This window comes from Scardinius erythrophthalmus, assembly GCF_964197995.2.
Source record: "Scardinius erythrophthalmus genome assembly, chromosome: 15".
Classification (NCBI taxonomy): Eukaryota; Metazoa; Chordata; class Actinopteri; order Cypriniformes; family Leuciscidae; genus Scardinius; species Scardinius erythrophthalmus.
The window spans coordinates 12083364-12227542 of NC_138235.1; the positions used below are offsets into that span (position 1 = coordinate 12083364).

Sequence of the window (144179 nt, forward strand, 5' to 3'; positions counted from 1 at the left end):
CCTAAATACCAAATGCCCAATCCTAAATACAAAATGCCCTATCCTAAATACCAAATGCCCAATCCTAAATACAAAATGCCCTATCCTAAATACCAAATGCCCAATCCTAAATACCAAATGCCCAATCCTAAATACCAAATTCCCAATCCTAAATCCCTAAATGCCCAATCCTAAATCCTAAATGGCTAAATGACCAAATGCCCAATCCTAAATACAAATCCCTAAATGCCCAATCCTAAATCCTAAATGGCTAAATGACCAAATGCCCAATCCTAAATACAAAATGCCCTATCCGAAATACCAAATTCCCAATCCTAAATCCCTAAATGCCCAATCCTAAATCCTAAATGACCAAATGCCCAATCCTAAATACCAAATGCCCTATCCTAAATACCAAATGCCCAATCCTAAATACCAAATGCCCTATCCTAAATACCAAATGCCCAATCCTAAATCCCAAATGCCCAATCCTAAATACCAAATGCCCAATCCTAAATCCCCAAATTTCCAATCCTAAATCCTAAATGGCTAAATGATTAAATGCCCAATCTTAAATACCAAATTCCCAATCCTAAATCCCTAAATGCCCAATCCTAAATCCTAAATGGCTAAATGACCAAATGCCCAATCCTAAATACAAAATGCCCTATGCTAAATCCCAAATGCCCAATCCTAAATCCCAAATGCCCAATCCTAAATCCCAAATGCCCAATCCTAAATCCCCAAATTTCCAATCCTAAATCCTAAATGGCTAAATGATTAAATGCCCAATCTTAAATACCAAATTCCCAATCCTAAATCCCTAAATGCCCAATCCTAAATCCTAAATGGCTAAATGACCAAATGCCCAATCCTAAATACAAAATGCCCAATCCTAAATACCAAATGCCCAATCCTAAATACCAAATGCCCTATCCTAAATACCAAATGCCCAATCTTAAATACAAAATGCCCTATCCTAAATACCAAATGCCCAATCCTAAATACCAAATGGCCAATCCTAAATACCAAATTCATTTTCGACTTAGACTTTTAGTTTCAAATTTAGACTTTTAGTTTTCGTTTAAGACTTTTAGTTTTAGACTTTTAGTTTTAAATCTGACCCAATAATCCCTCCATAATAATCCCTCCATACTTTTAAATCCCAACTAAGCAAGCCAGAGGCGACAGTGGCAAAAAACCCAAACTCCATTGGGTGATAGAAAAAACTTGGGAGAAACCAGGCTCAGTCGGGGGGCCAGTTCTCCTCTGGCCAACGAACAAACACTGTGTGATTATGATTCAGGCTGCATCTCAAGTCAGATTTGTGATATTATTCAAACATTTTTGCATCCAGCTCCTTCTGCTTGAAGATCGAAATCCACCATTTCCATGGAGGAAAAAGAACATACACATTTCAAAATAGCATCTGCAAAAAGTAAAATGTTGGCAAATCCAGTAGTTCTTTCTAAAATAAAGTGCTCATTATAAGCCTGACACCTTGTAACACAACTGTATTTCCAATTGGACTGATAATTGGGCTCACAATTCATGTTGAGTAAAAATAGCATGTTAAAAATTGCTTAATATTATAAAAGACTGTGCATCTGAATAGAGTATGCATTTAACACAAATATAATTTATGTGATTGCAATAAATCACATATGGGCGGATAAAATATGTCTGCAGACTGAGAAAACACAAAGAGTAAAAAGGGTTAGCACACCATGAGGGGGAAATGAAATACGGCAGGCAGGGTGAGTCAAGAAGTTTGTCTTTATGATCAATGGCAGTCCACTTCAATGGCTTGTGGGCTAATAGACTCGCCCAAAGATTTATGGGAAATTTCACTGCTACGGAATGAATTTACAGAATGGAATAAGGGAGGAAAACACCAAACAACTGAAATGAATCTGTTCTCTTCTTTCAGAGATGTGTAGCTAATATAAATGTGCCAGTATCAAATCAAACAGCGGGAACAACATGAAGGTGAGTAAACGTGTATTAAATGAAATGAGTGCAGTACTGTGGAAAACATCGAACCCATAGCATTGATTTGATGTAGAGAGACACCTGTGTTATTTGACTGTTTTACAGCTTCTCACAACACTGTGACATGAGTGCACAAAGTAAATATGTCCTCCAGAGATCTATATATTAAACTGTTTGTGACACATTAAAGGGAAATATATGACTTGCAAAACTCATAAACAAACCATTATACCACTCATTAAAGAGAAAAGAAAAGAAGAGTGCATGAAGGAAATAAGGGTTTACTGGAGAAATTGGGACATTTCTCCAGTGATCTAGTATTTTCTTGTTTTCTTTAAAAAGAAATGCTGCAAATAGATCCTTGCTTATACTTTCCTGGTTTGAACCAACCTGTGACATTAAATTATAGCTAACTCTTTCCACAACAGAGTGTTTGAAAAAAGTTGCCAGCCACTGCCAGCATTTTTAATCATTTTGACAAGTTTCATGGCCCCCAGAATATTTTGTAGTGTGGATATCTGAATATGTAATATATCAAAAGAAAGAACAAGAGCATCTGCTTTAAAAAAATAAATAAAAATCTGTTTTATTCTAGCTTCATGCATTCCTTTTTTATCAAAGTCACGTTTTTGTCAAAGACTACATCTGGATTGGATTCAGAATCAAAACACAGATGGAGTAGATCGGGTCCATCAACACCCCCAAAGCTTCACAGTCTGTCGCTCGTCCTGGGTCGACATTTCATTCAGTAACATTAGGCAGTTTTGATTTATATGCTTTTCTGTTTATCTGTTTCTGTTGATGATTGCAATGATGCTTACATATGCTTGTTTCTGCGTCTTCTTCATATGTGTTTTGATCAGGAGATTCAGTACTCTTTCAGAAGATGTGTAATAGCGCCCCCTACCCTGCAGTGAAAACATGGAAAGCCATTTTGGTCAATGGCGGGGAAGTGTTTTCTCACACATGACAAAAACATTTTTTTTTTAGAAACAGACAGCTTTTTTTGTTATCCTGGTTCAAATTCTCTTCACATTGTGATAGCAATCAATGATATAATTGGTCTTAATATTAAAACATGAACATATATCTATGTGGAAGTCACAAGACCAAAAAATGTTCGTCCAATCATTGCATTCGGTCCGTTATTACGAGATGGCAACCCGTGAAGTTTTACCCGGAGTTGTTCACCTCCTTAGACTCGGATTTATGCATTTCTATGTCAACATTATCAACGCTGAAATGAATCTACAACAGTCAGGCAGGTTTTTTTTTCATTATTATTGTAATGTTATGTGCTAGACATGAGGTAATTTAATGCTGTCTTGTGATGCTTTGAAGACTCTGCTGTGTGCGTTCATGAATTTTGAAGTGGCTTTGGAGACACTCTGAAGGGAGGTGGAGTAATAACTTTTTTTTAACGAATCTGTTTGAGATCGAATTAAAGGTGCTCTAAGTGATGTTGGGTGACGTCACTTCTTGTTGACGTTTAAAGTATTGTCAAAAAAAACAGAGGCTAGCTAGACCCTCCTCATCTGCGCACTAACCCCCCAAACCCCACCCCCAAATCCTTCTTGTCGGTTATTGGCTGGAACAGTTTGTTATATTTCGTGGTGCGGGTTAGCCCAGTTTGTTTTTCTTGCCGTTTGTGGAGCCTGGGCTGTCTACAGAGACCGCGTTTTTTTTTTTTTTTTACAGTGTGTTCAGGGGACAGGCAGCTAGCGGATGGTGAGGAGATGTTTGCTGGATGTGACAAAAAAAGTTTTGGCCTAAAGAGCACGTGACATCGCTTAGAGCACCTTTAATGCTAGATGTTTTGCTATAAATTACGAACATGGCATCTGAGGACTATTTCTCATTTTTCTCAGTTATTTTGCTTCACGTTCGCACATGGACACACTTTAAAAACGGTGCTAAAAATCTCTTGACAAACTAAAAGATGTAAATGACATTTGTATGTATTCTAAATAAAATATACAGATTGTACTGGATGTCAGCTTGCTTATTTGGCTCAAAATAAGGATGTATTAAGTCCATATGTCTTGCAATCAAGAAACTACGCTTCTAACCACAGGTCGAGAGCTGCTGTTTCGGGAAACACAGACTCGTTGAACTATGCTGATAACAACAGACCTTGCGACCATAGTTGGGTAACGATGCTTTTGGGAAACACACCCCTGGTTGGTTGAAACCCCTGGTTGTTGGAAGTGTATGGAACAAGCCAGAACTGGGCATCAGCTCTGTAAATGGGGAAAGGAGTGTGAAAGGAGCTGGAAAAGATTGGATTTTACACTTCGGATAATGACAAATCATGACCTCTGACTGACACACACAGTGAAATTACCTAAATATCTGTGACAGGTCATCTTCTGCACACACGCTTTCTTTACATTGTATTTACTCAATCTGCAAAAAATTCTGCTTTTAAGCAAAAACGCAATGATATTTTCTTTCATATTTCATCTCTGTTTTCCAGTCCAGAAAAAGACTTATTCTTTCAGCGAGACACAGGAAAAAGGACTGCATTAGAATAACGTAAATAAATATGAATAATATTAGCCTTTTAAACCAGCTCAATCTCTCTGTAAAAGATCACATGACTGTTCAATTCTTCACTGACACAGAGAAACAGATGAAAACTTTATCCTCAAAACACCAAAGCTCTTTATCTCAGTCCTGGAATAGACTGTGTATATTCACTTTAGAGGTGGTTTTGTTTTGCTGCGTGGAGGTTGCATTTATTTTAAGGTGGAGCGCCAAAGAATTGAGATGCTAACCGTGGATCAGGATGAGTTTTATTGTGTGAAATAATGCCAATAGTTCATGGTGACTCATCCTTGACTCTTCTATTTGAGCATGAGCGCTCAAGGCAAACACAAATTTAACTATAAGACTGGATGACTACACAGGAAAAGTCTTTATCTGTATCTTATGTTCTCCAGTAGAAATATTTAAACACACTATACCGTTCAAAAGTTTGGGGTCAGTAAGATTAAATTTTTATGAAAAATTACTTTTATTCAGTAAGGATGCATTAAAGGGTTAGTTCACACAAAAATGAAAATTCTTTATTCATTTCCTAACTCTACGTCAAATAAAGATCTGAGAGCTTTATGTCCCTCCAATGACAGCTAAAAGTTCATAAAGAGATTGTAAAACTAATCCATATGAATTGAGCTGTTCAGTCCATTTATTTTAAGAGACCTGATGTTCTGGTTCATTTTCTTTTGTTACGTAGTGCATTTGAGCTTCTGCAAGAACCAATGAGGTTCATTCTCATGTTATGCAGTATGTTTAAGCTTCCACAAGAACCAATGATGTTCATTCTTGTATTACGCAGCACGTTTGAGCTTCCACAAGAACCAATGAGGTTCACTCTTGTATTACGCAGCACGTTTGAGCTTCCACAAGAACCAATGAGGTTCACTCTTGTTTTACGCATCACGTTTGAGCTTCCACAAGAACCAATGAGGTTCACTCTTGTGTTACGCATCATGTTTGAGCTTCCACAAGAACCAATGAGGTTCACTCTTGTGTTACGCAGCACGTTTGAGCTTCCACAAGAACCAATGAGGTTCACTCTTGTGTTACGCAGCACGTTTGAGCTTCCACAAGAACCAATGAGGTTCACTCTTGTGTTACGCAGCACGTTTGAGCTTCCACAAGAACCAATGAGGTTCACTCTTGTGTTACGCAGCACGTTTGAGCTTCCACAAGAACCAATGAGGTTCACTCTTGTGTTACGCATCACGTTTGAGCTTCCACAAGAACCAATGAGGTTCACTCTTGTGTTACGCAGCACGTTTGAGCTTCCACAAGAACCAGTGATGTTCATTCTTGTGTTACGCAGCACGTTTGAGCTTCCACAAGAACCAATGGGGTTCACTCTTGTGTTACGCATCACGTTTGAGCTTCCACAAGAACCAATGAGGTTCATTCTTGTGTTACGCATCACGTTTGAGCTTCCACAAGAACCAATGATGTTCATTCTTGTGTTACGCAGCACGTTTGAGTTTCCACAAGAACCAATGATGTTCATTCTGGTGTTACGCAGCACGTTTGAGCTTCCACAAGAACCAATGATGTTCATTCTTGTGTTACGCAGCACGTTTGAGCTTCCACAAGAACCAATGATGTTCATTCTTGTATTACGCAGCACGTTTGAGCTTCCACAAGAACCAATGAGGTTCACTCTTGTATTACGCAGCACGTTTGAGCTTCAGCAAGAACCAATGAGGTTCACTCTTGTGTTACGCAGCACGTTTGAGCTTCCACAAGAACCAATGAGGTTCACTCTTGTGTTACGCATCACGTTTGAGCTTCCACAAGAACCAATGAGGTTCATTCTTGTGTTACGCAGCACGTTTGAGCTTCCACAAGAACCAATGAGGTTCACTCTTGTATTACGCAGCACGTTTGAGCTTCCACAAGAACCAATGAGGTTCACTCTTGTGTTACGCATCACGTTTGAGCTTCCACAAGAACCAATGAGGTTCATTCTTGTGTTACGCAGCACGTTTGAGCTTCCACAAGAACCAATGATGTTCATTCTTGTGTTACGCAGCACGTTTGAGCTTCCACAAGAACCAATGATGTTCATTCTTGTATTACGCAGCACGTTTGAGCTTCCACAAGAACCAATGAGGTTCACTCTTGTGTTACGCAGCACGTTTGAGCTTCCACAAGAACCAATGAGGTTCACTCTTGTGTTACGCATCACGTTTGAGCTTCCACAAGAACCAATGATGTTCATTCTTGTGTTACGCATCACGTTTGAGCTTCCACAAGAACCAATGATGTTCATTCTTGTGTTACGCAGCACGTTTGAGCTTCCACAAGAACCAATGAGGTTCACTCTTGTGTTACGCATCACGTTTGAGCTTCCACAAGAACCAATGATGTTCATTCTTGTGTTACGCAGCACGTTTGAGCTTCCACAAGAACCAATGATGTTCATTCTCCTGTTACGCAGCACGTTTGAGCTTCCACAAGAACCAATGAGGTTCATTCTCCTGTTACGCAGCACGTTTGAGCTTCCACAAGAACCAATGATGTTCATTCTTGTGTTACGCAGCACGTTTGAGCTTCCACAAGAACCAATGATGTTCATTCTTGTGTTACGCAGCACGTTTGAGCTTCCTCAAGAACCAGTGAGGTTCATTCTCGTGTTACACAACACGTTTGAGCTTCCACAAGAACCAGTGATGTTCATTCTTGTGTTACGCAGCATGTTTGAGCTTCCACAAGAACCAATGATGTTCATTCTTGTGTTACGCAGCACGTTTGAGCTTCCACAAGAACCAATGATGTTCATTCTTGTGTTACGCAGCACGTTTGAGCTTCCACAAGAACCAATGAGGTTAATTCTTGTGTTACGCAGCATGTTTGAGCTTCCACAAGAACCAATGATGTTCATTCTTGTGTTACGCAGCACGTTTGAGCTTCCTCAAGAACCCATGAGGTTCATTATCGTGTTACGCAGCACGTTTGAGCTTCCTCAAGAACAAGTGGGGTTTGTTCTCGAGCTTCAAGCAAGTACGCTTGAGCTTCTCTTTATGTTCGCTGATCAATGTTTATATGTGAATAAAAGCCTAAATTCAATCCGTTCATCATATAAAGTGATCGTGTCTCTTCAGAAAAATTTGACTAATCCTCTCAATTTAAATGGATTAGTTTTACAATCTCTTTATGAACTTTTTGAAGCATAGTGAAATGGTAATTGCGTAGACTGTCAATGAAGGGCTAGAAATTTCTGAATCATTTAAAATATCTTAATTTTGTCACAGTTCTGTTCTGTCTGAATGTTGTTGTCACTGATCACATGTCTTTTGTTCTGTTTTCCCGCCACTCCTTGGTTCCCATGGTTACCCTCATTAGTTCATTTGTATCACCTGGTTTCTCGTTAGTCTTGTCAGCTGTGTCTTGTTTCCTTGATCTGTTCTCCCTTGTATTTAAGCCCTGAGTTTTGCCTTGTTCAGTGTCGGTCAATGTTTATGTTAAGGTTCTATCTATGTTCTTTGCCCTCGCTCCCTGTTCTTTGTATTTTGTGATTATTGAGCATTAAAACCTCGTAATAGATCTCCGTGTTCATCTCCTTCTTCATCCACCCCAGGAACCCTGACAGATTGACCGACCGCAAAAATGGATATCCCCGCTGTCCGCCTCCTGTGTTTGGATCAGGGGGATCAAACATTGGAGGACCACACGCAGAGCTTTCTAGAGACTGCTTCTCTCACTCACTATCCGGACTACTGCCTCTGCACATTCTACCGGGTGAGTCTGGACGACTCAAGCAGAGAGAAGTTGACTGGAGAAGGCCCGAAAGATAATTTCGCTGCCTTTGTGGAATGGGTGTTGGTGAGTTGTAATTCTGCTTTCACAGTATGCTCTGGTGAAGAGGATCTCGCCAGCACCCTTCCAGGCACTCCTCTCATCAGCCCAACCAAGCCTGCACTTCACGCCAGACCAGCCGAGCCCGCACTTCACGCCAGAGCTGCCGAGACCAAGGCAGTAAGCGTCGTGCCCGCCGCGCCTGTGACTGACAGCGATCTTCCTCCTCTCATCGGCCCGCCAGAGCCCTCTTCGCCACTGGTCCCGTCCAGCGCAGAGACCCCTTCACCGCTGGATCTGCCCAGCACAGAGCCCTCACCGCTGGATCTGCCCAGCACCGAGCCCTCACCGCTGGATCTGCCCAGCACCGAGCCCTCACCGCTGGATCTGCCCAGCACCGAGCCCTCACCGCTGGATCTGCCCAGCACCGAGCCCTCATCGCTGGATCTGCCCAGCACCGAGCCCTCATCGCTGTCCAGCACCGAGCCCTTATCGCTGCCCAGCATCAAGCTCTCTTCACGATCCCTATCAGCCCAATCAGAGACTGTTTTTAGCCATCCTTCTCCTGTACCCGGGACTTTCCCCAAGTATTTTTTGGGGGGGGGCCATATGCCTCCGTCCTGGCCACTCGAGGGGCCATGGCCACCGGAGGGGTCCTCACCACCATGGCCGCCTGAAGGGTCCTCACCGCCGTGGCCGCCTGAAGGGTCCTCACCGCCGTGGCCGCCTGAAGGGTCCTCACCGCCGTGGCCGCCTGAAGGGTCCTCACCGCCGTGGCCGCCTGAAGGGTCTTCTCCGCCATGGCCACCCGAAGGGTCTTCTCCGCCATGGCCACCCGAAGGGTCTTCTCCGCCATGGCCACCCGAAGGGTCTTCTCCGCCATGGCCACCCGAGGGGTCTTCTCCGCCATGGCCACCCGAAGGGTCTTCTCCGCCGTGGCCACACCCACTGCCTGCTCCGCCGTGGCCGCACCCACTGCCTGCTCCGCCGTGGCCACACCCACTGCCTGCTCCGCCCTGGAGGCTTCCTGCCTTGTCTCCCTCACCTTGTTTTCCCCGTCAGCCTCCAGGGCGCCCACCCTCCCACCCCTTTGTTGGTCTGTCTACGGCGCGAGGACGCGCCTACCGGGAGGGGGGAGTTATGTCACAGTTCTGTTCTGTCTGAATGTTGTTGTCACTGATCACATGTCTTTTGTTCTGTTTTCCCGCCACTCCTTGGTTCCCATGGTTACCCTCATTAGTTCATTTGTATCACCTGGTTTCTCGTTAGTCTTGTCAGCTGTGTCTTGTTTCCTTGATCTGTTCTCCCTTGTATTTAAGCCCTGAGTTTTGCCTTGTTCAGTGTCGGTCAATGTTTATGTTAAGGTTCTATCTATGTTCTTTGCCCTCGCTCCCTGTTCTTTGTATTTTGTGATTATTGAGCATTAAAACCTCGTAATAGATCTCCGTGTTCATCTCCTTCTTCATCCACCCCAGGAACCCTGACAAATTTGTGTTTGGAAGATGAACAAAAGTCTCATGGGTTTGGAACAAGATGAGGGTGAGTAATTGATGACAACTTCTTAATTTTTTGGACGAACTAACCCATACACGTATATGGATTAAAGTGTAAGTAAAGACATTATAATGTTACAAAATTACTTATTTTTGTGGTACACAGTCATTTTCATTATATTTTTTTAATTTATGTCTCTCTTTAAATCACTGATTTATTCCTGTTTTTGAATCAAATTTAATTAATGGTAGCTTCTGCTCAAACCACTGAACCGCTTTTTCTTTTCTGAAGCAAAACTTTTTTAAATTTTCACATAAAGTCTCTCAGTGTGGTGACACTAGTCTCTATTTATTTAAAGGTCAGGTTAAAGCTCTTTTCATTATGGCAGCTTATTTCAAGGGCAGGGAAATTGCTGTGCTAAATATATAACAAGAATATTGAGTTACATACATAAATGAATGAAACTGGCATGTTAGAGGAGAAAAGGGGCAGATAGTCAAACAATAACCATCGCATTAGCAGTCCTGTCGACAATTGCCTCAAGGTGCCTTTTCAAATGAAGACCATGTCAAGATGAATGAACAATAACTGGGCGAAACTGGCATTTGGTGAAAACATTGCAAAGGATAATCAGAACAATACACTCATGCCATAACGTCTTAGTTACATATGGTAACCCTCGTTCCCTGAAGGAGGGAATGGAGACGCCACATCGAGATCGAAGAATAGGAATCTCGCTAGAGAGGACAATCTACTTCGAGTGAAACTAAACGAGCCAATGCACATTGGCGTGCAATCATTTGCAACAGCTGCTCTGCCACACAGCGCAGGTATATAACGAGAAGCAGGTGCGATTGCACTTCAGTTTTTTGCTGAGGAGCCGAGCCGATGAGCTGGCTGCCCCGGCGGGCCACAGCAGATTTGGCGACGTGATGTGCAGATGTGAAGATGTTCCTCTTCAGTCGGTCAGTCGACGCCACGTTGAGACAGACGAATAGGAATCCCTACTAAAGGGCCACAGTTGCTGACCCCATCCAGCGCCCTGTGCAAGCCTCTTGCCCCTTCTTGTCTGGAATGACGATAGGAGAGGGCTTACACAGAGTATATCTGTCACTGTTGTTCCGTGATAACCCATACAGTGAGATTCTTGGATAACACTGGGAAAGCGTGCCCTTTCTGTTAGGAAGGAGAACGCTGCGGAACCCACATCCTTCCCCGAAGGAGTTATGTGGAGATATACATATAGACTAACCCGAAGATTGTACTGCATATGAAATACTGGGTGACTTAGCCCAAGGGAAAGACAGGGGCTTCCGTTTAGGAGCAGGCGTGGAAGAATTCACATATGGGACCCCCGCAGGGTCACACATATGGGACCCAGCCTAGACCCGGTTCTCAAGGATTCAACGGATAAAGGCCTGGCACCGGACGCTCCGCCACGTTTGGGCCGAGGGTGTTGTAGGACTCAACAGGTTTTTCATTCTGGAGCAATAAGGCTGCACAGTAGGGTGCACCAAGCCAACAGAGCTGGGCCTCTCAGCGCTTTTACCCGTTTAGGGTGAGAACACGGGAGGAGACCGGCTCTACACATAGGCTATAATATCTAGCGAACGTGTTAGGTGTCGCCCAACCCGCAGCTCTACAGATATCTGTTAGCGAGGTGCCACGTGCCAGCGCCCAGGAGGATGCAACACCTCTCTTGGAGTGATCATGCAACCTGAGCGGGCAGGGCACGCCTTTTCGCCGAAGAGGCCGGTCTGGGACACAGGGGAGTTAAGGAACCTGACTTTCTTGGTCTCCCTCATGTCAGCCAGACACAGCCAGAGATGGCGTTCCTGGACCACCATAGTGGACATCGCACGACCCACCGACGAAGCGCAAGGTCCATCGCGGCATGAAGTTCCTGAAGAACTTGGGGATCATGACCACCCTCGTGCAGGTCCTTCAGTGCCTTGGCCTGATGGACCTGCAATAACGCCATAGCATGTATGGCAGAGGTGGCTTCCCCACAGGCCTTGTAAGCCTTGCTGGTTAACTCCGACGAGTACTTACAGGCCCGGGAAGGGAGACACAGCTCTCCGCGCCAAGTGGAGTTAGGGCACAGCTGCACTGCAACGGCTAGCTCCACTGGAGGGATGCGCCTGTACCCCAAGAGATCCTCCTGAAGAGCTTGCTCGTTGTTTGATCACCTTTCAGTAGATTAAACAGCATCGAAGCGCTCAGCTCTGAAGCAAAAAGCTGAAGTGCAATCGCACCTGCTGCTCGTTATATACCTGCGCTGTGTGGCAGAGCAGCTGTTGCAAATGACTGCACGCCAATGTGCATTGGCTCGTTTAGTTTCACTCGAGGTAGATTGTCCTCTCTAGCGAGATTCCTATTCGTCGGTCTCGACGTGGTGTCAACTAACCGACTGAAGGGGAACCATTGCCAGTTGTGCTGCATTACAGATTCAACATTATGATTCTGGCAAATAACAGCTATTATTATTTATAAATAATTGTTTTATATTCATTAAATTAATGTTTGGTATTGCATTATTTGCAGGGTTGTGCAACACAAATATTATGTTAGTTAGGTAGTAAACAAGAATTGTAAAGGAATTGTAAGACTGGAATAACTGGAAGAATTGGAAGAGAGGGCAACTCTCGATTAGATTTAAAGAGTTAAATAGAATAATCATGCACTGCTAAACTATTATATAAATGACCAATAACCAATTGTCAATCTAACCTAAATTCGAGATTGTGATAAAATGGAGTCAGACAAAAGTTGAATTGGAGTTAAATTACTGTGCCACGCAGAAAAGACATGCAGTAAACCTTCACCTGCTTATCGGAAGCTGTCGTTGGACTGTTTGGGCAGGCCTTACAGAATGTTTTTAGCCTAGAAATCTAGACGCACCCTAGCGGCAGCAAAAAATTTTTTTGCAGCCAGGGTAGTCTAGCAACTCTCCGTTGACTTTCGGAGCTGTAAAAACCTAAATTGGGTCAGGCCAATCACATCGTGTATACAGTAGGCGGGGGCGGGCTTAACATAATGACGACAGAGTTGCGACGGTTCCCTGTTACTTGAAAACAAAGAATGGCGGCTGCTGCTGGCGAACATCTTTCGAATCGGCTTTGGCCGCGACTCTGGAGGACTTGGAGTTAAGTTTTTCTTTGAGAAAAGAGCAAAGAACGGCACTTAAGTCATTCTTAAAAAAGGAAGATGTGTTCATAGTTTTGCCGGCCAGATTCAAAAGTTGAATCTATCAACTAACGTTAGCTCCGCTGTTGGGAAAATGCTCTGGTTGGTTGAAGCGCTGTCCTATTGCGTGCAGAGGGAATTTGAAAGACAGCCGTTTATCCCGGCCCTCGGATTGAGCCGTGTCTATGGTGAGTTGCCAGACCCAACATCTTGATGTAGGTCTGGCTTGCCAGGCTAGAATGTTTTAATAATACATTTAATTTTCAGTATGAATTACTCATGAACAGGTTAACATACAAACATATGGAGTATTTCCAAACACTTTGGATTATTAATAATCAATGTTATTTCTATTATTTGCTATACTTCACACTTCATTTCATTTTGTGGATTCCAAGAAGAACATTTCATGTCCCATGATGTTCTAATTAACTCAATTTTATATAATCACTAGATTTAGATTTTGATGTCACTATTTAGTTTTACAAAGTAGCTCCGTGTGACAAGATTAAAATCTATTTTGATGTCTGTTAATTGCTTTGACATTATTGAACACAGGTGTCCTCCTATCCAGTAGAGGGCACTGTTTTCAGGTCTCTGGGTTGCAAACAAATGGACAGAGTTGCCCAAACTTCACGAGAAAGTCATTTTCTGCTCTTACCAGTGCTTCCTCATCAATATAAACTGCCGCCCTTCTGGCAGTGAGGTAGTACTGCACTTTTCTGAGTCTCCAGCCTAACACATACATCAGGAGTCCACACACTGCCGCAGTAGAACGGCCCACTCCTGCATTACAGTGAACATATACTGTGTGACCGTTCTTCAGCAGTCCATAAAGCAGGAACACCGCCTGGGGAAGCATTCGTGTGCGGCCTGCAGAGGGCAAAATTACAATCAACATATACAGCAATACAAGCTTCTTCTTAGTAATCAAGTTTGCAGTTCAGTACAGCATATCCTCTGTGTGCTAAGTACATGTTACATACGGCTCACTGTTTTTCAAGGGTATATTGACTAAACACACACACTGACCTTCTGTGCTCATGTCTGGGGTGGGGATCCAGATATAAGAAAGGCCACAGTCTTTGTACAGGTGCGTCATTGTCTCTGGGGTCATGGGTTGACTGAGGTCACGCCGGCAGCCGTGTGAGTTGTTTATGACATCCCATTCTGTCTGAAAGTTCATCACTGCTGTAACACCCAGTTCTTGTTTCAGCTTTATGGTTATATGTTCGACCCGTCGAGGGCAGCTGCCTAACCAGACACGCGGAAGCACCCTGAAGAGAAGAGAGAGAGGAAACTTAACTGTGTGAATAAGTGTGTGTGTGTCTGTGTGTGTGTGTGTGTGTGTGTGTCTACAAACAATGCAAATAGTTGTGTGTAACCACTGATGGCCCATCAGAGAAGGAAAGGGAAATCAAAAATGTTTTCAAAATATAACAACAGAAGAGACTGTTGTTTCAATAAATTCACTTATAAATATGCAGAAGTAAAATATTTAAAATATTTTCCTTGAATAGTAGACCAGAGATCATCTGTGAACATAAGCATAATGAGCAGCCAAAGACACGATAATTAAACCTGCCTCAATCTTTTTTGGTTTGATCAATATTGTACATACATCAACTTCCCTGGACAATTCCCACAGCTGTAACATACAATCACCACATTGCTTAATAGATATATTTTGAGATCCCAGAGCAATGAGTGCAGAAAGATATGGCAGTTTGATAGGAAAGATCATAAAACATATACTGTATGAAAAAGTGTTCCTTTAACGATCGCACTGACAATGTTACAACTCAGTGATACATTTTTTATTTTTATTTTTAAAAATTTGCCATTGAAACATACTGTACCTCCAGCCTTACGTATTTAATTTTGGACTGCAAATTCATCCTGTCATATCATATCAATACAACGGAGACTCCTCCTGACGTGGGGGGTTGACTTGGGCAAACCAACAATTACGCAGAACACTGTAGCAACTCCAAAGAAACACTCTACAAAACACTCAGAACAACAGAAGAGAAAAAGAGAGGATAGCAGATCATTTTCATTTTACATGTTCAGCGTCTCTACCTCCATTGCTTCTCATCAAACGATGAGACAGTCATGTCAGCAGGGTCTCTCCCTCTGTGTATATGAGAGCTCAGGACTCAAATAATGGAAATGTTAATGAGTTTAGTGGTTTGAAGAAACAGACTGACAGCCAGGGGAATTAAGGTCAGAGACTCCAGGTGAGAGGTGTATTTTTACCTCAGAAACCCACATGCCTCTTTGAGGGGAAAACATAAATGAAATGATTGAAGGGAAAGTGAGCTGCAGGTTAATGGTGTGAAGCATTGAGTATGATCTAACCTCTGCCCGAACCCTTCTCCAGGGCAGGACGCTTGGGTTTATGTCTAAGGAAATTACGTTCATATATTTTCCCTGTGAGTTAAGTGTCCAAATGCTTTTGGGTGCAACAGAGGTGTGTGCAATGTACTCCTTCTCTGAAAACAATGCATTTGTGTGTGTACGCATGTATTTAAGCACTGCATTAGAAGTGGGCACGTAGTGCATTTTAAATGAGCAGTGGTGACAAGTACAAGTTGTGTTTAATTAGTGGTCAAAGACCTAACAATGTGTACTTGATTCTGGAGACAAAAGGTCCTTGTATTTTTCCTTGGGACTTTGTTCATTCAGCCACCCGAGTTTATTTTACACTCTTCATTTGGTGTGAATTAGACTTTGTAATTGATACACAGAAACATTGTTTCCCGAGTTTCATGGTTGTTTATTTCTTATAGAGTCAATGACATGCACTGTAGGAACATTGACTCGTATTGTAAATGTAGACAAAACCTGAAATAAGAAGGTGATTGAATTCAAATGGCTCAAGGTCATGGTGCAAAGGACCCTAGGTTGATTTTACTCCGAACCATCCCTTTAATTATTAACTACATGTAGTTATAGGGTCCTGTTATGGGTTGCCTTAGGGTTAGTTGCTTGTAATTATGCATAATTTACTGTTAATACTTTTTTTTAAGTAGCTGTAACTACTTTAAAGTACTAACACTTTGACGTATTAAGTGTTACCCTATGTTTTTAACACTCTTAAGTATACTTTTAAAAAGTGCACTTTGTAATTCTGTTTTTTTCACTTTTAAGTACAATTTAATTTATTGTTTTAATAATATTTTGTCATGTTTTAAAGAAGTACACTTATTTTAATGTGTTGACTAACATACTAAAACACATGTAAAGTCTTTATTAATTGAAACTGAAGTAAAGTGTGACTGAAGACAAACAAACTAAAAGTCCATGAAGGTGACACTGACTGAACATGAACGTGTCAGAACGCCCCCTCCCGCACAACCTCGCAGCGTGGAGAGGAGAAGGAGGAGAGCGTGGGGATGGTGTAGGGATGGTGACAGGCGATGGCAAAGGGATGGTGATGGCAGGCGGCGGAAGAATGGTTACAGATGGACGGCAGCGAGACCCCGGCGGCGATGGTGTATGTCCGATAGCACAGACCCAGAGCACAGTGACGACAGTCCACGGCGGAATCGAGGGAGGGAGGAGCCAAGGTGGTGTAGAGGTGGACGTCAACTGGGGGACAACCGACGGAGGCAGAGCCGATGGATCCCAGGGTGAAGACAGAAGATCATCTGAGGAGGAGACGATGCGATGCCAGTGTGATGGAGGACCAAGGCATAGACGAAGGGAAGCCGTAGGTGTGGAGGAACTGTGTGTAGCAGAAGATCTGCAAGTCCACAGAGAAGGTGGTGTGACGAATGACCAAGGGGGAGCCGGTGGGGGCGAGGCAACCCAGTAGAGTCGAAAGGCAGAGGGTTTCTGGTGGAGCCAAAGGTGGGGGCGGAGCCAAGGTGGAGCCGACTGGCCTGAGACGGAGTGAGGGGATCAGAGGCCGGAGGTAGAGCCACAAGATCCAGTCGCTCAGGTGCTGATGGAGGTTACTTGACCTGCGGCTCGACGTCACAGCATGGCATTTCAGGAGATGACAAAGGGCTGCAAACTTCTATCAGAGGCGGGGCTGGAGGACTGGCTGAGAATGGTGGTGATGGAGGCAAATAGAGACTTGACAGGGTTAAAGGTAATAGTACATAGTCCATGCAGGTCTCTGTGTTGTTTAGAAACAGCAAAGACAGTTCAGAGGAAACAGGAAGAGAGTTCATACAGTCTATGGTGCTGTCTAGGAACAGCGATGAAGAACGAGAAATAGGGTGGGATAGGGTGGGAGACGATACCTCCGTACTTAAGTCCATCAGCCAGTCCTCAATCTCCATTTCCACCAGTATACCCGTGGGCTCACACCTCTGGTCAGACTCACTGGGGGGCTCCTCTTCCGGGGCGAAGGTCAGCACTGTCCACTTGTCCTCAGCTCTGGCTGACGTGTGACGGCGGGTGGTAGCTCTCCGTCAGTGGGGGGGCTCACACGATTCCTCTGTGGTCACAGGTGGTGAAACGGGCTCTGGGTCCGGCTGTGTTCTGGACAGGGGGTAGACACTCTCTGGACACCTGATGAATCCAGCGATGAATAGACGGCAAATACCAGACTAAGACACGCTTCGCCCACACAACACACAACCTGTTTTGAACAAAGAAAACACTGTACTTATTCAAATAATCCGTTTTTTTATTTACCCTTGCACTGCAAACAAGCAAAGATAGTCTCCAAAATGCTTGCAGGACATTCACGATTGAGGTGGTTTGAGCTGTATGAGGTTTTGGCGACAGTTTGAAGATACACTCGAGTTACGAGTTTTAGTCAGAAGCTCTTAGTATAAAGTTTAATTCAAGCTCTGGTATAAAGTATTGGCAAATAATAATAATAATAATAATAATAATAATAAAAATGTTATTAACTGTTTTTTTTCCCTCATCTTTTCTCTCTGTTTTCGGAAAGAGAATGTTACAGAAGGAACTCGTGAACAGAAACGTTAAAGGACAAGTTCGGTATTTTACACTTAAAGCCCTGTTTACAGATCGTATCTGATGAAACAGAACGGTTAGTTGGACAAAAACTACGATAAAACCTGTTGGAAAGCATCTTTTGCAGCGATTTTTGTGTGAGCATATCAGTGAACACCCCTGACCACTCGGTGAGTTTCACGTGTTTGTAAACGAAAGTTTAATGCGTTTTATGAGGGATTGTTCCAGTGCCCATAGGCTGCCATTGTGTAGGTGGGGGGGGGGGGAGCGAAATAAACCTAAAATTCTCGGGACAGCAGCATGTGTCCAAATTTTAATCTTAACGGTTCTATTTCATCAGAAACGATCTGTAAACAGGGCTTTAAGTGTAAAATACCGAACTTGTCCTTTAAAATACTGATTCTGTTCAGAGTGAATTTTTCTTTCTTCCGTTTTTTAAGCCCTGCTATAAATGCACCATTACTTCTACATTTAGCTTATTAAAGTCTTTCTGTGTTTTCCACTATTTTGTCCAGTTATACTTTCTTTACTGGAGATGGCGGTGTATTCTGTCATAGGAAGACACAGAATCTCTGCCCTCTTGGAGATACACCAGCCTCTTTGATACAGTAAATCTGTCATTACTCTAATGGATTCCCCAACCCCAGACTCAATGACCCAGTCTTACTTTTATCCGCCTCCACTTTCAACTTTTTTTGCCTGTAGAACAAGGTCAGAAGTCAAAAGAAACAAGCACTTAGAGCTCACTGCCAAAGGAATCTAGAGATTCAGAGTCATTGAGCTAATTATAGAGTGCCGTTTAAACCACACACACAATTAAAAAGAGAGAAAAACACCCTAATCAAAATGCTTCTGGGTAATTAGATGTTACTATCTGTGGATTTGAGACTTGGCACATACTTCAAGTTAAGTTGAATTTACAGAGTAAATTTATCTTTAACCTGGTGTTAATCGAGACACTTTACTTCTGCTAAATATCTTTTTGTGTTCCACAACTCTTCCCTTTAAAACTAAAGGTCACATTTACCGTTGTTCTGAGAAATTTTATGTAATAAAAAACGGAAAAAAATTTCCTTTGTGTTTTTTTGCGCATAGACAACAACGTTGTCAAAACAATCCCTGTTCACAAGGATCTGCGAACACGACTAAAAAAGCTGCATTTTGCTTCCATGCCAGCAGTTGGCGATGTCACTTTGTAAAGAAACACTGAGGGCCCTATCTTACACCCGGCGCAATGCAGCGCCAAGCGCAGTCCGATGCAGTTTTCATTTTCACGTCCTGCGCCACGTTGTTTAAATAGCAAATGCATTTGCGCCCATTTGTGCGGCCATGGGCTGCTGGTCTGAAAACGAGGTGTGTTCTGGCGCATTGTTGGCGCGTTGCTTTTTTTGAGGCAACAGAAATAGACTGAGCCATCTGAACCGTCTGAAACATGGTCTAAAGTCAATGGCGCAATATTTTTTTTGTCATTTAATGAGCACGTTAGTAATGTGTGCCTATAGGCGAGTCCACAAAGCGCATACACTCTGCTTATTAAACACACAGCACACAATCATGCCAAATATTTAAAATAAAAGGATTACAATGTAAAAGATTATTATTGTGTACATAAAGATGGTGGAATCCGGCTTGTCCCGTAGATGATCTGTTCTGTTTGCGCTCTGGAGACGCGTTCAGGCTTTTCACTATCAAATTCCGTCATGTATATAGCGAATCTGCCATGGCGTGAGCGCAACTGGCATTTAAAGGGAATGTGAGATGAGACTCTGACTGGTTTAACGCACGTAAATCCCAAAACACACCCATTACTCATTATGAGAATAGGGACAACCCTTTAAGACCATGCACCTGGCGCGCCGACCATTTTTCCTGTCATTAAACTAGCAAAAGTGAACTTCCGCCGTGCATTTTAGACCATGCGCTTAGATCGTTAAAATAGGCCCTGAGCCTTTAGACTGAACATGTAATACTCATGCACCGTTTTCACAAATTTGTGTTTTTGTAGTTTACATGGAGACAATAATGGTATAATTTTTATAAAATTGCACTTTGAAAGCCCTTTTCAAAAGTTTGCATTTTCAGGCCCCCAAAACGCTGTTGTCGTGCAAATTAATGGCCAAAATGCATAAAGATTTGACCTTTTTAGATGTGTAAACTACCCCTTAATTACATAATTACATAATGCAAAATGCAGAGAAAATTAGGAACCTTTGCTTTGCTGTGTTTGGAATGGATTACTATCATACTCGTACTATTTCTGCAGTATCCAGTATGTGATTAGTATGCAACTTTTCTTTAAGCATAGAATACCTGGTTGACCTACTGTATTTGCCCAAACCTGCTTAATACAATTCAAGTACACTGAAATTGGTATTGAAGCTGTGTTCACAATGGCATACTACCATACAACCCTATATACAACTATATTTGCAGTATGCAATGTATATTGTGAATAGTATCTGAATTTTATGTATGCATGGAATTCCCGGATAACCTACTACATATGTTGATATCTGTTGTGTGCATCTGAGAACACAGGGTGATATATTGTTTCCCACAACACAACGTGCTCCACAAGATGCTTCATCTTCAAAACTATGGCGGTGAGTGAAGAGTGGGGCGTGAGTGAACTGGAGCCAGGGAAATATTATAAATGTAACATTCATATTACATGTGTTATTCCTTTAAAGTAAATTAAAATATCATTGTGGCGTACAAACTATAGCTGTTTCCCACAGCACTTGTTAGCATGTATAGCCCAATTTATACTTCAATCTCAACATATGCTTTCGAAAAGCATCGCTTTTATTAACATGTTCAATTGATTGTTCAAAAAACACATTGTCTCTTGCTGACACAGAGTTGCAAGTGCACAAGTTAGTTATGCATCTAATATAACGCGAAAACAGCGATAAAAAATTCAAGCCACGAAATTTTAAATGACAGTGACAGATTTGATGAGTTGCAAGTGCCTAATTGAGGTTGTACTACGAATGTGAATGAAAGAATAAGTGCAACTATGTACTACAAGTTTGTGTCTGTCATTGTATTTTTGTGAATGGGATTTTACACAGTTGTAACTACTTGTCTGCAACTTCATATTCAGAATACAGGTTTGGGACTATTGTTTGCGAGTGCAAATCTCAACATTCAACTTCAGATTTTTATCTTTATTTTTTCGCATTGGAGCTGCGAGTTTAAATATAAGCGTACAAGCACGAATATTTAATGTACAAGTTCCCAAATTCACATCTAATTGCTCTCGAGTTTTGCAACTCTTTTAACTTTATCACTTACCCTCATTTTGTTCCAAACCTGTATGTGTTTCTTTCTTCTGTTGAACACAAAAGAAGATATTTTAAAGAATGTTGGTTATCAAACAGTTGACGTCACCCATTGACTTCCATAGTAGGAAAAAAGATTATATGGAAGTCAATAACTACTGTCAACTGTCTGGTTACCGACATAAAACATCATCAACAGAAGAAAGAAACACATACAGGTTTGGAACAACTTGAGGGGGTGAGTAAGTGATGACAAAACTTTCATTTTTGGGTGAACTATCTCTTTAAAACACATGATGGATGGGAATGCATTCACACATACTGAGAGAAGTGAATGGCCTGCTGTCCCGCTATGCTGAAGTAGAAGTTGGTGGTGTGTTTCATCTCATCTGTGTGGCCTGTCTCCTCGATCCAGTGACCAATCGGGTGGCAGTATGTCCCGTCCACCATGTTACTGTCGTCATACACACACTGCCGGTCATGATGTGGCCCATTGCCTAGCGATAGACACAAGACAAACACATTACACAACACTTCTCAAATACATTTGCACACTAATGGGTCAATGACAAACCACAGTAGAATAAGTGAAAAAATATTGTAAAAGTTTTTAGATGTCCTAATTCTTACATTTCAACAAAATGTTTTAATTAATCACTTTAAAATATCATGTTATGTAACATCTGAATAAACAACACATTTGTTTCATGCTTCATTTAAAGTTTCGGTGGCTCTTGAAAAAGTTCAAATTCACATTATTGTCCCTTTTGTGCTTTTTATGTAAGCCTTTCATTTCTGAGGGAGAAAGTAATTAAATTACAGAGTGTTGTTCAGACTCTGGAGGTCACCTGTTCCTGAACCTCTGAGAGTTCACATTTAAAAGCTAATGGTTCCTTTCATTAATTCAGACACTTCCTTTAATGGCTGCAATGCTGCATAATTTTGGTGGTCAAGTCATAAACTTGATTCATAATAAATTAAACATTCAAATGAGTCATTGCGTTAATAAAACAGTAGTGGATCGCTGCCTCAGTCCTACATGTTATGCACTTGTAATGAGGGAGAGCATATGGGTTTCTGAACTCGTATTCATCCCTAACTCACATTCATCCAGAAAGAACGTGGGGTGTTTGTTATTTGTCCGACATTTATCATCGCACCCCGCTGCTGTCGCCCTTTCAACCGCTGGGCTGATTAGAGTCTCAGAGCTGCAGCCCACACAGCAAACAAGCTCTTCACGCTGACTCATATAGCATGAACAAAACCTTTGCAATACTGTAATTATACTCATGGTTACAGTCTATGTTTAAGCCAAAAACATATATTACACACTGTAAGCATATACAGTATGCAGATGGTGGTGTTTAAATGGGTTTGGTGGGCTTGCGTTTGGAGGCCTCAAAGCAATATTGCCCTACGAAGCCAAAATGCAGTAAGTATGCCAACACTGAAATGGCTTTTTATTGAATTTTGATTTATTTGACATTCAGATCTAAAACCTCATTTCTAAAATGGATTGTTCTGACTGCTATGATTCTTGGTAACCATTAAGAGCCTACAGTTCCTGTTTCTTTCTCTATTTCTGTTATATTACATGCTAGAAAGTCTGAGGTCTTCCCAAGTACAGCAAACCAATCTAATCTGCTGCCTGTTACATGTCAAACTAAGATTGCTGTGGGGGAAAACATTTATACTATCAAGTTAGCACTTTTAAACATCCGATCACTTAAAAATAAATCACTTCAACGACTTATTAACCACGAACAACCTGGATTTTATGCTTCTAAATGAAACTTGGCTAGAAGACAAGCTGCAGTGCAACAGTCCTCAATGAAACAGGCCCTCCTAACTTTACTTTTATGAGTGTCTTCAGAGTGGGTAGGAGAGGTGGGGGTGTAGCTGCGCTATTTAAATACTGTATGTCTATCAACGTAAGCAAATATCATTTGGAAATTACCCGTCTTTCGGATATCTGGGTATTATGTTAAAAGGTGCTCCACGCATTTTACTTATCATTATTTACAGGCCTTTGCTGAGGACTTTACAGAACTGTGATCAACAATTTCCTCAGAGTTTGACTGTTTTGCCTTTGCTGGGATTTTAATATTCACATATATAATGCAGAAACCAATATGGCAAAAGAAATCATAACTGTTTTAAATACTTTTGATCTGACTAACAAAAGTTATTTTGTGTGCTATTTTTGAAGGCCATATCTTTAACACCAAGCATATCTGCAGACTCTGTTGATTTTCTCCTTGATTCTTTTAACTCCAAAGTAGATGATATTGCTCCTGTGAAAGTCAGGAAGAGGAGTGGCAGACAAAAAGCACCTTGGAGAAACTCAACAGCAGTGCAAATTCTGAAAAGACAAGGCAGAAAAGCAGAGCGCATGTGGCAAAACTTGTAGTCCATTATAACATTTATAGACATCCTCCATGCTTTCAATGTGGAACTAGGCAAAGCTAGACAGACTTTCTGTCTACAGAATTATACCCTTCACCAAGGTCTAAGCTACGTCCTTGCTTCAGGTTGAATGAATCTGATTGGCTAAGAAATAGATAAACTGTAATTTTCCACACATATACAGATAGACTGAAGCATATTTCCATCAATTACGCAGCTGACACTCAGACCCTGAATTTAGGCACGTCATGATCTTCCAGGTCTCAGATCTGGGTTGCTGGACGCCAACATGTCGAAGAAAACAAGTCAGTCAATCTCCAATAATGCCACTTGTTCCTTAACCTGTAACCAGGAATACTAACACACACCGACACAGCTTCTTCAAGGTTGGATTAGGTCGGGCTCTAAAGATAAACAGGAGAGTCTTTTCAAAACATCAAGATAACTTCTTTCTCTAAATGAGAGGACACTTTAATATGGAACAGTAAAGTAAATGCTAAGAAATGGTCGCTTAATCTATTGGTTCCAATGACCCTTATGACCTATAGTCATCATATGTTTTAACACAAGTTGAAAATCTTTTGCAACAAAATGAGTCCATATCAGGGCCGGATTAACAATTTCCTGTGCCCTGGGCAACAAGACTCAAGGCCCCCCGTAGTTAGGGGGGTTCGGGGGCATGCTCCCCCGAGAAAATTTGTATTTTTCTGACCTACATATGTACAATTTAGGACTTTTGAAGGCCAAAAAATTATAAGAAATAGGCTAGCTTTAAAACATTGTCATTAGATTATTTGTCTGCTCTCTCCTCATCTTCATATTTCTTATTCTCTCAGTATTCTTATATATACTGGCCTATTTCTACCTCTCCTAAAGCTGAACTTTGACTGATAGTCTTTTCATTTTCGTCTGTGTCAGTGACGAAAATAAACATAGGCTCAACTGATATTTATACGTTTTATGAATAATTTTCTTAGACATGTTAATTTACTCAAGGCTACCAGGAAAGCTGTATAGCTGTAAAGTCAGTATTGACATTAGGAACCTTCTGCAAGCTTTGGGATTTGAAAACGTCTTGTTTTTAAATGTTAAAAGTAATTTTAAATAATAAAAATTATAGACTACGTTTAACGCAGTTGGTGGAATTGGCAGACGTTCCCTTAAGCATCATGCACTGTGGAAACGGAAATGGACTCCATATTTAATTACTGGAAGCCAGGCTGAATAAGCAAGCAATGTTGCTGTATTCCTAGCATGGGCTAGACCTGCAGTCACCTCTCAGATATCAAATACAGACATTAGACAATACATGAAAAGAACATTTCAGTAATCACACTGGTAACCATCCTGATGCCATCAGGATTACATTTTTTTTATCTGTTGGCATTTGCAAGACGCTTTACAAAGACATACAGAGAAGATACATTGATATAAAAGGGGGGAAAAACATCAATAAAACATAAAAAGACATTAAATAAAATCGTATATAGGATATATATATCACATATATGCTAGCCAAAAAAAAAAAAAAAAAAAACATGTATCTGAACAACATCCAGGACCAACAAAAAAAATAGGCCAACAACATTAAAGATCCAGCGGTATATTTAACCGTAGGCATGGGGTACTTTTTATCCCTGTTTGCACCAAACCCAAAAAGCTCTTTTGTTTAGTTTCATCTGACCATAGAATCCAGTCCCGTTTTTGCCATCTGGTGGATTTGCTGCCAAAAACAACTGAATATACTGGAGTTTGTTTATGGATGAGTGAGGAGGACTTTTCTGGAAATCCTCCCAAACAACATGGGGTGATGTAGGGATTGTTTGATCATATTTAGGTTTTCTGACCCCCAAGACTCAAGTAATCTCTGCAATTCTCCATCTGTGATCCTTGAAGAGTCTTTGGTGACTCAAACTTTCCTCCTCACCGTGCATTAAGACAATATAGACATAGACACGTCCTCTTCAGGCAGATTCGTAACATCTTTAGTTGATTGGAACTTCTTAATTATTGCCCTGATGGTCAAAATGGGAATTTTCAATGCTTTAGCTAGAGAGTGAGTAATTAATTTTAAATGAGAACTGTTCCTTTAAAATATAACATAATTTACAAAAAAATGTATCAGGCTACTTTCATTCCATCCCAAAAACAGCAGCCAGTTCTTTTCTGATTTAAAAGTGGTATCATACAACATTTCCTCTTAAGCTTCACATCTAGGTCAAATACAGGAACAAAAGGTGCAGAATTAGAACCTACTGAAGTGAAGAGGCCATTATGTCCTATAAACCAAGACTGTCCCTATCTGGACGCTGCCAATTGATACACCCCACTGATCTGAGTACTTTAGTCTCAACTGGAGGACAATCAATTCATGCTTGCTTACCTGAGGCAAACTCAGAGCCAATTCACCTGCTATGGTGTGAAATCAGCAAGCATAATTTCAGTCAGCAAAACACATCTCGACACAATCAAAATCTCAGCTGTTTTCAAATGAGACAGTGGGAATTGACAAGATACCAGCAAACAATGGCTCAATCAAAACCTCAGTCAACAGATGGCGTGAGCACTGGAGCAGATCGTCGATTTGTCACACATAGGCGTATTCATTCAAATGAGAAACATGACAGAATGAGAAAACTGCCACTTGAGTCATGTCAGGACGACGGCTTGGGTTCCCTGACAAAGCAGGTCATGTTCAGGTTTCAGCGTTCCTTCATTTTCCATCACTTTGAAATATTTGCTGCTTTGCTCCCAAAGCAGAGTTCAAAGTTTGATCTCATGACAGTGAAATACTTTTCAACAAGCTTCATTCATAAAAAAAAGGTGCAAAAAGACAGTGAATACATAAATACTGAACAACATTTCTATAGGCTATTATCAGGTACTTTCTCAATCATTTCAACCCAGTGCACTAATCTTCTAATATTACTGATATTTATGTATTTTATGTAGTAGTCTATTATACTATTATATAGATCTCATTACATTTCGAGATCACAATTTCAGCTTTTTGGCCAAATACATATCAGAATCTGCACCAAATTGCATATTTTTTACTTAGTTTGGGCCTCTGAATAAAATGGAAGTGCTTTTTCCTCAAGTATGAGCTCCATATTCCCACTATCATACTATCTGACTACATACATACCTGATATATGATACAAAACTAAAACACAAATGCATTTTTCTTTTATATTTTGTTTAAAGGTCCCAATAAAATGTTTTTATATTTTAATAGATTCTGACCATTACAGTATTTCATACGTCAGGCTTTGCATGGTTAATTTCTGAAAGCTTTAAGTCAATGGAAGTTGTATTTTCTTAAAAGTTATTCCCTGGTTTCACATACAAGACTTAAGATAGTCCCAGACTAAAATGCATGTTTGAGCTGTTTTAACTGAAAGCATATATAGTAATATATAACGTTTCGGTTACTCACGTAACCTCTGTTCTCTCTAGAAGAGGGAACGAGTATTGCGTAGTTGCTTACGCTACGGGAAAGCCTTTCTTTCTCGAGATACTGAAGCCAAAAATTATCCTTAATTTTTATAATCTTGTCAACGCAGTGCGGCAGCCTGCAGACCTAGGGCAAGCTTACTAGCGTGCCCATTGGCTGCCCTGCGGCAACTGCAGCAGCCTACCGCTGAGCCCTTGGCGTGACGTCACGACCAATGAGCGCGCTTGGCGCGCTTAATGCGTCACAGCCCGCGAAAAGGGGTGTGGCTTAGCGTATATAAACAGGGCTCGGAGGCTGCTTCTCTGGTTTCTGTCGCATGAAGCGAAATGAGCTCGTGGTGCGAGCACGGCGGGCTACGCAATACTCGTTCCCTCTTCTAGAGAGAACAGAGGTTACGTGAGTAACCGAAACGTTCTCTTACGAGAGGTTCTCTCGTATTGCGTAGTTGCTTACGCTACGGGAACGCCCTTGTCAACGCCGTGCGCGCCCAGCATCCACTGAATGAGTCCCAGGGAGAGCCCGGGGAACGTGATAGCAGAGAGCCGGGCGGCCCGAAGAGGGCTAGCGCCGTACATAAGCACACACTAGGGGGTTAGGAGCGGCACGGCCGGTCCGAACTGACAATTCCCTGCATAGTGCAGCTCAACCAGTAGAGCTAAATCACACAACGTAGCCCGCGCACAGATAGTGGGCTGGCATACGCGAGACTTAGACTGATAACACTTTCGCCTGCAAGGCGGGAACATCCAGGTTGTAAAACCTAACAAATGTGGAGAGGGAGGCCCAGCCTGCCGCTGCACAAATGTCATGAATGGGAATCCCGCTGGACCACGCCCACGACGAGGCCATGCCTCTGGTGGAGTGAGCTTGAATGCCCAATGGGCACTGCAGGTCTTTAGACGCATAAGCAGCAGCAATAGCGTCCACTATCCATCTAGACAGGCTGTGTTTCGAGGCGGCGAGACCCTTGGTGCGCCCGCCAAACGAAACAAAGAGCTGTTCCACCACTCGTTTGACTGAAGACAGTGCTATCAGAAAAACGGTTTTGAGCGTGAGGTATTTCATATCCACAGTTTCCAAGGGTTCGAAGGGATGCGCTTTCAGGGCCTCCAAGACCAGTGAAAGATCCCACATAGGAACCGAGGGGGGTCGCGGGGGGTTCATCCTCCTGGCTCCTCTAAGGAAGCGGATGACGAACTCGTTCCTTCCTAATGCGCGGCCCAGCTCTGAACAGAGAGCGCTGAAATGGCCGTGACATAGACTTTGAGCGTGGAGGGGGACCTGCCCGCGTCCAGTAACTCTTGAAGGAAACACAGTACTCGCGATACCCCCACATGTCTGTGGATCGAGCCCCTTAGCAGTGCACCATCTGTTAAACACTGACCATTTCGACATGTAGAGCCGCCTCGTAGAGGGGGCTCTAGATTGTATGATCGTGTTCATGACCCCGTCTGGCAGATCAGCGTGTAATCGTTGAGGCTCCACGCATGCAGAGACAGCGCTCTGGATGGGGATGCCATATCGAGCCACGGGCTTGAGAGAAAAGGTCTCTCTTCACCGGTATCGGCCAGGGGGCTGAGTCTGCCAGCTGTATTAGATCCGGGAACCAAGCTTGGTTCTCCCAGTATGGGGCTAAGAGGAGCACTGTGTGGCGCGCTTCCCTGATTCTCTTGATGACCTGAGGCAGCAGAGAGACCGGGGGAAAAGCATACAGCGGGCCGCTGGGCCGGGTCTGGGCCAGCGCGTCCTCGTTCTTCGAGAAGAACTCTGGGCAATGAGCGTTGTCTTTTGACGCAAAAAGGTCGACTTTCGCTTTGCCGAAACGGCGCCACAGTGACTGGACTGTTTGGGGGTGTTGAGACCACTCCCCAGGGGGAACGCTGTCCCTGGTCAGTCTGTCGGGGCCCTCGTTCAGGTGGCCAGGCACATGCGCGGCTCTCTCAGCGAGCGCAGAGAGTGCTGAGCCCACACGAGGAGGCGTTCCGCCAGGGTGCAGAGCGTCTGATCTGACACCGCCCTGGCGATTCACATAGGCCACTACCGATGTATTGTCCGTGCGGACTAGAACATGGTGACCGTGGAGGAATGGGAGGAAGTGTTTGAGAGCTTTCTCGACCGCGAGCATCTCTAGACAGTTTATGTGTAGGAGATTCTCCTGGTCTGACCAGCGGCCATAGACCGGTCTGCCTTCGAAGAGCGCTCCCCAATCTAGGTTGGAAGCGTCTGTCGAGACAACTTCCCGGTGTGAAATCACTCCCATAGTCACTCCTGTGTGATACCATTCGGCTGCCAGCCAGGGCTGCAGGGCTGAAAAGCAGCTCTGATTCACTCTGACTCGCAAGCCGCCGGCCGCCCAGGCTCGGTGGGGCACGCGCGCTTTCAGCCAGCGTTGAAGCGGGCGCATGCGCAGTAAGCCCAGCTGAACGAGCGAATTGAAGCGAATAGCCGTGTTTTATAGTACTCAGCACCCATTCTGACGCGCCCTGAATAGCTTCCCATGCTTCCGCATGCATAGCTAGGGGTCGAATGGTCTCTGGGTTCAGATCGCCGCGCTGCGCGGGATTGGGGAACCTGTATCAGAGAGGATGGAGCGGCGTGCGCGCCGCTGGTGCTCGAACACGGGGGCTGGTAAACAGTATTGGCCGGCTGTACAGCGTTCGGTAGCTCGGTCCCAGAGGATGGAGCGCGATTTGCTGACAAACACCCCTGGCGCGAAAGCGGCGTGGGGATTGTAATGTCTAAAAGTGAGTGCGCGTGCACCTGAGCGGGCGCAGAGTTTACACTTATGACACGGCCAGAGTTTGGGAGCTTAGAGGGTGTGCGACCCGAGGTAACTGAATGGCAGAGCGAGCAGCGGGTAGGTGTGAGCACAAAGTTGTGGGCACATTTACTACACTTAGTACTCGAGCGGCTTGTGTCCGCTTTAAGAGAGAGCGCTCTATGCGCGTTACCATGGGGACCATGTTTGTGTGAAGCAGTGAGCACATGGGAGTGGGCACATTTTCTACACTTATAACACCCTCGGCTTGAGCCGCTGTTGCCCGGGGTAACCGAGTGGCAGAGCGAGTTACAGGTAGATGTGAGCACAGAGTTGTGGGCACATTTACTACACTTATTACTCGAGCGGCGTGTGACCGCTTTATGAGAGAGCGCTCTGAACGCGTTACCATGGGGACCGTGTTTGTGTGTAGCAGTGAGCACATGGGAGTGGGCACATTTTCTACACTTGTAACACCATCGGCGTTATAGAGCAAATGCTTTGATGGCTCATATGTTTAGACGCTCATAAATACTCAAGCACCATCCTGTGAGATGCAGGTTCGCTTTCTGTATGTAAGAAAGCTGGCCGCGAGCTCGGAGAAGACAGCAGAAAAAATATTTTCTGCCGCCAGAGCCGGATTTGAACACGGTTCTCCAGTGCAGAAGCGTAAAATTCTGCCACTGAGCCACAGGGGCACACATGAGCTTCCAGTTGGTGCGAGCATATGACCAACGTCGTGTTTCGGCGTTTGTTTGCAGGCGCGCGTGTATTAAAACAGGCCCGTTTACTGCAGCATTAGTGTTTCCAGCCGCCTAACTTAGAGGGGACTGAGAAATATGTATCCCGTGAGATGCGGGTTTGCTTTCTGTATGTAAGAAAGCTGGCCGCGAGCTCGGAGAAGCAAGCAGAAAAAAAATTTTTCTGCTGCCGCAGCCGGATTCGAACACGGGTCTCTGGTACGGAAGCCTAATGTTCTGCCACTGAGCCACAGGGGCACACATGAGCTTCTGGTCAGTGCGAGCATATTTGTTTGCAGGCGCGCGTGTATTACAACAGGCTCGTTTACTGCAATAATAGTATTTCCAGCCGCCTGAACTTAGAGGGGACTGAGAAATATGCGAGGATTGGAGGAAGTCCGGCCTAAGCGGGACGAAAACACTCTCTCTTCCTCCTTTCGCTCTGATATCCCTTGAGAACGGCGCAGTTGCGCGGCTCGAACAAAGGGAGAGAGAGCGGGAAGATGTCATTATGTGCTGTGACATCGTTTGTTTGCAGGCGTGCGTGTATAACAGGCTCGTTTACTGCAATATAGATGTTTCTAGTCGCCTGAGCTAGGAGGGGACTGAGAAATGTGTGAGAAACGGAGGTGGCCGGAGAGTGACGCGCGCGACCGAGATGCGGGGTAGCTTTCTTATAACGTAAAGGAAGCCAGCCCGTGACCGTCTACTTCTAACATCCCTTGTGAGCGGCGCCTTGCGCGGCTCGAACAGAGGGGGAGAGGGCGTGCGTCATCCGGGGGGGGGGTAGCTTCCTTGTAACGTAAAGGAAGCTATAGCCCGTGACCGTCCGTTCTGACATCCCTTGTGAGCGGCGCCGTTTGCGCGGCTTGACAGAGGGGAGTAACCAGCTGGTCTGCTTCATCCCCTGAGGCGACGGCAGTGCGGGCAGAGGCCGGCCGCTGCGCGTCGGTGAAGGGCGGGGGAGAAGGAGAGAGCGAGGCTCGCGGGAGGGGCTCCGGCGAGCGCTCAGCTATAACCACCGGCTCGGAAGGCCTTTGAGAGCGGCGTTTTTTCTTACGCGGCCCGGAAGAGGCAGCCGGAGAAGGTGGAGGATCGTGAAACATGGCGAGTCGAGCCCGCAGGGTCGACATCGGCAAGTCCTCACACTGTTCGCAGCCGCCCGTGAAGGGCGCGGGCTGCGTGGTCGAAACCCAGGCAGAGAGCGCAGATCACGTGGCGGTCTCCGTCGCTGAGCGCGGCTCTGCACGAGCCACAGGATGAGCGAGGCATTTGCAACAACGCCTCGCGCTCTTTTAGATGCAAAGTGTGTCGCGGGGCGAACACACAAACACATACAACACAGAGCAGTAAAAGGATATATTCGCCGGATAGCGAAGCAGGCAGGGAAAGCTGAAGGCGGCGAAGGCGGCCGGCGTCCTCAGGCTGAGATCCTCGGCGTGCTGGTCGCTTGATTCGACGGCGGCTTCCTCAGAGAGCAGCGATGCGTAGAGCTTCGCTGAAAAGACAGAAATCAGAGAAGCAGCCTCCGAGCCCTGTTTATATACGCTAAGCCACACCCCTTTTCGCGGGCTGTGACGCATTAAGCGCGCCAAGCGCGCTCATTGGTCGTGACGTCACGCCAAGGGCTCAGCGGTAGGCTGCTGCAGTTGCCGCAGGGCAGCCAATGGGCACGCTAGTAAGCTTGCCCTAGGTCTGCAGGCTGCCGCACTGCGTTGACAAGATTATAAAAATTAAGGATAATTTTTGGCTTCAGTATCTCGAGAAAGAAAGGCTTTCCCGTAGCGTAAGCAACTACGCAATACGAGAGAACCTCTCGTAAGAGAACAGTGTCATTGTTTTGTCTCAATATGTACACCAGTAATGTTTTTTTAATGGCACCTTTATAAAAGCTACTTAAATGCCCTAATTGAACTAAGGCTTAATTCTGGCTTAGTCTAAGCCTCGTCTGTGAAACCAGGCTTAAATTGATTAAATCAAATTATGGATTTTGATACAGTTAGAGACTGTAAACTGTAGCCTTCACAGGTTAAACTGAAAGGATTTATAAATTCGTGACTGTCTGTCAGTGCAAGTCAGACTGTGGAACAGCAGCACCATCCAGTGAGTCAAAAACTTTATTACACTGTGGATGTTAAAGCGTTTATGTGTCCTTTATAGATAGCCTACTGTATTTCCTCTAAAGCTGATGTCCTTTTGAAAGTGTGTTTGTCGTCATCACGACTTGACCATTATCCTCACATAACCTACCTTCCCAAATGTAGTTCCCATCGACACGCTTTATAAACTTAAACCACAGCTTGTCTGTGTTGGGTTCGGACAGATGCACGTCTCCGGTCCACAGACACGGTTCACAGGTGGACGGAACCGGGCGGCTCGGGTTCATCTGCACGGCACGGGCCGGGTCCCAGTGTCCCATCTCCGGCCGAGAGCCCAACACTAACACCTCGACATCTGAACTCTCTGGTGTCAAAATTACACCAAACCTAAACACAACCATGTCCTGTAAATACACACAGTATTCGGGAGCTCTATAACTGGGACTGATCTGTATGTGCCTTCGGTCACTGACATTAAATGGCTGCGCTAAAAATATACGCAGTATTCTTGACATTTAAAGGGATACAGTGGCTGAGAGGGGACAAACTCTCTCTCTCTCTCTCTCTCTCTCTCTCTCTCTCTCTCTCTCTCTCTCTCTCTCTCTCTCTGTGTGTATGTGTGTGTCCTGGTAAACCTACATCATGGGGACACAATGTCCCCACAGAGATGGCAATCTCTGAAATCCTTTTGGGACATGTTTTGGTCGCCATGTGGAAAACAGCTTATAAATCAAAGTGATGTGTTTTGAAAATGGAAAAATGCAGAAAGTTTTTTTTTTTTTTTTTTGTGATGGGTAGGTTAAGGTTTAGGGGTAGGGTTATGTAAGGAGAGAGAAAATACAGTCTGTACAGTTTAAAAATCATTATGTCTATGGAAAGTTGGCTACCCATTAATCATGATAACACAACTTGTGTGTGTGTGTGTGTGTGTGTGTGTGTGTGTGTGTGTGTGTGTGTGTGTGTGTGTGTGTTGTTTTAAAGGATTGGTAGAAAAATCTCACTTCTTATAGGAGATTGTTATTATTATCGCGATCACAGAAGAACAGGTAGGCTATAGGTCCTGAACAGCGCTGTAAAAGAGTAACCGAGACCACATGACCCCACTTTAAGAGCCGCCTTATGTTTTTATTCAGATAATTCACATGTGAATAATGCCCCTAAACATGTTTAACAGCCATGCAACATAAATACACACAAAAAAAGAAATTATTAAAGTTGAAATAAAACATTATTAAAATTTTCATGACCAACATAATTTATATTGTCATGTATTTGAATATAGTTGATGGATATAATGATGGATTTGCAATTTAGTATATTTCACACATTATAGACCAATTCACTTTAAATGTAATATCAAATAACACACTAGTTACAATTATATTCAAATATTATAGGCTACATGTGCATCTGTACTTAGTCTACACATTAAAATAAATGTTTCTTTAAAGCACAACAAAGGATTATTAAAACAAATATTTAACGTGTATTTTAAAGTAAAACTTTTAATTTGACATTACAAAGTGCCCTTTTTTAAAAGTGTTAAGAAGCATGGTCATGCAATTGTACTCTTTTATTTCATCGATGATATTATCTGTTATTAAAAAATAAGTTATCAGTTTATATAGTTTATATAAAGCCTGCCCTACCTGTAAAGATTTTAAGTACACTTCAGGTGAACTTTCAGTACAATCAAGTGCTTTTCTTTTCATATTCAGCATTAATCAATACAAGTTCTCTGGATTCGAACTCTGCTCTGTAAAAAATAATTATTAATGTGACATTATTTTTTATTTGTTTTACCCTGTTCGCACCTTAAGGTATTCAGCCGTATTTAGTATCAAAGGCCACATCTCACAGTTCATTTGCTTTAGTAATTGTACATACACACTTAAGAGTTAGACTGTATAATGGACATGAAATACCAGGTTCTTCTGAATAGGGACTGTATTAATTGTATTAGGCTATATGATTTTATTATAAACTTCAAAGAGCCAACACATTCTCAGGGAAAGCAGCACATCATTTATAAACCAGTTAAAAGTTAGGTTTGGATGTAGTCTGTAAGCATAATATAAAAAGACATTGAGCCAGAATAAAGATAATAAAATATATATATATTTTTTAATTCATAAGTCAAAAACCACATGCAATTCCAACCAACAGCTGTACTGGCAATTTCTCCTCCTTAGATTTTAAACAATCAACATATAACATGGCTTCAGTAATACAATATATGGACTGCATTAACAAAAAAAAAAAAAAAAAGAAAAGAAATCAATCACTTCATTTTGATTACATAAAAAATGACCACACAACCTTGGGTGACGCTCAAGTTGAGAAGCCTAAAACAGCTCCTAACATGTAAACGCTGCATAGCTTTCCATAAACCTTCTACAGGTGAAGATGAAAATAAACACTTCTGTGGTTTCATTAGCTGCAATCACACCTAGAAATATTAGCCTTGACAAATGCTCACAGCACACATTTAAATGCAGACAGGTTATAATATGTCACACATCACATACATGTTAGTTAGAGCTCTTCTTTGTACTCAAATATAGTGTTCCCTAAGCTTTCCCTCACTCACTCAATGGGAAACGCAATAGCAGAGTGTCTATATGCTCCAGGTTAGTGAGGAATCAGCGGGTCAGAGCACAGACAGCCACACATTTCAGTACAATATATTGACTCTAAATGTTGATATATGTTTGGCATGCTAACCTGGCATGCTGATATTGAGTGATATAGTACTGGAGAATGAACTAAAATTGTTCAAGGTGTTTTAGTATGAATGCATGTACATAGAGTGTCAAAAGTCATTGAATCAACTGTAGTTCACTCTGACTAAGATCCACTGGTGCAATTTCTGGATGAAGCCTTTAAGGTAAAGTTACTGTAAATGAAAACCCTCTTTTCTATGACAATGTGATAGAAAAAAAGAAAAAGAAAAAAACCCAGCAGAGCAGCTCTCTTACTTTGTAACCCAATATAGATTCAAGCCCTTGCATTCTTAAGCATGACAGCTGTTCCCAGATCAGGGTGAACTGAGCCTGTCTGCAATGTCAGCATAAAACAGAACTTATCTGTCCAGAGATAATCACAGACAATCGAAGAAAGCGTCCTTTTCAAACGATATCTTAACCAAACCATGCAAATATCCTATGTGGATGTGTATTGACAGGAAATAAAGTAATTATCTGATAATCTTTACAAAGATTACAGAGATTACCTTGCTGTGTCAAGACAAATAAATCAAGTGCTATTCGACAGGTTGAGGCACTGAATTAAGCCTTGTTTCCCCAATGTTTACACTCCCTTAAACCAGTCCTCTCTCAGCATTGGTCTGGATAACAAAGCATGGGTGTGTGTCAGAGGAGTAGATGATTTTAGTAGATTAACCATTGCATCACACACCATTGGACCACACTGATCTTTCATATATTAATAAAAAAATAATCTTAACATCAAAACAAAAACAAAATATTTTGTTTCCTTTTTATTTACACAGTGATAGTATATTGTAGATTGAAGAGGTTAGATATTGTAGTGTTTTAGTTATGTTTGCAAACTAGGATTCTGTAGTGTTATGACACTGGCTTGAGAACGGACCGAAGCGATCTGCCGTCGCGCGTCAGCTCTCTGGTCGTGCACATGCAGGGCAGAGGAACCGCCTCCACTTGGCGGAGGACTTCATTGTATGGGCAACGTTTCAGGTGGTCTGCCATGCTAGTGATGTCCGCAAACTCCCACCTGCTAACCGGGCTAAAGGCTGTGCTGAACCGCCAAACCTGCAGGAAAACAAAAACAGTTACTTACGTAACCACTTTATCAATTTTATGGTAAAACGTGTTACCTGCTCAGACTGTTTCTTCCACTGAGCTTGGAAAAGGAGTACAGTCAGATATAAATAAGTGCAAACTGTTTCCATAATTAGCATGTGGCCACTGTTCAGACGTACTGTACCTTGTCTTTTATCTGCCAGGATCGTCTTCCATCCAAATACTGCTTCTTTTCCCACTGAACCACCACCATGCCACGGCTCTGTAGCAGACTGGCACAAACATCCCTCATCGTACGAGACACCATTGACAGCTGACACAGGCCAAAGCCATCCAGAAATCGGGCTACATGTTGAAGTACTTCAAACGGCAATCCACTAAGGTGATCGCACTTAGGTACTATTACAGGTTTTGAGATGGGTTTCACCCCAAATGACCTGAGGTGGCGGTCATGAACAACCTTCGACCCTTGAGTGGATGGGGAGAGTCTTCGTTGAGAGTACGTGCAGCCGTAATACGCTAACGGGCAACGGTGCTCCATCCAGCCATTGAGTCCAGAGTGGATATCTCCATGAACATTTCGGAAATGCGAGAGGAACTCTTCTCGACGGAAGAGCTGGCCGCACTCGAAGGTGAACATGGAGCCCTCTCGGGGAGCCCAGCTGGGGCGAGGCACAAGCTGCTCCAGCGTCAGATCGAGCCGAAGAGTGCAAAACGGACTTGGCTGTGAAAGGCGAGGTGCGGCTCGATCGCAGGCGGAAGCGGACGCGACCTCTCCCACCATCGTACTTGTTGCCAAGATGGCAGCAGGGAAACTAAACGTCTGGGTGCCAAAGTCAACACGTGTTCCTCCAAACGCATAGACCGTGTCGGATATCCTCCGAGCTCGTGGCGACTCCTCCAGGCAGAACAGAAGAGCTGCTGCCGTAAAGTCAATTTCGCCGAGTCCCATGGGGTCGTCCACTGGCTCCTGATCTAAATCTGATGTGTCCACAGCTTTGTCCTCCATTTTGCAACGTGGATTTCTATGGGGAAACACTTCGGTAAACGACCCCTTCCGTCCGTTAAGTGCAAGTGGCATAAAATTGCGCAGCAACTGAAGGTTTTGGAGTTTCCTCTCAAAAGCCCTATCTTCAAAGTCTAATGCCATCACAGGCAGCACGTTGTCCCTCTGGACGGTCAAAGTCTGAGCATGTATAGGCTGCTGCAGCAATGGGGCTTGTGATCCAGAGGCCTCCTGGATCAAGAAAGCGTGTTGGTCATGTCTGATCTCTGGTCTATGAGGAACTAAAGGACCGACAAACTCCCGAGAACCTCGGGACTCTGGATTTTGATGGTGTTCTGTGGTCGATTCCATTAAGTCATCTAGTATACTATGAGAGCCATTAAAGAAACCTTGCCTATCAATGTCCCCTAACATGACTGGGCAACACTCACCTGCTGCCTCATGAGCTACACCATCTAAAGTGGCTTCTCCACCATCAAATCCCCCAACAGCCCCAGGCTCACCATCAACCTCTGATGTAACGTCCTTCATATCAACATCTGGAGACTCCAACGTTTCTGACTGCTTACCATTCTCGCTAATTGACTCAGTGCCTTTGACAACATCTCCTAATGCACCGAGGGCAGAGGCCAAACTCCTGCCAAGTTCCATGAGTTTTTGGTGCTGCTGAGGCTGTAGATCCTCCTTTAGGCCATTGACTCCGCTAGCTATTTTATCACAGCTGAACCCGGCATCTTCTCTCATCCTCACCTTCTCATGCCGTTCCCCATTGCGCTCTGGAAGTGCAGCTGACGCATTAGTAGTTGTACAGTCTGTTTCAGAAGAATTGAGGTGGATCAGGACGTTAAGAGCTGCGGCCAGGCTTTTGGTTGTCTCAACCGTGGTTTGGTAGAGCTCCCCGTAATGTTCTTCTTTTAGACCATTAATGCCATTGGAAATCTTGTCTTTTGAACAGCCAGCCGTAGGCTCCATCTCAATGGTCTCCGCCTGAGCAACTGAGACTAGACCAGGCTTTTCACGTTGTCCTACTGCCTGAGTCTTTTTCTCTGGTCCACTAGTGGGAGCCAGAGAGACGAGTTTAAGTGATGCTAACATGGTGCGCTGGTCCTGAAGGGCGAGCGCCATGTCAAGCTGCTCCACCTCATCTGCTTCTTGACTCAGTCTCTCATACGAACGATAATCCTCATAGTTCACTGGCCACCTATTCCACTCCATAGTGCAGCACACCACACCTGCAGGACACACCTCAAGGTGCTCTGCCATCTGGCCACGGGCCAGGGTAAAAGGGCATCCAATGCTGTGGTTAAGACATGGCACCCTTTCAAGCGGGCACAGCAGCTTGTGTTCAATAGCCTTGCAGCTGTGGAAGATGGCACCGCATACAAGAGGGCAGGTGATGAGGTCACAGGAGGTGCCGGGTTCAAGTTTGACCATGCATCGCCTGCTAATGCAGGACATGCAGTGAACATGGGGCTCCTCCATTGTTTAAGATGACAGCAGAAAAATGAAAAAGAGCAGTCTCAACCACTGCAACACAATGAGAGAAAAACTGAGATTAGATTCATTAACATGCAGGCTGTATAATAAGTGAATTTTGTAGTAAATGACAAAGCAGATCACATCAACTTCTAAATGTAATATTTAAAATCTTAACTAACTCTTTATGGGAACATTCTTGTGGCAAACAGAGAGCACTTATCCACAGATGTGCAAAACTACACATTTTCAAAATTGACTAGTATGTGTGTGATTTGAACAGCTGGTAGACTAGTCTGCCATTAACGTAATGTCCTGTAGACACAAACCGGAACAGAGACAGCACAGGAATCTTAAGACACATTTTTAAAACTATTTACCTTTTTTAAATATTTTTTTTTTACATGACAATATCTTACAAATATTTTAGTTCATGGCCAAACAAATTTAATCTGCATGTTGGTCAATGACATGATGTAAATATGTTTGTGTCCCCAGTGCATCATTTCCTATTAAAATAATTTGATAAATTCATGACATGTATCAATTTATTCTATAAATATTATTTAGTTTGAAAATCAAACCCCCAAAATGGCAGGTGGCGCAACCGTCCACACAAATGAACAGACTAAGAAAATTATTTAAAATTGTGTCTTAAGAAGAAATTCAAAATAAAATACTATGGCATAATTTTATGTTGGAAACCTTTTATATGAACACATTGTATAAATATCAGTAGCTTTAAAGCTTTTAAGAACATTAAACAAGTTTTGTCAGGGACTTTGTATGTTCTCAGATGTCAGGGTGGCACAACTGCAAACATGGGTCTTTTATTATGAAGTGAAATAACAGTCAGTATGATAATGCGGATAATGATAATGCTCCAGAGGAGACCGACTGATCCTTATGGCAGAGAGAAAAGGTTTGTAGATCTCTCTCACATACTGATAAAAATAGCTACTTTTGATGTATGGGTAGGTTGGTACACTTTCCATGTCAGGTGGTACAACCAATGTGAAAATAAGAAAATTATATTTATTATAAACTTCTTTATTGTATATAAAAATGGTATATGTGAACATGCTAGCATAGGCAAAAGCTAATTCAGGCATCCAAGTAGAAGTTTGTTCAATGTAAAACTTTATGCAGAAGTCACGTTGGTGCAACCAGGAAGTCAGGTGGTTCAACTGCACTGAATGTGCCTATATGAAATTAAAAAATCATTATTTAAGCTAAATAAATAATAAATACAAGCTAAGATTGTCTATTATTATAAAAAAAAATTAATTATTGTTTTAAAATATTAGTTTTTAGGTTAAAGATGTTTTACAAAGTTTTTTTTAATAATAATTTCAGATGCCACTACCGTATCAAGAAAGACAAATGTCTTTAACTAGGTACAATGTACTCGCATCAACAAACAAACAAAAATTGTTAGGTATGATGTGCTTGTTCATGTGCTTTTGCAAACACTTGTGCTGCTATTGAGGTGGGATATGGGTAAGGTTGCTATGCATTTAATGTTTTAAACATTTTGACGTATTTTAATTTAAAATGTTCAACTGACTAAATCTGATTATTATTTTTGTATCAATATAAAACTTGACTTTGTTATTCAATCACAATCGATTACAGTGTTTCTAACCAATCTAGATTACAATCTATTCTATTCTACCAATCTGTCTAGTGTAGCCTTTTCCAGTTCCTTCATTCTGAATGTGATGCCATGTGATTTATTCTGTTTTTGATCAATTTACTACTTTACAATGTTGACTAAAACAATACTATCATTATTTAAGTTTTATATGTAATTGAAATGGGGGGGGGGGGGTGAAATCAGTATTCAACATATTCCGGCATTATTAATGTCATTATGAATGTTGTCAGTTGGCACAACTGATATTCATCAGGTGGTGCAACCATGCAAATTCTTGATTTAAACCAACAAATAGCCTAATAGGTGAAAGTGAACAAATGGCTGAATACTAGATTGTGAATAGTTATTGTACTGAATGCATTTTACTGGTATACTTGCATGATACTGCTAATTATTCTGTCTTTAGAAGTAAAATCGGCTGCTAAAGATACAAAATACCTGGCCACTACTAGGATGCAATCATTTGAAATGAATATGAATTAAATACAAAACCACAAAACAATAGTGTGCTATGCACTGTTGAGACTCTAAGGTTTACTTTGCTAAGATTTCACTAATAAATAAAATTAGGAATATATTTATTTAAAGACTTAACAATTAAAACTTGTTTAAATCCATTGTTCCTGACTCAAAAATATGCATTACATAAATTTTAAAAAATATATTTTTTAAATGCCTTTCTGAAGCTTTATTTGTGATTGACCCATGTGCAAACAGACCAACAATTAAATAATGTAGGGGTTCAACATTATTTGTCTTCAAATAATAATAGGGCATCCAATGCTCTGGATGCTGTTAGATTATTATTTATTTTATTTTATTTTAGTGGCGTTACTTTAAAGGTAGTCAGGGACACTTTCACCGTTACTGAACTTTGCAAGTACAAGTATTATTAAATAATGAAAACCTCTCTTGAGCTTCTGGCAGACTTTCTGCCTCCAGCTTTATTGCTGTCTTGATTTTATTCAACAGTCTTCCTAGTTAGCATAAACAAAACTGGCCCACTTAACTCATGTGTTGCTGCTGTCCTACAAGTCTTTTTACCAATGACACCACATTAAACCGTGAACCAACAATATACAGACCATCTTTAAAGCTTCATTAAACTTACTCATAAAGTTTCTCGACACACATTAGTTTTAATGTTTACAAAACAATAAGTTGGTAAACAGATATTTGACAGAAATGAAAACCTTAAGCAACCACAAACACTTGACACTTCATACTGAACAGAATGAAGTTAAGAAGTGTCCTCGTGATTGTAATAGTGGTATTTTGATCTTTATTTGGTTGATGTTTAACTTTGTTTCACTTTTTTCATTATTTTCTACAGAGGTTAGCCTATTAGCTAGCTCAACTTTCTGCCTTCAGTCAACATAAACAAACTACTCACCTTCCCACAGACTATGTCAACTAACTCCCCGCGTTTCTCACTCGCGCCCCTCGCGTGCTTTATCACTTGTCCGGTTTTGCGGTGAAACGGGACACTTTAGCACACTGCTCTATGATATTGTACACAATCATCACCGTTTGTCCTGTCCAAAAATACTCAATCCGGCTGGGACGCGCGCCGATGACATCATCACGCAAAATAAAATGGGCGTCATGACGTTAGGTTTATTTTGGGCGGCTTAGGGTTATGGAAATGTTTGCATTGGATATTTCTGTGATTTTTGTTCATTACTTTTCCCATGTTCTTATCATTGTGTGTATGCCTACTATGCGAATTTTGGGGGTTGATGGATCATTTTAGATTGAAAAATTATATTGTTATTAGGTTGAATGATTTTTGGCAGATAGATAGATTATAATAGCTTATTTTTTATTGTGTCTCTTTACTTACATTTAACTAATATATAAAATGAAGTGTTAAAATTATGCCATATTTCCCCCCCACACTGACTTTTTATAACTTAGCCTACCCGAGATAATAGATAGGCCTACATAAAACCAGAGATACTTTACAAATTAATTCAGTATTTATGTGTACGAATGTTATGTATAAATTAATTTATTTAATGATCAGATGACATAGGCTACAGAATGTTTAACAATGAACATAATTGGAACAATTTTAATCATTGCTAGTAGTCAAAGTGAAACATTTTAATAATCAAATCAAATATTCAGATATTTAAATGACAATGACAAGTCATTAGGTGTGTTATACTTGATTACGGCCCTGTGCAGACCGATCGGTGTATGACATTAAGAACCGTGAGAGCGATTAGAGGTTCTGTATGCTTTCGATTCGCTCTCCCAGTTGAAGTAATAAACCAATCGGTCTGCACAGCGCCGTTTCCTATTTTCTTCAATACAAATTATAGCCAACCAATCAGGGCTGCTTAAAAACAACAGGTGCGGAAAAACTTTGAAATTTAGCCAAAATATCAATGAAATTTAAATGAAACAAGGAACAAGTGAGACTGAACCACAAGGCCATATATATTTGCCATGAGTGAAGGAAGGAGTTTGACTATTCACAAGTAAATTAGATAAAGATAAAATGAGGCTATCCATTCATCTAATGTATCATCTAATTCATCCATGTAGCCAGTGTTATTGGCACAGTCTGAAAAAAAAAGCCTTTCATGTAAACACTCATGTATTCAGAGATGCCCATTATTATGACTTTTGCCCAGTTTACAGCGTCTTAAGGAGTAGATTCTGCCAAAAGGCTGAGCCAGGCTGCATGTTGGGCAGTCTGCGTTGACAGATTTAGCTATAGATCGTGTATGATGGGCACAGACTCTGATTTTATATATATTTTGAGTCTGTTTTAGAACACATATTGTTTTCATTTGTCATTAATGTAGCAACGAGCCACATGTTTCTGCATGGGTTTGTCGAGGTAAGAACGACTTGATGGTCGTGTGTAGTGCCCAGTTCTTCTTCTTTTTCTTTTTCTCCTTATGGCGGTTTGCAAACAAACTATATGTGCATTCCCACCCCCTACTGGGCTGGAGTGTGGATCATTGATGGAAGGGGGAGAAAGAAAAAAAAGGAATTCTATTACCTTCTAAATCCTATTAAACTGACCTACCTTTCTTAAGTATATCATTAATGCATTGTACACTCCCTAGCCAAACAATAAATGAATAAATTAGGCAAATAAGTCTATGATTGGATCATTATTGCAGTGATTATGTTTCTACTGTGTTATATGTTCAGCAACAGTTCTTCTAACCCTGATAGATGAAGTGTGTAGATTTTCATGTAGGAAGACACATCATGGCCATATTCCAGGAGGACAATGTCAAGATTCATCAGGCTCAAACTGTGTAAGAATGGTTGGGAGGAGCATGAAGAATCATTTTCACACATGAATTGATGCTCCTCTGAGTTCAGATCTTAAATTCATTGAAAGTCTGTGGGATGTGCTGGAGGAGACTTTACAGAGTGCTGGACTCTTGCATTGTTAATACAAGATCTTGACCAAAAATGCACCTCTTGATGGAAATACATGTTGTGATGTTTTTTTTTTTTTTTGCATTCCCTTTTTTGCATTTATCAACAAATTTCTGAAGGTGAACTGCAAATGTCAGTTTTGTGTCTAGCCATACCCCCAAAATATTGTATCACATACACTTGTTCTAAAGGTTTGTACTGTAGCTGTAATTTTACACTAAGACATTCTCTCTTTTTTGAGAAACATATAACCTGTTATCGACACTGATAAGCAACATTTTTCAGTCCAGTTTTACACCTCATTAATCTCACTCTGCGTACTTTCGAACAAAACATTCCTCCCTCTCTTCCGCAGTGCTCCGTCATCCGCAATCAGAGACTTTTCAACTTCTGCTCCAACCTGGGAAAAATATCATTAATCATTACATTACACTACCTTGAGGAGTACCGTTTTCGATATACTGTAGTATTTTTTGGAATAACTGACTTGAAACTATGAATCCAGTTAACCATTTTCCTTCCAATACCTATCTTATCCATTTCATTAAAAAATACCCATTCTTTCCATAATGTTGCACAGATTAGACGTTAGGGCACTAGGCCTGTAACTAGACGCTACTGGTCCTTTCCAGTTTTTGTAACTGTTTCCAAGTGGTCAGTAGAATCCCTTTTTCCCAGGTTTTATTAAAAAGGCTTAACAATATTTATAGCGAGTGTTTTGTGATGCACAGTTTTTCTCTGTAAATATTAACAGAGACGGCAAGTGTATGCCTCTCTATCTGTTTAGACTGTATGTCTTGTAGTGTAATCTAGCCTTAAACTAACTCATTGAATATTGCTTAAATTGGAAGAAAAGTATATAGACTAGTAAACACTGTGACAAAAATGGCCCAATTTAGTTGTGGCAACACTATGCCATTCCTCTAGTTGTCCATATTTGCTGGGAAAAACTGCTAAACATTTTTTAGCCATGACCAACTCATTGAGAACAAATGAAACTGAGATAGTATGCTAGATAATGATGATAACATCATGATTTCTTCCCCCACAACTGATTTAAATATCGCTGCAAGCAGCAATTAACTGGATCAAGCGCTTTCAGGCCTTTAAGCACATGCATAAAAAGATATTATGTTTTATTTAGCAAGCATGTAACCACTTAGATCATAGATGGAAAAGACTATTTTTAAGAGTTATAGAGCCACCTATGGTCCGATCTCAATGAAGTTTGCATGCTCGTTTAGAATCATATGTCGCATGTGCTAATATCATGAAGTTTAGAGTTTTCGTTAAGGATTTATAGGCTTTTTCTAAATGACCCTGATATAGCTATCCAAAGGGTAAAGTTTAACATTTTTGATTTTAGACCTAGAGAGTCCCGAGAATTGTGCCGCAGTGGTTGTATTGAGTTTGAGGGGAAAAAAACTAGGACTAGTTTGCAAAAGTAAGTTTTATTTTAGATAATCACAGATATTCAATGAACAATTTGATTGAGACAATCAATTTGGTTCTTGAGGCAAATTTGTTCAGTATGAGGAGATCTAACAGATAATATGAATTTTGTGTATAGGCTATGTGTGAAACATACGTGATTCAGAGGCGTAAAACTCGTTAGTGCCACCTAGTGGCCGATTTCTTTCAAAATTCTTGCAGACCTCTAGGGCTCCTCTAGTGAAACATGTCCACTGAGTTTCTTTCCGATAGGCCTCCGTTAATCTTGTCTAATAGGTGCTCAAACTTCATTGACCGATGGCAGCCATGTTTTTTTGAGGTGCGCCAATATGAAGGTAAAATTATGCCATAAAGTATTGCATGCGCAGGGTAAGATTTGTGAAAGTGTACATAAGTTTGCAAGCGTAAATTAAATTTGCATGCGCAAGAGAAGATTTGTAAAGGTGTAAATCGCCTTTCAAGTGTAAGAAAAAAAATATTTGCAGCATTTCACTGTTACTCGTAAGTGTAATTCATATATTGTGAAGCTGCAGCTTCATGCTAACGCAAAATAAATATGATCTGTATTCCTCTGACTTCCATTTTTCCGCGCTTACACTTTTGGCACGGTTTTTACGCTCAAATACGGCCAAAAGTATTGCAGGCCCGTGAACAGCAATTTGCGACCGAAAACAACAGAGTTAGGAACTGCAAAACAGATTCACTGCATAAAATCAAACTTTGTGTAAAAAATAAACTGTTGCAAATGTCTAAATGTGTGCATAGGGCAACAAAGTTCCCGAAATAACCCGATTTGTACAGTTACGTCTTTCTTTTACCTGCGCTTCCAGTTTTGGCACGATTCTCTCACTCACTGAGTTTTGCAAGCGCGAAGAGGAGGGCGGGACCACCTTCATCATTTAGCCAATCAGATGAGCTTCTCGCTGACTCTAGGTTTACTCTTATCTGATTGGTTCAATAAACACGCCAGTCACCAGAACACATCTTTATCTTCATTTGGCTCAGAAACCTTCTGGTTGCCGAAATGGTACTTTTAATGCACACATACATGTTAAATAAATAGATAAACAAATAAATAAACAAATAAGTCATGATTGCTTAATAAGCTGTGCACCATTAGGATGACTATATGAGTCCATAATGAATTTCGAGCTGGTGTGTTAAGAATTTTTTTTTTTTATCTGAACTACTGCATGCATAATTTCACCTGTCTACTGATTGGGAGGATTCCACTATTATTATGTTACAATTATATTTTTTTCGTGTATTTAAGAGCATCTCTAAATTATGCACCATTTATCACCTGCAATGCCATCGTGTAACCACTAGATGGCTGTATAGCCCTATATATGAACATATCAAGATGCTGTATATTCCCTGGTTGCTGGGTTTTTATTCAGACATAATTAGTTACTTTTTGTCAAAGTTGAGTTTATGTTGATTTAGTATCAGTTTTTCATTACAGTCAAATCTGGACACAGAGAAAGCATTTTGTTATTTATACTAGCTACATATAATAGCTTGATCAGTCACACGAAAGTAATCACTAAGTCAGAATCAATATTGACAGTGCTACCAAGACAATATTTCAAAATATGTAATTGAGTGTTAAATGCCACGAACAGAGACATGATGTGAAAAAAACTGCATCAGAATTGTATTATTACATAAAGAATGGGTATTAAATGTTTTGATTGTAAAGTTTAACATCTGCTCAGTGGTGTAACAGATTAGCCTATATAATATATCACATTTCAATCCAGTAACGTTAACACCAGCTTGAAATTCAGTATGAATGTTAGTCAGCTTTAATCAGCCTAATGATGCACAGGTTATTAAGCAATCATGACTTATTTATTTATTTATTTATTTATCTATCTATTTATCTATTTATTTAACATGTATGTGTGCATTAAAAGTACCATTTCGGCAACCAGAAGGTTTCTGAGCCAAATGAAGATAAAGATGTGTTCTGGTGACTGGCGTGTTTATTGAACCAATCAGATAAGAGTAAACCTAGAGTCAGCGAGAAGCTCATCTGATTGGCTAAATGATGAAGGTGGTCCCGCCCTCCTCTTCGCGCTTGCAAAACTCAGTGAGTGAGAGAATCGTGCCAAAACTGGAAGCGCAGGTAAAAGAAAGACGTAACTGTACAAATCGGGTTATTTCGGTAACTTTGTTGCCCTATGCACACATTTAGACATTTGCAACAGTTTATTTTTTTACACAAAGTTTGATTTTATGCAGTGAATCTGTTTTGCAGTTCCTAACTCTGTTGTTTTCGGTCGCAAATTGCTGTTCACGGGCCTGCAATACTTTTGGCCGTATTTGAGCGTAAAAACCGTGCCAAAAGTGTAAGCGCGGAAAAATGGAAGTCAGAGGAATACAGATCATATTTATTTTGCGTTAGCATGAAGCTGCAGCTTCACAATACATGAATTACACTTACGAATAACAGTGAAATGCTGCAAATATTTTTTTCTTACACTTGAAAGGCGATTTACACCTTTACAAATCTTCTCTTGCGCATGCAAATTTAATTTACGCTTGCAAACTTATGTACACTTTCACAAATCTTACCCTGCGCATGCAATACTTTATGGCATAATTTTATCTTCATACGCCTATGTCCTCAAAGACAATTATGGCACTTTGGACAAAGACACTGCATTTTCAAGTATATCAGGCTTAGGGTTGTGTAGTTATAGCCATGTTTATGTTTTTTTTCCATGTTATAGTGCCACCTAGTGGCCAGTCGCCACTCGCCACATGCTTTTTCACGCGACCACAGAATGAGCTCTAACATATGCGAGTCGAGTTTGGTGAAAATATCTCATTTTGTTCACAAGTAATAGTAATTTTAGTAAAAGTTAAAAATGTTAACATTTTGGCGGCTCTTAGAGACAATGGCCCTCATTTATCAAAAGTGCATACACCAAATTTTCAGCGTACACCTGGCGTAGGCTACACCCAAAACCACGTTGACTTTGAGATTTATCAATATGGACGTTGGCGTACGGCACGCTCAAATCCTACGCCAGCTCAGGAGGTGGTGTACGCACGTTTTGAGTGCGGGAATGCGCAAAAAAACAATTCCTAACACCACAAAACGCACTGACAAACTAAAAGATATAATATAATATGACCCACTGTAAAAAAACAACAACATAGTAATTATAAACTTCAGTGTTTATTTTTGTGCAACATGGAATTCAATGTTTAATTTGTGTGACTTTACCAAAGCATTTGAATTGTAGGCATATGTATTCCTTAGGTTGCGAGCCTGTGCGCTTTACCTGACGTTTCAAGCCTTGTTTATACTTTCGCCTGGCTCCGCAGCGCGAGTCTCCGCAGACTGCGCGCGCACCTCCCCAAACGGACGAGGCGTTTATACTCGACGCGTTCACCGTTGTACTATTCTTTGAAACGATGGTTAGGCCAGGGTTAGGCCCGGCAGGTATGCACGGATTGGGTTTAGTAATGAAAGGCTTTCAATGACCAAAAAAATAATTCAGACTGACAAAATAATAAAAATGCCATTCTTCTTCTTTTAAATAATAATAATACAAATAATAATAACGACATTCTTCTTCTAAATAACAATAAGCGTCATTAATAATAAAAATCTAGAAATCAATTTTGTTTCTTTCCACTTCCCTGGTTTCGCTTTCTCTTTCTCAAAGAAGTTTCTCTTTAATTTGCCGTCTTCCGTGTGTCCATGGCGTAAAATGAGGGCGTGGGGGGAGCGGAGACTTGAATATATAGGGGCGTGTTATTCTAATGACGATCGATTTCAGCCGCGGCATTTATCAAGGGCAGGTATTGCGTACACCAGAATTTCAAAGGTACGCACAGCTTCATAAATCAGGCGATGAGAAGAGTGTAAGCATAATCTTACGCCAATATATACGCCCGTTTCTACGCAAGATTGATAAATGAGGGCCAATGAATCGAAATTTCGACTTGTTTTTGATAACTGTTGACAAACAGACTCCAGAGAATCTTGCTGCACTTGTTTGGTTCTGACCGGGCCAAAAACCTAGGACTAGTTCGCTAAAGTAGGTTTTTCAAAAAATTAATAATACTTGAAAATTTCGCCAGGACGATGATCGAATCAAGGCATGAATGGGGTGATATCTTGATTCCAGATTGTTAAAAAAAAATCATGCAACATGATTTTAGAATAAGAAAAGCATGTTGCTTTATAACGGGGGATTAAAAGAAAAGATGAAGTACATCGCTTGGCTCTTCATTTGAACCAAAATGTTTGAAGTTTTGATTCACAGACTTTAATTCTTTCATATGGCTTTTTGTATAAAAGTACTTATGCAGATTGTTAACAAAGCTATGCAAGTTGTATACATCAGATAGAAAATACAATGTAATATAGTGCTTACAATGTAAAATAATGCTTGATAAATTAACCATTTATTTGATCTAACTACATAAAGATTGAATCATTGTATGATCTGGTTACAGAAAAGTACTTTTTAAGATAAATGCAAAACTTTCTTAAAAAACTAGGAGTTACAATGTTTCTACGGTCGATCGATGTATTCTTCACATCTATTCTTAATTTTAAGTGACCTTCTCTTTGCTTTTCAATCAACAGAAATGGTTATATATTAGATATTACATCACAGAAATTTTGTAATTTGTTAATTAGAAAGGATTAGTTAAGGAGACAATCAGTCAATGATTTGTTTAGATTTTCTGATAGGACAAATAGGCTGATTTTGTTTTCTTTTTCATAGTGATCATGGAACATAAGAAAGAGAAGATGCTAGTTCAGGAGAACTGAACGCCGCTTCTGTTGGTTTTGTATCTACATTCCTGTACAGTCCACACGGCAAGGCCAGTTTACTCAGTGGTGACACACAAAGGCTGGGAATAGGCGCTCTGGTTGCTGTCGTGTTTGGCAGACACGACGACACAGTAACGTGTTGCAGGTTTTAGGTCAGTAACTGTAGCGATCTGAGTCTTGTACACGGACAGGACCTCCTCCGCAGGCAGAGACGGGGTGTCCTCCGTTAGGATCAGAGTGTAGGAATCCGCCCCTGTCACCTGAGACCACTCGACCTGCAGTGACTGTCCTGTCACATGAGCAACCTTCACCTCAGGGATGGACAGCTGGTCTGTAGAGGCAACAGCATCTGATTAAATATGTGACTTCAGTTTGCTATATAATGCTATAAGAACATGTCCAGGAAACATTTCACCTAGGGCTGTCAATCGATTAAAATTTTTAATCGCGATTAATCGCATGATTGTCATGAGTTAACTCGCGATTAATCGCATTTAATCGCACGTTTTTTTATTTGTTCTAAATGTTCCTTAAATTAATACTTTTCAAGTTTGTAATACTCTAATCAATGTGGGCATGGATAAATAGATGCTTTATGCAAATGTATGTTTATTATTGAAACCATAGTCAATATAGAGCATAAGGAGGAGACATGTTTCAAAGGTCATAGATGTTTTTCAAAGAACTTGTTCATGTCTATTAGACATGTAGAAAGAACAAAAAAATGCCAGGTTACCATTACTTCTCTTTCTTTGCACTGAGCAATTTACTAACACAAACATGTTTAGATTTTTGCATGACAGGGGCAGCTCTTCTAAAAATGCTAAATGTAGGCTACATTAATTATTTATTATTACATTGTAGTTTGTCTCTCTCTGTGCCCATTTTGATGAAGCAAAATTCTCAATAAAAATGCTTTCATTGGTATATTTTACTGTTTCTGTTGTCAACGGAATGGATTTGAAAAGGTGACTGAAACGCGACCCATTAAGACATAACCAGCTCTTCCTTCTAAGATGTTAAGTTAATCTGCACAAAAATTCTGATAATCGAGCCGTCGTCTGGTGAAATCAAATACACATAAGATAAAGACAATATCTGTGCTCTGATTTCGGCTATACTTGTAAAATTAGAGAAGCAACATAATATCTGTGAATTAAAGAGCTGCTCCTCCGCGCGAGACGCAGAGAGAGAGAGAGAGAGAGAGAGAGAGCGAGAGAGAGAGCGCGCGAGAGAGAGAGAGAGGCGCGCGCGCGTGCTGGGATAGCAGTACCGGCGGTACCGGGAGATTCTCAGAAACTAAATAAGGTTTGGGCGCTTTGTTGAAGGGAAAAAAATCGCTAAAGGGATCTGCAATGTCGCTAAGTTAGCAACACTGTGTATCTCCATTTCTCCAACTAGGGGTTGGGCCACGGGTCAAACAGAAAATACGCGCTGCGTTAATCGCGCGTTAAAAAAATTAGTGCCGTTAATATGATTTTGCGTTAACGCGTTATTAACGCGCTAACTTTGACAGCCCTAATTTCACCACAATAATATATATGTCTATATCTATATCTATGTCTATATATATATATATATATATGTCTATGTCTATATATATATGTATATATATTGTTGCACTGCCTTTATGGTGATTTTTTAAAACACTGTATCACAATATTCTATAAAGAGGATCTAATTAATTATTTTTTGCCATGAATATGTTTTTGTCGCCCACCTTAGACTTTATGAAAATCAATTCTCATCCTCAACTAATATATACAACTAAAGTCTTGTATATATGTATATATTTGGTTACACTTTATTTTATGGTGTCCTTGTTCCTGTGTAATTGTACAGTGTTATTACACATTTATACTTTTAAGTACTGAGTAATATTAATTAACAACATGTAGGAATAGAGTTTCGTTTAGGGTAAGTTTCATGGAAGTATGCATAATTTACTGTTATTACTATATAATATGTAAAATGTTCTACAAAGTAGCCTACATGTAACATGGACACTAAAATAAAGTGTTACCATACTGTATATTTTATATAATAATTTTTATAAATTGCTCTGTGTATCCAAACGGCTCTTAATTATTGTGCAGTAAGCTGTGAATGTGTCTGTAGTTCATCTCACCAGGAGTCAGTGCTGCATTCATCCTCGCATATTTCAGATTTCTCTTCCGACGGTTTAAGGTTTGGCCTGTAAAAGATTTGTGTTAATACATCATTTCATTCTGCATATGCAAGATTAAATAAAGATGTACCTGTGAAATATGCACTTATTTAAAGTAATATGTATTGTTTAAATAACAGTTAAGGTCAGCTTCCGCTGAAAATAGTTGCCAATTTTCTCTGTTCCTTAAAAATAATTATACCATGGTCTGTCTGAATGCTCAATTCTGATTGACTGAGAGGATTCATTAACACACAGTCTTCCATGGGCTGAAGCCCAGGGGCCTACCCTCGGGAGGGGCCTATATTTTTAATAATTTGTATAAACAGGAGTTTCCATCAGGGAGAGCAGGATTCTAGAAACAAACTTGCACACCCGCAAATTTTCAGGAATCACAACCGTTTGTTTTGATCTACTGTTGTTGAATTTATGGTTTTTAATATCATGGAACGATAGCCTTCCTGTAAACGCATTTCGGCCAGGAATTTCTTGATGGCATTTTCTTTTCATATTAACTCTGTATAATGCCTATAATGATGAAGTGTTTATAAGCGCAGCGCTGCTTTGTTTATGCAACCTGCTCCTGCTCTTGCACAAGCGCCACCTACTGGCAAAGAGTGAATTTGCATATTCACCTATACAGTATATGACCCATATTTTTATGAAGCATACACACTGTGTTGTGTTAACTGGTGTACCGACAAGATAAATTCCGACATAATTGGCAGAATGCTAAAAACAAATGATCTGGGGTAGGGGGCCTACTGTAATGCTGTAGCCCAGGGGCCTCTGGTTATCTTAACGTGCCCCTGGAAACAAGTAAGGAATAATTGACGACAGGAAGTTCAATTATTAGAAAAAAATGCACACCGAGGAGGTCACTCATGGCCTTTACACCTCAGGTGTGCATTATTTTTTGATAATTCATCGGACCGGAGTCAATTAATCAGCTTATACTGTGGTTACCACACCTCAAAACATTGTTCCGATGATATATTGATAATAAATTAACGCTGCTCCGTGACTTATAGTAATAAATAGCTTTGCTACTGAAACGAGAATACTTTATATTTTCTACTGGTTTTAAAGTAATTAAACTCACAGCTTAATTGTTTGTAGAGAGAGACGCTGAGCAGACAGAGATCGGCTAATTCACACGCGCATCTCTCTCTGTATTTCTTTCTCTCTCTCTCTCTCTCTGTATCTCTCTCTATCTCTCTCTGTATTTCTCTCTCTCTCTCCCTCTCCCTCTCTCTGTATTTCTCTGTATCCCTCTCTCTGTATCTCTCTCTCGCTCGATATTTAATTCAAATAAATGCTATAATTTATTAATTTAAATAAATGTAATCTTACGCACTACTTTATTTCTGTGTCTAATTGAAATCGGGCAGAATGCTAGATCTAACTAACCGTAACTGACTATAATAACAATCATTACCTCTCCGGTCAAATATTGCACTGCAATATTTATATATATTGCACATGTCTGTATTTCTTCTTACCAGTAATAACTCTAGAGGCAAGACTCTCTCCGGCACCGTTCCAGGCCGTCACAGCCACATTAGAGGCCAGCAGGCCCGAGACCTGACAGCTGAGGTTAGAGGTGAGACAGACAGGCACCTGGCCGTCAGGGCGCAGCTGGTAAACCTTGTATCCTGTGCTAAGAACTGACGACATCCAGGCCACTGTGGCGGAGGAATTATCACCCGTGAAGGTGACGTTCATCGGCGGACAGGGCACTGAAGGAGAAAACAAAGTAATAGACCAAGTAAGAAAATATTCTATACAAGTAGAGTTATCTTGAAATGGGGCATTTTCTTTGCCAGAGAAGGTCTGTTTTTATTTACTATACACTGTCTTTAGTATCTTGGCTTGACAATTATTGATATGGCATCATTATTCAGAAATCCATCTGCCTTAGACTTTTTAGATGCATTTCAACTTTTTTAACAGAGGTAAAAAAAAAAAAATAATAATTGTCGTCTGGTACCTGTGACACCAGTAACAGCCTGAGATGGTCTGCTGACCCCAGCTGAGTTTTTTGCAAGGACCGTCACATTGTACGGGGTGCTACAGGGCACAGGAAATTCAAAGTAGTTGTCGTTTGTCCAATAGGATGACACGTCCATTTTGGACTGAGGGTTGTCTTGGATTTGGCCGGTCACCTGCACCAGGTACGTGACGTTAGGACAGTCCACGAAACTCCAGGAGACCCTGATTAGAGTGGCATCGCCCATCAGATGGGGTCTCACCCGCACGGTGGCAGGAGGACATGGGACTACAGGAGAGTTCAACAGAGGGTTAATTAAGTGTTATTATTGATAACTAAAAGCAAAACTATTACATTAAAATAAACCTGAAATTAATAAACAAACTAAAATGAGAAGTTTTGTAAGTTTAACTTGAAGTACTAAAATGACAAAAACTGGAATAAAAATCAATCGAAAATATGAAAAGAAAACATAGCACTTTATTTCACAGTCCTGTTTCGCATGAACATACTATGTACTTATTGTAGTGATGAAACATAACTGGGTAATAACTAGGTTTTAACTCTAAACCTTAACTTAACCCATGTAGTTACTTTACATTACTCAGTACTTTTGTGGGCAAGTACACTATAAGTACATTGAACGTGCACTTATTACTAATATAATTACACCAATTATTGTTACATTGAAATATGATATAAAAAAACAACTTGACTGAAAATATCATCACAAGAACGCAAGGAAATGTAATTTTCCTTATGCAAAATATAATTTCTTGTAGAAATGTAAATATCCTACTAAAACACACATTAAAGTTTTGTTTTATATTGTATATTCTTGAGATAAACAGCTAAACATTCTCCGACATATCTGGTCGTGTACCTGCTCCCCTCTGGATTGGCGCAGTGACGGAGCTGTTGCAGGTCCCATCTGAAGCCTGCGCTGTGAAGTTGTACAATGTCCCACAAGTCAATCCTCGGAGGCTACATGAAGTGCCCGTGGTGTCGCAGCGAAGTGTGTTCCCATCCATGGTTTGGGCCCATGTAAAGTACTTCAGCGAACCTTGGCTCTCCCCCCAGGAGAGTGTGGCAGTCCTGGTGTCACACTGCACTGCTACACTCATGTTCTGTGGCTCACAGGGCACTATAGACCAGAAGGAATACAGTATGTCACAGATTTCAAGCCAAAACATAATGCTTTTCATTTAGAGCCAATGTGTGGTCTCACCAGTATGGAAGGGGACCTGCTGGCTGGCCAAACTGGTGCAGTTTCCAGCCGAAGCAGTTATGCTAACGTTGTAAATCTGTCCGCAGTGCAAGTGAAGCAGGGTGCAGTTGTTCGTGGTGCTTCTGCAGGTTCGCACATCTCCGTCTCCACCGTTGGCCGTGAGCGAGTACGACTCGGCCACCAGAGAGGGTGACCATGACGCCACCATTCCGTTTGTGTCACACACCGGATTCGTTGTTACATTTTGAGGAACACAAGGTGCTGTAAGAGAATTAAATGGGTGGGTGTGAATTATGCAGATTTGATGTAGCTCTCAAATCTCAATCAATTACCCCATGACTTACTCTAAGCCATTCTAGGTGTATATGACTTTCTTCTTTCAGACGAATACAATCAGAGTTATATAAAAAATATCCTGGCTCTTCCGAGCTTTATAATGGCAGTTGATTGCAACCAACAGTTTGACGCTCAAAAAAGTGCATCCATTCATTATAAAAGGAATCCACACGGATCCGGGGGGTTAATAAAGGCCTTCTAAAGCGAAGCAATGAGTTTGTGTGAGAAAAATATCCATATTTAAAACTTTATAAAGTAAAATAGCTTCCGGTCAACGAACATACTGATTCAACTTAAGTCTAAAGCGCAACTTATGCGAGTAATGTGACGTACTGCTGATATTTACTCCATGTTCTGACGTCACAAGTTGCGTAAGTTGCATTTTAGACACAAGTAGTACATTCGTTTGGCCGGAAGAACTTTACTTTGTAACATGTTGAATATGTATATGGATACAAGCTCATAACTTTGAACTGATGGTTGCAATCCATTGCCATTATAAAGCTCGGAAGAGTCAGGGTGTTTATTAATATAACACCGATTGTATTCGTCTGAAAGAAGAAAGTCATATACACCTTGAATGGCTTGAGGGTGAGTAAATCATAGGCTAATCTTCATTTTAAAGTGAACTACTCCTTTAATGTGTACCTGTGTTCATCTTAAGAGGGGGACTCCGCAAGCTGCTGCATTTGTCGGAGGACGCAGAGATTATAATGGTGTACTGCATTCCACACTTCGCTCCGGTGAGGTCACAGGACGTGCTTGTGCTGTTGCACATCAACATGCTTTGGTCATGACCTTCAGCTGTGGCCACATAGAAGGAGGATACTTCATTCGGCTGCCAGCTAACGGTTATATTGCTGCTGAAACAGTCCGTATGTGCAGTGATGGAGTTGAGAGCACATGGAGCTGCGGACAGACAAGACAGAGATCAGAAACTGACAGACCGCCAGGAAGACAGACAGACAACACAGACTCGGACAGTTAGTGGATGTAGCTTGAAAGCCCCAGGGGTAACAATCAGAATATTTAACCCTCTGGTGCTCTTCGGTTGGTTTAAACGAAAATTTTTTTTTTACTTCATTGGAATGGTATGAAACTTGGTAAAGGTTTTGGCACTTGCCATGTGAACACACACACACACACAAATGGACATGATTCGAAAAGTTTAAATGGTCCTGTAAAAATGTACAAAATGTCCGCAATGGAAATGAATAGGAGACGAATTTTATCAAGTGAAAACTTTTGTCAACTTTCTTCCAGTTTTTAGTGTAAAACGTTGATTTTGAAAAGTATATATTTCATATAAAAATTAAATAGTATTTTTGTGCATTATTCATAACAATACACACATTTTTTAAGTTCAAGTTTGTAACTTTTTTCACTTCAGCAATAATCTGCCAAGTGTCGTATCTGAAAAGAGATCAAACTTCAGTCTGTGCTCGTCTAAAGCATTCAAGATTTACGACAGTTTAAGTTGGAATTTTCAGGTTTATGCTCAAAAAGTGAACAAATGGATTATAAATACAGCGTAAATATAATTTAGTATAAAAAAAAAGTCCCCTAAAAATATTAAATAAAAAACATTATCTTACCTCTGTAACCTCCTCTCTGTTTGCTCTGGTACCTATCAGCTACGCTCCTCAAAGTGGTTGCTTTTTAATGTGCCACGAGTTACAACCGAATTGGGAAAAACTGCTTTTTCTTATTTAGCACCTTGGGGGTGGAATAATCTACAAAAAGAACTAAATTTAGAAACCCTTATGTCCATAAATGAATTTAAAACTACTGTAAAGAGTGTTGTGATGTTCTTGTTTTTCCTAAGAGTCTCATTGTGTTTTATATTTTTATTTTTAACATTTTGTACTTCTTTTAACGTGAAAATGTAATTTGGTGTTTGTTATGTATGCATTTGTTGTGATTTGGTGCTACCTTGGCCAGGTCTCTCTTGTAAAAGAGATTCTGAATCTCAATGGGACCTCCTGGTTAAATAAAGGTATAATAATAAAACAATTATTAAACTAAAATATTTTACATTCATTTAATTGCCAAAAAATAAAATAATTAGCGGTCATTTTTGTCCGACACGCGAAGAGCACCAGATGGAAGACTAGGGTGTTTGAGTGTGTTTGCACCTGTCTGAATCTGGAAGGTTTTGCTGGGTCCGCTTCGGCAGAATGAATTCTCCGCAGTGATGTGGAAGGTGTACGTGGCTCCACACTGCAGGTCGGGAACATTGCAGTGCAGAACTGAAGCTGAGCAGCTGGAATTAGCTCCGCCCCTTTCCACTGCCAGGACAGAGTAAGACTCCGCCCCCATTGCTTGTAACCACGTGACCCAGGCTGAGTTCGTAACGCAGTCCAGGTTTCCTGCCTCTCCTTGCGGAACACAGGGAGCTAAAGACATGCAAATACGATCTGTTAGCTTGCTAGAATCAATAAGCATTTCCACAAAGACATCCTTTGCAGTAAAAATTAACAGCAGTTTTCTGTATTGTCTGTGACAGTACAGTACATATGGTCAAAGACTATAGAATTACACAAGATGCGTCACTCATATTGTTTTGAATGGGGAAAAGTGCAATGCTCAGTATGGCGGAATAAGTTCCAGCTTCTAAGAAAGAGCCAGTCGGCAATTGGTAAAGTCATCGTGTCACTGCAGCCGTTAGACCGTCAGACTGTCAGACGAGTGACAGTTGTTGTCAGATTTAATTGGTCATATCAAATATGAAATTTAATTGTAAGCTTGGCGAACAGTTTTGGAAAATTTGATGTTTCCCCATTCAAAGAGACAGGAGCTGCACTTGCCGCCCGAGAGGTGTTTCAAAGATGGCCGCCGAGTGAAATTACTTGTCTTAAAGGAACTTTGAAAACTGCAAAACTTTTGGGAGAGAACGCAAAAGCATTGACATATATTATTTCCTCCCATCTCATACTGTATTTTTTCCATGACCATGTCCCTTTAGGGAATCTGTATGTACTGTACAGGTTACAAGGATGAATTAATCAGTTGGTATTTGGCCTCGTAACGTGAGCTGATATCTATGTACATTGTGTGCTGCCATTAAATCATTTTATGTATATATCTGCTAGAGATGTGCAGATCATCTCTGTCACCCGAATCCACTGTTAAAAATAAATCATCCGACTCCCACCCGATCGTCACAATAAAATTGTTCTAATTCTCAGTGTTAGGCGTGATGATATGGTAACATATGCCTGTTACACTGAAGAAGGCTGCTTTTAAATGGACATTTATTTGAAGTAAAATTACATTTCCTTTTTAAAACTTCAACTGGAATGTCACTGTTTTCATCACTGTAACATCCCGAACACACTCACACAAGCAATTTAATATGTCCAGCCCAAGCAAAGGCTGGATATAAGCAAATGTTTTAGTTTATTGACATACAGCTGTTACATTCAGGCCCATCATACTCAGCTCTTGATTTGTCCTGGATAACAAGCTACTTTACTAAAATGCCCACATATTGTAATTTTATTTCCTTTCTTTAGTTTTTAATTCTCCTTTTTTGAAATTTCTCTCGGATATGATTTGCCCTTCAACTGCGTAGCTTAATGAGAGTCTGCAAATTAGTGCCTGACTAAACATTAAGCTTTAAACCATAGACTGTAAAAAAAATATGGACGTAGTGTCCGTGACGTCACCCGCAGTTTTCTGAAGAGCGTTTTTGAAGCCCAAAGTGGGCGGAGCCGCTTGCTTTAAACACGTTAATATTTCCATCATTAATGATTTATCTCATCCAACCGTAGTTAATTCAGAAGGTTATTTTTTATTACTTGCCCCGCCCGAGCTCACAGATTATCCGCGGATATAACCATGATCTGAGCTTCACTAATATCTGCATGCTATATCGGTGGTTTTAATGGTGATTTTGTGCTGTCGTGAAACGTTACCTGAGGAAACATTGACAGCAGAGCTGGGCTGGCTCTCACAGCCACCCCTGACAGACGTCACAGTGATCGAATATGACTGTCCACATGGCAAGCCAGCGATTGAACAGCTCGTGCTAGTGGAATCACATGACAGGAAAGCTCCTTCACTGGTCACTGCTCTCACATGGAAAGATTCTGCATCTGGATTGGCTGCCCATGTGACAGTCATGGAGCCAGCAGAGCAGTTCACCTGCACATCAACGGCCTGAGGTGGACAGGGCGCTAAGAAAAGAAAGGCACTTTTCATACATCTGTTCTTGATGGTGGTTTCATCTGTTCTTAGCATTGCTAAGGTGCTCTTAGTGGATGTTACCGTGTTGTTATGGGGTTGCTAAAGTGTAGTGAAATGGCTGCTTTGAAAGTGCCACAGTGTTTACACTAGGGGTTTCCAACCCTTCTACTGGAGAGTGACCTTATTGAAGAATTCAGTTCCAACCCGGCTCCAACACACCTGCCTGTAATTTCCAGGTAACCTCGAACACATTTAATTGCTGGTTCAGGTGTGTTTGATTCGGGTTGGTGCTAAACTCTGCATGAAGCAGCAGCAGGGCTGGAGACTCATGGTTTACAAAAAAAAAAAATCAACCAACAAATGGCTTACTTAAAAAAGAAAAGAAAAAAAAAATCACACATCACCTTCAACATATACTGTGCATTTTAACAATCTTAGTGTGCTACTCACCAGTTTGCACTTGTGTGAACAAACTCCCTTCACTGCGGCATGCAAGGTCCATAGACAGCACAGAAACATTATATGTGCGTCCGCAGAGCAGATGCTCCAGGTTGCAGTGAGTCGTGCCGCTGCTGCTACAGTTGGCCGTGTGGGTGCCATCTACACTGATGCCCTCAGCCTGGTAGGACAGCGCCCCACCGGCACTTTGCCACGTAACAGCCGCAGAGTTAGACAGGCAAACGAGAGATGCTTGCACGTTGATAGGTGTACATGGAACTGAGGAAGAGGAGGAAGATGAGGCATTAATGCATAGTGAAGTTCATTTGGGTGTGTCAACAAAGACAGACATCTGACATCAGCCGATCACGTCAGTAAAGCTAGGCTGTGTCCGAAATCGCCCCTATACCCTTAAATAGGACACTACTTGAGGGAACAGCCATTTGTAGTGGTGTCCGAAACCATAGTGGACTTTGAGTGCACTCATTCAATCCCATAATGCACCGCAATAAGGAGTGTACAACTGATGTACACTCAATGGCTAGAGAATACCCATAATGCACTGTGAGGGTCACATGCCGGACGAATTCCCGCGTCTGACCAGAAGGCGGCGCCTGCAGCTGAATCATCCATCCATCCATTTTACAAACCGCTGGTCCAATGTGGCTACAGCATAATATCATACAGGTATAAATTCCTTTTTTAATTGACTATTAAATTGTTTAATTAAGGTTTATACATAGTTTCCATGACAGAGTTCATGAGAAATCTTTTTATTACTACTGGAGCTGCCAGTTTGCTAAGTTTCAAATGATTATTATTAAACAGCAAGCATAAACTATGCAAAAGCAGCAGCTCTTCTGGCACTCAGTGTCCGATTTCACTCATTTTCATTTACTCCTTCAAGTGGACTATATTATTGGAGTAATGCAGGGAATAGTAAATGAGTGTATAGGGGCGATAACACATCTATACTGTCACATATAACACATCTCCACTGTCAATAGATCTAAAAGTGGCACAGTGCTTCCATTGAATAACATTTTATCCATTTGTGTGATTGCATTTGCATGCATAATAAAAGAGTATTATGGGAAAATTCCTAACCTGACTGTAATGTTGAAAGGGCATTTTTGCTGTCACAATGGCTGTCCTGAGCAGTGATTGTAAGGTTGTAGGCTTGGCCACAATGCAGTTTGTCTAATTTGCAGCTGGAGGTGGGACTGCTGCAATGTGTTTGGTGCCCATCTGGACTAGATGCAAGGACCAGGTAGGAGGCAACGTGCTCTCCTTGTTCCCATGACACAACACCTGTGTGGCTGCCACACTCAATTTCAGTGGTGATTCCCTGTGGCTTACATGGAACTGTTCAGTTGCAAACAAGAAGATCATAAATGTAATGATAGGAATGGACAAAAAACATTTATTTCAAGATGATATCTGTAAATTGTGTGTACAGTCATCCTACCTGTGTCCAGCCCTACGCTTTGACTCTGTGTGCTGGTACACCTGTCGTCGGAGGCAGACACGCTGATGCTGAATGTGAGTCCACACAGTAGATTAGTGAACGCACATGTGGTGTTGGTGCTGTTGCATGATGAAGCAAAGCCCCCGCTGCCCTGAGCGACAGCAGTGTAAGAGAAAGCTCCTCTGCTAGGCTGCCAGGACACATCAACCACACCAGATGCACAGCTCAGGTTGGCCTGAATCTGGTTGGGAACACATGGCACTGGGGAAAAAATGGGAATTGATATTTGGGTCATTGTACAATTGCGGTGGAAGATGGAAGACTTTATTAGAGGTCACCTACCTGAATACAGTGTTGTGATTGTACTCTTTGACACATTACAGTGGTGGCCAATGGCAAGCACGCTGATGTTGTAAATAGAACCGCATACAAGGTTAGGCACAACACAGGAAGTATTTGTGGTGTCGCATCCTGTCATCTGGCCATCTGTGCTGATGGCATGAACCTCATATGATTCTGCCCCCGTACCGAGATTCCACTCCACATGGGCGGAGTTTGAAGAACAGAGCAAATCTGACTTCACTCTCTGAGGTGGACAGGGTACTGTTCGTATGAGTGAGAGAGAAAAGTCAGAAAGAGATAATTGAAAAGCAATGTCCCAAAACTACAGAGATCAGTAAAAAAAAAAAAAGAAAAAAAGAAAAAAAAGGCATACAATCATTTAATTAGGTTACAGCTACACTATCAAGAAAATGTTAATTTTTTATTTTTTATTAAATTTTGTGTCCTGTTAAAAGGATAGTTCACCCAAAAATGAAAATTATTCCATAATTTACTCACCCTCAAGCCATCCTAGGTGTATGTGACTTTATTTTAGTCAAACACAATCAGAGTTATATTTAAAAAAAAATAAAAAATACCCTGGCTCTTCCAAGCTTTATAATGGGAGTGAATGGTCCCTTGTTTTTTGAAGCCCAAAAAAAGCACATCCAAGTAATCCATACGGCTCCAGGGGGTTAATAAAGGCCTTCTGAAGGAAAGTGATGTGTTTTTGTAAGAAAAATATCCATATTTATAACTTTATAATTTATAATCACTGGTTTTCAGCAACGGCCATACGTGAGTCGAGTTCTGGCGGAAGAGTGACCTCTGACCCAACGCATGACGTATTGATGAACACGGAAGCGCAGAGGATAGAGCAAAACAAAACACAGATCATGAATTAGAAGTCTAAAACGAGAGCTTTTAAAGAGAAATGTCGGAGGATTTCGATATAAGAGAAGAGGAGCTTGAGTTTTTGTATTTAATTGAACCGGTCCGGCAGATTGGAAGAGCCAGAACATTTTTTAATATAACTCCGATTGTGTTTGGCTGAAAGAAGAAAGTCATACAGTATACACCTAGGATGGCTTGAGAGTGAGTAAATTATGGGATAATTTTCATTTTTGGGTGAAGTTACCCTTTAATTATACCAGTAGCCAATCTTATGGACATCACTGAGGATGACTCCTGAAAAATGATTACTATATTGCTACATGTAGGTGCTGCATTTTAATTAATTTCCTCTTTCATACCTGATGCAACTGCCAGGGCTGTGCCAGGTTGGCTGTGGCAATGTCCATCATATGATACCATGGTAACATTGTATGTTTGTCCACAAGCTAGTCCCCTCAGTTCACAATTAGTGGAGTTGCTGGAGCAGGTGGAGATCAGCCCCTCAGGTGTCTTGGCATCAGCGGTGTAGGAAACAGACCCATCGGTGGGAGTCCACTGCAGCAGTACAGCATCGGTGTAGCAGTCCAGGTGTGTAGAAGTAACTTCTGGGGCACAGGGAACTACAGGAGACATAAAATGTAATGTTATACAAAGAACAAATATTTAAGAGAAAAATAATAACTGAACCGATATCTTTCATCTAGAACAACACAACCAAAACTAGATAACTGTACCTGTGCGGAAGTGTTCTGTCTGACTGGGCAAACTGGAGCATTCATCTCCGACAGCGATCACCTGAATAGTGTAATCATCTCCACAGATGAGATCACTAAGACTGCAATGTGTAACAGGCCCAGCGCTATTACAGGATACGAAATCGAATGTGCTGCTCCAGGCGTAAGCAGTGTAGTACAGCGCCCCGATGCTTGCGTTCCAGGACACTTGTGCCTCAGCAGTGGCACAGTCCAGCACCGCAGACACTCCCGTAGGAACACAGGGCACTGCAAAAGAGAGAGAGTCAGCCTTATCCCCCAAAGCCAGGAGCGTATGAAAAATCCTTGTTTGTTGACAGCACTTTACTAAAAAAATGGAAATGCATATTAAATCTAAAAAATCCAACCATAATAACATTACCAGGTTCAGTACTGGGAGCAAGACACGGAAATGCTCTGACAGTGTGCAGGAACAAAATCACGCAATGCCAATTACCAGAACAACATCTGTGCTGGGGTTTGTGTATTTGTGTCTAATATTTATGCATGCATTACCTGTGTTAATAGCGCTCAGCGCACTGGGTGTTGAGTTACATTGGCGACTGGAGGCAATCACGCTAACATTGTATGTACTGCCGCAGGATAGTTTGGGCATGCCGCAGCTCGCTGACCAGGACATGCATGTTCCTAAAGGCCCATCAGGGCCTTGAACTGTTGCGGTGTAGTATTCTGCACCATCAGCGGGCTCCCAGGATACTGTAGCAATATTGGAGATGCAGTCATTAAAGCCAAAGATGGAGGTGGGAGTGCAGGGCTCTGGAAAAAGACACAATGACATAATCCAAGTCATTCAACAAGTGTGTCATCAAGACTGTGTTGTCCTTTCGAAAGCAAAAGAGTTGCGTATTTCTTTTGGCACCGTGTATTTGGTAGCGTGTAAGAAGGTCCTAACCTGTCTGCAGTACTGAAGCATTGCTGGGGGGGCTCCTACATACATGTCCTACAACTAGCACAGTCAGAAAGTAAGGCTGACCACAGTTGAACTCTGAGAACTGTGCACTTGTGTTATTGGTGGAGAGTTCGACCCGGTGACCGCTGCTAGATTCTGCAGACACCAGGTACATCAGAGCATATTCACTTGCTTCCCAGGTGAGGGAAGCCACTCTCACGTCACAGTCAAAGGAGGACACCAGTTTCTGAGGGATGCATGGAGCTATACACAATACAGGCAATCTCGATTAGCCATTTCTAGAAAGTTGTTTCATTTAATGTTGACTTTATATAATTATACCTTTATTTTTATCAGCAACTCACCCATGTTGATGATTGTGCTTTTACTGGGATTACTGCTGCAGATTTGTGCATTGGCAATGACCTGGACATCGTAAATTTCCCCACAATGCAGTTCTTCCCAAATACAGAAAGTTGTGTTTGTTATGCAAATGTGCGTGTGGCCATCCTGTCCTTTGGCAATGGCGGTGTAAATATCTGCGCCATCACTGCCAGCCCAACTGACAGCACCCAGGTTAGTCTCACACTCTGCAAAGGTCTTAATGTTGTATGGCACACATGGGGCTATAGAAAAAAAGCAGTGATTGATACACAACCTAATGACACTGCTCAAATGTAGTATAAATGTCAGAAACCTTTTCTGTTGCAATTTTATCACTTGTAAGATCGGCCTTTTAGTACAGCCTTTATGAGTGTCGGGTCATACCAGTCATAAAATGGGCAGGAGTGCTTGGTATGCTGTCACAGACATCATTTTCCCCCACTGCTGTGAAGGTGTAGGTCTGTCCGCAGGGAAGCTCCGCTGTTAGCATCGATTCAGATGTCTGGAATGAGTCGGCATATCCTAGGTTGCTTACGATTAGCACTGAGTAACTCAATGCACCTCTGCTGTGATTCCAGTTCAAGTGAACTGTGTTGTTATCACATGATCCTGAAACTGTCAGGTGGGTTGGCTGACAAGGTTCTGAAGAAACAGACAATGCAAAGGTTTCATTGTGATGTTAAAGCCTAGTGTCAGAATACTAAGTCATTAAAGCCAAAGAAATCCAAAATCAAGTTCAGTAGGCTCACATCGCTCTGTATAAATGTTATCTGTCAACTCAGGGTTGGGTCTCTCAGGGTAAACTCAAGGGACGAGCAATGCTAGATTTTTCAGCAGGGAAGTCTGGCAATTTCATCTCTAAAATGCTTTTACTGTGAACCATTTTAATTTGGTTCAGTAAATAGAGGGGTTTCATTGCATCAAATATGTGTCACTTTGCACACAACTGATTGGTCCAGTTTTAATTTGCAATCTTTTAACAAGAATAAAACCATTCATGGCCACTAAAACTGGCTTTGTTGTGAAATAGGCCACCGGATTTGGCTACCTATGCTTTATATACACTTTGTGGCCATGTGTCAACTCAGGGTCATATTTAAGGGAAGAACAAAACACTAAATTTGGTTAAGGTATTGATCTGACAAAATGAATTTCCTAGGCCAGACATTCATTTGTCCACTAATAGATAACAAAAATGAAATTTGAAGTATAGAATGATCTACCTGTTTGAATGTGTACAGTGCTGCTGACGTCACTGTGGCAATATCTACTGTAGGCCGAGACGGTGAAGGCGTACTCCACTCCACACCTCAACCCACTCATTTCACAGCTGTCAGTTGTAGAGTTACAAACTGTAGCCACTTCTCCTGTGCTGAGGGTGACGCTAGCAAGGTAGTATAGCACATCGTCCCTTTGCTCCCAGGTCAGTACGGCTGCTCTAGATTGGCACTGGAAGTCTACGTTCACATGCAAAGGAGCACAAGGGCCTAGAGTTCAAAGAACAAAATAGGTCATTTTGATTAGTCCAGTTATCAGCTATATTCCTTTTCTGCAGTTACATTGCAAGTGTTTCGTCCCTTTTACAAATAAAAATGTCAACTCACGTGTTTGGAAGGTCACTCCCGTCTCCTCTGTAACCTGACATCCATCATTGATTGCTGTGAGCCTGACCTTGTAAGTCTGTCCACAGGCTAGCTGGCTGATGTTACAGTAATTCTCTTGAGAGATGCAGGTGGCGATGTAGCCGTTGTTACTGATGGCAGTGAGCTCATAGGACGCAGCTCCGCCACTCCAGGCCCAGCTGAACAATGCTGTTGCATTATCACAGACCACGCTGACAGTGACTGAGCTGGAAACTGGTGGACAGGGGGCTAGACACAAAGACACAGTGGTGAATCACAAGTCTGCTCAGTCGTAATGAACACTTAGGGCTGGGCAGTATGACATTATACTAGTAGACATTTTAAAACTTATACTGTGGTATATGCAGCTGTCAGTAGGCAACACAGCGCTATTTTATTTACACACGAGAGCAACAAATTATTGTTTTACCAAAAAATGTCTCATGTCTGTTTTTGTTTTTCTTCTTTTAGTTTTATGGTGGATTGCAACCATGACTTATCAGGTGCATACTGCCACCTACTGTAAGCATTTTTGGTTTTGTTCACGTTTTCTTGACTTTTATTTTGAATTCTCTAAGTCATGCGTCCTGTTCATGTCATGTGTAACGATTAGGTTACTGACGTAACCCAGGTTCTCTGATAACATGAAGTGAGGTATCTCACTATGGGAACGCCTCTGGGCGTGACCGATCGCGGAAGCACCAATTACACAACGTCTGCCAACCGTGGCAGACCAATCGCTGCAGCGATTAGGGAGTCCTACCTCCCTGTATATAAACCGCAGCTACCTGCCGTTTCGTCATTCTCCGCATATCTCTTCTCCGTGCGAAAAGGCAAGGAGGGCAATGTTGTGAGATACCTCACTTCATGTTATCAGAGAACCTGGGTTACGTCAGTAACCTAATCGTTCTCTTTCTAACATTCGTTCGGTATCTCACTATGGGATATAGACAACTCCCGTATTGCCGATATGCTGACGAAGCAGACTGAAGACGAGAGGGTAAAAGTGCAGTTATACCAGTAACTCAGCATCACTGACCCAGACGAGAAACAGAATGATCTGAGAAAATCCGTTCTTAGAGAACCATCCTATACCACCTGACTACTCACTCCCAGAACTGAGTGTGCCAGAGAGGGTTCTGTTACATCCAGTCTATAGAAACGAATAAATGTGTGCGGAGAGGACCAGCTGGCTGCCGCGCAAATTTCTTGAATCGAAATACCTTTAAATAGAGCCCAGGACGTAGACATTCCTCGAGTAGAATGCGCTCGTAGACCTACTGGGGGCTCTAAATTCATGCTATTGTAACATAACACGATAGCCTCTACCACCCAGTGGGAAAGACGTTGACGGGAGATAGGTTTTCCCTTGTAAGCGTCAGCCCACGAGACGAACAGCTGATTGCTCTTACGCAATGTGCGGGTTCTCTGTACATACATATACAGCGTACGAACCGGACATAAACAGTTTAGCCTCTCCTCCTCTGTAGATGAAAAAGGAGGTGGGTGAAAAGCCAACAAGTCCACAGGTTTTATCCTATCCGCGTGATCGTAGACCTTAGGCACGAACGCCGGGTTAGTTCTAAAAAGTACTCTTAGACCACCCGGAGCGAACTCCATACATGAGGGGTGAACTGATAAAGCATGCAGCTCACTCACCCTCTTTGCTGTTGTCAGAGCGAGTAGTAGAGCCGTCTTTAAAGCGAGCAGTTTTAAGTCCATCTTATCAATGGGCTCGAAAGGGGGTTTAGAGAGCGCGTTCAGGACCACGGACAAATCCCATAGTGGGACCATTGGCTTAGATACTGGGTGCAATCTGCGTGCACCTCTCATGAATCTACAGACCAGGGGGTGTTGACCCATAGTGCCTGAATCAAAACCCACATGACATGCCGAGATAGCGGACAGATAAACCTTAACCGTGGAAAAAGCCCTGCCTTTATCCAGGAGGTCCTGAAGGAAACACAGCACGTCCGAAACAGAACACAGGAAAGAAACAATGTTCTTCTCTGCGCACCATTCCTCGAAAACTCCCCATTTGAGATTATATAAAGAACGCGTCGAGGCAGCCCTCGCGTTCTGAATCGTCTCAATAACCCTCGGAGGTAATCCGGCTGTGCTCAGATTCACCCTCTCACGGGCCAGGCCCAGAGAGCTAGTTTCTGAGGGGAGGGATGGAAAATTTCCCCCCGTGCTTGTGAGAGAAGATCCCTGCGCACTGGTAACGGCCATGGCCGGTCGTAGAGCAGTTGCGCAATCTCCGCCACCCACAGTCTCCCCGGCCAGTAAGGCGCGATCAGAATCATCACATGTCTGCGTTCCCGAACCCTCCGTAATGTCGGCTCGATCAAGCTCAACGGCGGGAACGCGTACAGCAACACGTCTGGCCACTCGTGGGCTAGCGCATCCACACCCAATGGTGCATCGTCGCCGGCCAGGGAGAAGAACAGGGGACAGTGTGCGTCTTCGCGCGATGCGTAGAGATCTACGGCAGCCTGGCCGAATATCTCCCATAACCTGAGGACCACCTGGGGGTGGAGTCTCCACTCCCCGTACAGAGGATTCCCCCTGGATAGTAGATCCGCTCCTCTGTTCATTATTCCCGGGACATGCGTCGCGCGTAATGAGAGGAGAGACCTGCTGCTCCACGTTATTAGTTTCTTCGCTAACCTGTGAAGCATGTGAGAACGAACCCCTCCCTGCCGATTTATGTAGGCAATCACCGTTGTATTGTCTGTCCTGACCAATACGTGATGACTCTTGAGAAAATGCACAAAATGTCTCAGAGCTAGAAACACTGTCAATAGCTCTAGAAAATTGATGTGCCTCTCTCTCAGTACCGGAGACCAAACTCCTCTCACTGTTCTGCCCTCGAACACTGCGCCCCAGCCTGTGAGAGATGCATCCGTCGTCACCACTTTTCTCAGTATAATAGGACCTAGAGGGCATCCTGTCCTGAGAAAAGAAGGGACTCTCCAATAACGGAGAGCGCTCGCGCGTTCTGGTGAGACCCGCACTCTGCGGTTGAGGCGGCTCTTGGGGCGAATGCCTTGTGACACTGTCCAGTTCTGAAAATCTCTCATTCGCAGTAGTCCCAGGGGAACCACTGACACAGATGAGGCCATCAGACCTAGTAGCCGAAGACACATCCTGAACGAGACTGATCTCCCTATTTGAAAAAGGGAGAGGCAGCTGTGAATCGTCTTGATGCGATCCTCTGATAGGAAAGCTCGGAACGTCACAGAATCCAGCCTGAGACCCAAGTAGACTATTTCTCGAGATGGAGAAAGACAACTCTTCGTCTGGTTTATCTTGAAACCTAATCTCTCCAGATGCGTCACAAGTGTGTGTGTGTCGCTCTCTGCCTGCCGTTGGCACGGCGCACAGATGAGAAGATCGTCTAGATATGCTGAAACTCTGAGCCCTAATCTCCTTAATGGAGTCAGGGCCCCTTCCACACACTTGCTGAATACTCGGGGGGCTAAAGCCAGGCCAAACGGAATTCTCGTAAACTCGTATGCTGTGCCCTGATAGGCGAACCTCAGATATTTCCTGTGCGCAGGAAAAATATCTATGTGAAAATATGCGTCCTGGAGATCCACCGAGGTGAACCAGTCTCCTTGCCGAATATTTTGGCACAGCGTTTTGACAGACAGCATTTTGAATTTGTATTTTCTGAGGTGTCTGTTGAGAACCCTTAAATCCAGAATGGGACGGAGACCCCCCCTCTTTTGGGAATCACAAAATAACGGGAGTAGAAACCCTTCTGGCTCTCTGCCGTTGGAATCACTCTTATCACTCCTTTTCTCATTAAAGAGGCTATTTCCTCCTCTAAAACCAGAGCTGCTTCCCCTTTGGCCACTGAGATTACCACTCCATTGAACAGAGGAGGTTTTACAGCGAATTGAAGCCTGTATCCCCTCTCTATAGTGGTCTGTACCCAGGGATGAACTGCGCATGCGCACCAGTTCACTGCCTGAGCAGCGAGTGGGCCTTTCCCGTCTCTGTTCACTAGAGGTGCCGCAGCACACTCTAGCGGCAACGGGGGGGAATACCACTCCAGTGAAGGAGTTATAGTGGTATTCATTTGTGATAGTTTTTGTGATTTTTTGTGATCTTTTTCTCTTTTTATCCCACTCTGCGCCCTCGGCCCTTGACCTCGATGCGTCAGAGAAAACTTTATTTTTGATGGGATGCTTGTGAACGTTAGACCTTCTCCCCCCATAACAGACCTCGAAGGTGGAGGGGGAGAAAAACTCTTGGGGGGCACTGGTAGAGAACTGGCCACATTCCCGCACATGCTGAACTCTGAACTGTCCACACGAACACATTTTATCCTTGCATTCCTTCTCCTTTTCCCCGCGGGAGGGAGAGAGGAATCGCTCTGAAGGGATGGGACAGATAAACCCTGGGTGCTGTCTCCCAACCCTTCCTGTCGCCGAACTGGCATATCAGGTAGACCGCCTCTTCTTATTCCCCTGAGGGGCAGCCGGTCGGTGTTTCGCGGCTGCGGCTGCGAACGACTGTTTTGGCCGAACGAAACCGGGCTTTGACTGCGGAGCCGCGTTGCCCTGCTGTTGCGGTGGCGCGGGGCGGGTAGGCTGATAAGCAGAGTGCCCGCCTCTCCCTGAGGGCTTGAAATTCGGCCGGTTCGGGTGATAAGGCCGATCGGCCGGTTTTCTGGGGAGACAGACCTGGAAAGCTTCTCCCTCCTTCTTTCGCAGGTCACACTGCTGATGCATTGCCGTCACCGTCGAGCCGAACATGGCCTTTGGATCTATAGGGGCATCCAAAAACTCCACTTTCTCTTTGTCAGAGAGTCCTGACAAACCCAGCCACAGCGATCTCTCCCCCACAACTGCTAAGCCCATACTTCGACCGCAACTTTGAACTGCTCCGCGGGACGTGCGCAGGTTTAAATCTGCGATGACGCATATCTCTTCCCAGAGCACTGGGTTGGGAGATCCGGAGTCCAGCTGACGACCCATCTCCTCTAACAGCTCCGCTTGATAGGCAGTAAGGAGGGACGTCGCGTTCAAAGCGCGAACAGATAGTGCAGTTGATTTGTAGATCTTTTGAAAAACGGAGGCAGCAAAGCGCTCCGTTTTTCCTGGCAGTGAGGCTCCGGTTGAAGAGAGCGCTGCCCTGCGGCTCGGGTGCAGATGATTAGCTACCGATGTTTCCACAGGGGGAGGATCTGCCATCCCTAGATCCTCCATTCCCTGGACATCTAGCCTTGAGAAACCCTTAACGGGCACTCGATGTGAAAAAGGCTTGTCCCAAAACTTCTTCATCTCCGCCACACAGGCCGGGACGGCTGGAATAAACTGCCTGGCCGGCGGGAGACGTGACGGGAGCCTCTTTCCATCATACAGGTCTCTTTCAGCTCCTTGACCTGCTTGTTGTGAAGGCCAGTCGATGGATAATCTAGCCGCGGCCCTGCGACAGACCTCGATTAGATCAGCGTCCACCTGTACAGGGGAGGGTGAACTCTCATCCTGTGCACTCGGTGGCCGAGACTGGATTGGGGGAAGAATGGCATCTTCCTCGTCGTCATCCTCGTCCTCGAGGATGGTCGACAATACCTCGTCATCGTCATCTTCCTCTCCCGCTAACGGGTCGTCAAACAGCGGGGGAAGGACGGGTGACACTTTCTCCATCATCTCTGCCCATGAGCTAGTGGTTTGCGGACAATCCATGGGTTCCTCTCTGGGTTGAGCAGAGAGGCATGGGTCCGATTTTCCCGCGACTGCCACGCGAAGTCTCCTTTCACGGATCTTAGTCCAGAATGCAGCACAGTGCGGGCAGCCCTCGGGGTTGGACAGCGCTGCCTGAGCGTGTTTAGTGCCCAGACAGGAGATGCAGAGGCTGTGTGCATCCCTAGCAGAAATCCACATTCCACAAGCACACGGGTGCGGAGGACGACCCTTTCCTCCAGGGCTCTCCGGTTCTATCGCAGTAGCCATGATAGAGCTAGCACTCTCTTCGTACGATGAGTTACACCACAACGTGACAACTAGTACGGAGCTGTGCTGCGATTAGAGAGCTCTCTTATTCCTATCTCTTTTGGAGCGTGGTGAGCGCACCGAAAAAGACTCGGAAATAAAAGGAAAAAAAAACTTAAGAGCAGGAAAACTCGTCTTGACACGTTAGTTATCTTACTCCTAAGTGACGAAGTCACTCGACAACTTAAGAATTGATTGCGTTAGGGACGTTACCTCTCGGCTCCGTCGAGAAACTGTTAAGCAATAATTCCCAAGTCTGCTGAGGACAGCTTCCGAATCTTCCACGGGGAAGAGAGCGAGAATGACGAAACGGCAGGTAGCTGCGGTTTATATACAGGGAGGTAGGACTCCCTAATCGCTGCAGCGATTGGTCTGCCACGGTTGGCAGACGTTGTGTAATTGGTGCTTCCGCGATCGGTCACGCCCAGAGGCGTTCCCATAGTGAGATACCGAACGAATGTTAGAAAGAGAACCTTTGCTTCATTGTTATGTTTCCATTGGTTGTTCTAATCATGTGCTTCTCTGTTCTGTATTGTCATTGGTTATTAAGTCATAAGTCTTTGGGTATATATAGCCCTCATGTTCCAGTTGTCTGGTGTCTAACTTTGTTCATGTTCACTGCTGTTGTTGAGTTTGTTTGTTCAAGTTCATTTCATATTTCTAGTCTTTTTTATTTTGCATTTGTTTTGATTAAGTTTTGTTAAAAAAAATCTGCACATGAGATCAGTTGAACTTAGTGATAGGAGAAACAAAGCTTTTCAAAGCTTTGAATCAATTGAACCAATTCCTTCGCAAAATGATTCACTGTTTCAAAGCTCTCGAAACACCACATGCTGGTGAGATGCTGGATTATAAATGCAACACAAGCACAGGCCAAATGTTTTATTGAAAGTAAAATCTATTAGATGCAATTAACTAATAATTTATTAAGATTAAATGTCACATATATGTGCAATAAGTGTTCTTTTATAAATTTTTAGGGCTTGCCTTGTTTGTTCCATGGATGGCTTAGCTCAGTGGTTCCCAAACTTTTAACAGGCATGTACCCCCTGAGACATTATAGATCTTCCGGAGTACCCCCAACACCACCAATTGTTAACAACAAGTTTTTTTTATTTATTTTTTATTTTTATCAATTATGTTGAGAATAGTGAATCATAACATATGATACAAATCTCATCAAAAGTCAACATATGATATAGGGCTGTGAGGTGGAAGTTTTTTTTACCACCGCGGTAGTAATGGACCCAAATACCGGCGGTGTTGCGGTGGTCGGGGGACGTTGTTTTGAAAAAAAAAAGAAAAAAAAAAAAAAAAAAAGAAACAACACACTAAAGCCTGTAAAGCATTGAAATAAATATCAGTAAATACTGGTAACTTACATAATATAATAAAGTTGAATCTATAAAAAAAAAAAAAAAATGAATAAAAACTTTCGTTAAGTTTTCCACACAAAGACGCGTGGATACAGCCTAGCGCTCTGCTTGAGAGGGATGTGGGACACGAGCAGGAAAGAGACCATCAATCTATTTTCTGATATCTTCATGTTTTCTACTTGTAAAAGGTATGAAGAGCGAATTCTATCTTCCACAAGGGCAAGGCATTTACAGATGGTGGTCAACCAGAATGCCTATTACCGCCGCGCCAGCCGCCGCGGCGAAATTACCGCGCCGAAAATAAACCAGCCGCATTTCAAAGTCGTTCCCGAAATGACCGCCAGGTGGCGCAAAGGGACATTGTGCAAAACAGCAGCAATTGCCGTATTTTAAAATGTAAGTGGGTTAAATAATAGGCATATTTTTCATTTATATAAATAGGCCTATTAGGCTACAACAGAATAGAACCAAAGATAGAATCAATTTTACAGCTGAAAAAATAGAATCAAAAGTTAAAAATAGAGACGATGTTAGGAGCAATGACGCTGAATATTTTTACTATTCTATTGAGGAATTAGATAAACGAAGAGCTCTCGTGAGCGATACAATTTATAGTGATTTCAAAAGCAGTCCTTAAAAAAAAAAAAAAAAATTACATGGAGTAGTGTGGCATAATTTTTGAGAGATTACGCGGAACACGTTTTGGTTAAGATCCTGGTTTCAATGCCCTTAATGTATATGCTAGGCTTTAAAAAAAATCACAACTCGTTTTGAGATTGTTTTGAATTAAACATTGAAGTTTAAGTGTTTTGGCACACCAGGCCGAGTGGCGTTACGCATTGTTCAAAAATCAGGTTTTTTTCTGGCATGTTGAATTGGCGTTAATATATTTTTTTTTTATTTATTAGATTTAGATTTTAGGTTTTGTTAGATTTATTTTTCTCATAACAGCTAAAATAACTTAATATATGCCTTGTCTTCATATGATTTTTATCAATGAACTAGTGTTTTCTGACAGTGTCGACTGCAAAGATGAAGTTGACGATCGCCATATTTGTAGTGAACGCACCTAGAGAGAAATGCACAAAGACATAATCAGAGAGTAGCCTTTTTCTTTTTCGTTTTGAATTATTTCGTTTGAAGACATTTCAAGCTTTGTGTATTTGATGTATTTATCATGTCTGTGTGAGGCATACGCTGAGTTTCGTTAAGTTAGGAGGATGAGATGCGCTCCAGCTGACGTGCAATGCAAGTGACCTCACGGGCGCCTCTATGATTAGTGTCTGTTTGCTTCTCTTATTGAATCCAGACAATTGGGTGATGAAAAAATGATTAAAATTAAGATACAATTTATAGAAAACGAAATTCACTTTAAAAAAAGGTTTCTACTAAACAAAACTTAATGAAGTGGTCAAAATCATGTCTGACCCACTCCATATCCATCTATATTTTGGCTATGTTTGCGCGCTGCCAGAGAATGCCAAACTAAAATCACCCGCGCGTGTGAAACGCACTTTACAAATGAACTTGACGCGCCTTACCAATGATCATATGTCTAATAACAAGCACAAACTGTGTTAAAAAGAATTTGACGTACAAGTACAAATGTAGGCTATCTGTCCTACAGCGTTTTTCTACTTTAACACAGTAAAGAATACGAAAATAATCGACCTAAAAGCGAACAAAGGAAGAAACGTTTATAATCCCCTTTGGAAATGGGTGAGACGCGAGTGAAGATATGGGAAAAGAAACAAGAGATTCCATGCAAGGGATGAGTCACGATTTTTGAATATTCGATTTGTTGATTTAATTATAGAATATCTAATGTTCTAATGTCTGTTGTGCGATCATTCTCTAAAATTAAATCTCCATGTTCTGGTGCTGATGCGGTGGTGACGAGTTCATGTAACTGGAGGGTGACGCTGCCAATAACGCACATAACAGCTGTCACAAAGAGCCGGCAAAAGTAATGATTATGAATGTGTCAAATATAGCAAGGAGACATTTGAATAGTTTATTAATAAAGGGTTTGTTTTTTTGTGTCAGTGTCGGGCTGCAAAGATGAAGTTGACGATGCTGACTTATCTTCACAGTGAACGCGCCTATAGAGAGAAATGCACACTTCATACGGATATGCTTCGGTTTATTTTCGTTTTGAATTGTTTTGTTTAAAAGTAGACAATTCAAGCTTTCTATAAGGAATAACTAATGGAATATTTTTAAATTCGCTAATAATCGGGTGACCAGATCGCAAACCAGAATTCAAAGCCGACAAAGCTTAAGTTTATGGGCTCACGGACAACTCTATCATTCGTCATGAATTCAAACTTTTCCATGGCTGCGATATAACATTTAATTGCTAACCTATCATTTCTTTTGTAAACAAAGCTTTGTGTGTCATAATATTAATGTAAAACAGCATTCATATTTTTGGCAAACCACCGCTGGTACTACTCAGCCACCGCGGTGGCGCTTTACAACCGCGGTGGTGCGGTTGTCAAGATTACCGGCACAGCCCTATTTCGCGTACCCCCTGAAATCAGTCCACGTACCCCTGGGGGTACGCGTACCCCAGTTTGACAACCGTGGGCTTAGCTAAACAGACCAATTAGAGACTATTAACTACTATTGTTCATTTTAATTATACTAATGCCTAATTAAAACGTGTTCATATGTATAAAACTGATCAGAGATCAGGTAAAAACCCATAAACACTTGCCACTGGTGGGGAAATCTCAGTGAATCCACATGATTCATGACTCAGTGAATCCACATGATCCCCCCCCCACCCCACCCCCGCCTCGTTTACTGAAATCACGCGACTTTGGCAATTTGATACATGCTCCGAACCACTGATTCGAAACAAAAGATTTGTAAAGGTTTCAAAGCTTAATGAAGCAGTGTTTTGAAATCGCCCATCACTAAGTTCAACTTGCCTCCATTGGATTCATTACAGAATGGTTCCTGTTTTGTTAGATGCCTTCTATCCATTGAACATATTTTATCAGACTGTATTACTTCTACCCCTTTGAGGAACTTGTTTGATTCTGTCGATACGTTTGAAAAGATTTTAAACCAAGTAAATCCAAATTTAGTATTAAGGTTTTTAGGAAAATCTTTAGTTTTTTTTTTTTTTGAAAAACTAAACCTGGCTCTTGCCATGAATATAGCCATAGAAGCTGGCATGGCATTAAAATAGAAAGCAAGAAAAAATGCCTAACCTGATGTGAGAAGAACTGTCTCGCTGTCTGTGCTGTTGTAAGTTCCTCCAATGGCTCGCACATGGGTGTTATAGACAGTGCCACAGATCAACCCGGTCACGCTGCAGCTGGAGCTTGTCGTGTAGCAGGACAGGCTTTGACCATTACGACCCTCCAGGAAAGCCACGTATGCCACTGCTCCCAAACTCTCTTCCCAAGACACAGTCCCTACATCACTTGAGCAATTCAGGTGGGTTCGCACGTTCTGGGGTGGGCAGGGTTCTGTTAAAGCACACACAATCAGTTGTTGGACGCATAAAGCACTAAAATCATTGGGATAATGGTAAATTGAATGCACCTGTGTTTAGAGTAGCTGATGCAGATACAGCAGCTCCTTGGCAGATGTTGTTGTGTGCTGTCACAGTGATGTCATATGTCTGACTGCAGGACACATTGTAGAGGACACAGGAGGTGTCGCTGGTGGAGCAGGACAACACTGATCCCAGATCAGTGGCAGCCTGTGCGTTGTATCTGGTAGCACCTCTGCTCCTGTCCCAGGACAGCTGGCCAATAGACAGGCCGTACTGCACTTCAACATGCTGAGGTACACAGGGACCTAAGTTCATAATGAAGAGAAAGAAATTCATTATCATGGTGCAAAATATAGTATTACAGTATTGCAAGAATGTTAGGTGTAGTTTCCATGGCATTTATAACCGACTGTTAAGGTTTCCGTGTTTTTAGCATGCTGTTGTGCGTTTGTTAGGATGTTGAGAGTGGTGGCTAGGATGCAGCTATGCAATTTTTGGGTGTTTTGAGTAGTTTCAGAGCACTTCTATGCAGCTGCAATGATTTTTTGGGTGATTGCAAGGTGATTGCTAAGGCCCTGTTTGCACCTGGTATTAAGATGCGTTTTGGTCGATCAGATCACAAGTAGACGAGGGAGACACATTCTTGTTTACACCTGGTGTTTCAATCTGTCTCTTTTGTCCACTTTCCACCACTTCTGTCCTGATTTCTTCAAGAATAGGGTCTATGGGTGGATAAATGTATGGGCTTTTTTCAGATCTTTCGATCTAATGGACAAAATAAGCCTGCACAATTTACATATGAACAGGGCCGGAGAAAATAGAAAAACGTAGCTTTCGATTCTTCTCTGACAGCTGCAAGATCACGCTGAACGCTGTGAGTGTGTTTGAAATCAGCAATGGTGAGAGAACCAGACTTCTCATCTTCAAACCAAACGTAGGTCTTCATTCGACAAAGTTTAAATCCCATCTGGTTAGTGCACTTTCCATTATGTTTACTCATTAAGTCAGTAGGCGGAGAGTAGACAGTCTTTTGTGGCTGTTCAAATGCATTCAACCACATGAGCATTTACACTAGGTAAGCAATCTGGTCGAATGCATTTTCGACTACCTCTGGAAAGTGTCGAAGACGTTTTTAGTGCTGCGTTCGATACTATAGATCATACAATACTCTTAGATCGACTACAAAATTATAGTGGTGTTCAAGGACAAGCATTAAGCTGGTTCAGATCATACTTATCTGATCGCTACCATTTTGTCTATTTAAATGGAGAAAAATCGATCATAACTCCAGTAAACTATGGAGTGCCGCAGGGATCTGTGTTGGGCCCTCTATTATTCTCAATATATATGCTGCCACTTAGAAATATTATAAGGAAACATGGAATTAGTTTCCATTGTTATGCTGATGACACTCAAATATATATTTCATCACGGTCGGATGAAAACGCTAAATTATCCAAATTGACAGAGTGTGTTAAAGATATAAAAGATTGGATGACGCGCAATTTTCTTTTATTAAATCCAGACAAGACAGAGGTAATACTTATCGGTTCAAAAAACCGCCCACAAAACCTCTAACAATACAACTTTAACATAGTAGGATGTCCTGTTACTTTATCCTCTACAGTAAAAGACCTGGGTGTTATACTTGACTGCAACCTGTCTTTTGAAAATCATATTTCATATGTTACAAAAACAGCCTTTTTCCACCTTAGAAACATTGCTAAGCTACGTAATATGCTATCAGTTTCTGATGCAGAAAAGTTAGATCATGCGTTCATGACCTCGAGACTAGATTACTGTAATGCTTTATTAGCTGGTTGTCCTGCATCCTCAATAAACAAGCTACAGTTAGTCCAAAATGCCGCCGCTAGAGTTCTAACTAGATCAAGAAAATATGATCATATAACACCAATTTTATCATCACTACATTGGTTACCTATAAAGTCACGTATTAATTACAAGGTATTGCTACTGACTTATAAAGCCCTAAACGGCTTAGCTCCAGTCTATTTAACCGATCTTCTATCGCCCTATAATCCATCGCGCTCTTTAAGGTCACTAAATTCGAGGCTTTTGGTCATACCTAGGATATCCAGATCCACCAAAGGAGGGAAAGCATTTTCACATTTAGCTCCAAAACTCTGGAATAGCCTTCCTGATACTGTTCGTTGCTCAGACTCGCTCTCCCAGTTTAAAACTAGATTAAAGACGCATCTCTTCAGCCAGGCATTTATATAATATTTTTATATATTTTATTTTTATTCTTACAGTTAAATCCGGTCTCTAGTTCATATACGCCAGAGGAGAACTGGCCCCCGACTGAGCCTGGGTTCTCCCAAGGTTTTTTTTTCTCCATTAGGTCACCTGATGGAGTTTTTCGGTTCCTTGCCACTGTTGCCTTTGGCTTGCTCAGTTGGGGATACTTAATTTAATTAATCAATCAACAATACTATTGATCAGCATTACCAAATGTGGACGTTTTACACTAGAAACAAACACTGATGTACTATTTTATTTTATACTGTGAAGCTGCTTTGATACTGTACAATCTGTATTGTGAAAAACACTATACAGTATAAATAAAGTTGACTTGACTTGACTTGACTTGACGTTTTGAGCTTGTCCACTTTCGACCACGTTCACAACTGAATTCAGTGTCGTCCACTTGTAGTCTGATTGACGAAAACAGTGAGGTGTTCTGTGTAGGTTTTAACATACTGCTGTGTTCTGAGTGGTTGAGAGGGCGTTGTGGATGGTTTCTAGGGCATTACTAGGTATTTGTTAGGGTGATGTTGTGGGTAGCTGCGGTAGTTGCTGAGGTGCTCCGAGGTGTTTGTAACGTGCTGCTGTGGGATTGCTGGATTGTTCTGGGAATTTGTTCAAGTATTGCTAGGGAGAATTCTAGGAGGTGTTCTGAGTAGTTTTGCTCACCTGTCTTCAGTTGTCCCCTCATGGTTGCAACACTGCTGCAGTTCTGTCCTTCTGCTGACACAGTGATGTTGTAGCTCTCTGCACAGGCCAGTCCTGTCAGCTCACAGTTGGTGTTGTTGCTTTCACAGGTGAGTACATGACCAGATTCACCCACTGCTGTGGTCATGTACTGCATTGCCCCAGTGCCTGGCTGCCATGACAATGTAGCCGTATCCGATTGACAGTCTATTAGTGCCCGAATGTCACGAGGCATACAAGGAGCTAAAAAAATACAGACAAATAACATGCTACATCATAAAACATTATAAGGAACCAAAAAGCAGGGTCCAGATGAACTTTGTGAAAATTTCACAGCATCTATGGAGCATTGAATGCCACATTGTATTTTGCATCGTTTATGTGTGAGAGAAGATTTGATACATTTAATGGTACTTTTTTCACAGAAGTTCTAAATTCTAAAACTAAATAGTTGGAATATAATTGCCATACTCCAGTCATGAACTATTTAGCAATTCAAAGAAATGTTACAAGCCTACAAAAGTTTTTGATTCTGCCATGGCACCATTAACATTAAGTATTAACAACTTTTTGACGTGTACCAGCACACGGCATTCAGAACTGAAGTACAAATTACATTCCAAAAGAATTACCAAATTTTAAACATATTTAAATGGCTGAAATTCACAGAAGTGTATTTTTTTTTCTTTTTAATGTAATATGATACAGAAATGTTTTATTACAAAACGTGTTGGTCTGTTCCTTGACAGACTATGTCGAATATCTTTAAATTGCAATTCAGTAAATTTTTCCTATTCAAATTTCAATTCAACTTACTATGGGGAGTGTGACCCAGTGAGAATGAGGTTTCTGGATTCAAATACTTTACAACAGAATCTTTTGGGGGAATTCAACTGGTGTGTCTGTGTAATGTTCTCATTGCTTTCTACCTGAATCTATGTCAATGACGGCGCTGGGTGAGCTGTCACAGTATCCGTCTGATGCTGTCACACTGACATGGTAGGTCTGTCCGCAGGCGAGTCTGTTAACTGTACAGGTGGTGTCGTTCATGCTCTGACAGTTGGTGAAATGGCCGTAACTGTCCTCAATCATAGCCGTGTAAGATCCTGCTCCTGCGCTCTTCTGCCAGAACACGGACAGGCCATTCCCTTGGCAGGTCACATTAGCGGTCACATAATCCGGCACACAGGGCACTGAACATGAGAGAAGTGACTGTCAGTAAAATCGATTGATTAGGAACAAGAAAAGTTTAGGTATGTTGTGAATAACTATGGCAGATTTTTCGGCACCATCTCGTTCATCAGCAATTACAATGCATATTGCAATAAAATCACACAAACCTGTCCTGATTGGAGCAGCTTGACTGGGTGGACTGGTGCAGATACTGTCTTGTGCTATTACTGTGGCAGTGTATGGCACACCACACATCAGCATTGTAAGATCACATGACTGACCAAACCCTGAGCAGCTGTCGAAGTGAAGCCCGTCATCGCTGATGGCCCTGACCATGTAGAGCTCACCGACTTCATTGCTCATCCATGACATGGTGGCTACGTTATCACTGCAGCTTGTACTGGACACCAGACTCTCCGGGACACAGGGAACTGTGGGTTGAAATACACCTTAATGACTGAAAGAGCATCCAGAGGCTATACAGCATTTTTCACAAAGATGATACAAAATAGAGTTTCAAACTCTTCAAAAAAGAATAAAAATGTCTCGAGTAAGTGGAAAGAGGTGCCTAGCCTTTTATCACATTTGACTTTCTATAATCTTTTTTTTTCTCATTAGTTTTGCAATCCTGTTAGTATAATTTGGGACACCAATTGAGTTTACTCTGATGTTTGATTGATTTTCTACCAATAAAGATTTAATGAACACGCAAATTACAGTAACAGTTACAGTAAATAAAAATAATTTATACACATATATCAAATTTAGATTATTTTTGTATTAATTTTCTTAAAGCAGCATTGGTAACAGGGTTAAATGGTCAGTGTGTATTACCTGACCGTACGATGACCTCAATGCTCTGAGAGCTGTTGCATGTCCGTCCTTCAGCAGTGACCGTCAGGACGTACATCTGGCCGCAGGGAAGGGAAGTGACCTCACAGGAAGTGGCGTTTGCCGTGCAGCAGGTGGTATTTCCATCCGCACGCTCCAAAGTTGCAGTGTAGCTCAATGCGCCAACACTCTCATCCCACAACACACGCACCATATCAGAGTCACAACCCACTGACGTGACCACATTCTGAGGTGGACAGGGGGCTGAAAGGGAAAAGGAGACAGGATTATAATTATCGAATTATTGTCACGGTGGCTAGCTGTAACTAAGAGGAAACACAACCACATACACATTGATGTTAAACATGGGAGTCTAAACAATCCAGGACAAAGAACTGACAGAAACTGAGGGCTTAAGTAAAAGGGCAAACAAAGAAGCTAACGCGATAATTAATCAGGGACAGGTGAATAAGATGAATCAAACAAAGACAAAACATAACATAACCCTGACAATTATGTTATATATTTTACACTGAAAAACTTCCCGTCTCTCACCCGTTTCAGATTCCATAGTGTTGCTCAAGTGGCTGTCGCACTGACTGTTAGATGCAGTGATACTGAAGTTGTAGAATCTTCCACATTGAAGCTGTTCAACTGTACACTGGTTTTCAGTTGAGTTGCACTGGTACACCTGTCCATCACTGTCAGTTGCCATGGCGATGTAGAGCTCCGTCCCTGCTGACTCTTCCCATGTCAGCCAAGCCGAATCAGACAGGCAGTCCATCTCGACGCCCAACATGAGGGGAGTGCAAGGAGCTATATACACAAACACACATCCCAAAAGTGAAATTTGTGACAGACAAACAGATAAACAAATTAATATTCAATTATGGAAAAATATGATGCATTAAATGTGACTAACCTGCCATAAAATACTGGACCGGAGCATTTGCCCCAGTGCAGCCATCCCTTACTGGCACTACAGTCACATTATAATCTCTTCCACAGGTCAAAGTGATGTCACAGCTGGTCTTAGTAGTATTACACATGTAGTAATTGTGGTTGTTATTGGAATAAAAGGCCTTTGCAATGTAAAGGACACCATCCACACTAGAGTTCCAGGACACAGAGACAGTGTTTGATTTACAGTCCAAGACTGCAAATAAATCATCTGGTGGGCAGGGGGCTGAGGAATCCAGAAAAGATATGTTAGAGACATCCAAATATTCAATTAAATACAAAACATTCTTATACACTATATATGTTATCTTTCACAGGTACCTGAGGTGACATGCTGCACAGAGCTTTGAGAACTGTTGCAGGTTTGACTATAGGCAGCCACTGTCACGTTGTAAGTCAGGCCACAAAGAATGTGAGGTACTTGGCAGAAGGTTGCATTAGAGTCACACCCCAGCACTTGTCCATCACTGCTTCTCACTGTGGTGTGGTAGTGATGGGCTTGTCCTGTCTGTTGCCAGGTAATGTTGAGAACAGTAGATGGACACTCAATGATAGTCAGCACATTCTGAGGCACACAAGGGGCTGAAGGGGACACAGAAGTCAAAGGTCACTACAAGTGGACCACCCACCTAAAGGTCCAGACATATCAATCCGACATCAATGAACTTGCAGCGTTTGAATCTGACTGCAGTGTCGCCTCACGTTAGTTGTTAGTTGGACACACCGCAAACACTACAGCCAACTAGGACGTACATTCTGCGCATGTGCGACATGAAATAACTCTCCATACCAGCAGGTGTCAGTAGTCTGTATTTATCATTAAAAAAGGGAAACCAGAAGAGACTTCTTGCCCTCTTGACTTTGTCGTTTTCTTGCTTTAGTTAAAGGGTTAGTTCACCCAAAAATTAAAATTCTGTCAGTAATTACTCACCCTCATGTTGTTCCAACCGCGTAAGACCTTCGTTCATCTTCGGAACACAAATTAAGATATTTTTGATGAAATCTGAGCCATGTTTCACTCCTCCATAGGCTTCTATGTGACCGAAACTTGCTGGCCCAGAAAAGTTATTAAAGAGATCGTTAATATAGTCCAAGTGACTCCAGTGGCTCAATCTTAAGTATATCAAGCGACGAGAATACTTTCTGTGCGCAAAAACAAATAAAAATAACGACTTTATTCCACTTTTCATTTCCTTCTCTCTGGGCCTCTAGTTGGTTCGCGTAGTGTTTTTGCGCACAATGCGTAGCGCGTCTGTGTTACACGTCACCAAGTAGGCTCACTATTGGCCGACGCCGGTCATGTGTGTGTTGCGTGATGACGTGAAACACAGACGCGCAGCGCAAAAACACTACGAGGCCCAGAGAGAAGGAAATGAAAAGTGGAATAAAGTCGTTATTTTTGTTTGTTTTTGCGCACAAAAAGTATTCTCGTCGCATGATAAACTTAAGATTGAGCCACTGGAGTTACTTGGACTATATTAACGATCTTTTTAATAACTTTTCTGGGCCGGTGAGTTTCGGTCACACTGGAAGCCTATGGAGGAGTAAAAATTATGTCAGATTTCATCAAAAATATCTTAATTTGTGTTCCGAAGATGAACGAAAGACTTACATGGTTGGAACAACATGAGGGTGAGTAATTACTGACAGAATTTTCATTTTTGGGTGAACTAACCCTTTAATTCCATTTTTCTTCTCTGGCCCTGTTTACACCTGGTACTAAGATGCATTTTGGTAGATCGGAGCACAACAGATGACTCTAAATACAGCTGTAAATTAGGTCTAAATAGTTTTGAGCTTGTCCAATTTCGACGACTTCCAGAGGTAGTCGAAAATAGACTTGACCGGATTGCTTTCGTAGTGTAAACACTCATGTGGTCAAATGCATTCAAATAGCCACAAAAGACCGTCTTCTCTCCACCTACTGACCTAATGCGTAAACATGTTGGAAAGTGTGCTAGCCAGACGGGAGGCTTGGTTAGACTTTGGCTTGAAGATGAAAAACATAACAAGCACAATGTTTTCTCATCATTCCTGATTTCTAACACACAAGCCATGAAACGAAAGCTGCTGCGAAAATTGCTCAAGCTTATTTTATCCAGTAGATCAAAAGATCAGAAAAAGACCATACATTTACCTGCCCATAAACCCTCTCCTCAAAGAAATCCGGACAGAAGTCATAGAAAATGGACAAAAATGACCAGGTGTAAATGGGTATGAATGTGTCTCTCTCGTCTACTTGTGATCCGATTAACCAAAACGCATCTTAATACCAGGTGTAAAAAGGGCCTCAGTTTCCTAAACTGAACAGCCAATCAGAGTGATCTGTCTTACAGTACCATCGGGCTCTGCTGCTGATTCAACATGCTGACTTGGCCAAAAAGCCATCAATGGTCTTCTAGTGCCAACGGTATGGATCGTACCGCAAAAACTGGGCTCAACAATGACCTGACTTTGTCTGATCGTGGGCTTGGAGTATTCAGGCCTTTAATATAGTAATTTAAGACCACTGACTGCAGTAGGTGATTTATACGTTGAGTTTTGCCTGTGTTAGGGTGTTTTGGGTGGTTACAAGTGTGTCAATGTGCAAACGCTAATATGCTCTGATAGATCTTAAGATGCATTATATATTGCAAATGGATGTCAAAAAGAGACTTTAAGTCTCACCTGTTTCAAGAATGTGAACTTCACTCCTGGATCCAATACAGTCACCATCCACTCCAGAAACATAAATTTGGTAAGTCTGTCCACACTGCAGGCCGATAATATTGCAGGTCTGCTGGGTGGTGTCGCAGGTCACCCTATGACCTCCGCTGCCCTCGGCAACTGCCATGTAGGACACTGAGCCCTGAGAGGCTTCCCAAGAAACGGACACGGTGTCTGAGCCACAGGATGACTGGATGGATACATGAGTGGGTGGACATGGTGCTGAAGAAGCAAAAGAACATCAAAGTAACATGCTAATCAGTAATGTCAACATTTTATATGAAGTATAGAAAATTTCATGGAGAAATTCTACATCAAAATGGAATTGACAATCAAATTCACTTCTGTAATATGACATATTTTTGAGTGAAACAGGTTCAACAAGAATTACTTGGTTACACTTTATTTTAAGGTGTCTTTGTTACACTATAATTATACATTTAAGTACGGAGTAATATTAAGTAACTACATGTACTTACTATAGGGTTAGGATTAGGGTTTGGTTTGGTTTAGGATTAATTATGCTTAATTTAAAGTTATTACTATAGTAACTACATGTAACATGTAACAATGACACTGTAAAATAAAGTGTTACCAATTACTTTAACCAACAGCCCACATGGCCATGGTGATGTCATCATAAGAAAAGTTATTTGAGAGGCCGTGTAATTTAGCTGAAAGTATACGGTGACAAACTTTTTTCTTTATAACAGCACACTGATGAACCATACACAAGCATATAAACTAGTGACTTATGAGTTTGTTACCTGAATTGAGAGCAATCCAGTTATATGATTGGCTGTGGCAGATGAGCCCTTCTTCGCTCACACTAACTTGGTAGCGGCTGCCACAGTACAGGTTGGTGATATTGCAGGCGGAGCCAGATGTACGGCAGCTGACTTTGTGATTTACATCAAAGCCGTCGGCAGAAACGTTATACATCAGATTGCCGCTACCGGGCGTCCATGAGATCAGAGCAGTGTCGGTGCTGCAGTCCAGAGTTGATTTCAGATTGGAGTGTGGACATGGGACTAGTAAAGGGGGATACAAACAGTAGTAGTTTTGTTAAAGCTGCTGTGTGAAATTTCTCCACCATTAGAATGTCAACAATGAAGCGTACTACTTTGAAATGTTTATTGTGGAATAATGACTAGTTTTTAAATGTGCACTCTGTTCTTGCTTGTTTAACTGGCTGTTTAACAGTAGTTTAGTGTCTGAGACCAGTACCTGTTGTGACAGTGGTGGGTGCACTGGTCAGGCTAACACAGTTGCTATCTTCAGCTGTGACTGTTATGGTGTAGTTTTGTCCACAGTCCAGGTCTGGGAAAGAGCAGGTTGTATCTGTGTTGGTACATGTTCTGTTGTTCGCCCAGGCACTCACGGCATGAACAGTGTAACTGCTGGCACCCCGTGCTGAATCCCAGGTTACAGTGGTGATGGACGTCTCACAGTCTGTTGTCGCCACAACGTAAGTGGGAACACAGGGAGCTGAGAGAAACAGCAGTGTGTGTTAGGAAAGCCACAGATCCACAAACATGGGCAGAATTTGTATTATTTTTCATGAAGCAGTATAGCAAAAGGTATGTGGCGTCCACTAAATAGAAATATTTGTTGAAGAGTTTGGAACCATAACAAACTCTTTCTGTAAATTTTCAAAACTGCTTTATTATCGGTTCTTTATCAGCTATATTGGTCTCATTCTTTATTAGCAATATCAGTCTCAGGCTAAAGTTATCCCTAACCTGTGTGCAGCTTTGTCTCACCTGTGTCAAGACTGAAGTTCTCGCTGGGTTCACTGGTGCAGTTTCCATGGAATCCAACCACACTGAGTGTGTATGACTCTCCACAGTTTAGCTGTGTGAATGTGCAAGATCTCTTTGTGCTGTTGCACACCGTCGCATCACCGGTAAAGTTGAGCGCAGTCACCATGTCAAACTGATCCGCCCCATTATTGTCCCATGTTACCGTAGCAATGTTAGTGCCGCACTGCATTAGAACAAATGGACTCTTTGGTTGGCAGGGGGCTGATGGGATACAAATGATAGAGGGCTAGAGTAATTCAGCTTTTTTGGTTTGGAGTTGGTTTAGAAATGTTAGGATTAATCTAGTCAGTTTACCTGTCTCGATATGGTAGTCTGAACCCTCAATGATTCCACAGTTAATTTGGGATGTTGTCACAGCAATGCTATAGGTACGGCCACATCTCAGGTTCTGAATGGTACAGGAAGTTGAGTTTGTGTTACAGGAAACCCGAGTGCCATCCGTACCGATGGCCAGGGCTGTATAGGAGTCAGGGTTGTTTGCACTGGGGTCCCAATGTACAGCTACCGTGTTAGCATTGCAATCTAACTGTGCTGTCACGTTACTTGGCAGGCACAGTGCTGTGAAGGTGAAACAAAGAGGAAAATGTTTTGTCAAGTTTGCCCAAAGAAAAAAGGCAGTTACATTGTAGATTAATGTTTTAAATTACCTGAGTCAAACTGGATGCTGTTGTTAGCGGTGCTGTTGCAGAAGCCAACCGCAGAAACCAAAGTGGCCGTATATCTAAGTCCACACTCGAGCTTCACAGAACAGGAAGTGGTGTTGGATGTACAGGAAACCGTGTGTCCATTGTTTCCCACTACATTGGCAGTATAGGATTGCGCCCCTGCTCCAGTCTGCCAGCTGATGGTGCCCCTGTTTGTGCCACAGCTGGCAGCAGCAGCCAGGCTACTGGGTGGACAGGGAGCTGTGGATCAATGGATGAGACTCAGATCAATACACGTTTTCAGCGGCCTTGGTACTGTGACCGTATTTAATATTCCATTCATTTTCTTCATTAAAGTTCTGAAAATTCTTCAACATTCTTTTTCAATGAGAGTTGGCGGTTTTCTGTGACTGCAGCCATTGGTGGCATAAAGGGGGCATGTCCAGATATTTAACTTTATGCAAAAAATGCAACTGAGCAGTGAAACAATGTGAAAACTCCTGTTGTTCCAGGAAAGTGATTTCCTACATAAATGTGCTAGTTTCTTATCTCTCATATCACTCCATGGTTCCTAACCCTAAACAAAGTCCCTTTCAAGGAAAGTAGGACCACTTGGTGGTAGGGGTTGCACAGACTGTGATGCTCTGTCATGACGCTTTAAGCTTGACGCAGACTTGGCGTTGACCATGACCTATAGAGGGGTCTTTCAACTGGATAAGAAATCTTTGAAGTTCATTTTTATGCTCCATTTCCAACAGTTAAAATGTCAAACAAATGCATACTCCGAGAGCGCTCCGCAAGACGTTTTATTATACCATCTGGATGCTCAGAATTGATCGGTTGAATACATGTTTTAAATAGCTTATTGTACACGCAAGTAAATCGTTCTATACTAATGCGATGCTGCATTGTCACGCACACACACACATTCAGTAGCACAGATTTTTCAACACTGTTCTGTGATTGATCAATTAAATAGCTTAGAAACTGAGAAGTTCTAAATATATAAATATAATCTTTACTGTGCTACTTTATCTGTATCTGATTTAGAATGAGCAGAAATCTGTAAGAAATAGAACAACCCAAAGATGTATATAAGCTGTTACGTTGGAGCCACAGCTATGCCATAGCTGTGCACAAGGCAACCCATGTTTTTTTTTTTTTTGGTTGCCATGTAAAAAGCACGATAATGTACAATCAGACCATTCAAGACCCTGTTCATCCTGTCTGGGATTATTTTGCCATAATATCTGGCTTACCATACGTTATTCATAACATATTTGATACTATACAGTAAGTAGACCAATGCTGAGTTGTAATGACATTTGTACCTGTGTAGACCGTTGTTGGGCTTCCATACGGACTGGTGCAGGTGCTGTCCTGAGCAGCCACTTGAGCAATGAAGCTCATTCCACAGTGCAACCCTGTCAGAGCGTGGGATGTTTGCACTGTGCTGGTGGTGGAGTTCAGCCCATTCACCTGACGGATGAACAGGAAGTAAGAGGCTCCAGACGCTGTGCTGGGGTCCCATGTGATGCTGATGTCATTAGTAGCGCAGTTGGTACGACCTACCAGATTGAAAGGTGGGCAGATAGCTAGAAGAAAGAGGAATTGGGTCAAAATCAAACACCAGTTAGATTTTAAATTGCTAAGACATGTTCATTTGTGTGTAATGCCTATGTTTGAAAACAAGGATAAGACAAATTTTTTAATACTGTGTGTCCAGTCTCCTGACCTGATCTCAGGTTGACAGGTGTGCTGGGTTGACTCTGGCACCCCCGTTCCACTGTAGACACAGTAACGGTGTAGTTCTCACCGCAGTGAAGTTCACTGAAAGTGCAGCTGGTGCCATTGGAGGAGCAAGTGTGGGTGTGGCCATCCAAACCCTTTGCCGTGGCAATGTACATTTCAGCATTCCTGGCGGCAGTCCAGTTGACAAGTCCCACATTACCACTGCATTGTAGAGAAACTTCAACGCTACTGGGAGGACAAGAACCTGAAGGGGGTTTTTAGGGAAGAAAATGTTTTTCTTAGTCCCCAATGTAACAAATTCACGGTCACTAAACTAAAGTCCCTTAGTGCGTGCTTTGTAACAGGAACTTTTCACAGATAGGGTGCACAACTGTTAAAAATCCATCAGATGATTAGTAAATGATTAGTAAGCACTGATCCGAAAATGTTGTTCATCCACAAGGTAGTAGATTCAGCCTAAATCAAGCTGTCACTCAGTAGTGGCTCGCACTAAATAGAGAAAATGGAGATATATAATTTACTGTTTTTTTTTTTAAAATGCTGTTAGTCCAAATCATGTCACTTCCTGGATGGCACAAACAATATATCTAATGTTCCATCTTTGTGATAGTTAAAAAAATCATATGGTAACTTGTTTGTTTGCTTGGTAATTAAAATAGATTAATAATTATTTTAAAAAAAGATTCTACAATTAATTTACAGATTTATGATGTTTTATCGTTGGACGCAGGTGAGACATGGACTGTACATTTTTGATGTGTTTAAAACGACCTACTTTTTAAGTTTGTTACATAATACTAGTTTATCTAATAGAGTGCATTAGTGCCCGCCCTCTTTTTCAGTGGCACTGGTTCCGGAAGTATTTTTCTTTTCATAAATTGTAATCACACATAAGGGAATTTAAAATAGTTTTCATTAAACAGTTATAAGCCATTAACCAAGCCAATCAGCTATGAGAATTACAAAACTACAAACTTTGATTTAAAGCAAAAAATTCAATTTTAATTGAACAAAAAGACAAAGGTACAAGACCCAAGGTTTTAGTGAGGGAAAGAACTAAAATCCCATGAAGTATTGCAAACAGCATAATCGAATTAAAAATCATGGTGAAATATAAAATTACTCATTTAGAAATGTTGATTATATGTATAAAAACAATATGTTACGATAATTGCAAGATATGCATATATATACAAACATTTCAGTATTTTGAGAGTGTAAAGAGATCGTCTTCGATTACGTCATTCACAGTGCTTCATGGGAGTGGGCGGAGCTAAAGAGATCTTTTGACCCATGTTGCTTTCTTCGACTCTCTGATTGGTGTAATCTTCTGTACAGCATCATGGGTGATGTAGTTTTATCACCATAATTTATGCTGTTAAACACGATTATTAAAAAAAATTAAGCTGAAATAATGCGGGCTAACGGCTTCAGCAGAAGCAAATACCATGGATTAACAACCTCGTAGCTCACAGTTGGGCATACCTTAATGGGTAACAGCTAATACACACCTGCACTGAAAGTGTAGGGAGTGGTAGGGAATCCAGCACACGTTTCAGAGAACGGTGTGATTACAATATCATAGGTCTGAGAACAGTGCATGTTGGGTAGTTGACAGCTGGTGCCAGTGACGATACTGTGCCTGACATCACCATCGCGGCCAACAGCAGTGACGTTATAGGCCACGGCTCCAGGACTGCCCACCCAGGACACAAAGGCGGTGTTGTTAGAGCACTGTAGTCTTACAGTCACATTCTGTGGGGCACAAGGGGCTGAGAGAAAGAGAAGTGGCATTATTGTCTTCTATCAAATATTTTTTCAGAACATCATCTATAGAGTATTTACTTAAATGAAATATGCAATAAGAGAACATTCAAAGAAATGTACAGCAGCAAAAAAAGGCCTATTTAATTATAAGGATCATAAAGAGGGTGGAAGATGGTTATGAAAAAAAAAATACTGTTTTTGGTGCAAGTAACCTTGAAAAGCAAGTAAAACAAGGTAAAGGTAAATCCTCAGAAGAAGATTTTGCAAATGTTTCCTGCATGAGTGGTGTGTTTAAATGTGTGATCACCTGTTTGCAGTTGTGTGTGAGCTGCGCTGCTGCTGTTGCAGCGTCCAGACACTGAATCCACAGAGACATTATAAAGACTCCCGCACCTCAGCGAGTTGATGGAGCAGTTGGTTTGGGCTGTGCTGCAGGAGTCTGAGTGAGCGCTGGTCTCCACATGCACATAGAAGCTCTCTCGGCCCAGGCTCTCGGTCCAGCTCAGCAGAGCCGTGCTGGTGCCGCAGCTGTAGTTGGCGCTCACTTCAGCAGGGCTGCAGGGCGCTGGCAAACAGTGACAGAACAGCAGTTTCACTCACTCTACATGTTTATGTTGAGACTATAAAAGAATATTAAAGTCTAAATGGGCCTGGCTGATTTATAAGTCTGTCAATAATGCCGACTAAAGAAGCTTGTTTCCGCCACGGATTAAAACAATTTAAAAGATAGTTACAACTTTTTATGTCACAATTCTGACTTTTTTACTCACAATTGCGAGTTATAAAGTTGCTAGATTTTTTGCAAGATATAAACTTTGTCCCTCGCAATTGCAAGTTTATATCTCACAATTCTGGTTGCGAGTTATAGTTAAATTCTGAGGAGAAAAAAAGACTGACTTTTTTCAGAAGTTTATATCTCAAAATTCAGACTTTATAATGCCGCTTTATACAATTGCGAGTTATAAATTCAGAATTGCGAGATATAAACTTTAGATTTTATAGACACATCTATAGAGTACCAGTCAAAAGTTTGGAAACGTTACTATTTTTAATGTTTTTGAAAGAAGTCTCTTATGCTCATCAAGCCTGCAGTTAAAAAACAACAACAACAACAACAACAACAACAACAACAACAACAACAAAAAAACAGTAATATTATGAAATATTATTACAATTTAAAATAATAGTTCTCTTTTTTAATATACTTTAAAATGTATTTATTTTTGCGATGCAAAGCTGAATTTTATCAGCAAGTACTCCAGTCTTTGGTGTCTTATGATCCTTCAGAAATCATTCTAATATGATGATTTATGATCAATGTTGGAAACAGTTGTGCTGCTTAATATTTTTTTATAACCTGAGATACTTTTTTCAGGATTATTCGATGAATAAAAAGTTAAAAAGAACTGTATTTATTTAGAATAGAAATCTTTTGTAACAATATACACTACCGTTCAAAAGTTTGGGAACAATAACTATTTTTTTTTTAAGAAATTAGTACTTTAATTCAACAAGGATGCGTTAAATTGGTGATGGTAACAATTTATATTGTTAGAAATGTTTTTATTTTGAATAAATGCTGTTTTTATGAATAAATGCTGTTAATGTTTTACTCATCAATGAATCCTGAAAAAAGTATTCCAAAAAAATATATTAAACCGCACAACTGTTTCCATCATTGATAATAACTGAGTATCAAATTATCATATTAGAATGATTTCTGAAGGATCATAAGACACCAAAGACTGGAGTACTTGCTGATGAAAATTCAGCTTTGCATCACAAAAATAAATTGCATTTTAAAATATATTAAAAAAAGAGAACCATTATTTTAAATTGTAATAATATTTCATAATATTACTGTTTTTTTGTTGTTGTTTTTTTAACTGCAGGCTTGATGAACATAAGAGACTTCTTTCAAAAACATTAAAAATAGTAATGTTTCCAAACTTTTGACTGGTACTGTATATCTTTTTAAATATAGACTTTTTATCACGCACTTCTGAATTTATGTTTATATTGTGCAATTCTGAGGAAAAAACAGTCAGAATTGTGAGATAAAAAGATGCAATTACCTTTTTTATTTTTTATTCTGTGGCAGAAACAAGCTTCCATTGTAGACAGTTGACTTTCAATTCAATTGTCAGTTAATTTTTCATTAAATAAAATATGTAAATATTGTATCAACCATTCAGCCACCGTAATATTTTAAATACTGTTGTAACACTTTATTGTCAGTGCCCGTGTTGCACCTTGCATGTACCTACTGTAGTTATACCAGTAAATTACTCAGTGCTTAATTGTGTAATTACACTGTAATAAGGGCACCTTAAAACAAAGTGTAACAAAATGATTTTTTGCTATATTGTCATTGTCAGCTATATGTTCAAATTAATTATATTTTACTCAAATTAAATGAAATGTCTCAGATATTTTAATAAGTAATAAATAATCTGTAGGTATAGGTCTATAGATTTACACAACAGAAAAAACATGACTATAGATTTCTGATTTTCTATTAAGCTCTGCAAAAAAAAAAAAATCGTCCTTTGAACCATTTTTAATCTCTACGAGAAAAGCGGCCCTGAAAAAACCTGGGTTAATTGAACTGTAACATGCAATGTGGAGTTCATAGGACCATGAAATTACTAATCCAGTAAAAAAATTTCAGCATTTAGTTTGTGTTTGTCCAAATAAATTGAAAGTACCCTTGCTTTAATGGGAGCAATTTATGAATGGGGGTACATTGTCATTTTGTCATGTGATACCACATTTATTTGCATTAAAGCTCTTTTTCTAGAAAAAAAAAATCTAAATTAGTTTTTGCAACATTTGAAGAATTAAAATAGACTGTATGCACTAAAAAAAGATTGTGTCGACGTCAGTTCCATCAGCAATATCAGTAAACATTTTGATGCGCTAATCCATTTTTTTTTTTCTGCAAAAAATGATGGAGAATTTAAAGGTGCTATATCTATTTCAGCTGTTTTGGTAACTTCTGCCAGAATTAACCACCATGCAGTACATGCAGTTTTAAAAAGTCAGACTCATGTGGTGCTGAATGATGAATATGTGGTGTATTTACCTGTGATAATACTGAAGGGAGCACTAGGTGTGCTCTCACACTGAGGGCCCTGGGCTGTACCGTACACACTGTACGTCTGGCCACACAGTAAGGCAGCCAAGGAACAGTTGTTTGCCGAAGAGCTGCAGGTGGCAGTGTGTCCCAGGACAGAGGTGGCATTGACACGGACCCTCACAGCATCCGGGTCCTCCGCCCAAGACACCAGGGCCAAATTACTTCTGCAATTCAGTGAAGGAGGAGACCTCATTGTCGGAGCACACGGCGCTGAGACAATACACAGGAAGAGAAACGAAGGGAAATTAAGTCAAGATCAGGCTAAATTAAATTTAGTTAACCGCTCTAAACTGGACTATAAACTCTCCGTACCCGTCTCCAGTGTAGTGCTGGCCCGAGCCGAGCTGTTGCAGGCTCCATTATCAGCAAACACTGTGACATTGAAAACCTCCCCGCACTGGAGCTGCGCGAGCTCACAGGAAGTGGCCGAGGAATGACAGGAAGTGGAAGGAATGCTCTGATTCTGTGTTTGTGCTAGGACGGTGTACCTGGTGGCACCAGCGCCAGCATGCCATGACACATTCACTGTACGCGCGTCACAGTTGAGCACTGCAGTCACGCTCTCAGGGTCGCAGGGAGCTGGAAAAGGTCAAAGGTTAGTCCAAAGCTTTATTTCTGCCTACCTAGACATGCTGTATATGCATAATGATGTTGCCTTCTAAGCATCTTTTGGTCAAATTCGAAGGCGGTGTTGCCTGTATCCTTGCCAGAGAAGACAACACCAGAATGAGAAAAATATCTAAACCGCCAGAACGTATCTGTAAAAATAGATCAATTTAATTAATTACTAACTATTGCATTGTTAGCTTTAGCAACATGCTGATGGCTAACAGTCAACTTTTAGTTTCAAATCTGCATTTTAATATTTTAATGTATTTTAAAGGTTAGTTATTAAAGGCCTGTTCACACCAAAGTGAATATTCGGTGCGAAAATTTGATGCAGTAAACAAGTATATTCGAATGAACGGCTTTTACATGGCACTGCAAAGAAAACTGGCCAACCAGTAACATTTGTGCTTTTGCTCAAATGTCCAGAGCCGCTCTGGGTTGTAATTCCTACCTGTTGTCACAGAGACGTTGGGACTGACTAAGCTGTTGCATTGGGTGTCTTGAGAGATGACATTTAGGGTGTAGGTCTGCGCACAGGTCAGGCCCCTGAAGGAGCAGGAGAGGTCAGAGGTCGTGCAGGATTCTCTGTAATAGCCTGGGCCGGTCAGAACACTGATGTAGGACACAGCTCCTGCTGCTGGACCCCATGATGCCTTCACCGTGTTACTCGCACACTCCACGCTGGCGTGGACCGATGTGGGAATGCACGGCACTGCCAGAAGAGAGACAGGGAGGATTTCTTATGTGTCATTTTTCTCTTAGTTTTTGAGGGGTGAAAGATGACTTTGGAAGGTTTCGCTCTTCTGTCATGTGATCTGATCTCACCTGTTTGGACAGGACGGGTTACGCTCTCTTGCCCTTGACACTCTCCATTGGTTGCTGTGATGACCGCGGTGTAGTTCTGACCGCACTGCAGGCCAGTGACGATACAACTGGAGGCCGTTGTGGTACAGCTGAGCACAGCGCCATCTGTAGTCCTGGTGAGGACGGTGTAGTTTAGAGCTCGGAGACCAAGAGCCCAGCTTACGTTCAGGCTGTTAGAGGCGCAGTCCAGGAATCTGGTCACATTCTGAGGGGCACACGGTGCTGGAAAACAACGCATGAGGAGTGAGAGAGAGAGAGAGAGAGAGAGAGATAGAGAGAGAGAGAGAGAGAGAGAGAGAGAGAGAGAGAGAGAGAGAGAGAGAGAGAGAGAGAGAGAGAGAGAGAGAGAGAGAGAGAGAGAGAGAGAGAGAGAGAGAGAGAGAGAGAGAGATTTATGTAATGCTCTGGTTTCAAAATAATGCTGGTGATTGCCACAGAAAATGTTATGTACTTGCAGTACAATGGAAATCTGTGAGACAACTTAATTAAACTTTTATTTAACCGGAACTCAGATTATTTAGTCTTAGCTCATCAAGTTACTACTTTTCCACTTCTTACAATTTGCCCTTGTGAAAAAGAAGAACACTTTAGCATTAAAAAGCGTATTTATTGCACAAATAATATATTCTAAAAGAATATATTTATGTGTGAACTGAATGTAATGTTTTTGGACACTTAATTGTATGTTATTTACAATTAAATTATATTTATTAATGTTTACATTTATTAAATGCAATTAGTTGAACTGAAGAGTGTTTTTGACCTTCTTAATTGCATATTTAAATGTAACATAATGTAAAATATGGGTACTGTTGCATGTACTGACAAGAATGAATGGCAAACTAAAATGTACTTTAAAGTAATTTCTATAAATACATGACTTGTATGTCATGTATTTAAACATATTTTTGTAATTACACATTTGTAACGATGTTGCAATTTAGTACATTTGAAGTTTAAATGTAATGCTGAATAACTCACTACAATTAAAATGAATATGGTTTGTACATATACAAATATACAAATACATATACAAATCAGAATTATTGTACTTTAAAGCACGACACAAGATTATTAAAATACAATGATTTAAAATGTACAATTACACAGACTTTTTAATTAGTCATTATGACAAGCTATAAAAGTGCACTTATGTGTCATTATGAAACAGTCATGAAAGTATACTCTCTTTAAGTACATTTAAAGGTGCACCTTTTGGCCCTCTAGCGGTTAAAAACAAAACTACATGCATTTGCGGAAGAACATTGTTTTGGTTGTGCTTCGGCTCTGCTTGACTGTGCAGATTAATATAGTTATTCTGATGCTCATAAAACATTCCCTTCTAGGCTTAAGAGATATTACCAGTTTAGATGGAAAGGATCTCAAGCTGACTAGCTGAAGACGTTACTGTAGCTTTAACCATTAATAGTACGGTACTTTCTTGAAAATAAATTCCAGCACAGCGCTACAACAACCTTAATGAACTGAGCCTTCACAATAGATAATGCTTTACAAGGAACTTATATGGCTCATATATGGCAATTTACCTGTTCAATAAAATACTTTTCTCATCGATCGAGTAATAAAAACGGCTTCATCTCTGTGTCGCTTTTACAACATTTCAAACTCCGAAAAGCCAAGCCAATGTTGATTCTGGTTTTATTACGCGCTCTGCTGCCGTTCGCAGACTCTCCTCTGTTTCGGCGTTTGTTTTAAACAGGTGGTTCTCTGGAGGTTTGACATTTAGCTGCTCCAGAGAGAAACAAGTGAAAGATAAAGACAATCCGAGTTTGTTTGTTTTACCTGTCTCATGTCTGTACTCCACGCTGTTTGGACTTTCACATAGACCGTCAGAAGCAGTTACGACAAACACATACTCCTGTCCACAGTGCAGGCCGTTTAACTGGCACCATGGAGCTCTGCCATCACACGTCACATTATGGCCATCTCTGCCTAATGCCCTGCCTCTGTAGGACACAGCGTTAAGACTGGCGGTCCAGGACAGAGTGGCGGAGTTGGTGCTACAGTTCACCGTGCTCTGGACGTCAGTTGGTGGGCAGGGAACTATTGAACAGGAGAAAGAGAGGAAAGAGAAAATTGATACATTTGAGTGAGTCAGGTGTCAGTTTTTTAAATGCCTTTTACATCAAGATTTTTGCACCCTATATTATAAAAGCCACTAATTTTTGATATTTTGTACATATACTTTTTGTACATATACATAGACATTTTTACATTTGTATTAAATCATCAGTTAGAATTTAAAACTAAAAGTCATTTTAAAAATGCTAAAAAAATATTGTCATATTCATATGTGAAAGACTACACTTTGAATGTGCATAGACATAGTTTTTTATTAAAGCTAATAGAACTAGATGTTTCAATCCCCCTTAGTAGGAAACTCTTGACAGTATCAGTCTGTGTGGAGTTGTGAAAAAGGAGGGTAAGGTATGTCATTGGGGTCTTCAGGTGGGCACCCTGCTTCATCGACGTTTCGTTGATTGAAGCCCACAACGTTTCCAGAAGGCTCAACAGTGTACCCAGCGTCCCAGGTACACCCCCTCCATGCCATACCCTCCATATCCCTGATTGACTCTGCATGGCAGAGGCGTCCTTCTCCCTGAGTCGGGCCTAAGCCTGACCGCATACCATCTCTACCTTGCTGCCCAGTTGGGGTCCTTACGCTTGATTCAGAGCCAGTTACTGCTTTTTTCGGCAGCACTTGACATGGACTTGATGGCCTGTTGGAGAGATCAACCCTTCACCCCTATTTTCCTCAGAAAACTGGTGGTAGATGTGGCAACAAATCCCCTGCATCCCACCTCTACTGGGAAGATACTGGTCTTCCAGCCGTTTTGGGATGTTTTGTTCTTTTTCCTCTCATAAGCCTCTTCAACCCCATCTTCCCATGGTACTGTTAATTCCATAACATATGCTAACTTTGTTGTTGGAGACTACAGGACCATGTCTGGCCGGAGTGTTGTTGCCACTATTTCTGGGGGAAACACAAGCTTCTTATCAAGGTCCACTTACAATTTCCAATCCCGCGCTGACTGCAGGATGCTTGCATCCTTAGGTGTTGTACTATGCTCTTTATGTTGGCCAGCTGGTACGAAATTTGTGAAGCTGACCTCTCCTGCCGATGTTTGTGGGAGATTGTTTGTTGTAGTTCGTTTCTGTTCCAGTATTGATGCCAGTTCTCTGAGTGCTTGGTTATGCCGCCAAGTATAGCGTCCTTGGGTGAGACTTGTAGTACACCCTGATAGAATGTGCCTTAGGGATGCAGGTACTTGACACAGGGAACAGGCGGGATCTTCTCCATACCACTCTATCAGATTTTGAGGGGAGGGTAGCAGGTCACGCGTGCCTGGCAAATCCGCCGTTATAATAGGAATCCGCTTTAGAACAAGCGCGCCTGCTCTTAAAGGGAATGTGAGATGACGCTCTGATTGGTTTATTTCACGTTACGCCCAAACCACACCTATGAATAATGAAGCTCTTCAGACCAACCCATTTTAGATTTGCGCCTGGCGCAAGAGTCATTTATCCCGCCGGGAAAATAGCAACAGCGCCAAGACCCGCCCACAAAGTTACTTGCGCTTTGCGCTTTGACACTTGCGTTTCAGATAGTTAAAATAGGGCCCATTATGTTTAATTATGTTTCAGTTGTGTTTGATTATTGGTTATTGAGTTCCTTATTTACGCCTGAGTGATCCTCCCTGTGTCCTTTGCGAAGTCTTGTCACACTGTAAGCGTACATCTCTGAGCATTCTTCCCTGTTTTAGTATTCTGTGTTTCCCAGGACTCTTGACCCTTGCCTGCTTCCTGGACTGTTTATGAACCTGTGCTGCCTGCCTCGACCTAAGCCTGTTATCACCACGAGTTACTGGATTGCCCCTTGTTTAACTGTATGCCGGAGTTTATGTCTGCTTGTGTGTGAGTTGAAATAAAGTGCTGCACATGGATCCGACTGCCTCTGTCCGTACGTTACACACTGTGAAAAAAAACCTATTGAAACCAATATTTTAGTATTATTTTTTAATTTTTTGAAATTGAGATTTATACATCACATGAAAGCTGAATAAATTGAGAAAATCTCCTTTAAAGTTGTCCATTTATGTTGGCGATTGTGCTGCATTCACGGTAGGAAATGTACAAAATATCTTCATGGAAAGTGATCTTTACTTAATATCCTAATGATTTTTGGCATAAAAGAAAAATCGATCATTTTGACCCATACAATGTATTGTTGGCTATTGCCACAAAAATACCCGTGCGACATGTGACTGGTTTTGTGATCCAGGGTCACATATTAGAATTTTAGTACTTATTTTATGGATGGATGGATGGATGGATGGATGGATGGATGGATGGATGGATGGATGGATGGATGGATGGATGGATGGATGGATGGATGGATGGATGGATGGATGGATGGATGGATGGATGGATGGATGGATGGATGGATGGATGGATGGATAGATAGATAGATAGATAGATAGATAGATAGATAGATAGATAGATAGATAGATAGATAGATAGATAGATAGATAACTGGATGAAGCTTCCCCAGACCCACTCTCAGTTACGACTGAGAAGGGTCTGGTGTCAACCAGGCTACTGGTTCATAAGAATCCTTCAAAAGAACAATGTGTTGTAAATCAGACACCCCTCACCTGTGCGCAGGGTCACGCTCTGACTCTCCAGGCTGGAGCAGTTGCTGTCTACAGCCATCAAGCTGATGGAGTACACACTGCTACAGTGCAGGTCAAGCATGCTGCATGTCGTGGTGTTGGAGGAACAACTGGTACGGTGCCCACTTTCACCCACAGCCACAGCAACATAGGACTGAGCACCATGGCTTGCAAGCCATGATACGTCCACTGAGCTGTTGCCACAGGTCCGTTGAGCCGTCACATTAGTAGGCACACATGGCACTAGCGGGGCAGGGTAGAAAGCATTAGAATAACACTCAAATGGCACACTGAAGTCAAATGACAATATGAAACTAATGTTTTGAGAGTGTACCAGTGCCTCACCTTCTCTAATCACTAAAGGTTCACTGAGCATGCTCAGACAGGAGCCGTTGTACGACCTGACCTGCACAGAGTACGCATCACCGCACTGAAGATTGCTCACGTTACAGGCAGGCATGGTGGAGTTACAGTAAACCAGTCCTCCAGTGCTCGTGGAGACCACAGTGGCAATATAACCTTCAGCAGCTTCTGTCCTGTCCCAGCTCATTGAGAGAACCCCTGAGAGGCACTGTACCTCACCCCGAACATGTGTTGGACCACACGGCACTGTGGAGAGATCATTTTAGCTTTATTATCTGGTATGGAAGGAGTTTGAAAGTTCTTCAGATATCTGGCCAGAGAAGGTATTTGGTTAAGTAAAGTTAATTTAATGTTATTAATTAAAAAAAATAAGTTTTGAGGGTGCTTGTCCATGCACAGTTTCACAATGCTGGGGGTCAGGGGTTTCCACTGTCCTGCAGAGTTTAGCTCCAAAACTGATCAAACTTGTCTGCCTTTATCTTTCTAGATATTCTGAAGACTTTGATTAGTTTGTTCCAGTATGTTTGATTTGGGTTGGAGCTAAACTCACTGCTGACCAGTCTTGCTACCTTAGGGACTTTTTCACCAGATTATTGACTTTTTAGACTCCTTTAGTGACCTTTTTTTTAAAGCGACTAATGACAAATCTAGTGACTTATTGGACTGCTGGTTAACATATTCATATTCATTCCGTTGTCTGATAGAACGTTGTTCTAACGTTTAACACCTTGGGATCTGTTTTTTTACGTTTTAACGATTTTTTTTTAAATGTTTTTGAAAGTTTATTCTGCTTACCAAGGCTGCAATTATTAGATCAAAATGACAGTAAAACAACAATATTGTGAAATATTATTGTCATTTTAAAGAACTGTTGTTATGTAAATATATTGTCACCATTATGTTCACTTTAGCTTTAGTTTCATTTTCTTGGACTTTTAGTTTGTTTCTCTTCAATTATCTGTTTCCTTTGTTCTAATTTCCCGCCACTAATCAGTTTTCGTGGACATTCATTTAACAAGCACACCAGTCTGTATTTAGTTCATTATCACTGTGTATTTAAGTTCCTCTTTGCATTCAGTTCTTTGTCCGGTATTGTTTGTCCTTGCACACTGTTTCATTTGTGTTTCATCACTTGGACTATAAACTACATTTATATTGGAATTACTTTGTCTCATTTATTCATCCCTTAGAGTGAATGTGACAAATACAGTATATTGAAAAAATATTATTTATTCCTGTAGCCTAAACAAAGCTGAATTTTCAGCATCATTACTCTTCAGTCTTCGGTGTCACAAGGTCCTTCAGAGAGCATGCTGATTTGATGCTCAAAAAACATTTCTGATTGCTATCAATGTTAAAGAGTTGTGCTACTTTATATTTTTGTAGATTTTTTGGGGGGGTTACACTTTATTTTAAGGTGTCATTGTTACAGTGTAATTATATATTTAAGTACTGAGTGATATATATTAACTACATGTACCTACTATAGTGTCAGGGTAGGATTAGGGTTGGTTGAGGGTTAGTTGCATGTAATTATGCATAATTTACTGTTATTAATATGGTAAGTACATGTAACAAGGACACTGTAAAATAAAATGTTACCTTTTTTTTCAAGATTCTTTGATGAATAGACTGTTTAAAAGAATAGCACTGGAATTACTTCTGATTGTACAACCTTATGTGCAGTATAATAAGGTAATATAATAACCTTATGTGCAGTATAATAAGGTAATATAATAACCTTATGTGCAGTATAATAAGCTACGTTTTTTATGCTGCCATCGTGCAGTATAATTTACTTTTGTTTACATTTATTTAAAGCTTATTCACGTCAAAAACAATATGAATTAAAAAAATAACCAATTAAGTTAAAAATAATGATGCGCACAGATAAATCATTAATAATAAACAGTTGAGAAAGAACACCGTCTAGAAACCAACAGCAGAGACTGGTGACCTCCGGTGATTTTATTTGTTATAAGTGTGAATGCACCTTGAAAACCCTATAACAGAAGCGAAGAGCACTAAACCTCCCTTACCAGACTTCATTTGTATGGCTTGGGAAGGCATACTGGGACAGATTCCATCATGGTGAATGACACTAACGGCGTAAGCTTGGCCGCACTTCAGGTTGGGGATACGGCAGCTGCTGGCAGTGGTGCTGCAGCTGAGAAGACCACCGACCTGGTCCTCCATGGTGGCAGTGAAGGATATCATATCCCGAGATCCGAGCCAGCTCACCAACGCCTGGTTCTCTTGACAGTCCAGCAGAGCTTGTACATCCCCAGGGGGGCAGGGAGCTGAAAGAGGGGGCAAGGAGTTGGTTATGAGATGTCAGACGTCACGATAATTACACTCTTGTATATCTGCATGTGTGTACCTGTTTCTACACTGATGGTGGAGCTTAAGGAGCTGTTGCATATGAAGTTGGATGCGATCACAAAAGCACTGTACATGGTTCCACAGCTAAGCCCAGTTATCTGGCAATTTGGATCCATTGATATACAAGTGTGAACAGTCCCGAACTGATCCACCACCGTGGCAATGTATACGAAAGCACCTAAGGAGGCCTGCCATCTCAAACTGATGGAATTTGAGCTGCAGTCCATCACTGCGGTCACATTTTGAGGTACGCAGGGGGCTGGATAAAAAAAAATAAAAAAAAACACAAAAACATAAACAACAGCATAAGAATATTTAAAGCATGTGGAAATTGTCACATAAACAGCAAATTTTTCCACATTCAGGTTTGCTTGCATTTCTTTGGAGGACAGGGTTGCGGGAGAAGGTATGTGGTTGAAATTATGGAGGGCAGTCTAATTCAGTGACTAAGTTTGGTGCAAGTTGGCAAAATGTAATTTATAGCTTCCAAGAACCACTTGTCGTATTGATTCTTTAATGTAAAACCAGGGACCTTCTTGATGTGAGGTCGCAGTGATATCCACTGAGCCACTGTATCACCTATTTCACTAATTCATTATTTTTTGTTTTGCTCTGATAGACTAATTGTGTGCATGTGCTCATATTGTTTGTCCACCAGGGGGCGATGTCACTTACGTGTATGGCCTACTTCTCCCAGAGACAGAACACTGGAGCACTCATCGTCAGCAGCGGTGATTATCATGGTGAGACTCTCCCCACAGTGAATGCCAGGGATTGTGCAGTTGTGTGTCACTGAGCTACACATATAGTGGCTCTGGTTATCAATGTTACCAAAAGCCTCTACTATGTAACTCGTTGCTCCCTCTGCACCTTCCCAGCTGCTGGTCAGAAGGCCTGTCTGACAGTTTGTTGATGACTGCATGTTCCTTGTTGGACAGGGTGCTGAGGAGTGAGATTAAAGTTAAATAAGTGTTATAATGTGAGTTTAGTCAAGCCTAAAGTCAAGATTTAGGCTTACTTAAGCCTACAGTCAAGATAAACATTTACAATTTGACAGAAAATATTTATTGTTACCGGTTCGTATTTGTATGGATGAACTGGTTGCGGTGGTACACTGCTCTCCAACCAACGATGATAGACCAGAGACTGTGAAGGTGTAAAGGAGTCCACATGTGGTGTCGGTAAAGAAGCAGGATGTGTCTCTGGTCATACATTCCATTATTTTGTTGTTGGAGTCAACGGCCCTCGCAAGGTAGTAAGCTGAGTAATTATTTGGAGTCCAGGAAAAAACAATGACATTGCTGCTGCACTCCCGGTATAGCATCAGATTGGATGGGGAGCAGGGAACTGTAGGTGTGCATGGAAAGAAAAGGATAAAAGTTTAGTTAGATAAGCATGAAAGGAAGAACAAATAAAATTGCCAATACAAAGCAAAGTCCTTGGTGTCCTCAATCTTTTAATCTTGTTATTTGAATTTCTATAATGGGTTTCAGTGTATTGTTACTCCAATTCTTGCTGCTCTGAAAAGAGTGATGCATGTAATGTAGACCACAAGACTCAAAAAAGAAGATGTTCTCTAGGGAGAACACCACTCTGAGATCACACAACACCTGGGATAGCTCTTGTGTGATTTTGAAAAGAGTTCAAAATAACTCTTTTATTTTGAGAGTTAACTGAAAGTCTACTTATACTGCCATTCCTCAAGTTTCAAAATGGGGAACAATGCATAGGCCCAGTGGAATTTTGTCACGTTGAAGGTCAGTTTCTCAGATGCAGAGAATTGAAACTGCACTGAAACCAGAGTACAATTTAGAAGTATTCATTGTATTCTCAGCATTGCCACCAGTGGCACTGTAACATTTTCTCCGTAATTATGACTCAGCAACAGTTTGGTGAAAATTTGTTGGTCTAATATTTTAAATCTAAAAATTTCAATGTATAGTTAAACATTTGTATTGCTAACTTCTTGAAAAATGTAACACCCAGATTAATTGCACAGACATTTGAAGATACCTCTATCGTCCCCTTGAGCACTAGAGTTTGTTGCTTGCATTTGTCTGTCCAATTTTTTTTATATATACACGTCTGAAGAGACGTGATCACTTTATAATGTGAACAGATTTAATTTAGGCTTTTATTCAATTATTCAATTTGATTTAATTTAGATTCTTCAAGAACCAATGAGGTTCGTTCTCATGTTACGAAGCACGTTTGAGCTTCAGCAAGAACCAATGAGGTTCATTCTAGTGTTACGCATCACGTTTGAGCTTCTGCAAGAACCAATGAGGTTCATTCTAGTGTTACGCATCACGTTTGAGCTTCTGCAGGAACCAATAAGGTTCATTCTTGTGTTACACATCACGTTTGAGCTTCTGCAGGAACCAATGAGGTTAATTACTGTGTTACGCGTCACGTTTGAACTTCTGCAAGAACCAAATGAGGTTCATTTGCGTGTTACGCATCACGTTTGAGCTTCTGCATGAACCAATGAGGTTAATTCTCGTGTTACGCAGCTCGTTTAAGCTTCAGCAAGAACCAATGAGGTTAATTCTCGTGTTACGCAGCACGTTTGAGCTTCAGCAAGAACCAATGAGGTTAATTCTCGTGTTACGCAGCACGTTTGAGCTTCAGCAGGAACCAATGAGGTTCATTATTGTGTTACGCATCACGTTTGAGCTTCAGCAAGAACCAATGAGGTTCATTCTCGTGTTACGCAGCACGTTTGAGCTTCAGCAGGAACCAATGAGGTTCATTATTGTTACGCATCACGTTTGAGCTTCTGCAAGAACCAAATGAGGTTCATTCGCGTGTTACGCATCACGTTTGAGCTTCTGCAGGAACCAATGAGGTTCATTATTGTTACGCATCATGTTTGAGCTTCAGCAGGAACCAATGAGGTTCATTATTGTGTTACGCAGCACGTTTCAGCATCTGCAAGAACCAATGAGGTTCATTCTCGTGTTATGCAGCACGTTTGAGCTTCTGCAGGAACCAATGAGGTTCATTATTGTGTTACGCAGCACGTTTGAGCTTCAGCAGGAACCAATGAGGTTCATTCTCGTGTTACGCAGCACGTTTGAGCTTCAGCAAGAACCAATGAGGTTCAATATTGTGTTACGCATCACGTTTGAGCTTCCTCAAGAACCAAATGAGGTTCATTCTCGTGTTACGCAGCACGTTTGAGCTTCAGCAAGAACCAATGAGGTTCATTCTCGTGTTACGCAGCACGTTTGAGCTTCTGCAGGAACCAATGAGGTTCATTATTGTGTTACGCATCACGTTTGAGCTTCCTCAAGAACAAAATGAGGTTCATTCTCGTGTTACGCAGCAAGTTTGAGCTTCTGCAAGAACCAGTGAGGTTCATTCTTGTGTTACGCAGCACGTTTGAGCTTCTGCAAGAACCAATGAGGTTCATTCTCGTGTTACGCAGCACGTTTGAGCTTCAGCAAGAACCAATGAGGTTCATTCTCGTGTTAAGCAGCACGTTTGAGCTTCAGCAGGAACCAATGAGGTTCATTCTCGTGTTACGCAGCACGTTTGAGCTTCTGCAAGAACCAGTGAGGTTCATTCTCGTGTTACACATCACGTTTGAGCTTCAGCAAGAACCAGTGAGGTTCAATCTCGTGTTACACATCACGTTTGAGCTTCTGCAAGAACCAATGAGGTTCCTTCTCGTGTTACGCAGCACGTCTGAGTTTCTGCAAGAACCAATGAGGTTCATTCTCGTGTTACGCAGCACGTTTGAGCTTCAGCAAGAACCAATGAGGTTAATTCTCGTGTTACGCAGCACGTTTGAGCTTCAACAAGAACCAATGAGGTTCATTCTCGTGTTACGCAGCACGTTTGAGCTTCGGCAAGAACCAATGTGGTTTATTCTTGTGTTACACATCACATTTGCGCTTTCTCAAGAACCAATGAGGTTCATTCTAGTGTTACGCAGCACGTTTGAGCTTCACCAAGGACCAATGAGGTTCATTCTCGTGTTACACATCACGTTTGAGCTTCAGCAAGAACCAGTGAGGTTCAATCTCGTGTTACGCATCACGTTTGAGCTTCTGTAGGAACCAATGAGGTTCTTTCTCGTGTTATGCAGCACGTTTGAGCTTCTGCAAGAACCAATGAGGTTCAATCTCGTGTTACGCATCACGTTTGAGCTTCTGCAAGAACCAATGAGGTTCAATCTCGTGTTACGCATCACGTTTGAGCTTCTGCAAGAACCAATGAGGTTACTTCTCATGTTACACATCACGTTTGAGCTTCAGCAAGAACCAGTGAGGTTCAATCTCGTGTTACACATAACGTTTGAGCTTCTGCAAGAACCAATGAGGTTCATTCTCGTGTTACGCAGCACGTCTGAGCTTCTGCAAGAACCAATGAGGTTCATTCTCATGTTACGCAGCACGTTTGAGCTTCAGCAAGAACCAATGAGGTTAATTCTCGTGTTACGCAGCACGTTTGAGCTTCAGCAAGAACCAATGAGGTTAATTCTCGTGTTACGCAGCACGTTTGAGCTTCAGCAAGAACCAATGAGGTTCATTCTCGTGTTAGGCAGCACGTTTGAGCTTCTGCAAGAACTAATGAGGTTCATTCTCGTGTTACGCAGCACGTTTGAGCTTCTGCAAGAACCATTGAGGTTCATTCTCATGTTACGCAGCACGCTTGAGCTTCGGCAAGAACCAATGTGGTTCATTCTCATGTTACGCAGCACGTTTGAGCTTCAGCAAAAACCAATGAGGTTCATTCTCGTGTTACGCAGCACGTTTGAGCTTCAGCAAGAACCAATGAGGTTCATTCTCGTGTTACGCAGCTCGTTTGAGCTTCAGCAAGAACCAATGAGGTTCATTCTCATGTTACGCAGCACGTTCGAGCTTCAGCAAGAACCAATGAGGTTCATTCTCCTGTTACACAGATTGTTTGAGCTTCAGCAAGAACCAATGAGGTTCATTCTCGTGTTACACATCACGTTTGAGCTTCCTCAAGAACCAATGAGGTTCATTCTAGTGTTACGCAGCACGTTTGAGCTTCACCAAGAACCAATGAGGTTCATTCTCGTGTTACACATCACGTTTGAGCTTCAGCAAGAACCAGTGAGGTTCAATCTCATGTTACGCATCACGTTTGAGCTTCTGCTAGAACCAATGAGGTTCTTTCTCGTGTTATGCAGCACGTTTGAGCTTCTGCAAGAACCAATGAGGTTCAATCTCGTGTTACGCATCACATTTGAGCTTCTGCAAGAACCAATGAGGTTCAAGCTCGTGTTACGCATCACGTTTGAGCTTCTGCAAGAACCAATGAGGTTCCTTCTCATGTTACACATCACGTTTGAGCTTCAGCAAGAACCAGTGAGGTTCAATCTCGTGTTACACATCACGTTTGAGCTTCTGCAAGAACCAATGAGGTTCCTTCTCGTGTTACGCAGCACATCTGAGCTTCTGCAAGAACCAATGAGGTTCATTCTCGTGTTACGCATCACGTTTGTGCTTCTGCAAGAACCAATGAGGTTCCTTCTCATGTTACACATCACGTTTGAGCTTCTGCAAGAACCAAATGAGGTTCATTCGCGTGTTATGCAGCACGTTTGAGCTTCAGCAAGAACCAATGAGGTTAATTCTTGTGTTACGTAGCACGTTTGAGCTTCAGCAGGAACCAATGAGGTTCATTATTGTGTTACACAGCACGTTTCAGCATCTGCAAGAACCAATGAGGTTCATTCTTGTGTTACGCAGCACGTTTGAGCTTCTGCAGGAACCAATGAGGTTCATTATTGTGTTACGCATCACGTTTGAGCTTCCTCAAGAACCAAATGAGGTTCATTCTCGTGTTAAGCAGCACGTTTGAGCTTCAGCAGGAACCAATGAGGTTCATTCTCGTGTTACGCAGCACGTTTGAGCTTCAGCAAGAACCAATGAGGTTCATTATTGTGTTACGCATCACGTTTGAGCTTCCTCAAGAACCAAATGAGGTTCATTCTCGTGTTACGCAGCACGTTTGAGCTTCAGCAAGAACCAATGAGGTTCATTCTCGTGTTACGCAGCACGTTTGAGCTTCTGCAAGAACCAATGAGGTTCATTCTCATGTTACGCAGCACGTTTGAGCTTCTGCAGGAACCAATGAGGTTCATTATTGTGTTACGCATCACGTTTGAGCTTCCTCAAGAACCAAATGAGGTTCATTCTCGTGTTACGCAGCACGTTTGAGCTTCTGCAAGAACCAATGAGGTTCATTCTCGTGTTACGCAGCACGTTTGAGCTTCAGCAAGAACCAATGAGGTTCATTCTCGTGTTAAGCAGCACGTTTGAGCTTCAGCAGGAACCAATGGGGTTCATTCTCGTGTTACGCAGCACGTTTGAGCTTCTGCAAGAACCAGTGAGGTTCATTCTCGTGTTACACATCACGTTTGAGCTTCTGCAAGAACCAATGAGGTTCCTTCTCATGTTATGCAGCACGTTTGAGCTTCTGCAAGAACCAATGAGGTTAATTCTCATGTTATGTAGCACGTTTGAGCTTCAGCAAGAACAAATGAAGTTAATTCTCGTGTTACGCAGCACGTTTGAGCTTCAGCAAGAACCAATGAGGTTAATTCTCGTGTTACGCAGCACGTTTGAGCTTCAGCAAGAACCAATGAGGTTCATTCTCGTGTTACGCAGCACGTTTGAGCTTCTGCAAGAACTAATGAGGTTCATTCTCGTGTTACGCAGCACGTCTGAGTTTCTGCAAGAACCAATGAGGTTCATTCTCGTGTTACGCATCACGTTTGAGCTTCTGCAAGAACCAATGAGGTTCCTTCTCATGTTATGCAGCACGTTTGAGCTTCAGCAAGAACCAATGAGGTTCCTTCTCATGTTATGTAGCACGTTTGAGCTTCAGCAAGAACCAATGAGGTTAATTCTCATGTTACGCAGCACGTTTGAGCTTCAGCAAGAACCAATGAGGTTCATTCTCGTGTTACGCAGCACGTTTGAGCTTCAGCAGGAACCAATGTGGTTCATTCTTTTGTTACGCAGCACGTTTGAGCTTCAGCAAGAACCAATGAGGTTCATTCTTTTGTTACGCAGCACGTTTGAGCTTCAGCAAGAACCAATGTGGTTCATTCTCGTGTTACGCAGCACGTTTGAGCTTCAGCAAGAACCAATGAGGTTCATTCTCGTGTTACGCAGCTCGTTTGAGCTTCTACAAGAACCAATGAGGTTCATTCTCGTGTTACGCAGCTCGTTTGAGCTTCAGCAAGAACCAATGAGGTTCATTCTCGTGTTACGCAGCTCGTTTGAGCTTCTACAAGAACCAATGAGGTTCATTCTCGTGTTACGCAGCTCGTTTGAGCTTCAGCAAGAACCAATGAGGTTCATTCTCATGTTACGCAGCACGTTCGAGCTTCAGCAAGAACCAGTGAGGTTCAATCTCATGTTACGCATCACGTTTGAGCTTCTGCAAGAACCAATGAGGTTCTTTCTCGTGTTATGCAGCACGTTTGAGCTTCTGCAAGAACCAATGAGGTTCAATCTCGTGTTACGCATCACGTTTGAGCTTCTGCAAGAACCAATGAGGTTCAATCTCGTGTTACGCATCACGTTTGAGCTTCTGCAAGAACCAATGAGGTTTCTTCTCATGTTACACATCACGTTTGAGCTTCAGCAAGAACCAGTGAGGTTCAATCTCGTGTTACACATCACATTTGAGCTTCTGCAAGAACCAATGAGGTTCCTTCTCGTGTTACGCAGCACGTCTGAGCTTCTGCAAGAACCAATGAGGTTCATTCTCGTGTTACGCATCACGTTTGAGCTTCTGCAAGAACCAGTGAGGTTCATTCTCGTGTTACGCAGCACGTCTGAGCTTCTGCAAGAACCAATGAGGTTCATTCTCGTGTTACGCATCACGTTTGAGCTTCTGCAAGAACCAATGAGGTTCCTTCTCATGTTATGCAGCACGTTTGAGCTTCAGCAAGAACCAATGAGGTTCCTTCTCATGTTATGTAGCACGTTTGAGCTTCAGCAAGAACCAATGAGGTTAATTCTCGTGCTACGCAGCACGTTTGAGCTTCAGCAAGAACCAATGAGGTTAATTCTCGTGTTACGCAGCACGTTTGAGCTTCAGCAAGAACCAATGAGGTTCATTCTTTTGTTACACAGCACGTTTGAGCTTCAGCAAGAGCCAGTGAGGTTCATTCTCGTGTTACACATCACGTTTGAGCTTCAGCAAGAACCAATGAGGTTCATTCTCGTGTTACGCAGCACGTTTGAGCTTCCTCAAGAACCAATTAGGTTCATTCTAGTGTTACGCAGCACGTTTGAGCTTCACCAAGAACCAATGAGGTTCATTCTCGTGTTACACATCACGTTTGAGGTTCAGCAAGAACCAGTGAGGTTCAATCTCGTGTTACGCATCACGTTTGAGCTTCTGCAAGAACCAATGAGGTTCTTTCTCGTGTTATGCAGCACGTTTGAGCTTCTGCAAGAAGCAATGAGGTTCAATCTCGTGTTACGCATCACGTTTGAGCTTCTGCAGGAACCAATGAGGTTCAATCTCGTGTTACGCATCACGTTTGAGCTTCTGCAAGAACCAATGAGGTTCCTTCTCATGTTACACATCACGTTTGAGCTTAAGCAAGAACCAGTGAGGTTTAATCTAGTGTTACACATCACGTTTGAGCTTCTGCAAGAACCAATGAGGTTCCTTCTCGTGTTACGCAGCACGCCTGAGCTTCTGCAAGAACCAATGAGGTTCAATCTCGTGTTACGCATCACGTTTGAGCTTCTGCAAGAACCAATGAGGTTCCTTCTCATGTTATGCAGCACGATTGAGCTTCTGCAAGAACCAATGAGGTTTATTCTCGTTTTACGCAGCACGTTTGAGCTTCAGCAAAAACCAATGAGGTTCATTCTCGTGTTACGCAGCACGTTTGAGCTTCAGCAAGAACCAATGAGGTTCATTCTCGTGTTACGCAGCTCGTTTGAGCTTCAGCAAGAACCAATGAGGTTCATTCTCGTGTTACGCAGCACGTTTGAGCTTCAGCAAGAACCAATGTGGTTCATTCTCATGTTACGCAGCACGTTTGAGCTTCAGCAAAAACCAATGAGGTTCATTCTCGTGTTACGCAGCACGTTTGAGCTTCAGCAAGAACCAATGAGGTTCATTCTCGTGTTGCGCAGCTCGTTTGAGCTTCAGCAAGAACCAGTGAGGTTCATTCTCATGTTACGCAGCACGTTCGAGCTTCAGCAAGAACCAATAAGGTTCATTCTCCTGTTACGCAGATCGTTTGAGCTTCAGCAAGAACCAATGAGGTTCATTCTCGTGTTACGCAGCTCGTTTGAGCTTCTACAAGAACCAATGAGGTTCATTCTCGTGTTACGCAGCTCGTTTGAGCTTCTACAAGAACCATTGAGGTTCATTCTCGTGTTACGCAGATCGTTTGAGCTTCAGCAAGAACCTATGAGGTTCATTCTCGTGTTACGCAGCTCGTTTGAGCTTCAGCAAGAACCAATGAGGTTCATTCTCATGTTACGCAGCACGTTCGAGTTTCAGCAAGAACCAATGAGGTTCATTCTCCTGTTACGCAGATCGTTTGAGCTTCAGCAAGAACCAATGAGGTTTATTCTCGTGTTACGCAGCTCGTTTGAGCTTCAGCAAGAACCAATGAGGTTCATTATCATGTTACGCAGCTCGTTTGAGCTTCAGCAAGAACCAATGAGGTTCATTCTCATGTTACGCAGCACGTTCGAGCTTCAGCAAGAACCAATGAGGTTCATTCTCCTGTTACGCAGATCGTTTGAGCTTCAGCAAGAACCAATGAGGTTCATTCTCGTGTTACGCAGCACGTTTGAGCTTCCATAAGAGTTTTTTTTTCTTGAATGTCAAGCAAGTTGAGCTTTTGCTCATGTTTAATGATCAATGTTTAAATGTGAATAAAAACCTAAATTAAATCGATTCATCATATAAAAGTGATCAAGTCTCTTCAGAAAATTTTGACTAATCCACTCAATTCATATGGATTAGTTTTACGATCTCTTTATGAACTTTTTGAAGCTTCAAAATGGTAGTTGCGTAGCTGTCAGTGGAGGGACAGAAAGCTCTCAGATTTGATCACAAATATCTTAATTTGTGTTCCAAAGATAACCAAAAGTCTTACGAGTTTCGACAAAATGTTCATATTTGTGTGAACTATCCCTTTAAAGTGGATTATCAACACACTATCAACGACTTCTCAGATGATGTGCCACATTCACGACCTCACAATCAAGATAAATGGCAATAAGCATCATATCTTTCATGTAACAAATACAGCTCTATTGAATGAAGAGCAATTTCTCGCTTCCCACCCAAACTGTGACCCGGCTCTTTGTCTAACAGCAGAAATCTATCTGAAATGGGTCAGCATAACAAAATAACACTTGCTGTTATGAGACTATTCAAAAACAATGCAGCAGAGACAATGCTACCTCCAGGGAAAGTGTGACTTCTCTATACTGGATCGGGTGTCTTTAAACATCATGGATGAATAGAGGGCATTGACAATGAGAAGTGCAGTATAGATATGCAGGATGCACAACACAATGCTGGCAAAATGCTGATTCTTGTTCAGATTAGTTCCCTTAATGCCACCAGTAAGTTTATGAAAGATGAATGAGAGGAAAAGAGGTTGGAGATTTTTTTTGTTCCATCATCTCACCTGTTTGAAAGTAAGTGGTGGCATCGCCGGTGCTCTCACAGTTATTTGACAGGGCTGTGGCATATACTGTATAGTTCTCCCCACATGTTAGATTTCTGATTTGACACTTTGTACTGTCTGAGGTGCAGGACAGAATTGCACCACTCTGGCTTATGGCAGTGGCACGGTAGGCAGTGGCTCCAAACACAGCTGTCCAGGAGATCACAGCAGATTTGTTAGCACAGCTGTAGTCCACAGAGACTGATGTCACTGGACCCAAAGCTGGCAGAGAGAGAAAGAGAGAGAGAGAGACGTGTGAAAAAGCTTCTGAATTAATGGACAAAACTGATATTGAAGAGAGTTAACAATTTTCCATAATTAACAGGCTTTATTTATTTATTCAAAGCATAGCACTCTTACAGTTCCCCATGGTTTCATCTCATCACACTACCATTTCAAGCTTAACTTGATTTACCCAAGTAGGGCAAGTTTGTGGATCGACATCTTTGTTAGTCCTGGAACAACATCGCTATCAAATGATGATTTAAAGATAATGGCTAGGTTTAGGGCTGGGGTTGGGCCTTGAACAGCATTCTAATCAACCAACCAGGGCTGCGTTTCCAAAAGCATCGTAAGCCTTAGTACATTGTAAAAACGATCATACGACTGATCTTAATATTACGGTCTGTTTCCCAAAAGCATCGTAACTTAAGTAGCACTTGAAAATCATCGTAGATCTACGAGTGCTCTGGAGTAATCGTAAATCCTTGAGGTATGAGGTCACCTGCAGGACAACTGGCAAATTACACCTTTAACTTTATTCAAGTGCAATGTGATTATAAGGTTTTGATTGTACTTTACTTTATTACTTTTTTTTTTTTTTTTTTTTTAATGAATAAATTAAATAATTAAATAGGGCAGAAACCAAAAAAAAAAAAAAAAAAAAAAAATAGAAATATTAAATCTAATAATTTGAATCTAAATTAATTTAATGAAAAAAAAAATGTTATATGTTTCAAAGTAAAAAATAGGGATGAACTAAAAAAAAAATCTGTATATGTCTTGCTGACATGCAAGAAAACCAGCCATGTATTGGACATTTCTTGGTTGGCCATCATGTGGTCCATGTCATCTTTGTCTTCCTCCTCTTCCTCCCTGTTAAGTTGTCCTTACTTTTGTAGCAATATCCTCCCAGATTTTTTGTTTTTGTTTATTTGTATGACTGCCCTTAAACCTGCTGAAAATAATATGTTTGTACAGCTCCACCTCCTCTAAAATGACATTAATTTCCTCTTTTTGAAAAAGGTATTTTCTTTATCTTTTTGGTTCAGCTATTTTGCTGGTGTCTCCATCTGTAGTTTTGTGCTTTTATAGATTATTGGCCTCGTAGAAAATGCACATCAGATGAAAACAGTTAGATTAAACATTTCAAAATACAAGTGTGTGCTACAATTACCAGCCATTCTACAAGGTGACATTTCATGTGTCACGAACGAACACGAACGTTCGTAAAGTCGCTCGTAGAAATTGCATGTTTCGAGTGGGAATCACTTGTTTTGGTGGACTTTCCATGTCCCACAATGATTAAAAATTGAGTCAGTAGAGTAGACATTCTTTAGTGGCTGTTCAAACGCAAGAGTCTACACTATGAAAGCAATCAGGTTGAATGTGTTTTCACGACAAAAACGCATTTTAATACCAGGTGTAAACAAGATTATGGTTCTTGTTATCCTGTCATCTCCTTCTGATTCAGGGGTAGGTTAGGATTATAATTTTGGTAGGAATATTGTCCCTGACCAAGAAAAGGATGCGCTATTTGGAAAATCACTATTACCATTACCTGTACACTATTTCCATTATCAAGAGCATCTAGAACATGGGTGCCCAATGCTGCTCCTGCCGATCGACTGTCCTGCACAGTTCATCTCCAACCCTAATCAAACACACCTGCCTTTAATTTTAAAGTGACCCTGAAGACATTAATTGGTTGCTTTAGGTGTGTTTGATTAGGGTTGGAGATGAACTGTGCAGAACAGTCGATCGGCAGGAGCAAGATTGGGCACCCCTGATCTAGAGTACCATCAGATCTAAAAAAGTGATAACTATAAATGTCTTATATAAATAATAATACAAACGAAAAATGCTTTGCTTACTGTTTGTTGTATAGTTGACCTGCTTGGGTTCTCCAGCTTCCAAGAAAGGATTAAGTGAAGACACTGAGATTTGGTATGAAGAACAGGGTAAAATATTCTGCACATCCAATGTGATGCCAAACACATTGTTTGAGTTTATTATAGTGTTTTGTGAATTCCAATTTTTGACCGTAACTTGGTAGACTAGAACTTTGTCTACAGGTTGCCAACTGATGCGGGCAGACTGGGTCCCCGTCTGTTGGACTGTGATCACTGCTGGAGGCTGTATCACTGAGAGTCAAGATATCAGTGGGGTTAGGGAGTAGTGAGGTAATGATACTGTAGCGTTTGATTTGATTTTTTCACAGACTTTCAAAGTGAAGAAGTGGGGTAAGGTTCACTTACATGTAGTGACAGTTCGGACATTGCTTCTTGCTCCTAGACCTCCAGCATTGGATGTGACCACAACACAGTCATATGTAGTTGCCGGTCGAAGATTTCTAACCACTGCACTATTGTTTGTAAAGGAAAAGTTGTACTGTTCCGTGGTCAATGCTGAATTTATCAGCAGAAAGTACTGTTGTGCTGTTTGCACCGAATCCCATTCTAGCCCGATGGCTGTACTTGATATTGCCTTTGAATAGGTTATCTGAGATGTACCCGGTGCTACAGCAGGCACAAAAGGAAAAGAGTGTTGTTATCATATCATCTGCACACAATTTATTGCTGTGTTGTAAAGAAGGCTAAAGAAATCCATATCAAATTATATCTTATCATTGTTAACAATCTTTGTCTATTCATCATGTCGATATTATTTTTCCTGATGATGAATTGTGATTGTTGGCTCACATACATTTAAACATTGAAAAAAAAAATCAGTTTTAACAACAAATTACCTGTCCTTGCTAATTTTGTATCGAGACACACAGGAGTATAAAGCTGAAACCCTTTAAGTGTGACAGTGTACAGTGTCCCCGTCCTTAAACCAAAGACCTCTCTCTTTGACACACTCCCAGGGACTGACGTTACAACTGGACGGGTGCTTGTGTCGTTCGCAACCCGAAGGTCCAAAAAATAATTTGATGCTCCCTGGATTCTGTTCCATTGAACCAACAGTGATGATGCCGTAGGAGAAGTTATAGAAATGATTATGCAATCTGTGAAAAAAAAAGGATCTCTCATAAGAGCCATGTTCTAGTACAAAATCATTCATGTGATCACTAACACTACTGTGACTAATCACTAAAAATATTTTTGTGACATTGATCTTATTAACTGATTTGAAAAGATCAGATGTTCTTCGGAACATAATGCTAAAGAACATGATCTTCAGGTTTAGTAAAAATGTCTTTATATATATATGATGAAGAGTTGATCTCGAAAACATTTTGCACTTTGCACTTATAGCACCCTTTTTGCACGTCTATTTATGGCCTCTGTTGAAGTGTAATAAATGAACAGTTGGAGACCTTTCACCTTTGTGATGCATGTAAAATATTATGAAAATTTCAAATTGTCATGATGATAGGCAAAATAGAAGTGTTTTGTATTTCTTAATACTCTTATACACCTACATTTTTTATAGTTTTACAATGATAAACCCATCCCAAAATCCCCTAGATCTAGTTAACTCGCTCCATTAGAACAACCATATATTTTTTCTATCACTTCTTCATACAATCTTAAATTTAGACCTCATAAAGATCTGAAATGTGAAAGGACCCCTGGACAATTACTTGTCCTGTAATGAAACAAATCTGTTCTAGAAGAGTTAACTTACCTTGTGCCTGAGTGCTCCATATCTGTGCCAAAATAGATTAAAAACAACAAATTGGTAAAATCATTTATAGACATGTAATCCATTTAGTAAAAAGCATTCATATACAAATATTTTAGTTGTACAGAATCATAAATCTACCTGAGTTAGAGTCACCAAAACTACAACACCTAGTATCTCCAGCCCTCTCATCTTTGACAATACCTGAACTATTACAAAAAGTGGTTTACATAGTCAGACACAAATGTTGTTTTGGACTCTTTTGAGCTATAGTGCAGGAACACCTGTGGCCAAAGAGCCAATCAGTAGGGCCCACGGGAGCCCATTCTCTCCAACTTAATTCCCTGAGGAACAGTGAGAAAAGAAGACAGGGAGGGACTGATGGGAAGAACATATAGAGAGAGTGGAAGGGAGATAAAAAAATGTCATCGTCATGTTAGTCAGTTAGTCAGCTTTGGTAAATTGGCAATAAAGTTGATGTGTCTTTTCAAAAACTTTTGTGTGAAAACAAACAATAGTATAAAATTGATTTTATTACTTAAAACTGTTCTGGGATTCAGAACTTCTACAAAAGGTACATAAGACCATCTAACATTAATTTTGTTACACTTTACTTTGTTAATGTTTTAGACATCCTCCTAAGTAAACTTCATGTCATCTATCAGTCATTAGAGTATTAGTAGACTGTCAGTTAAATATCTGCTAATACTTTATTTTAATGCTCCTCAACAGACATTCTACTGACTATAAGTAACCTTGCAACTACAGCAAAGATTTCTGGAAAGTTTGCTTTGGCAGACTGTTTTAATGACATTCACACCCTTTCAGTCTTTTGCTATATTGGACCTTAAAAACTTTTTTGGTCTGTACCTCATATAAAGCTATCATTATGGCTTCAGATATGGAATAATCTTTGTCATGAGACAAATTACCCACTTATATGGTGACTTTAACTCTTTCACCACCAGTATATTTATTTATTTATTTATTTCCCAGCCAGCAACAGTATTTTTGATCATTTTCACAAAACTTTCATGCCACACAGAATGTTTGGTTGTACAGATATCTGAACGTGGAATATATCAAAAGAAATATATCAAAACACAGATGGAGTAGATCGAGTCCATCAACACCCCCAAAGCTTCACAGTCCTGTATGTCGTCCTGGGTCGACATTTCATTCAGTAACATTAGGCAGTTTTGATTTATACTGTATGTTGTTGAATGTTTGATGTTTGCATTATTTTACATGTACGTAAGCAATGCTTCTACCACTTGTTTCTGTGGGAGATTCAGTACCTTTTCAGAAGATGCGTCATAGCACCCCCTATCGTATAACTGTGAAAACATGGATTGCCCGAAAATCACAAAAGCATAGGGTGCTTCTCATTTCTTATTTGTGCATCCTCGTGTCCTTTCCTCACGTCTCAGCTCCACCCCCTGTAGGATGCGAGGGAAGGCTGGAAGGAAAGAAAATGAGGACGGAGGAGTCGAAGGAAAAGCTTATCTGTATCTTGGAAAATTCTTGATCACTCAAGCGTCACTTCACAGCGTCATCAGCTGCGTTCAAATGATATGCTCTTATGTTGTTAAAGTTGGCTACTTAAAAAAAAAATATTAATAATAAAGATAAAGCAAGATGTCCTGTTGATGTATAGTTTATTTAAACTGCAAAGGTAAAGCATAAATGAAAATTATTGTGACAGATGTGAAACTAGGATACTGTCACGGAGCACGCTGCTACGCCTCCCTCTGGTCTCACTCCTGAGTTCTAGAACTGCAATTCCCATCACTCCCCTCTGCTCTCATTATTATCCATCCCTGCCTGGTTTCGCTGATCACCTTCATCGCTATCACCTGCGCACCATTATCTACCCTTTATCTGGACTGCTCCTTCCATTGTCCCCTTGCGAAGTCTCGTTTTGCCCCGCAGACAATTCCAAGTGTTTCCCTGGTGTTTCTCCGTGCCCTGTGTTTCCCTGGACCTTAGATCTTTGCCTGGACTCTGGACTCTGTTAATGAACCTTCGCCACCTGCTCTGACCCTTGCCTGTGTATCACTTCGAGTACTGGATTGTCCCTTCATTTATGCCTTCCTGAGTTGAATGTCTGCTTATCTCTGTTTCATCACCTGTGTTAATAAAATACTTCAGATGGATCCGACCGCCTCAGCCTCTTCATCACAGAAGACTTCGCCGACACAGGATCCAGCAGACTTTCATTGTCTCGCTACCGAGGTTTCATCCCAAGCATCTGTGCTGGCCACACACCAACAACAGCTGGTCAAACTAACATCTCTCACCGAGGAGCTTGTGAGATCCTTTCGAGCCTTATCTCCGCAGAACGCGGCCACTAATCAAGCTCAAGCCCCCGCTGTACCTGTTTCTCTGCAACCCAGCCTGAGTACACCTTCAAACAATCCCAGATTATCATTACCCGAAAAGTTTAATGGCTCACCCGCTGCCTGTAAAGGATTTCTGTTGCAGTGCAGCCTATATATCAACCAGCAGACACAGTCTTACCCCACCGACGAGAGCCACGTCTCGTTCGTCTGCTCGTTACTCACCGGAAAGGCGTTGGAGTGGGCTACCGCACTCTGGTCTGGAGGTCAGCTTTCGTTTCCCTCTTATGATGTGTTTATTACCCAATTCAGAGAGGTGTTCGAACATCTTGCGGGAGGAAAGGATCCCAGAGAACTTCTTCTCTCATTACGTCAAGGGAGCTCCACCGCAGCAGATTACACACTGTCCTTCCGGACACTTGCTGCGCAAACGGGCTGGAGGGATGAACCGCTCAAGCTCCTGTACCGAAAGGGTCTTAATACAGATCTACAGGGAGAGATGGTGTGCCGAGACGATGGGAAATCCCTCAGTGAAATCATGCAGCTCGCCATTCGTCTCGACAATCTCATCCACGCTCGACGCACACCTTTCAAGTTCAGTCTCTTCAAGAATTCCTCCGCCAGCGCTGAGCCCGAACCCATGCAGATCGGTTACACCCGCCTCACCACCACAGACCGTGAGAGAAGAAGGCGGAATAATCTGTGTCTGTACTGTGCGCAAGCCGGTCACCTGAGGGCTTCCTGTCCTGTGAGACCCACATCCAGAGACCCTACTGCGGTGAGTCCTTGTGTTCATTCTTGTAATTCTCTAACTTTAGAGATCTATTTAAACTTTTGTGGGGAAACTTTTAAAATAAGGGCTTTGATTGACTCAGGAGCCGCTAGGAATTTTATTGATCTTGCCTTTGCCAAATCTCATCGCCTTTCTCTCATCTCTTGTGAATCCCGTGTGGCAGTGGCAGCACTAGACGGGCGCCCCCTGGGGACAGGAGAAGTACAGTACACCATGCAACCCCTCACTCTCAACATAGGCTCGCAAAACCCGGACACCATTCAGTTATTCACTATCAACTCGCCCCTTCATCTGGGGCCTCATGTACAAAGACTTGCGTTGAATTCATACTAAAACATTGCGTAAGGACAAAGCTGTAAATGTGCGTACGCACAAAAAAATCCAGATGTATGAATCTCTGCGTACGAAGGATCCCACGCATATTCTCTTTGCACATCCCAATTAACGTAAATTTGAGCGCACATGCACGAGCACAACGCCCCACCCAGTCTCCTCCCTTAATTAAACCAATTTAAATATGGTAATGAGTCCACTTTGGCAAAAGAAAACAGTAAGAAAATGACGGCAAGAAATGAAACTTTACAGAAAGTGAATTGGAAGTGCTACTATCGGAGGTAGAAACGAAAAAAAAAAAAAATTGGAAAAGTTTGGAACTTTGTCCTCCGGAATTAATAACAAAAGGAAAAAAATATGAGTGGGAGAGTTTGGCTGATGCCGTCAATGCGGTGGGATCGTCGTACTGTAGAGTAGACTGAGTACAGTTGAGACACTTTTTGCGTTTTGATTTTTCACACAAAAATAGACATTGAAAAGAAGTGAATTTCCACATGACATGCCACATGATTACATTAGCTTGTAGACTAAGATGTTATCAATCAATAATACCCACAAGTAGTTTTTATTTTAAATATAAGGTGCTTTTTGTCTCAACTTTGTCTCAACTGTACCCATGTAGTACACTTGAGACAGTGCATGGTACAGTTGAGAGACCCATTTCTAATGTCGTGAAGGTAACTAACCATTCATGGTAAATGTAAATATAAAAAATAAAGACAAATAGAAAAGAAAATAACAACTGGGCAACATTTTTGTTTATTCATCCATTTATATGCATTCATTTTATTTAAATTAGCACTGGTTAAAATGTATAAAGCAGGAACAAGATATGTAGAATCACACATATCAAATTGTATTTTCATTTGCGTCCTATACTGGCTACATGATTGCTGGCTGAACAACTAAACAGTGTGTTTCCTAATAGAACTCTATCGGGGGTACAGTTGGTACATGTGTGTCTCAACTATACCCCGCTGGCCACCTCGCACATTTCTCTAGATTTTGCAATTACCTTGCATGACACAATACCATGAAATATGCCCGTTTTTAGGGCACAGAATAACGTTTGTGGTGATACCAGTTACGTTTAACAGTCACATAAGGATAATAAGCTAGTCATTGTGGAGAGTGCATGGTGAAGTGAACATCATATCTTAGAAAAAAAAAGTTTTTCCGATTTCTTCGGATCGGAGATGTGTCCGTTGTTCAAATTTCCCACGATCAAAGAGGACACTAATACGCACGTGCACAGCAAAAATACAACTTGTTATTTAAGCAAGTTATTTAAGGTGTCTCAACTGTACACAGTCTACTCTAAATTACCTTAAAAAGAAATGATCTGATATAAAGGTGGACATTAAAACCAAAGCTGCCATAGAATAAGGGCTGTATCATTTTGCATAATATGCTTTTATATGTTCTTACTTAATTGCATAATTGATAGAATATTTTCATAAGGCTCGTGTGACAATATATGTCATTTATTTTATAAATTGCAAATTAATAGCAATGTTTCCCACAGGTGGTGGTGCGATAGACTTGTAGAACAATTCGTTGTGTAATGTTTGCAACTTCACTTCATTGCCTGTAAGAGTCGCCAACGGACAAAAACAGTGAGAAATATACGTACGCCAGACATGAAATTGGCGTGGAGGAACGCACATTCTCGCGTTAATTTCACTGTTAGTACATACGACCGTGAGCGTGAAAGCTGCCGTACGCAAAGTTTTTGTGCGTACGCAAGATTGATACATGAGGCCCCTGGTGATCTTAGGATTTCCCTGGATGGAGAGACACAACCCACAGATTCCCTGGTCTGAGAGGAGGATTTCCCAGTGGTCTCCCTTTTGTCAGATCAATTGCATGCCCGCTGTCCGAGGTTCTGAAGCAAGCCACAGTATACCCACTGTCCAAGGTCCTGAATCAAGCCACACCTTACCCAAGGAATTGAATCTCCAAGAAATACCTGCAGCTTATCATGATCTAGCCCTGGCATTCAGCGAGAGTGAGGCTTCGCGAGCTGGCGACTGTGCCATTGAACTCCTGCCTGGGGCCGTGCCACCGCTCGGACGAGTGTACCCACTATCTCAACCTGATGCTGAGGCATGAAACCCTACATCGAGGAGCAGCTTGCCAAGGGCTTCATTACCACCTCTACATCTCCTGCATCTGCCGGTTTCTTTTTCGTAAAGAAGAAGGATGGGGGTCTCCGGCCATGCATTGATTTTCAGGGTCTTAATGAAGTGACTGTGAAGTATCGTTATCCTCTGCCATTAGTCCCAGCTGCTCTGGAGATGCTTTGGACTGCCTGGTACTTCACCAAGCTGGACTTACGGAATGCATACAATGCCACTATGAATATCGGGTAATGCATTTCGGCCTTTTCAATAGTCCATCCGTTTTCCAGGCTTTTGTCAATGAAATTTTCCAAGACATGCTTAATCAGAAAGTCATAGTCTACATTGATGATATCTTGATCTACTCAGAGACCCTCGAAGCGCACGTCAGGGATGTGCGAGCCATCCTCAAACGCTTAATTGATAACCAGTTATATGCCAAGATCCAGAAGTGCGAGTTTCATCTGACCCGAATCGTTTTCCTGGGCTACATCATCGGTGACGAGGGTGTCTTTATGGATGACAGCAAAGTCAAAGCCGTTGTTAACTGGCCTCAACCTACATCTGTGAGGGAGTTACAGCGCTTTCTGGGCTTTGCCAACTTTTATCGCAGATTCATATGTAATTTCAGTCTCATCGTGTGGTCTCGCGAGTGTACTTCGGCTTTTGAACGGCTGAAAGAAAAGTTCACCACAGCTCCCATTCTCCATCACCCAGACCCCGAGAAGGAGTTTATCGTAGAGGTGGATGCTTCGAACACTGGAGTGGGTGCGATCTTGTCTCAACGCCATGGTAGTCCTGCCAAGATGTTGCCCTGTGCCTTCCACTCTCGCAAGCTCAATTCGGCTGAATGCAACTATGATGTGGGCGTGAACTCCTGGCCATGAAGGCAGCCTTTGAGGAGTGGAGGCACTGGTTGGAGGGTACGTGTCAGCCACTGACCAAAGAAATCTGGAATATATCAGGTCCACCAAACGTTTGAATGCTCGTCAAGCTCGCTGGTCCTTGTTCCTTTTTAGATTTATTTTCAAAATCACCTACAGGCCGGGATCCAAGAACGGAAAGGCTGACGCCCTGTCCCGTCAGTTCGACAGTCCCAGCGAACCCTCCAAGCCAGAACCCATTCTCCCCTCTACTCTTATTGTGGCACCCGTGCAGTGGGACATCATTTCTGAGGTCACAGCATCCAGCTCCGCCAGAATGCCCAGCGGATCGCCTCTTTGTTCCTTTCGAGCTCCGCAACCGTGTGCTTCAATGGGTTCACTGCACTCCCAGCGCTGGTCACCCAGGTATCTCTGCTACCATCCAGTTAGTTTCCAACCGCTTCTGGTGGCCTACACTTCAACCCGATGTCATAAAATTCATCCATCAATGCACCACCTGTAACACAGTCAAGTCTCTTACAGCCACTGCCAGTGCCTCAATGCCCATGGTCCCACATTGCAGTAGATTTTGTGACGGATCTGCCACAGTCTCAAGGATTCATTACTGTCCTCTCAGTCGTTGATCGCTTCTCTAAGTCCTGTTGTTTTATCCCGCTGGCTGGTCTGCCCACTGGCCTGCAGACAGCTGAAGCACTCCTCAATCATGTGTTCCGTCTCTTTGGTCTCCCCGAGGACATCATCTCCGACCGTGGTCCTCAGTTCACTTCCCGTGTCTGGAAAGAACTTTGCTCATAGCTCAACATCAACGTCAGCCTCACCTCTGGATACCACCCTCAGGCCAACGGGCAGGTTGAGTTTTTAAACCAAGACCTCACTCGCTTCCTGCGGACTTACTGCCATCAAAACCAACAGGACTGGAGCCGCTTCCTGGTCTGGGCGGAATACGCTCAGAATTCTCTGTTAAAGCCTGCCATTGCTCTAACACCCTTTCAATGTTTTTTAGGTTTTCAAACTCCTCTCTTTCCCTGGGCTAGAGAACCATCTGACCTCCCTGCAGTGGACGCGTGGCTTTGACGCAGCGAGGCTACCTGGGACACCGCCCATGTCCACTTGCAACGTGCCATCCGCCACTACCAACATCATGCAGATTGGAGGAGGCGTGGTGAACCCCTGTATCGACCTGGCCAGTGGGTGTGGCTCTCCACCTGAGATTTTCATCTTAAGCTCCCAAGCAAGAAATTATCTCCTTGCTTCATCGGCCATTCAAGATTCTTCGTCAGATCACCCCAGTCTCTTTTCGTTTGGCGGAGCGCGCTGCTACGCCTCCCTCTGGTCTCACTCGCTCCCTCTCTCCTGAGTTCTAGAACTGCAATTCCCATCACTCCCCTCTGCTCTCATTATTATCCATCCCTGCCTGGTTTCCCTGATTACCTTTATCACTATCACCTGCGCACCATTATCTACCCTTCATCTGGACTTCTCCTTCCATTGTCCCCTTGCTGCAACATGACATCATGACTTTGCGTAAACATACACGCCACTTTCAAGTCAAGTGGCGTGTTATTTATACGCATTTTGAGCTTTCCGCGTGTATGTCCACGCGCGTGTATGTGTACACCGTTAAACGTCAGAGTGATTCCGCGTGTATGTGTACGCCGTTAAATGTCCGAGCGAAACGGAGGAAAATGTATATCTACATCTGGGGAGCAATATTTTTTTTCCTAGGATGGTAGGGGAACACTCATAAATGGTATTAACCCGAGTGATGGGTAGGTTTAGGGACGCGGTTGGGGTAGGTCATATATATTTATATACAGTAATGTAACGTAAATCAACGGCGTTGATAAACACGCTGAAAAGCGATTATGCGTGTTGATAACACGCCAAAAATGGAAATACGAATTGGCGTGTCATACATACGCCATTTCATGAGATCAGTCTGCCAGCAGACAATTCCAAGCATTTCCCTGGTGTTTCTCCGTGCCCTGTGTTTCCCTGGACCTTAGATCATTGCCTGGACTCTGGACTCTGTTAATGAACCTTCGCCACCTGCTCTGACCCTTGCCTGTGTATCAGTCGAGTACTGGATTGTCCCTTCATTTATGCCTTCCTGAGTTGAATGTCTGCTTATCTCTGTTTCATCACCTGTGTTAATAAAATACTGCAGATGGATCCGACCACCTCAGCCTCTTCATCACAGATACATTGAACTAGGACAAACTAGGACAATTAATTAAACACAGCTGACACATATGAACTAATAATGACAGTAACCAAGGAGACAGATGAGTGGCGGGAATCTGCACAAGGACACGTGACAAATGAAAACAAACTGAAAGTCCATGAAAACAGAAACGAACAGAACATAACGGTGACAGGAAGATGGAGGAGCGAGGAAACGAGGAAGCATCAGTTTGAATATTGAGAAGCACCCATTGTGTCATAAATGACGGAAAATTCCAAGGGCCCTATCTTGCACCCAGCGCAATTGACTTTGTACACCGACGCATGTATCATTCCTATTTTGCACCCGCGCAAAGCGCGCTTTTCCCTCCACAGAAGCACGTCGCTAAACTAGGGGAATGAACTTGCGCTCCCTGGGCGATTCAGCGCAAAAAAGGAGGTGTGTTCCAGCGCAAACGTTCCTTCATGCTATTTTGCAGGTTTAGAAAACAATTGCGCCACTAACCAGGAAAAAAATAGTTTAATGTCAGTGGCATGTTATTCATATGCTATTTTAAGGGCGCATGCTTGGCCATAATCAATGAAGCGTGTGCACAACGCGCATACACTTTGATTCTCTCATCTACACAGAAGCAGCAGTTTTAATTTTTGCAAATCATACATTATTACGATAGATAGATAGATAGATAGATAGATAGATAGATAGATAGATAGATAGATAGATAGATAGATAGATAGATAGATAGATAGATAGATAGATAGATAGATAGATAGATAGATAGATAGATAGATAGATAGATAGATAGATAGATAGATAGATAGATAGATAGCAGGGCTTGAATTTCGGTGCGGGATTGCGGGTATTGCGCATATTTTTTATCATTCCCGCAGGTCTCCCATTTATAATGCGGGAAATTCCCGCAAACATTGATTCACTTTAGCATGTAGGTTCAGGTTGTATTAGTAAATTAATCCACGCAGATGGAAAATCAAATCAGTCATTTTAAAACTGTCTGCGAGACGCAATTTCACAAACAGCGTGAGTGATTCAGCGGCGCTGCGTCTTCTATCTCGCGTCTCTCAAAATGGGTTGCACAATGCAATCGTTAAGCGCGCAGCAGGCGGCGGAAATACACTCTCGCGTTTCGGGAGTCGATCGGGCCAGCATTGCATCACGAGTAACTAAAGTTTACCATTTGCACGTCTTTTCAAGTCTCACCAGTTTAAACAGTCACGCGATTTTAAACTCTTCGGTACTTGCGCGCTGTCTGAGAGATGCTTTTTTCTCTGCACACATACATAGAGTAAAGCAGCCTCACAAACAGCTCGCGGGTAACAAAAGTTATTTTTCGTGGATTATAAATCGCTTTAACAGTCAAAAACATAAGAAAATGATGTCAATTTCGGTCTTGGAGAGTATCCTCTAATCTAAACACAGTCGGTTATGTCTTAAATAAGCATAAATCGCACGTGACCGTATAGAGAGCCTAAGTCCCTCCCCTTCCGGTCGACCACCATGGGACCTTATTTCGGAAAAATATTGTATGGTAGTCAATGGCGAGAGACAACAAATATTTTGATCTCGTTTGAATTGTGCCCTGATTTACACATATGATGTTTGTCAATTTAAAAGATACATTTTAAAGTCAAGAAAGTCGCAGCTTGATGTAAAACTGCTGAGGTATAAGACTGTGAAAATACGTAATTACAAAGACTACAAACCCAGAAGGCGCACATGCGACGTCATACCTTTTCTCTCAATGAATGAAGCTAACTTTACTGAAGCTAACGTCTGTCATTTTATTCTATAGTCTTACATTATAATCGTAACGTTACGCCGTCATGCCTGAGTGTTTTGAGCCAGAATACACACATACGAGCAACGGATCTTGTGACGTACATAGTGCGAGACGAGAGATGTAGTTCATTGAGCGATTTTCACATAAAACTAAACGTTACTCTTCTGTTTTATGACAAACTGCGACTTTCTTGACTTTCATAATTACCTTTTAAATTGACAAACATCATATGTGTAGTTCAGGGCACAGTTCAGACGGAATAAAAAGATAAGTTATCTCTCGCCATTGACTTCCATACATATTTTTTCCGAAGTAAGGTCCCATGAGCCGGAAGCGGAGGGGCGGGACTTAGGCTCTCTATAATGAAAACAGGATCCGTGCACTAGCTCTTAAAGGGACAGCAGCCATATGTGTCTGTCATTAATTTGTTTGTCAAAACAACAAAACATAGCTTTCATTTTAAGGAATCAGGATTAATAGCCTATGAATTTAATTTAGTCAGGACTAAAATACTACCCAGTGTTATTTTACATTTGATTAGGCTACTTTATTCAGTCTCTGTAGTATTTCTGAATAGCCTACTAGTTTTAGACCTAAGCAAAAACTTTTCTCTTTATTTCTCTTTATTGATATCTTTATTCTATTGTATTTATTTGTGCTACTTTTTTCAATTTAATTCAAAGATTAAAATCAAGCTTCCTTGAGTTGTGTAAATTCTTAAGAACAAAATGACCCCATTGTAAAAATGCAATGAGTAGGCTAAGCATACATTTAGGCGAGATAAATGTAATTAAAAAAAAAGTCTAAACTCCCCCCTCAAATTAAAAATTCCCCCCCATAAGAATCACCTAAGGGGGGATTTCCCCCCCATTTTCCAAAATGAAATTCAGGCCCTGAGATAGATAGATAGATAGATAGATAGATAGATAGATAGATAGATAGATAGATAGATAGATAGATAGATAGATAGATAGATAGATAGATAGATAGATAGATAGATAGATAGATAGATAGATAGATAGATAGATAGATAGATAGATCCGCCGTTACAATAGGAATCCGCTTTAGAAAAAGCGCGTCTGCTCTTAAAGGGAATGTGAGATGACGCTCTGATTGGTTTATTTCACGTTACGCCCAAACCACACATATGAATAATGAAGCTACTTCAGACCTACCCATTTTAGATTTGCGCCTGGCGCAAGAGTCATTTATCCCGCCGGGAAAATAGCAACAGCGCCAAGACCCGCCCACAAACCTACTTGCGCTTTGCGCTTTGACACTTGCGTTTCAGATCGTTAAAATAGGGCCCCAAGTGTGCTTTACAAAGCCTGAAAAGTGAAGCCAAAATGTTTTGATCGTCGCCAGGTGGCTGGATGCAGTATAGCTCATAAACCCAGCCCTCTCCATGTAATCTAGCCAAACTAAACAATCAAATTGCACTTCAAATGATTTTCAATTCATTATTTGTTAGTTATTTGATGCTCATCATGCTACATCTATTTGCGACGACAGCAGTCCGAGTTTCGGCATGGCGAGGAGAAAGTGGTTCGTGCTTCTGCTGTTGCTTTCAGGTATTCACCCTAACCCAGGCCCAGAGTTGGCCCAGCTTCAAACACCAGAGGAACTTAAATGAAGTAATGGCATACGATTTTTTCATCTTAATGTGAGAAGTTTGGTAAATAAGATGAATACAATGCGAATCTGGGAAGATTCGACTGATGCTGATATCATAATTCTCACGGAGACTTGGCTGAAAAAATCGATTACAGATGATATGATACACATTAATGGATATAATGTTTTTAGAGCCGATCGTAGTAAAAAAGGAGGAGGGGTTGCTGTTTATACTTAAGTAAATGTAAATTGTATTTTTAGTCAGTCAGTTAGTTTCTCAAAGTGTTTTGAACTTTTAGCTATTAAAGTATTTCTACCTAATGGGTCTGATATGATGGTGGTCGGTTGTTACCGCCCACCTTCAGCTTCAAGTGAGGCAATTTCATTGCTTACGGATATGCTTGACAATTGGACTAACTGTGATTTAGTTATAATGGGGGATTTAAACTGGGACTGGTTGTCTCCGTCATCAGATTATTTTAAGGATGTTTGTAATTCCTTGTGTTTGGAGGAATTGATAAATTCACCAACTCGCCTAAATGGAAAGGATATGAGCAAATCATCACTGATTGATGTTATTTTAACTAATATACCCCATGTTTTTTCTGCAATAGGAATTTTTTGTAATATCATTGTGCAATATCCTGTGTGAGAAATTTTAAGATGCCTAAGAGTTCACTCAGATTTATATTTAAACGTCAATGTGGCGAGCAGGACGAGGCCGAGGGCCGTGGGAGGACGGCACGAGGCCGGTGGCGTAATTATGATGAGCTACCGGCCTCGCGCCGTCCTCCCACGGCCCTCGGCCTCGTCCTGCTCGCCACAGTCAATTTAAAAACTTTAATGTACAAGCTTTTTTGCATGATGTATATAATAGTGATTTACAGTTAGTTTCAATTATACCTGATGTGGTTGATGCATGGGAATATTTCAAATCTATCTTTTTAGAAATTTGTGATAAACATGCTCCTTTACGCAGATTTCGGGTGAGAGGAATAAATAATCCTTGGTTCAATGAATCAGTCTCTAATCTTATTAAGCAAAGAAATGTGGCTTGGTCTAAAGCAAAGAAAACAAATGGTGAGGAGGACTGGTCTCAATATAGATTATTACGAAATAAGTGTACAAAATTAATAAAAAGTTCGAAGAGTCAGTATTATTTAAATCTGATTAATGATAACATGAATTAATCAAGAATTAATTAAGAATTAACGAAATCTCTTATAGGATCAAATACATCTACTAATCTTCCAAAAGCTTTAAAACTGAACCAAAGATTAATTACAGACAAGGTTGATATTGTTAATACATTTAATAGTCATTTTATTTCAGCTATTTTGATAACAGACAATTCGTTGGTCATTGATGAACAGGGAACTGATGAGTTGACTAATAGTGAATCAGATTTATTTTCCTTTGCCCCTGTATTGCCGTCCCAAGTTCATAAACTACTCTTAAATTTAGACGGTAAGAAATCAGGCGGGTCTGACAAAATTAAACCAGTTTTTTTAAAAGTGTCTGCAGATATTATTGCCGAACCTATTGCATAAATTTTTAATCTAAGTCTATCCACTAATGTAATTCCGCCATCTTGGAAATCAGCTATGGTTATGCCATTACTAAAAGGAGGCAATCCTTCCGATTTGAATAATTATCGTCCTTTTTCTAAATTACCGGTTTTAGCAAAAGTTTTTGAATCTATTATAAATGATCAAATGAAAGAATATCTACTTAGTCATAATATTTTAACCGAATTTCAGTCAGGATTTAGAGCGGGCCATAGTACGATAACAGCTACTACATTAGTTACTAATGATTTAGTCACTGCTCTCAATAAGAGACAGCACTGTGCGGCCTTATTTGTTGATTTGACAAAAGCGTTTGACTTAGTGGATCATGCCTTACTGTTACAGAGGCTTAAAAGTATAGGCCTCGGTAATTCGGCCGTGAGTTGGTTTTATTTTATTAAACTATTTATTGGATAGAAATCAATGTGTTGCTGTACACTGTAAAAAAGAATACATTGATTTTATTAATATCTAATTAATAAAAATGAGGCAACAGATTACAAGCAATATTATTAATTAAATTTAACAAATTAGAATTGAGTAATAATTAATCAAATGAATTCCTTAAAAGTTAACCATTTAAAATGAGTATAATTTAAAAAATATTTTTTATTGCCAACATTGAAGACACCTGGTGTTAACAAGCAGAATCACTGAAGGAGAAAACCATAATTAAAGTTACCATTGTGGAGATCAGTGTGTGTTTTAGTTGGGCTCTTGACCTTAAATTGTTAACTTTAAGTTTTGTTTGGCTGCTGTACATGAGTTAGAACAGCCAGATGAACAAATAGAAAAGGTGATCTGATGGTGTTGGTTGTGATTTAACATAATCATTATTTCACAATCATTAGACCTGAATCACTGAACCTCATATAGAGTCCAATTTATGAGTTAAGTTAACTTTATTAACTACAGCAGTACAATATTTTTAGCCTTTTCAATGAAATCCAAATGATCAAATCAATAATAAAAAATAGATAAATATATATATGTGTTTTTTTTTTTTTTTCAGGCACAAACACACATCAAGATTTTGCGTATGAATCTCAGCAATGGTGACAAACAGATCACCTCTGAACATAAGCTCATTATTTATTCACGCAGCAATGCATGATGGGAGCCATGAATGAGTTTTGATTAGTGGAACCCAGAATGCACTGCAACATGCTTTATTATTGTCACCATTGTTGAGAATCACAGGCTGATTATTGATGTCTGTGTGTCTCCTTTTTATGTCAGAGAAACTTTTTAGAAATCATTTGCCTTACATTGTAAAAGTTAAAAAATATTATGCCGTACAAGGCCAGTGCTGCTATAGTTAATAAAGTAAACCTAACTCATAAATTGGACTCTATGAGTTCAGTGATTCAGGTCAAATGATTGTGAATTAATGATTATGTTAAAGGGCACCTATTATGCCCCTTTTTAGAAGATGTAATATTGGTCTTGGGTGTCCCCAGAATGCATTTGTGAAGTTTCAGCACAAAATACGCCGCAGTTACTTTATTTTAACCATTTGAAAACGTCATTTTTGGGGCCTGTTTTAAAAAGAGCTGTTTTGTGTGTACCACTTTAAATGTAAATGAGCTGCATATCCCCGCCCTGCTGCTGGACACAGATGATGAAGAGACTCCGGCACAGAATAAACACGAATGAGAATGGACTAAACGTCTCGGAATGGTTATTTGATACCTTTCTGTACTTACAAAGTTTTAATCGCGTCCCTTTTGCCATTATGGATGTGCAACACACACACACACACACACACACACACACACGAACTGTGATAACGTTCGCGCAATTTTTTGAAACTACACACACACACACACACACACTACTGTTAAGTACAAACGATTTTTTTTTATTTTTTTCTTAAGGGGAGGGAGATAGACGTTTATATAGCCTACTGTCTATGGAGATAGAGCAGACCTTAATTTATTTACATTTGTAAATGCTGCAAAAAATTGCCTACGTGACATAAAACTGTCTGACGTTGTTTGTTGAGACATCCTATGACGACGACGACAATAAATAGCTTTAGACGCATTTGTTGTTGAACTTGCTGACATCGATTTGCTCAAAAATCATAAAATACACTTACTTTTTCTGGAGGTGACGTTGGATCGCGAACTGTAGGCAACGATCCACACTCTAGGATTAACTTTGACCCTCGTTCACTAAACAGTCAGTCAGAAAATGAATCTCGTATTTAGGAAGTTTAAGTGGTGCCTTTTCTTCATAAATAAAATCCATCCGCTGCGTTTTCAGTGGCTTTGATGTCAGTGAAGACTAGTATGTCCATTCTTACATCCCACAGAAGAACACCTACACTTCATTACCGGCTGTCGTCGAAACATAATGGCGATGGTGTGCAGAACAGATCACCGAGGGCGGGGTCTATGCCAAAACCAGATGTCAATCAAATCACGTCAGTGGGGCTTAGCTCATTTCTACGTCACAATGAGGAAAATCTAGAACAGGGTGTTCTGAGACAGTGCTTATGATTTATTGAGATAGTAAAAAAACTACTGGGTGGATTTTTATTATTCTAGGGTGGTTTTGCTCACACACTGCCAACACACATTTATGTTCAAACACCATGTAAAAGTGAATTTTGCATAATAGGTGCCCTTTAAAACACAACCAACACCATCAGATCACCTTTTCTCTTTGTTCATCTGGCTGTTATAACTCATGTACAGCAGCCAAACAAAATTTAAAGTTAATAATTTAAGGGTCAAGAGCCCAACTAAAACACACACTGATCTCCACAATGGTAACTTTAATTATGGTTTTCTCCTTCAGTGATTCTGCTTGTTAACACCAGGTGTCTTCAATGTTGGCAATAAAAGATATTTTGTAAATTTTACTCATTTTAAATGGTTAACTTTTAAGGAATTCATTTGATTAATTATTACTCAATTCTAATTTGTTAAATTTAATTAATAATATTGCTTGTAATCTTTTGCCTCATTTTTATTAATTAGATATCAATAAAATCAATGTATTCTTTTTTACAGTGTAGATAATTACACCTCATCCATGGTAATAGTCGGGAAGGGTGTCCCGCAAGGTTCTTTACTGGCACCACTTCTTTTTTCTATTTTTATTAATGAATTGGGGCAGGGAATACAATCGGCAAAGCTACATTTTTATTCTGATGAAACAATTATTTATTCCACTGCATCCTCTGTGTCTCAGGCTATTGAAATTCTTAAAGTCCCCATGAAATCAAAATTGACCCTATTTACTTTGTTAGCGCATATTACTAGTCTTGTGGTGAACAATTAATCTGTGCAAGTAAATATATATAAATAAAAAAATTGTTACCATGGTAATCTTTAATCAAAATCTGAAAAGTTACTTCCGGGTCTGGAATGACGTCTTTTTCTGATGACCTAGGTTTGACGGCTTGGTTTGAAAATGCTTAACCACTCCCCTCAAACCGTTAGTCTGCTATGAGCAGAGATGGAGAGGAGGAGCGCTAGAGTAAAACCCTGCCCTCTGTTCAATATACCCTTTCACTTGGAAATACGTCACAACACTGGAGAAAAGTCGTTTGCAACTTCCGGTTCACGGGGACTTCAAGGATTCTTTCTTTTCAGCTTACTTTGCTTACTTTGCTGAAACTGAAATTAGATTTAAATGTAAATAAAACAAAGTATATTATTTTTTACACGCAGCCCAGTCCACTGTCCCGCCTATTCTGACTATTGAGGACTTACATATAGAAAGAGTAGCCTACCAACTTATAAATATTTAGGAATATGGCTTGATGAGAAGTTAGCCTTTGATGTTCATATTAATTACTTGGTGAAAAGTCTTAAACCAAGATTGGGTTTTCTTTTTTGGGAAAAACTATGTTTTTCCTTTATATTTAGAAAGAGAATAATACAACGTACTTTTTTACCTATTTTAGACTATGGTGATGTTATGGAAGCTTGTTTCCGCCACAAAATAAAAAAAATAAAACATAATTGCGACTTTTTATCTCACAATTGCGAGTTTACATCTCGCAATTCTGACTTTATTTCTCAGAATTGCGAGATATAAAGTCAGAATTGCGTGAAATAAAGTCAGAATTCTGAGATATAAAGTCAGAATTGCGTGATATAAAGTCAGAATTCTGAGATATAAAGTCAGAATTGCGAGATATAAAGTCGCAATTGCGTCTTATAAAGTCAGAATTCTGACTTTTTTTCTCGCAATTGTGACTTTATATCACGCAATTCTGACTTTATATCTCAGAATTCTAACTTTATATCACGCAATTCTGACTTTATAACACATAATTGCGAGTTTATATCTCGCAATTCTGACATATTTTCTCAGAATTGTGAGATATAAAGTCCAATTCTAAGGGGAAAAAAAAGACGGACTTTTTTTTTTTACCTCAGAATAGTTTATATCTCACAATTCTGACTTTATAACACGCAATTGCGACTTTATATCATGCAATTCTGACTTTATATCTCCCAATTGCGTGATATAAAGTCAGAATTCTGAGATATAAAGTCAGAATTCTGAGATATAAAGTCAGAATTGCGTGATATAAAGTCGCAATTGCGAGAAAAAAAGTCAGAATTCTGACTTTAACACGCAATTGTGACTTTATTTCACGCAATTCTGACTTTATATCTCGCAATTCTGACTTTATATCTCAGAATTCTGACTTTATAACACGCAATTGCGACTTTAAAACACGCAATTCTGACTTTATATCTCGCAATTCTGAGAAATAAAGTCAGAATTGCGAGATGTAAACTCGCAATTGTGAGATAAAAAGTCGCAATTATCTTTTTTTTTTTTTGTGGCGGAAACAAGCTTCCATATGATGTTGTTTATATGCATGCTTCTACATATTTATTGAAACGGCTGGATGGTGTTTATCATGCTGCACTGCGTTTTATAACAAATTCTTGTTCACATACTCATCATTGTTTGCTGTACAACTATTTGGGTTGGTCCTCTTTATATCAAAGAAGGAAATCACATATGTTAGTATTTATTGTAAAGACATTGATGGGTATGCTTCCAAATTACATTACTAGTCGTTTATGTAGAAAGAACTATAGCACCAGATCATCTAATGGGATTAAATTAGTAGTACCTAGGGTACATTCATAGCATGGAAAATCATCTTTCTCTTACTATGCTCCATGGCTGTGGAATGAATTTCAAGCTATTGTTCCACTAGAAACAATTCCTCCTTTGAATATATTTAAAAATGTACTGCAGTATACAATGAATTAATCATGTTGCTGTTTTACTTAATTTATTGATTTATGAATATTGTGCTTTGACTGTCTAGAATGTCTTATATGTGTTATATGTTTGTGTGTGACTTGTAGTATGGCCATCTTGGCCAGGACTCCCTGGAGGAAGAGATTTATTTTAATCTCAATGGGACCTTCCTGGAAAAATAAAGGATAATAAAAATAAAAATAATAAAAAAATAAAAACGGCAATGTGATGTCATGATTGACAGGTGAGATTGACAGCTTCTCTGAGCGAAGTAGGCAGACTCGGGCTCGGAGTCTGTGTAATCAGCGTGAGATGTCAGCGTCATATTGGGACACTTTTCTACAATGGAAGAGAGTGAATTTGCATCGTCTATCTCTTTTTACAGTCTATGGAAAATACCGTCAATGGCAGGGAAAGACTTAATCAGATTTTGTTTATCCTTGACAGCCCTTGGTATAATTTCATTGTATGGAAACGAATGGTGTGAACATTCTTCAAAATATATAACTTTGCGTTCAACTGAAGAAAGCATCATACAGGTTTGGTACGGCATGAATAATGAGGAATATTATATAAAGAAGCTACTGAGGTACTTCCACTGAAACCTACAGGACAGATAAAAAGTTATCTTCTATTCCAACTGATTTCATGTATGAAAGAAAATTATATATTCTTGACTTTTTTTTATCAAACTATAATGTTATCTAAAGCTGTCTAATTTTGTAGTTATTCCAGATGTTGCGTGATAGACATCTTTGTGAAGACGGATATGACAGTTGTAGTCTGAGCTGCCCTATTTTCAACAAACTGTGTCACATACTTTGTGCATTTTATGACCATGGTTATTCAACCTAACCCAGAAAAAAGTGTTGTCTAAAACATCATCATATAACTTTTATAATTTCCTATAGCTCCTATGTGAAATGAATATGGCATATGAGAGATCCTTTGCTCTGGGAACAAAGGCAGGGAACTGGACTTGACCTGTTAAAGATGCAGATAAACGAGAGGGAGGAGCTGCCAGCTTTGAGACCAAGGTGATGGTGAAACTAAAGAAATCTGTGTTAACTTTGGAAACTGGATCTCAGAAAGAACAAATATTTTTGATTTATGTCATCTGGGCCCTTCGTTGTTGTCTTTGGAGCTCTATCGATTTGATTTATAATTCTTGATTTTACTCTTTAAACTTACTTAACGTTACAACAAACATTTTCTACTTTTCCTCACTGAGAAGCACTACTGCTCAAACCTCATAGTTACAACGCGGACTGTTGAGCAGACGCGTCTCAAGCCTGTTAGTGATTCAACGCTGGATACTCTTATAGGTTACTCCCGGGGATCACGGCTGAACGCGTCTTCTCAACACTCACTTACAAACATTTTTCACCTATCGTGCGTCTACTCTACACCCGTACCACTTAAAAGACGGATTATATCTAAGACGCTTGTCAGAAATTAGTATTAATTGATAGCATCACTGGTAGTGTCGTTGCTAACTTACTGTCCATCTGTTAAAATGGCGAATATATCAGATGCAAGTAGTCTACCTTTTGGTGCAGGTGAGGACACATTTGAGCTGCACGCGGTACAGTCTGAGCTGGAAGCTGTTGAGAAACAGATCCACGACCTTTTAGTGAGACAGGCCGAGCTGAGAGACCGGCGGTTAGCTCTTGAAACATCACGCGCTGTCAGAAATTAGTATTCGAATCCATTCAGCCGATCTCCGGGTCTGGCGGTACCACTTTTAGCATAGCTTAGCATAATGAATTGAACCGGACAAGACCATTAGCATCTCTCTCAAAAAAATTACCAAAGAGTTTCGATATTTTTCCTATTTAAAACTTGACTCTTCTGTAGTTACCTCGTGTACTAAGACCGACTGAAAATGAAAAGGTGCGATTTTGAGAGTATAGTTCCTAGCCATATCAGCCTAGAAAATTTAAACTTTACATTTTCCGTCGGTCTTATTACACGATGTAACTACAGAAGAGTCGAGTTTTAAATAGGAAAAATATCGAAACTCTTTGGTCATTTTTTTGAGAGAGATGCTAATGGTCTTGTCCGGTTCAATTCATTATGCTAAGCTATGCTAAAAGTGGTACCGCCAGACCCGGAGATCGGCTGAATGGATTCGAAAACGGTAAAACTCAACTGTTTAACTCTGGGGGAGTTGTAAAATGAGCCTATTTCCAAAAAAAGTGGAGTATCCCTTTAAGGAGCACATTGGTTTGTTTTGTTATTTGATTTTTCAATATGGGTTACCAGAACGTGGACTAGTCTAGATGTTGCAATGAGTTTGAATGACACGTCACTATGAATAGGATAGGCTACCTGATCAAATTGAATGCCTTGTTGCTTGATTTTAGTGTTCTGTTTTTTTGTGATTGACTCTGTACCTTCAAATAAAACTTTTTTCAATTATTCCTTAAAAAGGTTGTTTAAAATAAACAAGAATTTTTAATAAAACTTGTTGTGAGCTTATTGGGAACAGGGGTGTGCTTAAAGGGTACAAAACGTACCCATTAAGCACAGCCAGACTTTTTATATTTAATAATGTACATCTTAATTGAAATACTTTTGTCATTTAAAATAAAATGAAATATTATAGTGTGAGAGATTAATATTTTATTTTAAAATAACTTCTTGTACTAAAACCAATATCTTGTGCACTAAAAATGTCTCAATGTAGATTTTGGTGAGCTTAATAGGTACGTTTACGATGTACTTTGCCTTACTGAAACCTGGCTTAAACCAAATGATTATTTCGGTTTAAATGAGTCTACTCCATCAGGATACTCCTATAAGCACGAACCCCGTCTGATTGGTTGTGGCGGCGGTATTGCAACTATCTATAGAGATATTCTCAATGTTACTCAGAAAACGGGTTATAAGTTTATTTCATTTGAAGTACTTGTACTAAATGTTACGCTCTTAGATGATAGAAAAACATCCCTATTATCTTTAGCCTTGGCTACCGTATATAGACCACCAGGGCCTTATGCTGATTTCCTAAAAGAATTTGCAAATTTTCTCTCAGATCTATTGGTCAATGTCGATAAAATATTAATTGTTGGAGATTTTAACATACACGTAGATAATCAAAATGATACGTTAGGGGCTGCGTTTATAGACTTATTAAACTCCTTTGGGGTTAAGCAAAACGTTACCGGACCGACTCATCGTTTTAATCATACACTCGATTTAATTATATCACATGGAACCGATCCAACCGATATAGATATCATTCCGCAAAGTGATGATGTAACTGACCATTACATGGTAACTTGCATATTACGTACCCCGGTAATATATCATGCTGCGCCGCGTTATCGATTAGGCAGAACAATCCTTCCATCCACCATAGATAATTTTTCAAATTGCTTATCGGATCTGTCTCAGCTGCTGCCTGAACCTAAACAAACAGATGAACTAGACGAACTAACCAGCACTATGAGCACCGTTCTCTCTGGAAAATGGGATATTGTTGCACCTATGAGACTAAAAAAGGTCAGAGAGAAAATTAAAGCACCATGGTACAACAATACTACTCGTGTTCTAAAGAGAGAAACCCGTAATTTAGAGCGTAAATGGAAACAAACTAATTTAGAGGTTTTTAGAATCGCATGGAAAGACAGTACGTCACGCTATAAAAAGGCCCTAAAAGCGGCCAGGGCTGAGCATCTCCGCAAACTAATAGAAAATAACCAAAACAATCCTAGGTTCTTATTTAACACCGTGGCTAGACTAACAAATAAACAAGCGTCACCTGAACAAAATATTCCGTTACAGTTTAGTAGTAATGATTTCATGAATTTTTTCACTGAGAAAATAGAAAACATCAGATCCACAATTGTAAACGTTCAATCTTCAATCACGCCTTATAATTCAGCCTCGATTATCACCCCGCAAGAACAATTACAGTGCTTTACAACTATAGAACAAAAAGAGTTAAATAAATTTATCATTTCCTCTAAAACAACAACATGTTTATTAGATCCCATACCAACTAAACTATTGAAAGAAGTGTTACCTATAGTGGAAGAGCCTCTCCTCAATATTATTAACTCGTCTTTATCTTTAGGTCATGTTCCAAGAACATTTAAATTGGCAGTTATAAAACCACTAATTAAGAAACCACAATTAGACCCAAATAACCTAGCAAATTATAGACCCATTTCAAATCTTCCTTTTATGTCCAAAATATTAGAAAAAGTTGTGTCTGCCCAACTGGGCTCTTCTTGCAAGAAAATGACATCTATGAAAAGTTTCAGTCTGGGTTCAGGCCGCATCATAGCACTGAAACTGTGCTCGTTAAAATCACAAATGATTTACTTTTAGCTTCTGACCAAGGCTGTATCTCAATACTAGTTTTACTTGATCTTAGTGCTGCGTTCGATACTATAGATCACACAATACTCTTAGATCAGCTACAAAACTATACCGGTGTTCAAGGACAAGCATTAAGCTGGTTCAGATCATACCTATCTGACCGCTACCATTTTGTCTATTTAAACGGAGAAAAATCGATCATAACTCCAGTAAACTATGGAGTGCCGCAAGGATCTGTGTTAGGCCCTCTATTATTCTCAATATATATGCTGCCACTTGGAAATATTATAAGGAAACATGGAATTAGTTTCCATTGTTATGCTGATGACACTCAACTATATATTTCATCACGGCCGGATGAAAACGCTAAATTATCCAAATTGACAGAGTGTGTTAAAGATATAAAAGATTGGATGACGCATAATTTTCTTTTATTAAATCCAGATAAGACAGAGGTAATACTTATCGGTTCAAAAAACCGCCCACAAAACCTCCTTCAATACAACTTTCAATATAACATAGTAGGGTGTCCTGTTACTTTATCCTCTACAGTAAAAGACCTGGGTGTTATATTAGATTGTAACTTGTCTTTTGAAAATCATATTTCATATGTTACAAAAACAGCCTTTTTTCACCTTAGAAATATTGCTAAATTACGTAACATGCTATCTGTTTCTGATGCAGAAAAGCTAGTTCATGCATTCATGACCTCGAGACTAGATTACTGTAATGCGTTATTAGCCGGTTGTCCTGCATCCTCAATAAACAAGCTACAGTTAGTCCAAAATGCCGCCGCTAGAGTTCTTACTAGATCAAGAAAGTTTGACCATATAACACCAATTTTATCATCACTACATTGGTTACCTATAAAGTTCCGTATTAATTACAAGGTATTGCTACTGACTTATAAAGCCCTAAACGGCTTAGCTCCAGTTTATTTAACGGATCTTCTATCCTCACTAAATTCGAGGCTTCTGGTCATACCTAGGATATCCAGATCCACCAAAGGAGGGAGAGCATTTTCACATTTAGCACCAAAACTCTGGAATAGCCTTTCTGATACTGTTCGTTGCTCAGATTCGCTCTCCCAGTTTAAAACTAGATTAAAGACGCATCTCTTCAGCCAGGCATTCATATAATATTTTAATCTTACAGTTAAATCCGGTCTCTACTTCATAAACGCCAGAGGAGAACTGGCCCCCGACTGAGCCTGGGTTCTCCCAAGGTTTTTTTTTTTCTCCATTAGGTCACCTAATGGAGTTTTTCGGTTCCTTGCCACTGTTGCCTTTGGCTTGCTCAGTTGGGGATACTTAATTTGATTAATCGATTCAACAGTGCTATTGATCTGCATTGCCAAACGTGGATGTTTTACACCAGAAACATACACTGATGTACTATTTTATTTAATACTGTGAAGCTGCTTTGATACAATCTGTATTGTGAAAAGCGCTATATAAATAAAGTTGACTTGACTTGACTTGACTTGACTTCTCAAGCCAGGCCCAAAGACAAAAGGACCAGTTTTTCCCCTTTATCGGCTACCTTGATTACAACGATGCGCATGTCAGAACGACGACATGATTGCATGAGTGATACTGTTTTTACAGTTCAATAAACAAGACATGAACCAAATTAATATTTACAATATTTATAATATGATACAACAGTTCTGTTAAAGAAGTGTGCGTAATTGTATTGAATGTGCACTTGTAGTGCACTTCCAATCTTAAAAGTAGCCTATATTTTAAAACCTACATGCAGATAATATAATCTGGAGGAAGTAAGGTAGTTAAAAGATCTTGACAAATGTTGTCCTGATGGCCTCATCGGCGCTTACTTGGGTGGTTTGCAGCCGAGTGTGAAGCGGTGGGAATGAGGGTCAGCAGCTCCAAATCTGCATGGTTCTCGGCTGGAGAACGATGGA

The 144179-nt window shown here is 41.2% G+C and overlaps 3 protein-coding genes across 5 annotated transcripts; all 3 read right to left on the reverse strand.

Annotated features, from left to right (window-relative positions):
- Positions 1-1236: 1236 nt before the first annotated feature.
- On the reverse strand, positions 1237-33137 carry epm2a (EPM2A glucan phosphatase, laforin). 3 transcript variants are annotated; one of them, XM_081386473.1, is made up of 6 exons: positions 32815-33137; positions 21526-21700; positions 14014-14258; positions 13643-13854; positions 4105-4211; positions 2771-2879 (listed from the first exon to the last, which is right to left on the reverse strand). In XM_081386473.1, exons 1-5 carry the CDS (start codon positions 33062-33064, stop codon positions 4206-4208), a joined length of 888 nt encoding a protein of 295 aa, XP_081242599.1. In that variant the 5' UTR covers positions 33065-33137; the 3' UTR covers positions 2771-2879; positions 4105-4205. The 3 variants fall into 3 exon arrangements, with proteins under 3 accessions (XP_081242597.1, XP_081242599.1, XP_081242598.1); XM_081386471.1 differs by lacking the exon at positions 4105-4211 and having other exon boundaries at positions 1237-2879; XM_081386472.1 differs by lacking the exons at positions 2771-2879; positions 4105-4211 and having other exon boundaries at positions 9390-13854.
- Positions 33138-34760: 1623 nt separating this feature from the next.
- fbxo30b (F-box protein 30b) lies at positions 34761-42149 on the reverse strand. The gene is made up of 3 exons (XM_081385958.1): positions 41978-42149; positions 36630-38978; positions 34761-36454 (listed from the first exon to the last, which is right to left on the reverse strand). Exons 2-3 carry the CDS (start codon positions 38931-38933, stop codon positions 36251-36253), a joined length of 2508 nt encoding a protein of 835 aa, XP_081242084.1. The 5' UTR covers positions 38934-38978; positions 41978-42149; the 3' UTR covers positions 34761-36250.
- Positions 42150-49687: 7538 nt separating this feature from the next.
- fndc7b (fibronectin type III domain containing 7b) lies at positions 49688-117723 on the reverse strand. Its single transcript, XM_081386498.1, has 54 exons — positions 117677-117723; positions 117293-117562; positions 115161-115421; positions 105572-105844; positions 105173-105439; positions 104496-104756; positions 104155-104415; positions 102098-102361; positions 101735-101995; positions 98862-99122; positions 97020-97280; positions 96646-96906; positions 95898-96164; positions 95532-95795; positions 92754-93011; positions 92191-92451; positions 90663-90923; positions 90259-90522; positions 88931-89188; positions 88578-88841; positions 88224-88484; positions 87688-87948; positions 87228-87491; positions 86422-86682; positions 84076-84336; positions 83717-83980; positions 83350-83610; positions 82798-83058; positions 82131-82394; positions 81720-81983; positions 80773-81033; positions 77886-78143; positions 77549-77809; positions 66929-67195; positions 66548-66811; positions 65709-65966; positions 65306-65566; positions 64944-65204; positions 64547-64807; positions 64013-64279; positions 63638-63898; positions 62406-62666; positions 62064-62324; positions 61703-61960; positions 60608-60874; positions 59887-60147; positions 58105-58365; positions 56618-56878; positions 55634-55894; positions 55289-55549; positions 54406-54693; positions 53918-54154; positions 52377-52442; positions 49688-50579 (listed from the first exon to the last, which is right to left on the reverse strand). Exons 4-54 carry the CDS (start codon positions 105819-105821, stop codon positions 50305-50307), a joined length of 13164 nt encoding a protein of 4387 aa, XP_081242624.1. The 5' UTR covers positions 105822-105844; positions 115161-115421; positions 117293-117562; positions 117677-117723; the 3' UTR covers positions 49688-50304.
- Between the last annotated feature and the right edge of the window lie 26456 nt (positions 117724-144179).

Coding starts and splice junctions, on each gene's coding strand:
- epm2a (XM_081386471.1), bottom strand. CDS start 33,064: ATGGTTGTGTTTAGGTTTGGTGTAATTTTGACACCAGAGAGTTCAGAT. Junction 14,259..21,525: donor CAGGCCATTCACTTCTCTCA/GTATGTGTGAAT, acceptor TCTTCTCTTCAG/GGTGCTTCCGCGTGTCTGGT. Junction 13,855..14,013: donor CCCAGACATGAGCACAGAAG/GTCAGTGTGTGT, acceptor TGCCCTCTGCAG/GCCGCACACGAATGCTTCCC.
- fbxo30b (XM_081385958.1), bottom strand. CDS start 38,933: ATGGAGGAGCCCCATGTTCACTGCATGTCCTGCATTAGCAGGCGATGC. Junction 36,455..36,629: donor CCTGGCAGATAAAAGACAAG/GTACAGTACGTC, acceptor GTTTTCCTGCAG/GTTTGGCGGTTCAGCACAGC.
- fndc7b (XM_081386498.1), bottom strand. CDS start 105,821: ATGCTATACCGGGAGTGCAGCAGCAATGTCATTGTTTTTTCCTGGACT. Junction 92,452..92,753: donor TCACACACAACTGCAAACAG/GTGATCACACAT, acceptor TCTTTCTCTCAG/CCCCTTGTGCCCCACAGAAT. Junction 64,808..64,943: donor TGCTTCAGTACTGCAGACAG/GTTAGGACCTTC, acceptor GTCTTTTTCCAG/AGCCCTGCACTCCCACCTCC.